The following is a 141,489-nucleotide window of genomic DNA, read 5'->3' as shown; positions in this document are numbered from 1 at the left end:
TCCCACTTCCTTGGACCAGGTGAGGGTACCAAAAACTTCTAAATCCTAGGACTGAGGAGGTGGGAGGCAAGAAGATCAGTAGTTCAAGGTCATCCTTGGCCACATAGCAAATTCTAGACCAGCCTAGGCTACGTGAGGCCTGCCATGCCCAAACAAACAACACATCCCATGGCCCCTTTGCCCATAGCATCCTCATCCCATGGCCCCTTTGCCAGTACCCACCTGCCCAACCTCACAGCCTGCAGCAGAGAGACAAAGGTCTGGTCAGCCTGCCTCCATACCTCGGTCAGCTCCAGCACCACTGGCACACACCTCCTCCAGCTCTTGGCCTGGTGGGTAAGAAGAGAGGGGAGTCAGGGAACAGAGAAGGCTCCCCCACAAGCGTAGGGTCAGAGTCAGGGTGTGTAACTCTCCTACCATCAAAGGTCGGGGCTAGGGTGTGGTCACCAGTACCTCGAAGCAGAACCGAGGGTTCTGGGAGCCTTTGGTCACCGGTGGCAGCTGTAGGAAGTCCCCACAGATGATGAGCTGGATTCCTCCAAATGGCTTCTGCTGTTGCCTGACAGCTCTGGACAGGAACAGAGACTGCTTCAGAGATGCTGGGTGGGCAAGCCCCTTGGAGAAATCACCAGACTCTAGCCACAGTGAGTGCCCTTGCTCTATGTACTGACCTGGCCACAGCTTCCAACTTGTCAAACAACTCTGCCTCTACCATGGAGATCTCGTCAATGACCAACCGTCGGCAGTTCAGCCAGCCCTGCCGCACTCCTGGCCGCTGGGCCAGGGCCACACACTGGGCCAGGGGAGCCTGGCCTGAGCCGATGCCTGTGAGTGACACTATTCAGGCTGGGCTGAAATCCCAGCCCCCTTGATCTCTCCCCTCTTTCCCCACAGGCCTCGGCTTGCTCTTAGCCCAAGCCCAGGGGCTCACACTTACCTGCAAAGGCATGAAGGGTGGTGCCCCCGATGTGGCAGGCTGCCACCCCAGTGCTGGCAGTGGCCACAGTGCCAGCAGGGGGCAGGGAACGCAGGATATGCTTCAGCAGATAGGACTTTCCTGTCCCTGGGCAGTAGGCAAAGTCAGGGTTGCCTGTCCCTCCATGCTACCCAAGGGCTACCCCCGCCATTCGCTCCCATTTCTTCCTCTGTTACCTGCACTCCCAGTAAAGAAAATGCTCTGGCCTTTCAGGACCATTTTCAGCACAGCCGCCTGCTCCTCAGAAAGCTTTGGTTTGGTGGAGTGCATGCTCAGCTTCTTCACAGGCAAGGGCCACCTTGGAGTTTCCTGGGAGGAACAGGGCTATCTCAGAACCTCCTGCCATGCTGCTTGGCCCGTATGCATTGCAAGACAAATAACTTAGAGCAGGCCTGGGTCATCTAGAGTTCATCGCAACAAATACTAACCTCAGACGGGGCGCGGTGGCACACGACTTTAATCCCAGCACTTGGGAGGCAGAGGCAGGCGGATCGCTGTGAGTTCGAGGCCAGCCTGGTCTACAAAGCGAGTCCATGGCGGCCAAGGCTACACAGAGAGACCTTGTCTAAAAAAAAAACAAAAACAAAAAAAACAACCAAATACTAACCTCCTCCATTTCTTTCACCAATTCAGTACCAGGCACTTTGAATTGGTGGCCACACTTAATCAAATCTAAAAAAACTCTCAGGCCCCCCTGATGGTTTTCCACTCAGGCGATTGGACTATTGCCTGTCCCTGACCGGCCCCTTTCCCATTCTCCCCAAAAGCTCCTCTCTTCTGGAACTGTAATACCCATTTTCCCTTCTTAAGTTTCCCCGCTTGGTCTCCACTGCTGCCTCTTTAGCATGGACCCTGGTTTCCTGTTCTCAGTTTATCCCAATCTCGGTAATTACTGGCAGGGAAGCACTCACCACTGTCATCATACACAAATGATACGATGGGCATCTCAGATCACCAGCGGTGCCCTTAATATTGCCGACCATCTCCCCATCCGCCGCCCCCGCCCCCAACCTTGGGCCTCCTGTGTCTCCTCCATCCTCAACAGTAGCACGCCCACTCCCTTTCTGGTCCTCACGGTGCTAGACTTGGATTCCATTGACCGCTTCTCCAGCGCGGAATCTGGAGCCCTGTCGGCCGCAGCACGCTGCAGCTCCTCCGGCTGCACTGGACTGATGGTGACAAAGTCTCGGGGCCGCGGGCCTAGCAGTTGTGCCCGAGCAGAGGCGGGTCCCGGCCCTGGGGCAGCTGCTAGCTTCAGGCGCAGCGTGCGCAGGAAGCGGCGCAAGCGCTCTGGGGGACAGTCCGAGAGCAGCAGCTGCACTGAGCCAGCCCGAGGGATGCCATCCGTGGGGAGGCGCAACGTGCTGCGCCCGGCCGAGGCGAAGCGGGTGAAGAGGCGCACGGCTCGCAGCGGGAAGCAGCGTGGCCGTCCCGCGGGTCCCGGCGCCTGCAGTCGCAGCATCAATTCGCGGCGTTCGTTTCGACCCAGGCTCAATTCCGCGGTGCGCAGGGCCTGGCGCTTGCGAGGTTGCCCTCCAGGACTCAGCTCCTCTACCGCCACCCGGCACCGCAACTCTGCGTCCTCACGTTCACCTGTCGCCTCCTGGGTACCAGAAAGCATCTCCAGTGCCTCTGCTGGGGCGCAGAGACCGGTGCACACAAGTCACGGAAAATCCGGATGTAATGGGTGGTACGGATGCCGTGACGGAAAATCCTGTCGAGACCACTTAGGGTCAAGGAGGTTGTCACTGGTAACAGAAGGTGCCACCAGGATACTATAAGCACTCTGGAGTAAGGAGAAATACCGGCGAGCCTCCGTCGTCCTGCAATAGCCACGTCAGAAAGGGTTCATGCTCAGAAAAGAAACCTGATTGAGGAGACCCACCCAGGCCAGTACGGGACTCGTCAGGAAGCAGAATAATCAGACGTTGAGCGATAGGAAGAAGACTGGCTGGAGGTAAAACAAGCTGAGACAGATACCCCCGCTTCGTAGACTAATTCGTAGGTAATTACGGTCAGTGCGATTCCCGTGCTTTGGAAAGGGTGAATTCTAAGGGAATTTATGGAATCTCTGGGCTCAGGACTAACATTGTCCCTCCGTCCGACCCACTCATATGTACCTCTCCCGGCGAGGATCCCTAAAATAATCACGTTTTTTGCCTCCCACCTCAAGGATCCGACAGATTGACTTGTTGCTTTGTCGAAAAAAAGCGGATCAGAATCGGCTGGCAGCAAAGCACTAAGAACATTCAAATACTAGAAATAGAAAAATCACCCTATCACTGGCCTGGTCTTTAAATTCTCTAGCCAATCAGGGCCGGGGGCGTGTCGAAGGGCGTGTCTTTCTTCGTCTTCCAACTCTCTGAGGACTGGGGTGTACCGCCCACCGTGTGTGTGTGTGTGTGTGTGTGTGTGTGTGTGTTGTGTGTTGTGTGTTGGAGGAGCGCGTCTTGGAGTAGTGATATAGGGAAGTGGCTGCTACTGCACGGCGCTTGGCATACTGACATCCAAGGCAGCTCTGAAGCTTTGAGAACCCTTCTGTTAACACTGTCCCTTTTTCTCGCTCCCCAGCCCACACTTGACTGTGCTTGGCTTTGGGGAAAATCTACCTAGTTCTTTGCACACCTTGCTCTCACCCACAGAACCACAGGCAAGCCATGCCACCGGCCAGCCAAGTCCACTTTCCTGTTCCCCAATTCTTTTCACCCTTCGCTGCCTTCCTAATAATTATTCTAAATACTTGTCACTTTTACCCTGCTGAGACCTGTTGGGCAAAGAGCTTTAAAACCAGTGACAGATGTCCAGAGGGTATAAAAGAAGTCAGTGAGTGCTTGTCTTCAGAAACTCTTACTCCTCTTGTTGCTTAGGATGCTCAGAGACTTTATTCTTTTTCAGTTGGGGTCTTGCTACATTGTGTAGGCTGGCCTTGAATTCCTGGCCTTAATGGATCCTCCTCCTTCAGGCCCCTAAGTAGCTGTGACAACAGGCACCTGACATGACCCAGCTTTGAAAACTTTAATTATTATTTTTCCTTCACTGAAGTTTGAAATTACGTACCTGGAAGGTATCTTCGAGGTGTGTGGAGTCACCTCATTTTACAGATAATGAATGATAGTCACTACAGACTGAAATGCCCCCCCCCTTTTTTTTAATTATTTATTTATTTTTGTTTTTGAGACAGGGTTTCTCTGTGTAGCCTTAGCTGTCCTGGACTCATTTTTATATCAAGCTGGCCTCGAACTCACAGCCTGCATCTGCCTCCTGAATGCTGGGATTACAGGTTTGCCCCACAGTGCCCAACTTTGAAATGCCTTCCTCCCTCCCCCCCTCCCCCTTGTCTTTCTCTTTCTTTCTTCTCCCCCTCCCTGCTCCAGGATATCATTTTTCCAAGGCTAGCCTCAATTTTCTCAAAGTTGCTACTTAAAGGGATAGAACATTGAGTTTCTAACCATTCTGCCTCCTCCTAAATGTTGCAGTTCCATACATCTACCACTACGACCACTTATGAATGAGTTATGCAAAATGTACAACCATCAAACTCTATTTAAGGGCTGGGCGTGGTGGCGCACGCCTTTAATCCCAGCACTCGGGAGCAGAGGCAGGCAGCTCACTGTGAGTTCGAGGCCAGCCTGACTTACAATCAAGTCCAGGTCAACCAGGGCTACACACAGAAACCCTGTCTTGAAAACACAACCCATCTACTACCACCCACAAAAAATTAGCAGTTTTTATTTATTTATTTTTATTCTCAGACTCTGGTAAATATTCTAGCAAATACAGTGCAGAAAAGTTGAAAGAATTTTATAGTAGGTTCCAAGTAATGGTCCAGCAGGTAAAGCCACCTGCTACCAAGCCTGACAACCTGAATTTCCTGGGGACTCATAGGGTGAATTAAGAGAACCAACTCTCCTAAATTGTCCCTTGACAATTTGCACCCTGTCTGTCTGCTGTCTGTCTGTCTGTCTGTCTGTCTGCCCCCCCCCCCACACACACACACACACACAGATACACACTGTAATTTTGTTTTTTAGGACAGAGTTTCTCTGTGTAACAGCCCTGGGTGTCTTGGCTGGCCTTGAATTCGGAGATCTGCTTGCCTTTGCCTCCTGAGTGCACTTCCACTGCCCAGCACATTGTAGTATTTGTTGTATTGTTTTTTACACGTATCTATACATTTGTCATTCTGTATAGCAATCATCCCTTTTGCTATACATTTCAAAGTTGTAGACATCAGTATATAGTTAAGTATGCTTGACATTAATGAGGTGTTGCTTTATATATTTATTTAGTTGTGCTGGTAATAAAAGCCCAGCATCCCACTGGGCAAGTACTCTACCACTAAGAAACACCTCTAGTCCCACTATTTTCTTTCTTTCTTTCTTTCTTTTTTTTTTTTTCTTTTTGGTTTTTCAAGTCAGAGTTTCTTTGTGTAGCCTTGGCTGTCCTGACTTGCTCTGTAGGCCAGGCTGGCCTCGAACTCGAAGAGATCTGCCTGCCTCTGCCTCCCGAGTGCTGGGATTAAAGGCTTGCGCCACCACTGCCCAGCTTCTTTTGGGTTTTTGAGACAGGGTCTTGATATACAGTTCAGGCTGACCTAGGACATGCTATGATCCAGCCCCACCTGGCCCTGTACTAGCAATTCTCCTTGTCGATGTCTCCTAAGATCTGGGAATATATCATGCCACCAAGCGTGTGTGTGTGTGTGTGTGTGTGTGTGTGTGTGTGTGTGTGTGTGTGTGTGTGGTGTTTGAGACAGAGTTCCTCTGGGTAGCCTTGGCTGTCCTGGACTCACTCTGTAGACCAGGACGGCCTTGAACTCACAGAGATCCTCCTGCCTCTGCCAACCCGAAATCTGGTATTAAAGACATGTGCCACCGTGCCTGGCTAGGTGTTTGGTTTTTGTTTTAACTATTAGATTGATTCATTTTATTTTATGTATGTGCAGTGTTTTGCTTGAACGTATGAATGCACCATGTGTCTGCCGGGGCCAGAAGAGGGAGTTGGATCCCGGAAACCGGTGTTACAGATGTTTCTGAGCCACCTTGTGGGTGTTTGGAATAGAACCCAGGTCCTCTGAAAGAGCTACCTCTCAGCCGGGCCTTTAATCACAGCACTTGGTAGGCAGGGATCGGGGAGGTGGGGGCGGTGGTCTACAGGGCAAGTTCCAGAACAGCTAGGGCTACACATAGAAACTCTGTCCCCAAAAAAACAAAACAAACAAATAACGCCATCTGCAGTCCAACCATCTAACTTTTCTGACTTATATTTTAATTTCTTTAAATAAGCACGTGGTCAAGAAATTTTGAACTACAGAGTAGGCACTACTTGGTATTGTTCGAACTTGTTAGACTTTTTTTTTTTTTTTTTTTTTTTTAACCACCTAAGCTTTTGTAAGAGCAAGAACAGTGAGTCCTTGTAGGAAAAGAAGCGCAGCGTTCAACTTGGCCACTCTGGAGATTTAACCTTTCTTGGACTCCGCCCTCCTGTCTGCCGTGGCTGCGCAGTTCTGTCCTTTGGGTCTTGGCGGAGGCAGGCAGAAGGGAGTCCTCACATCTGGCGTACAACTTCCTTCTTCTCTGCTGCTTTGGGTTGTAGCGTGCGGATCTCTGCTCGCTGCTGCCGCTATGAGGTCAGTTTCCAGGGAGGCACAAAGCTGCTTTTCAATTTCCTTTTCTAAACCCAGATCCCGGGTTTGAGGCCGACACTTGGAGGGCGGGGTTTCTTAGAACGCGTTCTCTCCCACTGGCAGGGTCCAGTCCACTCTAAAGAAACTACTTTTACTTTAGCAAAGGGCAGTATCATGTGATACTAAAAACAGCCGCACCCCTCCACCTCAGTCTCCTCTCGCCAAGCTTTTGCCTTCCGTCTTCTGCAGTCTGAAGCTTTCAAAGAAAGTGTGGTTTGGAAGAGATGAATGAGGAAAGGGCACGGATGCCAGAGCACCAGCCAGGCACTGGCCCAGGCCTCTGCTCCTGAGGTAGACACCAGCCTAGGCTACAGTGTGATACCCAGCCTCAAACGCGAAACCACACCCACTCACATGAACACAGTACCAAACAGTAGGACCTTGCTTTGCTAGGGGTTCAGTCCCTCCAGCTCGCTTTCCCTCTCCTTCTCCCTCTTCTTCCCCCCCCCCATCCTCCCTCTGCCCTACACACACCTCTGTTCCTGTCTTTTTCCTTTTTTTTTTTTTTTTTTCTTGGTTTTTCGAGACAGGGTTTCTCTGTGTAGCCTTGGCCATCCTGTACTCACTTTGTAGACCAGGCTGGCCTCGAACTCACAGCAATCCACCTGCCTCTGCCTCCCGAGTGCTGGGATTAAAGGCGTGCGCCACCACGCCCGGCCTCTTCTTCCATTTTAAGACTTATCATTTGCTGACTATCAATATTTTACTTGGCCCTGCCCATCTTCACTCAGCTTCCTGATATATCTCCATGTGAAATGCCAGTAGGCGTGTCAAACTCACTCTCTCCAAAATAGGGCTTTTATCCTCCTCCAGTGCCAACTGAAAACACCCGCTTTTCTCCCGTCTTCATTCAGTAAGTAGGACCACCATTTGGGCATCTAGTTGAAAATCTAAACCACATCTTTGATTTTATCCTCATCTATGACCGACAGACAGTTGGTCTTTCTCTGTTAATTTCCTCCCATGCTCACTCCACACCCTGTGGTTAGCACGCTGTCACCTCTACCCTGAATTACAGCAATAGTTTCCTAGTTATCTGGAGTCCCAGCTTCCACTTTCATTATAAGCCATTCTCCAAATAGCAAGGAATGGGATTTTTGGGCCAGGAGGTACACTCCTGTAATCCCATTATTTCAGGAGGCAGAGGCAGGTAGATCTCTGAGTGCGAGGCCAGCCTGGTTTACGAATTGAGCTTGGGCTTGGGACACAGAGAAACCCTGTTTCAAAAAACCAAAATCCAAAACCCCATAACCAAAGAAAGAAAAAAGAAACACACACACACACACACACACACACACACACACACACACACACACAGAGAGAGAGAGAGAGAGAGAGAGAGAGAGAGAGAGAGAGAGAGAGAGAGAGAGAGAGAGGGAGAGAGAGAGGGAGAGAGAGAGAGAGAGAGAGAGAGAGAGAGAGAGAGAGAGATGGGATTGTTTGTTCATTTTTAGAGAGTGTTTTTCTGAGTAGCCCTAGCTGTCCTGGACTCACTGACCAGACTAGCCTCAAACTCATAGAGATCCACCTGCCTCTGCCTCCTGGGCGCTGGGATTAAAGGCCCTGTGCAGGTGGGAATTTGAGTCATTTACCTTCCTGTTTAGGAAACTTCATGCGCAGTGGAATGTTTCAGTCTTGGAGGAAGCTGTTATACAACCCTGTGGTCCTGGTGCATTGTTTTCTTCATCCTTTGAAACATTTTAAATTGTTTTATTATTTTATGTGTATGAACGTTTTGCCCGCAGGTAATGCCTGTGCACCACTTACATGCCTGGTGCCTGAGGCGGCCAGAAGAGGGCCTCAGAGCCCCTGGAACTAGAGTTACAAACAATTGTGAGCCACAGTGTGGATGAAGAGAATCAGACCTGGGTCCTCTGGAAGAGCAGTAAGTGCTCCTAACCACTGAGCCATCGCACTAGCCCTCTCCACCAGGTCCAGACATAAAGGGCAGTGTGTTCCGTCCCCTTCCATGTAGAACGGCAAAGGCCCCAGGAGCCCAAAGACCAGCAGAGGGCAGTGAAAGCGAAGTTTGGTAGCCAGAGTCAAAGGAGGTCAGTCACCATTTATCCACCCCACCAGCAAAACATTCTGGGCCCTGAAGCACGGGGCACACCTGACCAGGGAAGGAAGGTGTGTGTGTGTGTGTGTGTGTGTGTTGCTGGATATCACAGTCACCCTCTGAGCCTTTTTCCTCCAATGTAAAAATGAAAGCGCATGGTAGATCTTTTTTTTTTTTTTTTTTTTTAGTTTTTTCGAGACAGGGTTTCTGTGTACCTTTTGGCTGTCCTGGACTCGCTTTGTAGACCAGGCTGGCCTCGAACTCACAGTGATCCACCTGCCTCTGCCTCCCGAGTGCTGGGGCGCATGGTAGATCTTAAAGGCTTTCGCTACTGGTCCCTTCACCCCATTTTCCAGCAACGTAGTCAGGTCAGGGCTGGAGGGAGTAAGGGTGAACCAGAGAAAGAACAGCACGAGCTTTGGGATTTCAAAGAGCTGAAGGTAGACCCTCCGTAAAGGAACTGAGTCTGATTCTGGCCATAAACCTCAAGCTCGTGGCCGGGCCCCACCCAGAAGTTCCGCAGACCAGAGCCCATGGCCACCACTCCGACTTCGGCGAGGAAAGAGGACGAACCTCTTTGTGCACTCACTTCTGAACTGTCCTGGCAGCTGATTCCAGTCCGCGACCCTGGCCCACTGGGCTAGGCAATCTCAAAGGCATCAACTACCCCCCAACGCCCCCCCTCCCCGTCCGCCCCCCGGCTTGCTTGGTCAGCCGCGCCCCGCCCCGCCCCGCCTCGGCCCCGCCCTGTCCCTGTCCCACCCCGCCCGCATCCCTCGCCTCCGGGCCGGAAGCCCCCTCCCCCTCCATACTCCCACCTCCCCTAGTCTGTGTCCCCTCCCAGCCTCTCCTTGCTTGGGTTCGGGAAGCCTCTCTCTATTTCCCCTCTTCCCGCTATTTCAGCTCCGCCCAGTTTCTTCCGTCCATTCCGGGTGCTCAAGACCGGCCCCGCCTCTGCACCTCCGCCCGGCTACACTCCTCACCGCCCTGAGGGCGGGGGCTGTGTGTGTGTGTGTGTGTTGGGGGGTGGGGGGAGCACGCTGCACATCTCCCCGGCTCCGCCCCACCCCCGGAAGCCCCTCCCCGGCCCCGGCCCCGGCCCCGCCCCCCGAAGTTTCTTGGGCCTCGGGCGGCCCGCGGGATAGAAGACAGCTAGCCGCCGCCCGGCTGCTCTTAGATGGAGCAAGCGGAGCCCGCGCGGCGCGGGCAGCAGTAAGCGGCGAAGCAGCGGGACCTCACAGACTCGCCATGGAGGAGGAGGTAAGGACTGGGCCAGACGGAGCTGGGTGTTGTGCCGGGGTCCTGCCCGCCCTACTTCCACGGGTCTCTCTGCACACTCTTTGCCTGGACCAATGGGGTAGGGGCAGGATGGAGGTCTCGTCCTGCTTCTCGCCGACAGCATCCTCGATTACATTTTGGGCTTTTCTTACCAACTGGAAACAGTGCCTGTCTGTCGTGGTTCCCATTGGATTGATGGGGAGACTGAGGTTCTGGAGAGTTGGGTGACTTGCTGAAAGTAGACTGGGTTGCTGTTTTAATCCCGTTACACCGTTTCTTGGCTTTCCTTGCTCCCCTCTGCCAGGTCTGATTCTGACGGATCAGACTGCTTGTGTTTGTTTGCTAGGGGAGGGACGTTCTCTCGCGGTCCTGGGCCACTGTTTCAAGGAATTTGAAGCGTGGTGGCAGGACCGAAGACATTGCTTTTGTCTTCCTTGTGTAAATCTCTCAGAGTCCCCACTGCCCTCGGGCTGTGTCTGTCTGAGGATGTTAGTTGAAGGGTCAGGTCAGCTAACTCTAAGTAGCAAGGGCTGGATCAGCAATGCCCCTTTGAGCCTCCTTTGCCCTCTGCATACAAACCAAATTCTCAAAGCATTCCCGTTATCCAAGGGTCCAGGATACAGAAGTCACTTACTGTGTGCTCATGATATTAGTAAAAAGACTTCCGTATCCCTTGAAGGGTAGGGAAGCAAGATGCAGCCTTCCCACCTAGACCCACCCAGGCCAGCGGGGGAGTCTTTCAGTGAGCTCAGCCACCCGTTATTCCTGTCAATGCCCACTTGCGTATTTCCTGGAGCTGCTGCTAGGCTGTCAGCTCTCTCTAGGCTAGACCCTGAGTTTCTGTGGGATGGTAGCTAAGTCACTTCCCCTCTCAGCCTGTGTTTCCTCTTCTATAGAACATAGGGCCTAGCCTCCTCCCCTAGACTTAACAGTATGATTGCGGTCCTGCACTCAGAGTGGGTACACGTAGGGGGCAAAGTCAGGCCGTCATGTTTTCACTGTGGTTTCTCTTGCTGTCACGGGTGGGGCTGCTGGCTGCGTGCTCACTCCTCTCCTGCAATGGCTATGCTCTCTGTCCAAGGCCTCTCCCCTGCTCCCAGAGGATGTGGGTCAGGATTACTCCATCTCCTGATCTACTCTGGTCCCCACTTAAGGGAAGTTCTCCTGGGGTTTCCAGGGCTCAGCACACCCCTGTGTTCCCTCTGGTCCATAATCTCTAACATTGCTACTTTCTGACTCCCAGATACCAAAAGCTCCTGAGGTATCTGGGTCACTAAAGCTTGCCCATGTTACTTCCTTCCTCTAACCCCTAGGTCTCACCCACACAGGCAGGGGCTCTCTGTGCCTGTCCTCTCTCTGGTACCCATGACTCTCGTTGCTTCCTAAGTATAGAATCCACTTGTTTGCCTATGCTCTGTGTCCATTCTTCTGCATAATACCTCTTAATTATGACCACTTACTCTGCCCCTGACCTCAGGCCACCTTTTCACCTCACTTCCACATAGCTGACTTCAGCCTTCCTGCTTTGCACTTCCTGGGTGCCAGCCACCCTTGGGCCCAGCTTCCTTTGGCCTCTGTGTAGGATGTAGGATGGTGGTCCCTGCCAGGCTGAGGCTTGGAGAAGTACTGGTTTGGGTTCGAGCATCTGCCTATCTGTGTTTTCTGGTCTGCATTTTTTCCCCAATGTAAAATGAGAAGGGAAGGGAGATCTAGAAATGTGATAATACGTGTGCAAAAGCTTTGAAAACCGAAAATATCAATGGAGGTCTTGTTGCTGTCCCTGGAGTGAGATTGAAAACCGAAGCACTAGGCCTCCCTGGTTCTGCCCCATTGCCCTCCCAAAGCCATGCTTTTCCCTGACTCCAGACTGCCCACTTGCCCTCACTCACCCTTACTGCAGTAGGCATGGCAGTGTCCTGTTGCAGCACTGGTTTTATGACACTGGTCTAACCTCTTGTTCTTTCTGATGTTCTGATGCATGTTTTGTTTGTTTGTTTTTTGTTTTTCCTTTCTGAGGTAATAGGGTTAAGAATGTGAAGTCTTTTTGTTGTTTTTTTACATGTATGGATGTTTTGCTTGCATACATGTCTGTGAACCACTTGTGTGCCTGGTGCCCACAGAGGCCAGAAGACGGCATCAGATAGTCAGGGACTGGAGTTAGCCATGTTTACAAGCTGCCCTGTAGGTGCCAGGAATTGAACTCAAGTCCTTTGGAAGAGCAGCTGGTGCCCCTGAGTCTGAGCCAGCACCATGAGAATGTGACTCTTTGGCACCTTTTTGCCTTTAATTCTCCACACACACCCACCTTCTGGAAGAGCTTCTTCACCAACCCCAGGCTCAAGGCTAGGACAGGGGAGTACCTCAGGGCAAGAGCTATGAGTTTCCCAACAGACAAGAGCTCCCTCAAACAGAAGATATCCACCCAGCTCCCTTGAAGCTTCTCACAGGCATGCTGTGTTCTGTCTTCATCAGCCTGGAAGATCCCTGAGGCAGGGTCTGCATTATTTCCTGTCTCCATACCTTTTCCTAGGGCTCTGGTGGAGTAGGGTCTCTTTTGGTTTTGTTTTCACTTTTGGGACATTGACTCACTGTGTAGTCCTGGCTGGTGGCCTAATACCCCCCTGGATAGCCCAGACTGGCTTTGAACTCAGAGATCCTCCTGCCTTTGCCTCCTCCTAAGTGCTGGGATTAAAGGCCTGTGACCCCCCCCCCCCCCCCCCCCCCCTGCTTGCCTTGCAGAGAGATCTTGGAGTCTAGGCAGATTATCATTGGATTTACTCAAACGGCAGAAGCCATCACAAGGTACTTACTTGTGATGTGCCCCATCAACAAAGTTTCTTTGCTGGCCTCTGCCTCTTGTAACTTTGTTGTAGCTTTTCTCTAGCACCTTCCTTTCCTACATAGGGTCCGGTGACCTGTCTCTTTTTTGTTGTTGTTGTTGTTTGGTTTTTCGAGACAGGGTCCCCCTTGCTTTTTTTTTTTTTTTTGGTTTTTCAAGACAGGGTTTCTTTATGTAGCCTTGGCTGTCCTAGACTCACTTTGTAGACCAGGCTGGCCTCGAACTCACAGTGATCCGCCTGCCTCTGCCTCCCAAGTGCTGGGATTAAAGACGTGCGCCACCACACCCGGCCCCCCCTTGCTTTTTAAAAGACTATCCCTGAGACACTCCTGTGGTGTCAGGCCTAGGGAGCCAGGCTGATGGCATGGGGTACTTCAGGAGCTGCTTGCAGCCAGCAGGAGGCTTGCCTCTGGATGGCTGGGAGGGGAACAGAAACAGTGGTCAGCTGGTCAGTAAGGAGAGAGGAGCTGGAGAAGAAACTGGGCTGAGCAGGACAAAACCTCCCCTGTGAACCCTGCCAAGGGGAGGGGTGCCTTGTTAAAACTTACTGGGGTGTAGCCAGACCCCTAGCGAGAGGAGGTCTAAGGGGCAGGGAGGGAGTTCAGTGGAGGGCGGAGGCTAGTCGGATCCTGGCATTTAGCCAGGCCTCCCGTGCTCTACACCATCTGCAACCCCTCAGCTGTCCCCTCCCCTATCCCAGAAAACACCCTCCTGTTTAGTCCCTTCCTGGTCCCACCCATCCTTACAGCCTTTCCCTAGCTAAGCTAGTCTTGGTACCCACTAAGCACTGATTCAGTTCAGAGGTGACAGCAGCCAAGGCCAAGGGTCCCAGCCTTGTCCCCGGAGCTTCCAGCTGATGTGCAGTTTTACATGTCTGGCAGTGGAGGTGGCAGACAGGGCCGATCACAGGGACCTGAGATCCTGTTTCAACTGTGGGGTGGTGGGTTGGGTCCCCCCCCCCCCCCGAATCAGAAGAGGATCTTGGAGCTCAGAGGTGGGAATTGTGAACTGCAGCTTCTCATTCCGTTTTCGGGAGACACCCCCCGCCCCCCCTCCAAAAGCTCAGGGCTGAGGAGGTGGCCAGCAGTGCTGGTGCTGCCGAGAGAAGTGTGCATGCATGCACTACGGGCATAGGGATTCCTATCCCATAGTTTTCCCCTTCCAGGCCTGGACCTTGTGACAGCCTGCCTGAGTCACTGAAAGACTTAGGTCCCCGTGCGTCCCACCGCCTGTGGGAGCCTAGCACATGGTGTGGTGTCATCTAGGGAGAGGGAGTTCGGTATATGATTGAGTGGGAGCACCTCCATGTTCCTGCCAGAGATCTCTGAAGTCCCCTCCCTCTTCCCCTGGCTGGGTGGCTCTAACTGCCTAGCCTCCTCACTTCCTCATCCCTGCATCCGGGAAGATCGCTTGGAACCAGCCCACTTCTTCATTTCCCTTGCTATCCACAAGTTAGAGAGAAGACCAGAAGAGACATCCCACCCACAGTTCCTGGAGATCTGGGGCCAGCAGACAGAGCTCAGCTCCCCGCATTCTAAACTGAGACCCACCAGATCTGGAGAGAAGGTCCCTAAGGCTCACAGCAGGGGGCCAGGCAGTGATGGGCAGTGACAAGAGTGACAGAAGTGACACAGCTGCCAATTACTAAGCTCAAGGTATCCTAGGAACTGCGCGTGGTGTGCCTCATCTTTATTTAGTCACAAGCATGGACCAACTGTGTGCCAGGCCCTGACTACACAATGGGGCAGCAGTTAAGAAACCCCACCCCACCCCCGCCCTCATGGATATATATATATATTTGATTTTAGTCGAAAGGCAGGAAGCAAGATGGATTCCTATTTCTTACAGGAAGAGGTGAGGTCCTTTGCCTCTGGTCTCTGTGACTAGGGCTCTCCAAATCACGTGCTCCCATTGAAGCACAGTGTGTCGAGTTCCAGGAGATAGAAAGGCCACAGTGGAAAGCAGGCTGGAGCCTCACTGTCATGACAAAGAAGCCAGGCCCTGCCCAGCTACTGACAGCTCACCACACTTATATCTGCCTGGGCTTGTCCTTCCAAAGACATCTGTGGCCACAGGGTATCTCTGGGGAGAGGCGTGCCTCTTAACTGGGGCCCCTTTTTGGAGCTCTATGTAAATTATAACGTAGCCGAAATTAGTCTGTTGATTTCCTTCTGGTGGCGTCCTCTAGATTCTAATGCCCCCTGCTGATCCTTTCCCCACCACCCCCTTTCACACTCAGAGCCCCGGTACCTGTAAGTTCAGCACGGTACTTAGCAAACAGGGTATATTTACAATTTCATTTTTACAGATATATCCTCTGCCCTCATTAGGTGCCAGAGAAGAAGATTAAGTGCCTAGTACTCAGAGGTGACTCCGACCCCATCATCTAGGCATGTAGACATGTATGTACCCAGTACCCGGCCATCTGAGCAGGCCACGGATGGGCATGAAATGTGTGTGACAGGCCCCGAGGCGGCAGTGTAGCCACCACCTTGTATAGAATGGTTTGGACTTCATTCCTATACCAGCCTGTGATTCAAGAGACAGTTCTTGGAGCACTCGTTGGAGGAAGTAGCCACCGCCAGAGTCCTAGCCTGGCAGGGGATGAGGAGTAAAGAGTCTCCTGCTTCAGGACCAGAGACTGGATTGGGTTTTCTAGAAAGTCCAGTGGGGTAGAGAGTCCAATTGCCTTACAGCCTGCCTGGTCCCCTTGTCCTTCCAGGCCTGGCTTAGCATCCTCTATTCCAGGAGGTCTTTCTGCGCCACTGAGTCACCCAGTAGTTCCTGCTTGTGGTCTTTTCTTAATTTTTTTTTTCATTGCATTTATGGGTGCGTGCATGCATGTGTTTGTGTGTGTGTGCGTGCGCGTGCATGTGTGCGTGTATGTGTGTGTGTGCGAGTGTGTGCGTGTGTGTGCCTGTGTGTGTGCATGCGTGTGTGTGCGCGTGCATGTGTGTGTGTATGCACGCACACGTGCATATGAAAAATCAGAAGACAGCTTGTGGGAGTTGGTTCTCTTCTTCTGCCATGGGGGTTCTGGGGATCGAACTCAGGTGGTTAGGTTTGGTGGCAAGAAATATCGCACCTCTCCCTTCATAGCCTTTCCTACTAGTTAATGTGACCGTTTCTGGGCATTTATTTGTTTAGCTGCTCTATCTCCTCACTGTGCAGTTTGTGAGGGTTGTGTTGCTTTTGTTCTCCTGTGACATGTGACATTATATGGGCTCAATACATTGGCTACCCAGTTTAATAAACGCCGGGAGGCACAGGAGCGGGAACAAGATGGGTTCAGAGAGACTTGCTTTGAGTTCTGGTTCTTTCTCTCTAGCTATGTGACTCTAGAAAGTCACCTCCTTTCTGAGTTTCAGTTTACTGTGACTTGTGGCCAACACTGTTGCCATCTTGGAGAGCGATTGTAAAAGTTAAGTGAAACTATGTGGCTCAGGGAAAGGTGGTGGCTGTTACTATTGCTATTATTTATTTATTTATTTTTAGCCTACTTTGAGGGTTCCTGGGGAAACCTCACTAGGATGTTGCACCCAGCACTACATGTGTTCCTCTGTGGTCTGTGGACCATATGGCTTCATGGCAAACAGCCCTCACGGTGTGGCCTGGTGCTGTCTTACAGAGTATGAAGGAGCGGAGCGAGAAGCCTCGTGGAGCACGGACTGCGGACAAGGCTGGCTGGATCAAGAAGAGCAGTGGGGGGCTTCTGGGTTTATGGAAAGACCGCTACCTGCTCCTCTGCCAAGCCCAGCTGCTGGTCTACGAGAACGAGGTGAGGACTCGCTTGGCCCTGACAGCGGAGACAAAAGCAAGGCAGGCTCGTCGGCAGAGCACCCTGAGACCGGGGCTGGAAGACCTGGTCCACTCTTGTTTTTGTTTGTTTATTTGGTTGCTCGTTTGCTTGGTTTGAGACATGGTCTTACTATGGCAGCCTTGGCTGGCCTGGAGATTGCTCTGTGGGATAAGGCTGACTAGCTACAAATTCGTAGAGATCCACTTGCCTCTGTCTCCTCAGTGCTGGGATTAAATGGATGAGCCACCATGCTGCCTGCCTCTTCACTGTTGATATTGCTGTGCCACCCTGGGCAAGTGTCTTATCTCCTCTGGGTCTCTGTATAGTATGGGGATGATACTTCTACAGGCAGAGTTAGGGTTCCTCCTCAACTACCTAGGTGTATGCTTGAACTTCCTGTTTTGGGCCAAGGTTTCATAGAAGTAGTATTTGAAAAAATAAAAATGATGTTTCAGTCAGCATTGGCACTAAAAGTACCAGTTAACCCTTAATCTTCACACTTTTTTTGAAATTTTATTTTATTTTATTTATTTCTTTATTTTGGTTTTTCGAGACAGGGTCTCTCTGTGTTAGCAAAGTGCCTTGCCTGTCCTGCGTGAGTCAGGATGACAGACGTTGGGGGAGAACTGTGAGGAATGACAACGTGCAGACAGCCTCCAGATGTTCTGAACTTTCCAAATTAGGATGTGCCACAGCTGGGAAAGTGGCAGCCGAGGGATATTTTTAATAATAAAAAAAAAAAGGTGGGGGGCCGGTGATATGTTTTTTTGGTAGTGCCAGCTGCTGCAGGAGTTGAGTGACAGGCTCTCGGCTGTCAGCTCATCAGGCACTGCCATGCTTGTCCTAGACTGCCTCTCTACATCTGGCCACAGCTGGGCAGCAGTCAGGGTTTCACATTCCCTAAACATGAAAAAAGCCAAATCACACTTTAAAAAAAATAAAAAATCATATTAAAAACTTAAATGTAATTCCAGAACCGAGGGATGGGAGCTTGGCCCAGGAGAAGGAATTGAGAAATGCTTATTAGTTCAATTCCTCTTTCTGATGTAAGGAACTAGGCGAGTGTAGACGGCTCTTGGCGGTGGCTTCTCCTGTTGTCAGAGGTTGATGTCCCGACACATGCTGCCCCTGCCCAGCGCCTCCTGCTCTTCCCTTCCCTCTGAACTGCAGAAGGCCCTGGATGATTCAGCACTTTGGGTTTTGAGTTGTCCCAAGCCAGGCAGCCTTGGGGAGCTAAGAAGAGGGTACACTGGGCTAGTAGTTATCCATTGGGGAGGCCCAGGGAGGGGGCAAAGCTGTTGCCTGGGCCTTCTCCCGGATACCCAGGAAGACTTTGGAGGTCTTTTTTTTTTTTTTTTTTTTTTTTTTTTTTTTTTTCGAGACAGGGTTTCTCTGTGTAGCCTTGGCCATCCTAGACTCACTTTGTAGACCAGGCTGGCCTCGAACTCACAGCGATCCGCCTGCCTCTGCCTCCCAAGTGCTGGGATTAAAGGCGTGCGCCACCACGCCCGGCATTGGAGGTCTTATTGTAGGCTTCGGCACCATTCCAGCAAGCTGGTGCTTTGTATATCATGTGTTTATTATTTAGTTTTGGTTTTTCGAGACAGGGTTTCTCTGTGTAGCCTTGGCTGTCCTGGACTCACTTTGTAGACCAGGCTGGCTTCAAACTCACAGAGATCCCCCTGCCTCTGCCTCCCGAGTGCTGGGATTAAAGGCATGTGCCACCACCGCCTGGCTATGGTTTGTTTTGAGACAGATTTCTCTATGTAGCCCTGGCTATCTTGCAACTCACTCTGTAGACTAGGCTGGCCTTGAACTCACACCTGCCTTTGCCTCCCCCTGCACCACTACTGCCTGCCTTTTCTTTTCTTTTTTTCCCCCTATAAGGCAGAGTTTTGTGCAGGCCCCAGCTGGCCTCGAACTAGCTGAGGATATCCTTGAATTTCTGATTCTCTTGCCTCCCCCTCCCAAGTCCTGGAATTACGTGTGTGCCACCGAGCCAATTAGTTTTCTTGCTTGATTATTGATGTGGCTCGGCCCCTACCACAGCGGGTGGCGCCACCCTTGGGCTGGTGGTCCTGGGTGTTATAGAAAGCATTCTGAGCAACCCATGGGGAGCAAGCCAGTAAGCAGCATCCCTCCATGGCCTCCATCATCTCCTGTGCCTATGCCTAGCTTCTGGTTCCTACCCTGACTTTGCTGACCAGTGGGCTTCAAGTTGTACGATGAAATTAACCCTTTCCTCCCCAAGTTGCTTTGGGTCATGGTGTGGTATATCACACGACAAACCAAGACAGCTGCCAAGCTTGATGACCTGAATTCAATCCCCAAGCCCCACATGGTGGATGGCGAGGAGAGACTCTCTCAAGCTGTCAGCCCTTAAGACAGACACCCTGCCTGGTCTGAGTGGTGCTGAGGACTAAACCTGGGGCGTTCTGTACTCTAGGCAAGTGTTCTAGCACTGGAGCTGTAACGCCAGCCCCTGTATTCCTCTCTTGAGAGCTACTTCTGTGGTGTGCCATTGGGGGAGCATAAACGAGGCGGATGCACAGAGAAGAGGTTAGAACTGGCCAGGCATGAGGCAGGACTGTGCTCCCCTGTGTCAAGGCTCAGTGTTTCTGTCAGTTAGCGGGGTACTTTTACCTGGTGGGTGCTTTATAGACATTTGCACGCCCCCTGCCTTGGGTAACATACAAGAGCACTAAGGTTGAGGGAATCATAGCGGGTAGCAGGGAGCTTCCCAGAATAGAAGAAATTTTCTGGTCTATATGTTTCATGAAAAAACCTGGACAGGACTCAGGATAAGGAGTTAAAAGGATATTTGTGGAGCCAGGCGTGATGGTGTACACCTTTAATTCCAGCACTCGGGAGGCAGAGGCAGGAGGATCCCTGTGCATTCGAGGTCAGCCTGGTCTACAAAGTGAGTCCAGGACAGCCAAGGCTACACAGAGAGACCCTGTCTCGAAAAACCAAACCAAACCAAACCAAACCAAAAAGTAAATGACCCCCTACTTTTAGCGGTGTAAGCAATCCCAGCTAACCCAGTGGAACACATATACATACATACAAAACATACTGGGTATGGTGGCACACACCTTTAATTTCATTACTTGAGGGAGGCAGAGGCAGGAGGATCTCTGAGTTTGAGGCCAGCCTAGTCTACATACTGAGTTCCAAGCCAGCCTGGTCTATATACTGAGTTCCAAGCCAGCTATGGCTACACAGTGAGACCCTGTCTTGGGGGGAGGAGATTCATTTTATTTTTTGTGCATGAATGTTTTGCCTACATGTATATATGTTCATGTCTAGTGCCTGTGAGTTCAGAAGTTATCAGATCTTCTGGAATTGGAACTCTGGGTGGTTAGGAGCCACCAAGTAGATGTTGGGAACTAAACCCAGGTTCTCTGTAAGAGCAACAGCTGTTCTTAACCTTTGAGCCATCTCTCCAGACCATGGCAGGTTTATAATGCCAGATATGAATTATCTCCTGTAGAGCAGGCCTCAAAATCCAGTCAGAAAGAACTTGGTTATACCCATCCATAACAGTTGTGGCATTATTGCACCAGTGAGCACTTCTTGCCTGACAGATTGATTTGTAGCTTACTGGTTCATAGCTGGAAAAGACTATTTTCTCCCAGCAGTTCACATAACACCTTCTAGCACTGTGGAGGCTGCCTCCCTCTCAGTTCCATGATTTCTCTATGTCCCACAGCCAAAGTGTGTGGTGTCTTTAGCGCTTTTTTTTTTTAACATTTATTTATTTCTGGGCTGGAGAAATGGGTCAGTGGTTGAGAGCACTGACTGTTCTTCCAGAGGTCATGAGTTCAATTGCCAGCAACCACATGGTGGCTCACAGCAATCTATAATGTGATTTGATGCCCTCCTCTGGCCTACAATTTACATGCAGGCAGAGCTCTGTATACATAATAATAAATAAATAAATCTTTTTTTAAAAGATTTTAAATTTTTTTTTGTTTATTTAGTTAGTTAGTTAGTTAGTCTAGCTGTCCTAGACTCGCTTTGTAGACCAGGCTGGCCTCGAACTCACAGTTATCCACCTGCTTCTGCCTCCCAGGTGGTGGGATTAAAGGCCCCACCACGCCCGACTGCTTTATTTATTTATTGTTTATACAGTTTTCTGCCCTCATGTGTGCCTGCAGGCCAGAAGAGGGTATAAGATCACATTGTAGATGGTTGTGAGCCACCATGTGGTTGCTGGGAATTGAACTCAGGACCTTTGGAAGAGCAGTCAGTGCTCTTAACCTCTGAGCCATCTCTCCAGCCCCGCCCCCCTTTTTTTTTTGAGACAAGATTTCTCTGTGTAACAGCCCTGGCTGTCCTGCACTCACTTTGTAGATTGGGCTGGCCTCGAACTCACAGAGATCCACCGGCCTCTGCCTCGTAAGTGCTGGAATTAAAGGTGTGCACCACTACACCTGACTGGTTTGGATGTTCTTAAAAGCCTCCAGGCTCCTGAGATTGAGTATGTCTGGCATAAAGCAATGGTTCTCAGGGATATACTTATACCAGAGTCACCTGGAGTGATAGTTAAAATTTATATATGTTGTCCCCAGAACTCTGAGAAGTAGAAGTAGGTAGATTTCTGAGTTCGAGTCCAACCTGGTCTACAGAGTGAGTTCCAGGACAGCTAGGACTGCATGAAGAAACACTGACTTCAAAAATAATTACATTGTGAAGGTCCATGTGCCCCAAGTTTGTGATTGGTGCTCACAAAGTTGTATTTCTAGCAAGTTATCAAGAGGCACTAATGCCCTGGTATGTTCCTTCATAGATACGTGTATCACCCTGTTGGTAAGTGAAAAGGGACCTGAGACATGAGAGCTCCAGGTCCTACTCTGGGAGGGCCACTGGCACAAAGCAACCAGTTAAAAAGGCATCAGTCAGCCCTGTATGTGATGTACTCTTTCAATCCCACTGCTTAAGAGGCAGAGGCAGGTAGACCTCTGTGAGTTTGATTTTGTTTTTGTTTTTCGAGACAGAGTTTCTCTGTGTATTGTTGGCTGTCCTGGCCTCGCTTTGTAGACCAGGCTGGCCTCAAACTCACAGTGATCCACCTGCCTCTGCTTCCCGAGTGCTCAGATTAAAGGCATGCGCCACCATGCCTGGTGTGGATCTCTGTGAGTTTGAGGCCAACCTGACCTACATGGCAAATTCAAGGGCATTAGGTCTATCTACACAACACACACACACACAGGAACTGCTTCTGCTTCCCAGGAAGTTGTACCAACTGGGTCACCTCCAGAAGAGGAACCAGCTGACCACTACTGAGGGAGGGCTTACTCCAGGCAGCTTGCCCGAGAGGTATCCTATGCCCAAAATCTTGTAGTGTCAGAGTTGGCAGGCAGGAAGTTTAGAAGGCAGTCTGGTGTTGTGTGACAAAAATTTTCCTAGGGAGACAAAACACACTCAACCTAGATAGGGAATCCATAGCAGACCAAAGTACAGATATCACCAAAGTCCAGCTTGGTGAACCAACGGGTTTTATTGGGGTCACTTAGAGGAATATGGGTGAGGAACAACTTACAGGAGCACAGGTGACTCAAAGATAGCACTTCACCAAAGCCTACCCCAGCATGGGTGACAGCTCACAAAAGCTGGGAACCTGGAGCATACTGCACAGCCTGTGGGCGGCTCTACAAGTTGGAGAGTGTCCTTTCCAGGTGACTCCGTTGGTCTAACCCTCTTCCAGGTAGCTTTTCTGGTCTGAGAGTCTTCTCTGCAGCTGGGCTCTGCTTACTCTGGCAGGAGGGGCCTAGTGTGTCTGGTCAGTTTCAAGGATTCCTTGAGGTTATTTTCTTTGTTTGTTTTGAGACAGGGTTTCTCTGTGTAGCCTTGGCTGTCCTGGACTCACTTTGTAGACCAGGCTGGCCTCAAACTCACAGCGATCCACCTGTCTCTGCCTCCCAGAGTTCTGGGATTACAGGTGTGCACCATTCAGCTGCTGCTGCTGCTGCCTGCTGCCTCTTCTTCTTCTTTATTTGTTATGTACACAGTGTTCTGCCTGCATATACACTCACAGGCCAGAAGAGGGCATCAGATCACATTATGGATGGTTGTGAGCCACCATGTGGTTGCTGGGAATTGAACTCAGGACCTTTGGAAGAGCTGGCAGTGCTCTTAACCTCCGAGCCATGTCTTCAGCCTACCACCCAGCTCCTTGAAGATGGTTTTTGTTTTTGTTTTTGTTGTTATTATTCATCCTGCTTGCAGAATGGAATGTTTTGATCTGGGAGGGGACTATCACAGGACAACTGGCCAGTGGTAGAGAGACCAGGCACTGTTTGGCCCCTGGTCTCCATAGTGACAAAGCTAGGGTGAGAGGCTGGCAGAGTGGGGATATTCCTATGCTCTCTTGCCCTCTCTGTTGTGTATGGCCTTCAGCCTCTGGTGAGGGGCCCCTCTGCGTAGCCAGCAGTGAGGACAGGGAGATGTCAAGTGAAGAAGCTGACTCAGGATCACTGGGTTGAAGACCGGGGCCCGTGAGTCCACATGTGTCTGGTTCACACTCATCATGGAGTGCTCTTCTTACTGTGTGTGTTTCACGATGCCCTGTATTATCCTAGGCTTCCTCTTCCATAAATCTCTGCCTGGCCACTGGACCCGCACAGGCACCTTGGCATCCTTTTCTAAGTCTTAGCTTCTCCTTTCCTGCCTCTGGTCTCAGGCCCGCTGCTGGATCTAGCCCTTAGGCACAAACTCACCCCCAAACTGTCTGTCTCACTTCCTATCAGGATGGTGAACTTTGTGGACACCTGCCACCCAGCACATGGTGGCACCACTTCCTTGCTGGGGTCTGAATCCCACATCTTGGTGATAGGATCAGAGTCTGGAATGTATAATATATTCAGTGATTAAGGTTCTTGGTAGGTCTGGCGCTCACCAGCTCACTTCTCTCTCTCTCTCTCCACCCCCCCCCTCCCCAGGATGAGCAGAAATGTGTAGAGACGGTGGAACTTGGAAGCTATGAGAAGTGCCAGGACCTCCGTGCTGTCCTCAAGCGGAAACACCGCTTTATCCTGCTGCGATCCCCAGGGAACAAGGTAGGGGTGGTCCTGAAGGCTGCCTGCCTCCATCCAAGCCAGGATCTGCTGTGGAAGAAGGCTGGGCCTCACTGGGCAGTCTGCAAGCTCCCCAGTAGGCAGGGCAGTCTGCAAGCTCCCCAGTAGACAGGCTGAGGCATAAATCTAGCAGCAGCCCCAGCCCGAACCTTCTGCTTATTTTGTCTCAGAGGTCCCCCAGCCCTGAGTGATGATGGGTGATGGGGGCTGTGCGGGGGTAGGGGGGAGGGTGGAGGGAGACTCTCCCTTTCTCAGTGCTGAGACAGCCACTGCAGGCTGTAGTTGAAAGCAGCCACTGGGAAGTAGACCCTGAATTCTGGGCACAAGAGGCCCAGGCTGATGGAGGAAAGCTATGGATAAAGCCTCTATGCCAATGAGGCCTTCAGTACCCAGACAAAGTCTAGAGCACCCTCCAGGCTCCTCTTGGGCCCAGAGCTAGGAGGCCCAAGACCCAGCTTTCCTCCCAATTTCCTTCCTTGCCCGAGACTCTCTCCTTTAAGGTACAAGTGAAATTTGCTCTTTGTACCACTTAAAAACTTTTTTAGGGTTTATTTTTATGTGTCTGACTGTTTGCCTGCATGTACATCTATGCGCCCCATGTATGTCCAGTTCCTGCAGAGGCCAGGTTGTCAGATTTTCCAGGAATTGAAGTTACAGACGGTTGTGAGCTACTTACTGTGTGGATGCTGGGAATGGAACCCAGTTCCTCCGCAAGAGCAGCCCGTGCTCTTCCCCACTGAGCATCCTACAGCTGTTTGCACCACTCTTCCCTGGATGAAGTCCGCTGGGTGTTGACACCTGCAGTTTCAGGGATATCAGAAATGGCAGATTGAACCTGGCCAAAGTGCATAGGAACAGCTCCTGGCACACCTCACCAGAACCTCTCCACATCATAGGCTGAGTGGGGTGGGGTGGGGTCGGGGGGGTCGGGGGAGGCTGTCAAAATAAGCCTTCATCACAGAAGCTGGATGAGGGGGGCAGACCCACTCGGGGCCTACTGGAACCGTCCTGTTTCTCTCCCAGTTTAGAAGTTAGGAGCTTAGTCTTCTGGGGTCCCTGGGGTCCTGGATGCTGAAAGCAATTACAGTGCTTTGCTCATTAGTCTGTGCTACACAAATACGTATCTCCAAGACAGGCAGGAGGCTGGGCCCAGGTTTATCTCAGAGCTGTGGCCCACGGTACTTTATTACAAGAGAATGATCGTTCTTTCAAGCCCTGCAAGCCTTTCCTTATCCTAGGCCTTGGCTGCCCCTCTGAGCAGGTGGGAAGTGTGTGTGTGTGTGTATGAGAGAGAGAGAGAGAGAGAGAGAGAGAGAGAGAGAGAGAGAGAGAGAGAGAGGCTCAAAGTACATTGTACACAAAGGCCTTTGTCTGCCCATGCATGTACACTCCCTAAAGTGCAGATATCACCTGGCCACGTCAGGGTCATTGTGTGTGTGCCTTTTGTGGATGTGGGGTGACAGGAGACGCTGCTTCTTTGTCCTCTGCCCATGTCACCTACTGTGCCAGCTATGAGAATCAGCTAGTGGTGTGCTAGGTGAGCTGCCCAGCTCGGGTAGGAAGCCTGTTTATACAGCTGCCCTCTCCGAGTCTGTGGTAATAGCTTCTCTCCCACCCCTTAGCCCTTCCAAGAGTTGAGATTGGTTCTGCCTGACTGGGAACATAGGCTGGAGCCTGAGGTGATGGCTGCAGATGCAACCAGGCTCCTGCTCAAGGGCCCTTGACCCCTCATCAAGCTACACTAGAGTGGGGCTCCCCAGAGGCCCTGCACATCCTCCGCCTGCGTGCCTGCTTTTCCCATCACCTTGGGTGTTCCCCAACTTCCTTGTGGCCTCTAGCTGGCCAGGAGGTCATGTGACCCTGGCTGTCTGGTCCTGAGGCTGCCCTTTTTTTTCCCCTCTCTAATCAAATAAACAAAGACTCCAGTGTCTTGCGTGCCCCGCTCCCCGCTGTTGCTACATCCCCACGCCCCTGTCCATGAGGTCACAGGCAGCGGCTGCCAGGGAGCAGGGTGGCCACTGCTGGGCCCTGCTGTCCTGCTGGTCGCAGCCAGCTTGGCCCTTTCCTCTTTCCGGCCTCCTCTTCCCCTCCCCCCCTTTTCCTCTCTGCCATTCTGCCCCTCCCCCTTTCCCAGGCCTCGCCTGCCTGCCTGTTCTGCAGCCACTCTTCTTAGCATGGGTACTCCTGCTGGAGGCTGATGCTTCACAGGGCTTCTTAGGGCTTCTTCACAGGGCTTGTCACATGGAGCTGTAGCCTGAGCCCACCCAGGCATAGCTTCTTGGGGTGTTCATTCCAGTTGTTCCTATGACGTCATCCCTGTGGAATGCTTGTTGAGTAAGGATTACACAGACTGTATGGTAGAACTGGATTCCTAGGACTTTATGTCCTCACATCCTGGTGGATGCATTCCCTGGTAGGTTTTCCCTTCGAGGCTGTGTCTCTTCCAGGGAGCCAACACCCTTCTCTGCAGTCTGTGACTTGGTGGACTGGGCCACAGGCTGGGAAGGGGAAACTGAGTCCATTGGTTCTGTCCTCTGCCCTTTGAGTTATGAGGAGAGAGCTCAGCACCTGACCCTTCCTTGCTTCACCCCTGCGGCTGCTGGCTTCCACTGTGTGCTTCTTAACCCGGAGATGCAAGTCTGTACCCATAGACTCAGAACCCCTAATAGCAGGCAGGGGCCACAGGGGCTGGCCTAGCTGCCTAGCACTCACAGGATTGGGTGGCCCTTGTAGGCTCAGTGTGCAGTCTGGTCTGTCCCTAAGCTCCTGTAGCCCTGGAGGCTGGCCTGAGAAGAAGTTGCCAAGGTGCCCCAGGGTTTCTGACTTAACTGCAGAGCTGCTGCCAAGATCTAATTTAGCCTGGTCATGCAAATGAGCATTTGGCTGTGGCTGGCATGGAGTGGGGACCTAGGGTCCTGTATGAGGAGGAGGTGGTGCTGCCAGGAGGAAGTTACATAAGGAGGATGCTGAGGGGGCCAGGCCAAGTGCACTGTACTGTGGTGTTACATAACTGACTGGCAGAGTGGCAGGAGGTGCCATCTAATACCAAGGTGGGGGATGGGCAAGCTGGCCACACCAACAGAGAACCAGAGCGTCTTGATGTCAGAGAGTAGGCATTGGCCCAGAAACAGGGTGAGGGAAGGAACCTAGGGCCATTTCATTCATGTATTGTCTCATTGATCCACTAACCACTATTGAACACCTACTGTGTGCCTAGGGCCAGTTCATTCATGTATTGTCTCATTCACACACTAACTGCTTACTGAACACCTACTGTGTGCCTAGGACCAGTTCATTCATGTATTGTCTCATTCACCCACTAACCACTTATTGAACACCTACTATGTGCCTAGGGCCAGTTCATTCATGTATTGTCTCATTCACACACTAACGGCTTACTGAACACCTACTGTGTGCCTAGGACCAGTTCATTCATGTATTGTCTCACTCACCCACTAACTACTTATTGAACACCTACTATGTGCCTAGGGTCAGTTCATTCATGTATTGTCTCATTCACCCACTAACTACTTATTGAACACCTACTGTGTGCCTTAGTTTTGATCATGTTTAATTGCTTAGTAGTAAAATGTGTTATCCCATTTTACAGATTAGAAAAGTAAGACTGTCCAGGTGAAGGCTGGAGTACTATGTGCACTTATTCTGGTCAGCTCTAGACTTAGTTCTTTAGGTATTTTAATACCCATGTGAGCATATAGACACATTCATGCTCCAAAACATATGTGGGCATGCAGCGCACACACCGTATATGTGTACAAGTGCAAGAAAAAAAAAAATAGGATCTATAATCAAATGCACAGAATTTGTTTTGTTTTGTCTTTGTTTTGTTTTTTGAGACAGAGTTTCTCTGTGTAGCCATGGCTGTCCTGGACTTGCTTTGTAGACCAGGCTGGCCTCAAACTCACCTCCTGAGTGCTGGGATTAAAGGCGTGAGCCACCACGCCCGGCCTCCAGCCAGAACTCTTAAAACTTATGAGACTGCAAGTAAACCCATTAAATACTGGCTCCTGTTCTCTCTCTCGTTTTTTTATTTTTTGAAAGATTTATTTATTTATTATGAATACAGTGCTCTGCCTGCTTGTACACCTGCATGCCAGAAGAGGGCATCAGATTACATTATAGATGGTTGGGAGCCACCATGTGGTTGCTGGGAATTGAACTCAGGACCTCTGGAGGAGCAGTCTGTGCCCTTAACCTCTGAGCCATCTCTCCAGCCCCCCCTCTTCTCTCTTTTTCCTGTCCCAGGCAGTCACCATTCTACCTTCTTTCTGATTTTGGTTTTTCTAGGTACTGCACAGCATAGAGTGTCACCGGGATCTGTCTTCTGGAGCTTATTTTGCCCAGCATGATTTTATTTATTTATCTTATCCTGAGACAGAGTCTTAGGAAGCAGGACCATCTCAGAACCCTTTCTCCAGAGCAAGGCTGAGTCCCTTCCCAGCCTCTGGATGTTGCAGGCTGGGGGGGGGGCGGGCCTTCCTGGCTGCACGCCCTCCCCACTTAAAGCCCCATGCCACAACTGCTTTGGGGCATTTAGGTTCACTTCAGAATCTGGGTTGGGATGCTTTCTAAAGACCCCAAATGTGAGCCCTAAAAATATCTTCCATCCTCCCATCTGTCTCTCCCACAGGTCAGTGACATCAAATTCCAGGCCCCCAGTGGGGAGGAAAAGGAATCCTGGATCAAAGCCCTCAATGAAGGGATCAACAGAGGCAAGAACCAGGCTTTTGATGAGGTACGTGGGTGTGGTCCCTGGACGGATTTTCTGTTCTCAGAACCAGCAGATTACTAGACAAGACTGTTCTTACCTCACTCCAATCTGCCCCTCAGTTCTGTCATTGCTACAGACACTGGGGCAAAAGACCTTCAAAGTGGTAGTATCCAGTTTCTACCAATAAAAACCAAGGTGTGAGTATATACACACACATACAGGGTTTCGCTCTGTAGCCCCAGGCCCTGGCTGAGACAGAATGTCATCTTGTGCCTTCTGGCCTTGAACTCTCTGTGTAGCCAAGGATGACCTTGAACTTCCGATTCCCCTGCCTCTGCCTCCCAAATGCTAGGCTCACAGGCCGATTCCACCAAGCCTGGTTTTATGAGGTGCTACACAGTGAAGCAGGACTTCCTGCGTGCTAGACAAGCACTCCACCAACTGAGCCACATTCCCAGCCCCTCAGTAATTTGTTTTAAATTAAAGAGCACGTGGGCTGGGAGTGTAGCCATGGTAGAGCGTTTGCACAGGGTCTTGGGCTCAGTCACCCACACTGAAGGGGAAGAAAAAGCATGTAGGCGGTGGGTAGAATTTAACCAGCTATACTGTATATCCTTCCAGCCTTGGTGGATAAACAGTGGCTCAGTCACCCAAGCCAGATGGGCTGGGGTGAGCTTAGTGTCCATGAGTGCTTTGTGTGTGTATGTGACTGGGTTTCTCTGTATACCCCTGGCTGTCCTGACTTGCTCTGTAGACCATGCAGGCTGGCCTTGAACTCACAGATTCTTCTGTCTCTGCCTCCCAAGTGCTGGGATTATAGGCATGCACTACCACCAGCCCCTGAGCTCCTTCTTCGGTTGGCCCACAAAGCCTGGACCGTGCAGGGTTTCCCTGACTGCAGTGACCATCCTTCCATTCCTGAGGTTCCTGTGCAATAGTGGTGACTATGGCATCAGTTAATTATAGAAAGTCAGGCTTCAACTGAGTGGTTAGGGTGTCCCACAGGGCCAGGGTCTCCTAGGAAGGATCTGCCTTTGACATCATGGGCCCTCAGCTGTTTGGGCTAAAATGATGAGACTTGAAAGGAACCTCCTTCCTCAGCAGATCTCCTGCGTCCCAACCTGTGAGTCCTGTGTTCACCCACATCACCTTATCATGCTCAGCCTTACACTATATGGGAAAAATGTTCCTATATGGGAGAAGGTATTGTAGGCCACAGCATAGATGTTAGAAAGGCCACAGAAGCCATGGCCTCACAACAGGTCACTGGCCATTTTGTCAGGTTCCCTCCGTTTGTTCCTCAGTGGATGTCAGGTTCCCTCTGTTTGCTCCTCAGTGGATCATAGGAAGATGCAATTCCATCATTCAGGGTCCAGATTGCCCATGTGATGTGACCACCTTTCCTGACTCAGGGAGGACATGCTCCCTCCCACCCCCCACAGACAGGCCCAGCCATAGAGGCCCTGCTCTTTCCTGGCCTGGGCATGGCTTTGGGACCAGAGGCCAGGGCAAGACTTAATGCATGCTAGGTACTAGAGGACCATGATCTGGCCTCCCCCTCCCCCTCCTGCCCCAGCTGAGCCTCAAACAGCCTCAGGCCTGCTTAGGTCTTTGTCCGAGACTGAGACCCCATCTTTGGGCAGGAAGACTGAGCTGAAGAGGAGAGCTGCTAAGAGTGAGAATGCTTCAAACATAGCAGACAGTGTAGACACTGAGAGAAGCAGAGGTCCCAGTAGGGAGACACATGAAGTGGGGCCTCTGCCCTGCTGAGTGACAGTGTGAGGTGACTTGACTCCGAGTCTGGGCAGTGGGTGTTTCCTACTCTTCCCAAGGCCTGGCAGGGACTCACCTGCTTCTGACTCTTTCCCAGGTAAAAGTAGACAAGACCTGTGCCCTAGAGCATGTGACACGGAACCGGGTGCGTGGGGGCCAGCGGCGCCGGCCACCAACGAGAATCCACTTAAAGGAGGTAAGACTTCCTTCAGTTTCAGTAATGGAGGAGTGGTATTCAGCTGAGGGTGGGGTTCCAGACCCTTAGGGTGGCAATCAACATGTAGGGCTAGTCTGGAAGTGGGGCTTGCTGAGTAGTGTGTGGTTAGGAAGTACAACTGAGATGTCTGGGACCTTGGACAGCAGAGAAACAGGCCTGGGAGGCTAGTACCTGCAGCTCAGAGCTCAGCTCCCAGCAGGAGATCTGATCCTAGTTATCTGTGACTAGGGCGGTGATAGAGCAGCCCCAGGAGGCTGGGCCAGGAGGAGGAGGAGGAATTGGGCTTTAAGCTAACACTAGTTTAAAATCTAGCAGGTGGGAATGACAGGGACTCTTGTTGGAGGGATGGGTGTGAGCTGAGGCACCAGGCAGGAGCAAGTGGACTGGAGGTGACTTGGGCATCAACACAGGACCTGGGAGCCACAAACAGCAAGGGAAGAACTGAGGAGATAGTAAGCGGTCACGTTTGCAGCGTGTTTTCAAAGAGGAGTCAGTTTAGGGCTGTCATGGGGGTACAGAGCCTCAGGGGCTGCCGTAGGCAGGAAGGACACAAGGTGTGTTCTTGATCTTAGACAGCCTGTTCTTACTGTCAGCTGAGAGAAAAGAGTCCCAGAGAGACACTGAGAGAGGGACATCCAGGAGCAGGATGTGGGGTAGGTTGAAGTCCAGCCTTGGAGAAGATCACTCTGTGAGAATATAGGGAGGAACCCGCCTCACTAGTGGTGTTGGCCAGACCATGTGGTAAATATAAAAACGGTGTGAGGGTCTCAGCAAGGACTCAACCCGCCTCATACCCACCCCATCTGAGGAAGAAGCTCAGCCCTAGTTCATCATCTCTGAAGCTCCCTGGAAAGGTTCCCATACTGTGAGGAAGGTGCAAGAATTAGGCTAAGTCGAAAGCCAAAAGACCGGACAGAGGTCTCTCCAGGCAAGCAGAAGTAGGTGAATAGGCAGTCTGGGGGAGCTTGGGGGAACCTGTACTTGACCCAGTGGCCATCCACAGTGACATCTGGATCCCATCCCCACACCAGGTAGCCAGTGCGGCTTCTGATGGGTTTTCGCGCCTGGACCTCGATGTCCCGGACAGTGGACCACCCGTGTTTGCTCCCATCAGTGAAGTCAATGAAGACCAGCCCCAGGAGCCACCTCGGGCTCTCATGCCTCGGGCTCTCATGCCTCCTGTCAAGCCTTCCCCGGTCCCAGAGGCTTCCAACCCTGATGTCAACACGGAGACTTCCGCAGAAGAGAGGGCCCCAAGCCCTGTGTCAGCAAGCTCTGAGGCCAACCCTGAGAGCCGAAAGGATGCAGGGGCCCCAGCGGAGGAGGACAGTGATTGCAAGAGGCTCCCTAACAGCACCTTGTCTGAGAAACTGAAGGTGAGCTGGGAGAACCCCAGCCCAGAGGAGCCTCCTGCTGCTGAGGACGCACAGTTGCCCATGCCGCCGTCTTCCAAAACTCCAGAGGCCGCCCCCCAGGAGAGCAAAAAGCCCCCTGCACCCCCTCCCAAGATCCTGTCAGAGAAGATGAAGGCCTGTATTAGTGGGGTAGATGCTTCTGGTCCATCCCAGAGTCCCGAGGCCCCTGAGACCACTGCCGCAGGCCCAACACAAGTATCTGTGAATGGCGTGGATGACGGCACTGAGTCTGCTATACCATCCCAGGCCGTGAGCACCCCTAGGACTGTCCCAGAGGATACAGCAGCATCCCCAGCGCCACCCTGCTGGGACTTGCCATCCCAGTTTCATCCACGTTCCTCCTCCCTTGGGGACCTGCTCAGAGAAAGCCCTCAACGCCCACAGCTGCCCAAGGAAAAGTTGTATCGAGCCCAGCTGGAAGTGAAGGTGGCCTCGAAAAAGACAGAGAAACTGTTGAACCAGGTGCTGGGCAGCGAACCACCGCCTGGGTGTGCGGAGTCGTTGCTCAGCCAGGCTGTAGAGCAGCTAAGGCAAGCCACCCAGGTCCTGCAGGAAATGAGGGATTTGGGAGACCTGAACCAAGAAACCCCTGGGCTAGGGAAGAAACGGAAGGAGCTGGTGACCCTCTACAGGAGAAGCGCGCCCTAGGCTTCCCAAGCCCGAGGCCCAAACTCACCTACCCCCAACTACCCTCATCTGTCACTCACTGTCCAACCTTGCCAGGAAATGAGCTACAGCTAAGGCTGAAGTCACATAACCTGGCACATCAGGTTTGGTCAGGACTTGAGGCTCCTGATGTCCTTTCTACCCTACCCTGGCCAGTGGTGCCAGGTATCACCTGGGGCGACCTGTTTGGCTCACCTATTCTGGCCTCTTTAGGCTCCGGGCTTGGGATGGAGCTCGAAGTCCTGTGGTCCATGTGGTTGTTGCAAACTGCCCCAGGGCTTTGGCACTGTGCTTGGAGTTTCCGGGATGGCATCAGTCTCTGTTCTCACCCCACCCACCCCCAACAGTTTACATTCCTGGCTTCTGTGTAGAGCACAGCTGAGCTGCCTGAAGCAACCATCTTCTGGTCTTCAGACAGCTTCCAACCAGCCACACCCACTTATTATGAGTATCCGAGGGGCTTGGGTTCAGCCTAGTGAAGTCTGGCCTGTAGCTGGGTGGGTAAGCATCTGGGTGAAGGAGCCACTCTAGCTTGTTTCCCTTTCTGCAAACCACGGGTCTTCTCAGCATTCCCTTCCCTTTTAGAGAGCTGTGGTTAGATGCTCAGATCACAAGGCTTCCCAGCGGGGAGAAGAGAAACACAGGCCTCCTGGTATAGTCTCTGCTCCCGGACCAGCTTCTGGCCAGGCGTGCACATTCCTGAAGATGAAAACCCTAGAGTGGCCCTGGCTGCTATCTGAAAAACCTGTATGTCATTATCATTAATCAAACCTTCAGAGCACCCCTTGCCCACAGCCTTGCCTTCTGTGCCTCCCAGATGGGATTTATCTGGGTCTCTGTGGTTCCTCCTCAGCTGGAACAGCTCTGATAGCCACCCCCTTTTCTTCACATGCTGGAGTCTGTGACTATAACCCACCTAGCAGGCCCCTGGTGGGCTGCCCCTCCTCCTTAACTTCCCGCTGTGTTTTCTCCACTCCCTTCCCCTCATCCCTTCCCCACTCCCCTGGCTCTGGGAGCTACCCTAGAGTCTCTGACCCAACTGCAGCAGCCAGCAGGACTGAAGCTGGAGCCTGGGCTGGGCACTGGGGGGGGGGGTGTAGAAGGGGGAGCCCTCACATGGGCTCTGCCCTGAGGATTCTGCATGTGCACTTTCATTTGCTGGAAGAGAAAGGGGGGGGGGGGTCACAGCAACGCAATGACCTTTCCGCTCACCCTGCTCCCAGCCACCAGTTGTGCCCACCAAGGCCTGCCAGCCAGTGCAGGTCGATGCCTTCGTGAACTTACCGTATTGTCACTTTCTTGCTGTGGAGAGTGGGCAGGGACAAGAGTTAGCAGCAGTGTCTTGGCTCCTGAGGCCCCCACCTGTCAGTCTCAAGGCACACTCCTTGGGCTCCCATGCTGGGTCGCCTTTCCCTCCAACTCCTGTATAAGAGCAAGAATGTCCTCAGGTGTCCATTCCTGATCCCTTGCCACCTTCCTTGGGAACAGTTGTCCTTTACAGCAGCAAGGGTGCTGGACTTCTGCCAAGTCACCTGCTTCCAGAAATTAGAGCCCCACACCCCCTTACCTCCCACTCTCCCTTACCCCCCCTCGCTCCCTCTCCCCACCCCCACCCCAGTCTGTGCTGTCTAGTGACTAGATTCATAGGCCTGGGGCTACTACCTTAATGGCCAAATACCACTGGTTCCCATGCTGGGTTGGGGATGGTGACTGCCTCCCTGCCACCGTGGAAGGAGGCACCCAGTGTCTCCTGCTTATGATCCGTCTTTCTTGAAAACTGGCAATAAATCTCATTTTATGGAACGTCTCTGCCCTGAGCCTGTATGTTGCTGTGGGAGCTAGCCTGAGGCTGGTCTCCTGGGAGTAAAGGGCTTGTGTCAGTTGGTCAGTGGCATTGCCAGCCTTTCAAACTCAGTTCTGGAAGGGTAGTTATCATGGTCCTTTAAACACTTAAATATGTGTTTTTTTAAAAAAGTCAATCTAAGCCAGGTGGTGGTGGCACAGTCCTTTAATCTTAGCACTGAGGAGTTTCAGGCCAGCCTGGTCTACAGAGTGAGTTGGAATATACAGAGATAACAGCAGACTTAAAATCCGTATAATATTTATTTGTTGGGTTCTTTCTTTTTCTTCCTTTCTCTTTCAAGAGGTTCTCACTATGTAGTCCTGGCTGTCCTAGAACTCACTATATAGACCTCAAACTCACACTGCCTCCCCAGCTGTGGGATGAAAGGCATGCACCATTACACCCAGGACTTATTTTGAGACAAGTTTACTGTGTAGCCTTAGCTGGCCACCAGTTCACAGCAGTTCTCCTGCCTCAGCATCCAGAGTGCAGGAATTAAATAAAGGTGTGTGGCACCACCATCCAGCTTTGTTGTGGTTGTTTTGTTTTGTTTGAAACCGAGTTTGACTATATAGCCCTGGCTGGTCTGGAACTGCCTAGGTAGACCAGGCTAGGTTCAAACACAGAGATCTACCTGCTTTTTTAGATCTACCTGCTTTTTTCATCTCTGTTTTTTTTTTTTTTTTTCTTTCATCTCTGTTTTTAATGTGAGACAGACAGAATCTTGATATAAAGCTCGAACTGGCCTTAAAGCCTCAATCCCCCTGCCTCAGCCTTTCCAGTGCTAAGGTTACAGATACGTGACCCTACATCTGTTGTGCCCTAACCCCTCAGACTTTTTAAAAAAGCAGCTGTCTGACCTTTAACTCTAGCTTAAGATGAATTTAAACCCCTGTTTCTTACATGTCCACTCTGAAGTGCAAAAATGTGACAGCCAGCCCTCCCCCACTAGTAACAGACCCTTTTTTTGAGTTTGGAGTTTTGTCATGATTAAGTGGAGGTTACAGAGTCCCAGCTAGAAGGTCACATGGGTGGTACAGTCTTTCTCAGGGCATCCCCTCTGGAGATCTGTGACATCGTTGTTTGTGTTTGTTGTTTTTTCAAGACAGGGTCTCTGTGTAGACCTTGCCTGTCCTGGACTTGCTTGATAGATTAGGCTGGCCTCGAACTCACAGAGATCTGCCTGCCTCTGCCTCCTGAGTGCTGGGATTAAAGGTGTGCTCCACCACACCCAGCTGAGCTGTCACATCTTGTGCCTCAGCGATGCTGCTCTTTTTGGGGAGTGAAGGCATGGCCTTGCACATGCTGTAAGTAATCTTAGCACCATGGAACCCCACCCCCAGCATTAGGGTTTATTGTGATCACCTGGGCAACAAGCCTGACCCTTTTTTTCCTTTTTGACTGCGTTAATTAATGTTTTTCTTTGTTTTGTTTCCTTTTTGCAACTAAAGTACTCCAGGAGGTATGGAAAAGCAAGCACATATGTTGTACCTCACTTCAGGGTCCCCCAGTGTCTACTGATGATGCTCACTGAACAGGTGCTTACCTCAGTGGGTCTAAAATGGGTGTTTCAGCTGTTTAACCCACAGAGATTGGGCCTGGCTAGGGATGAAACTGACCACCTGCCATCATAGCCCTATTGACAAGAGTGCTCAGAAAAGCCCTGACCAGAGCTCAGGTCAGGCTGTCAGGGTGTGAGTCCCACCCAGGAACTTACCTGTGAGTGTCAAGCCTTAAGTCTCATTTTCCTCACCCACCAAAGTAGGTTGCAACGATGTCCCCTGTGTCTGGGAAAGCACCACTGTGCTTGCCAAAGATTGGCGGCCGTCTTCCCCTGTGAGCCTATTGGAGAGGCCCTGTGGCCAACATAACAGGAAACACCTGACCTGCGATGTATGACCTGTGGCCACGACACTTGTGAATCCCCCTGCCTCCAGCCTGGCATGCGACAGCCATATGGAGTCAGGGGTCTGTAGAAGCTGGGAGGCCTCAGATGACATTTTACATTTGTAGGCCCCTTCATCTGAGAGGCATCTCCTTACTGGTGGAAGTCTCTGTTTAACCCTGACCCAGGAACTAGCATACTGGGATGCGCTGGTGGCCAGCAATGGGCTAAGGAAGGATGTGGTAAGAACTTTCTTTCCCTCTGGTCTTGGGGACTGGAGGCCCGTGCAGAAAAGGTGAGTGAGCCCTTCCTTCTCAACACAAGCCGTTGTCACCTCGCGCGGCCGACGTCCTGTGGGTAGTTCTGCAAACTATGACTCGGCTGCTTTCACACAGAAGCCAGCAGCAAGAGGCGGTCCCTGGTGAGCAGGGGCATCCCACTTGCCCCCTCTCCACTTCCACTTGTGCTTGGGCCCTGGAAGCTCCCTGTGTGTCTGAGCCCACTGTGTATTTTGCCTCCAAGTCCCATGCGCCCCCCCGCCCCCCCCCACCTCCCTCTCAGGCCTCATCAATTGTGCTGTCAAAAAAGCAAACTCTAGCCAAAGGTAGTAGTATCGCACGCCTTTAATCCCAGCACTTCAGGAGGCAGAGGTAGGTGGATCTCTGAGTTTGAGGCCAGCCTGGTCTACAGAGCTATTTCTAGGATGGCCATGGACCTCCGTTTCAAAAAAAAAAAAAACAAAAACAAACAAAAAACCCAGCCCACCTCCCAAGATTCCAGAGGAAGCAGGGTCTAAGGAGCCGGGAAAGTGAATTTAACTTTGGAAGTTCCATCCCGGCATCAGATAAAAGCCAGCCACATGGCATACTCTATCCCAGTGCTCGCAAGGTGGAGATGGGGTCAGGATGAACTGTGCTTCCGATGTTTCTCAGTTTGTGTTGGGGACTGCTTCTGTGGGGTGCCCTGTCTACAGAGTGCTTAATAAGCCCCAGCACTCGAGCCTCACAGAACACAGCCTAACTAAATTGTTCTTATCACAGAAACCTTGTGAGAAAGACATAATGTTCACCCCACTTCACAGTGTATGACATTAAAGATTGAACGATTTGCCTACAAGACCAAAGTTATTATTCGGCACAGGGGATTTGACCCTCTGGTAGAGCCTAGCCTGAGCCCACAACTGAGGCCTTCCTTCTTTCTAGCTCTCAGTGGGGTCTATGCTTCAGGTGGATGCTCAGCCCAGACACTTGGGCTTGGGCCATCCCCATTTTCCACATCTGGAGGATGCCCCTAAGGCCCCCTGCCTGGCTCTTCACCAGCAGGCCAGGGAGTGTGCTGCTGCAGCGAGGGCCTTCCCTTATAAGGACAACTGTGATGAAACCTCACAGTCTCCCAGCTGGGTGGGCGGGGGAAGGGAAATGACTGAGGCTCCTAGGGCTACAGCTGAGAGCCCTGAGCCTCTGCAGGAACCCACCCACAAGCCTCTCTCGTCCCCATACGGTGTCAGCTGCTCAGAGTGGGGCTTTCCAGAAAGTCCCACTGGTAGGACTGGACAGGAGAGGAGGGTCCAGGCAAGGCCTGGGAGGCTGGGAGTGGGAGGGTTGGCTGGGAGAAGAGATCTAACAGAATCCCTCTGGGAGCAGAAAAGTGGGGGTCTGGACCCCAGGTTTTAGGCCTACATGGCTGCGGCCCACTGATGTGTATGCTGACTAAACCCTCTAATGGCCCAGAGAAGGGCTCAGGGAGGCTCCTTGGCCGGGAAGGGTTGGGGACCGGTCAGTTGGCAGTGTCACCCTGTAGTGCTCCTGAAGTTCATGTCCCCAGAATTCACCAGCCCACTGTCCAGCTGAGAAAGCGATCATGGAATCGCAGGATGTGACGATTGATAAGCATCTTCGAGACCATCTAGTCTCAACTACCAGTTTTAGAAGAGGAAGTAACAGCTCAAAGGCAGGACTGAAACCTGCTTATCTGTTTTGCTAAAAATGTGTGTGGTGTGTGTATATATTTGGCTTTTCTTTGGTTTCTTATTAAAAGTTCCTTTTAAAGAAATCCCAAACCAGAAGAGGGTGTGGCGGAGCATTCCTATAATCCCAGCACTTGGGAGGTAGAGGCAAGAGAGCCAAGGGTTTAGTGTCATCCTCAACTATCTTTTTCTTTTTGGTTTTTTGAGACAGGGTTTCTCTGTGTAGCCTTGGCTGTACTAGACTCGCTTTGTAGACCAGGCTGGCCTCAAACTCACAGCGATCCGCCTGCCTCTGCTTCCCAAGTGCTGGGATTAAAGGCGTGCGCCACCACAGCCAGCTCTTCCTCAACTATCTTGAGGCTGGCTAGGGCAACTTGAAAACCAGTCTCAAAAACCAAAACAAGAAAAGTCATCCCCAACTAGGTTAGGAGTGTGAGTCGGTGGCAGAAGGCTCCCTTGCCATGTGAAAGGCCCTGGGTTTGATTCCTAGCACGGGAAACAGAAAACAAAGAAGAAATCCCAACTTGATAGCTGCATGGAAGCAAAAGGGTTTTCCAGGCTTAGCTCTAGTTTGGTCTGGGATTGGTGTTTCTTTGGAAACCACACCTGGGATGGGGGTGGGGTAACTCAACACTGGCATAAGGCCATGTCTCAAGGGAGAACCATATGTGACAGAGAGTTGGTCACTAGACAGTAGTGCTCATAAGTTTCACAGTCTGGGCTGGATGCTCAGCCCCTCTGAATCCTTCTCATTCTCAGAAAGGAAAATTTGAAGATCTTTTCAATCAAACATCTAGCCCAGGGATTGTCATATAGTAAAGATTTAGTAATGAGTAATGCATCTACTCTGTGTAGATGCCACATGCAAGAACATGGGGTCTCTCTGCCATTTGGGGGAGATAGTAAACGCAGTAGGACAGGCTCTTCATCTGTGGCCAAGGCCTGTATAGCAAAGGGCAGCTGTCTGGTTTCTCTGGGTAAGGGAGTGGGACGTGGTCTCAGGGAGGAGGTGACCTTTATTTATCTGGGGTGTGTAGAATGACTAACAGGTTACCAAACAAGAGACAGATGAACAGAGAATAAGCTCCGTTAGACCTACAGCGAATTCATTATGAGGTTTCCTGTAGGGGAAAGGCTAAGGGATGGAGAGGGACCAGGAGATGAGGGAGGAGGAGGTGTTGAAGGTTAAGAGACTCACCTAGGATGTTGTCTTTGAAGGTGTTAAGGAGAACAGGTAATGGCTGAGGGGTAGAACCTGGACGGAAGGAAACCTATTAGGAGGTGTCATAGTGGAGCCATCAAAGAATAGTGGGCCAGAGTGCCATGCCACCTTGGGAGTGGTGTGGAGGGGGTAGGTTCTCTTAAGGCAGAATTGGGCTTGCAGGGGCCGGGGAGTGGGGGCGCGGCGGGACGTAAGACTTGAATGCTTCATGAATGTAGAAAGGATTAAAGTCAGGTGTCTCATCTGGTTCTGAGGGAACGGATGTGCTTTGTTTCTGGGATGTGATGTGGACCCTGCGGGGAGAGTAAAGTAGAGAAAAGATGATGATGGCCTGGTGGGACCAGAGTTGGACTAGGCAGAGCCAACAGTCCCAGACATGTGGACGGTAGGGAACAGCACACAGAGTTTTGTATGTTACTTAGGGCTACAGTGTGATTGGCAAGAAGACATAATGTCAGCAGAGTTCTCCCAAGGGTGCCCCTGGGCTCTTAGGGAGCTAAGCCAAGCGCAAGCCTCTCCTATGTAAATTCAGGTTTTTTGTTTGTTTGTTTGTTTTTTAAATTCAGGGTTCTTATACCAGTCAGGTGGCTCAGAGGGCAAAGGCACCCTGACAACCGGGGTCTGATCTAGGGAACCCACCTGGTGGAAAGAAAGATTGTTCTCTGATCTTCACACATGTGTACTCACATAGTCTCTTGCTAAGTAAATAAATACTGTGGGGGTTGGAGAGATAGCTCAGCCGTAAGAGCACTGACTGTTCTTCCAGAGGACCAGTGTTCAAACCCCAGCACGCACACGGCAGGTCGCAATTGTGATTCAGCTTCAAGAGATCTGACACCCTCACACAGACATGCATGCAGGCAAAACACCAGTGCACGTAAAATAAAAATAAATAAATAATTCTTATTTATTTGTTTGTTTTTTCAAGACAGGGTTTTTCTGTGTTGGCTGTCTTATACTAGCTTTGCAGACCAAGCTGGTCTCTGCCTCTCAAGTGCTAGGATTACAGGTTTGCGCTACCACACCTGGCAATAAGTAATTTTTAAAAAGAGTACATACTGCTCCATCAGAAGACCTGAGTTCAGCTCCCAGCATCCACATCAGGTAGCTTATAACTACCTGTAACTCCAGCTCCAGGTAACCTGGTACCTCTAGCCTCCTTGGGGTCCGGAGTACATGCATATGCCCCCCCCCCACACAGACACACATTCAGACACATTATTAAACATAATACAAAAGTTTTAAATAGTTTTTAAAAAGGGGAGGAGGAAGAGCAGACCATGGTAGCCTACCTATACTGGGGAAGCAGAGGCAGGAAGAGCCCTGGGGCCTGCTGGCCAACCAGCCTAGCTGTAACGTATGGGACAGCCCACAACCTCCGGCCTAAAATGTCAGCAATGCTGAGGTTGAGAACTGTGACCTACACGGGCAATGCATAGTCCCGTTACCATAGCTGGACAGATTGTAGAGTGAATGGCTTGTCTTGTCACTGCGAAGCACAGGCAAGATTGTCCCCCTCGGGCTAGGATGTCAGGGTCATTCGGCAGCCACTAAGACCATTAATCTGTGGTTCTGTCAGATTTGTTCCAGCTTGACTGGCTCCTGTTCTCACACAAAGGCAAAGAGGCTTTGTTTGCTTTCTTCCTCTGGCCTCATGAACACGCGCTTACACATTGAAAAGGCTTTTAAATGTAATTTTTAATTTTGATTTTATCTTGAGACAACTCCTAAAGAGAAGATTTTTAAAAGACACAGATATTTCTTTGCCCACCAGCTATCCTGTAGCTGCTGAGAACAGGAGAGAGAGCCAGGCTCTGGTCAACCTTCTTAGACCCATGTCCCCCTCCTGTCCACAAGCTGACCCAAGCAGCCAAGTGATCTGTGTGGCCCTGACTTGGTAGAGGTCAGGATAGCTGGGCAGGCTTTGCCCCAAGCAGGGCCAACCCTTCCTGCACTTCCTCCATGCAGTCTTCTTGCCGAGTCAGCATTCTGGGACCCACCCACTTCCATTTCCTTCTTTGCCTGTGGCCTTGGGTTGAAAGGAAGCTGGCCTGGCCTGCCTGAGATCCAAGTCCCCAGACTCCCTAGGGATCCATATGACATTGAAGTGTCCTGCTCTATGGGCTCAGGAGTGTGTCAGGGCTCCTGGAATGCTGAGAAGACCCGTGCTGTCTAGGGGCTCAGCGTGGGAGAGCAAAGGACACCTCAGGTCAAATAGCCTTTGGATCTTCCTGAGAGGAACTCAGTTTAGAATGGCCCAGCAGGCCTGAGCCGGAGTCAGCCCCACAGTGGCTCTGAGAGGCAGGCTGTCCATGAGCTCAGGACTTTTTCTGGAGTCCCAGGGGGATCCTAGAGTTCTTCTGCCTTTCAAAAATGTCTGAGTTCTTCCACAGGACTGAGTAGCAAGTTGGATTTGGAGCATGGACCTTGTAGCTCTATGATCTTTGACAAGCTACAGAACCTCTTTAGTCCTGTCTTCTTCCTTTCTGGAGGCTGACAGAATAGCACCCATCTTTGGTATGAGCGTGAAGCTAGACCATGCTTGCCCCACACCTGGACAGTGCTGGCACTGGTCCTTCAGGAAGCAGTGGGTCTTTTGCTGCTGTGCCCCTTTGCCACACTTTTGCCACTGTGTTGCCTTTCTGAGATGGGGTTTCTCTGTGTAACCCTGGCTGTCTTGGAACTCTTTTGGTAAACCAGGCTGACCTTGAACTCACAGAGATCTACCTGCCTCTGCCCCCTGAGTGCTAGAATTAAGGAATGTGCCACCGCTGCCCAGGCATGTCACTGCATATCATCAGAGCATGTCTCAGGAGAACCTGCCCCAGTCTGCCCTCCTGCGAGTCTCTGTCAGTCACTCTAAGAAAGTCTACAGGCTGTAGAGGGTGCTCATGTGACACACACAAATCCTTGGGCTCCATTGCTAGCACCATATAAAACCAGGCACAGTGGGACTGCAAGCCCTGCCACCCCAGTGCTAGGGAGGTGGAGAAACAGACAAGACAGATTGTAAGGCAGGACCCCAGAGGCCTGCAATGTAGGGCTATGGATGAGGCACAGAGATAGGACACAATGGTAAATACTTGCTTAACAAGTGTGAGGACCCAGAAGTGGGTGGGTAGTCCCAGCGCTAGGGGTAGGGATGGAGGAGTCGAAGGGAAGGAGACGAAGGAAAGAAAGAAAGAAAATAAATGAGAAAAATCAACCAAGCTACACATTTCACAAATGGAGAGACCAGGGCAGAGCCTTTGGCTACAGTCAGTCACACAGGAGAAGCTGGAATGCACCAGCTGCGTTCCCCTCTCTTCTCATCGGGACAGTAGCCCAGTCCTGCCATGTGCACGTGTGGTAGTAAGAACTCCAGACACCAACCTACTGTTTCCCTCCATCCAGGCCTGGAATCAGGAAACAAGTGACAGGAATTGTCCTTCCTGACATCCACACGCAGGCCTTGGCTTCCTGAAATATAGCTGTGGCAGCAGCTTCAGGATTTGGCAGGACATTTGGCATTCATTTAAAAACACAATCTATGGGGTGTGGCTCAGCTGTTAGGGTGCCTGCCTCTAACTGATGGAGAGCCCCGCCCACCCCCACCCCCCTCCCCCCTCCCCGGCTGTGATAACCAGCACAGCATGAAACCAAGAGTGGTGACTCAGGCCTGTAATGCCAGCACTCACAGAGTTCAATGTCATTGTGGGCTGTGTAGCAAGTTGGAGGCCAGCGTGAACCCTTGTCTTGAAAGATAAAAGCAAAAACAACAAAAAGCCGTTGGGGCTTTTGGGTACTCCTGAAACACACTGGAACAACTGATGGCGGGCCTGGCAATTTCTGTGTCTACTTGGAAGGGAGCGATAATAAACTTTTTGGAGGCACTGGAAATGCAAACATGCTGTCAGCCTCTCAAGGAGAAGGGGATCTTTCTGGGCCTCTGGCCCTGCCCCATGATAAGTTCTAGACTAGTGATTGCAGAAAGAGATGGACCAGTGCTGGCTGTCAGCACAGGGGCCACACCCCACCCCAGTTGTGTCAGCTGCAGGCGTCTGTGTCACGTGCAAAAAGACCCTGCTGAGTTTGGGTTGCTGCCAGCCACCCAAGTAAACACAAGCCCAGAGATGACCGAGCTATCTCCCCACAGACAAACAGCATGTGGCAGAGCAGAGTTAGGACTCCAGGCATCTGGAAAGCCACCGGCTCTCCCCTGCAGGGCTGTATCCATCTCTCCGGAGACAGAGCTTTCATCTCGCACTGCCTTCTGAGCTCCACTGTGGTTGCCAAGGCGAAGTGTGCAAATCACACCCAAAGCAGAAACAGGCCTGATATTTGCTTCCCCTGTCAACTTCCTGTTTGGAGTTCCGTGGAGTCACTTTCAGCTTTTACCCAGATCAAGAGGACAGACATCGGACTTCCAAGGGCTCTTCTTGGTGTGTGATTTAGGGAAGGGGTGACACTGAATATGTGGCAGAGCCTTCTTACTGGTTCTGTGGCTCTGCCCATCTGCCTGAAATCACACCACTGAAGTCATTCCTTTGTATCATTTCCCCATTGGATTCCTCAGAATTGAGACATCCGTTTGTGCAGCCTGCCTCACAGTTTATGAAATACTTTCACACCTAATTGGGAGAGGGCTGTTTTCATTTTGAGATCATCTCACATTCTTCAGACTAGCCTCAGATTTACTATATAGCCAAGAACGACCTCACAGGGCTGTTCTTCCTGCCTCTGCCTCCCCAGTGCACCTGTCTGTGCTGGGCTGTAGGTCGGTCCCACGGCTTCCTGCATGGCAGACAAGCATTTACCAGCTGAACTGCGTTCCCCACCTTAACATGTTTTTAAAATGTGTTTACAGCTGGGCATGGTGGCTCATGCCTATAATCCCAGCATTTGGAAGTTAGAAGCAGGAGGGTCAGGTAGTTCACCCACCCTTTCTATGGAATAAGAGCAGCTTAGGCTACGAGTGACTAGACAGGAGAGATGGCTCAAAGATTAGGAGCTCTTCCAAAGGATCTGAGGTCAATTTCCAGCAACCACAAGGTGGCTCACAACTATCTATAATGACATTCGTGCCCTCTTCTGGCATACATGTGTACATGCAGGCAGAACACTGTATACATACATAATAAATCTTTAAAAAAAAAATAAAGTGACTATACTCAGGGTTTTTGTTTGTTTGATTTTTGCTTTGTTTTGCTTTTTAAAAGTTTTTCCAGGTGTTATGGTGAAAATATTTAATCCTAACACTTGGGAGACAAGAGACAGGTGGATCACTAGTGAGTTCAAAGCCAGGCTGCTCTACATAGAGAGTTCCAGGACTAAATAGGGAGAGCTTGTCTCCAATAAATAAATAAATAAAACTGTTTAGTACAGCTGGACATGGTGGCTCATGCCTTTAAAACCAGCACGTAGAAGGCAGAGGCAGGCGGATCTCTGTGAGTTCAAGGCCAGCTTGATCTACAAAGTGAGTCCAGGACAGCCAGGACTGCATGGAGAAACCCTGTCTCGAAAAACCATAAAAACCAAACAAAAACTGTTTAGTCTTTCTGCAGTGTTGGGGGTCAGAGATAGGCATCTGAGTTCACTAGTTGTCTGTCACCACGCTACAGGCCAGCCCTAAAACTTTCCCAATTTCTAATTAATACACAATACCTGATGTCCCGACACATATGTATAATGTGCAGCAGTCAAATCACCTTTTAATAATTTATTTCATGTTGCCTGTATCCATTGGAGTCGCCCCACTAAGCTACAGAACCACAGAACTTTGCAGCACCATGGTATACTAACCATCCTCTCTCTCTTCCCACATCCCAGCTCTGGTCACCTAATCAACTGGGTGGTTTTTTTTGTTTTGTTTTGTTTTGTTTTTTGGATTTTTGAGACAGGGTTTCTCTGTGTAGCCTTGGCTGTCCTGAACTCGCTTTGTAGACCAGGCTGGCCTCGAACTCACAGCGATCCACCTGCCTCACAACTGGGAGATACACACACACACACACACACACACACACACACACACACACACACACATTTTTTGTTTGTTTGTAGCCTTGGCTGTCCTGCACTCGCTTTGTAGACCAGGCTGGCCTTGAACTCACAGCGATCCACCTGCCTCTGCCTCCCGAGTGCTGGGACTAAAGGCATGTGCCACCACGGCCCCCAGCTATTTACTTTTGTGTGTGTGTGTGTGTGTGTGTGTGTGTGTTTATATCTGTGTGGATGGATTCCCACTGAGGCCAGAAGAGGATGTGGGCACCCCTGAAACTAGAGCTTAAGGCAACTACGTGTTAGCTGTCCAATATGAGTGCTGGGAATCAAACTCAGAGCCACCAGAAAAGCATCTGTGCTCCTGAGCCCTGGGCCATCTCTCCAGCCCCTATGAAGTAAATTATTTTGGTTGGTTTTGTTTGTTTATTTTTTCTAAAACAGGGTTTCTCTGTGTACCCCTGTCTGTCCTGGAACTCACTGTGTAGATCAGGCTGACTTGGTACTCAGAGATATGCCTACCTCTGCCTCCTGAATGCTGGGATTAAAGGCATGCACCACCACAGCCCAGCTTTGAAATGAACTTTAAAAGTTTTTAAAAAAATATTTATTTATGTATACAGTATTCTGCAAGCCTCCTGCCAGAAGAGGACACCAGATCTCATTATAGATGGTTATGAGCCACCATGTGGTTGCTGGGAATTGAACTCAGGACCTTTGGAAGAACAACCAGTGCTCTTAACCTCTGAGCCATCTCTTCAGACAGGGTTTCTCTATAACCTTGGCTGACTTGGAACTCAGTCTGTACACCAGGCTGGTCTGCCTGCCTCTGCTTCCAAAGAGCTGGGATTAAAAGCATGAACCGCCACCACTCTGCTATTTTTATTATTTAAAATTATATATATGTGTGTGTCTGTGTCCAGGTGGAGGTCAGAGGTGTCAAAGCCCCTGAAGCTGGCATTCCAGACAGTTGTGACACATCCTATGTAAGCTCGGGGAACTGAACTCGGGTCCTCTGAAAGAAAGAGCGATACTCTATTTTATTTTTTAAAGTTCCTTTTACAAGAGAAGTCTTTCATATATATATATATATATATATATATATAAAGATTTATTTATTATGTATACAATGCTCTATCTGCATGTACACCTGCAGGCCACAAGAGGGCACCAGATCTAATTACAGATGGTTGTGAGCCACCATGTGGTTGCTGGGAATTGAACTCAGGACCTTTGGAAGAGCAGGCAGTGCTCTTAACCTCTGAGGCACCTCTCCAGCCCGCGACACTCTATTTTAACCGCTAGTTCTTCTCTCCAGCCTGAGATTAAAAAAAAAAAAAAAAGAGGCAGACATGATAGTGGACACATTTCAATCCAGAAATGTGTCCAGAAGCAGAAACAGGTGGATCATTAGGAGTTCAAGGTCAACCTGGTCTGTCTAGAGAGCTCCAGACAATCTAGGGTTACATAGAGAGACTCTATCTGAAAACAAACATTTAAGATTACATTTTATTTATTTGTGTGAGTGTATGGGTGGGCACATGTGCCATGGGCACATGTGGAGGTTAGAGGACAGTTTTTGATGATCAGTCCTCACCTTCCACCACGTGGGTGCCAGGAATGACTTTTGTCATCAAGTTTGGTGGTAGACACCTTTACCCACTTAGCTATTTCAACGGCTCTAAGATCAATTGTTTTAGCTTTCAGATATGAGACAGGTGAGGTTTTTTTTTTTTGTTTTTGTTTTCTTGGTTTTGGGGTTTTTTTGAGACAGGGTTTCTCTGTGTAGCCTTGGCTGTCCTGGACTCACTGTGTAGACCAGGCTGGCCTCGAACTCACAGCGTCTACCTGTTTCTGCCTCCCGAGTGCTGGGATTAAAGGCGTGCGCCACCACACCCAGCAAGACGGGCGACTATTGCCATTCTGTTCTTATTTCACTTAACATGATATCCCCTAGTTCTCTTGTTGTTAGTGTTGATGTGTCTGTGCGTATGTGTGTGCGTGTGTGTGTGATGTGTATATTGTGCTTGCCTGTGGTAAGCCATGAGGTCGCGCGCGCGTGTGTGTGTGTGTGCGTGTGTGTGCGTGTGTGTGTGTGTGTGCGTGTGTGTGTGTGATATGTATATTGTGCTTGCCTGTGGTAAGCCACGAGGTCGCGTGTGTGTGTGTGTGCGTGTGTGTGTGTGTGTGTGCGCGTGTGTGTGCGTGTGTGTGTGATGTGTATATTGTGCTTGCCTGTGGTAAGCCACGAGGTCGTATGTGTGTGTGTGTGTGCGTGTGTGTGTGTGTGTGTGCGCATGTGTGTGTGTGTGCGTGTGTGTGTGATATGTATATTGTGCTTGCCTGTGGTAAGCCACGAGGTCGCGTGTGTGTGTGCGCGTGTGTGTGTGTGTGTGCGATATGTATATTGTGCTTGCCTGTGGTAAGCCACGAGGTCGCGCGCGTGTGTGTGTGTGTGCACATGTGTGTGCGTGTGTGTGTGATGTGTATATTGTGCTTGCCTGTGGTAAGCCACGAGGTCGCGTGTGTGTGTGCGCATGTGTGTGTGTGCGTGTGTGTGCGTGTGTGTGTGTGATATGTATATTGTGCTTGCCTGTGGTAAGCCACGAGGTCCACGTTGGATATTGTCTATCACTCTACACATTACCTTTTGAGACAGGGTCTTTTTTTTTTAAAAGATGTTCTGGGGCTGGAGAGATGGCTCAGAGGTTAAGAGCACTAGCTGTTCTTCCAAAGGTCCTGAGTTCAATTCTCAGCAACCACATCATGGCTCACAATCATTTATAATGAGATCTGGTACCGTCTTCTGGCATGCACGTGTAACACTGTGTACATAATAAATAAATCTTAAAAAAAAAAAAAAAAAAAAAAAAAAAAGATGTTCTGCCTGCATGTACACCTACACACCAGAAGAGGGCACCAGATCTCATTATAGATGGTTGTGACCCACCATGTGGTTACTGGGAATTGAACTCAGGACCTCTGGAAGAACAAGCAGTGCTCTTAACCTCTGAGCCACCTCTCCAGCCCCAAGATGTTGGCCTTAAAGTGACCCTGAAGCCTGTTGATTAGGCGAGATGGGCACTGATCTCTGGAGAGTCTCTTATCTTCACCTCCCTACACTGGGATATCAAAGGTCATGCCACCACAACTGACTTTTTTCCTCCCCATTGGGTACTGGGGATCAAACACAGGTCCTCAAGCCTGCATAGCAAGCACTTTACCCACAGAACCATTCAAGCCCCTCTCCCCGCCTGATATCCTCCAATTCTACCAATGGAGCCACAAATTATATAATTTCATTGATTTTTGTTTGTTTGTTTTGTTTTTTGAGACAAAGCTCCTCCGTGTAACAAGAGCCCTGGTTGTCCTGGATTTGATTTGTAGACCAGGCTGGCTTCGAACTTATAGAGATCTGCCTGCCTTGCCTCCTGAGTTCTGGGATTAAAGATGTGCACCACCACACCAGGCTCATTGATTTATTTTTTTTTTAATGGTCAAATTGTGTGTGTGTGTGTGTGTGTGTGTGTGTGTGTGTGTGTGTGTGTTCTATTTTATTGTATCCATTCATCCACGGACACCTGGCTCTTGTGAATAACACAGCAATCAAGGAAGTACAGCTGTCTCCTCAATGCATGTAGCTAAGTAGCGGGATAGCTGGAGCACATGATGAGTCTATTTTTAGTTCTTGAGGAACTTTCATACTGTTTTCCATAGAGACTGCACTAATTTCCATTTGCACCAACAGGGTGTGAGAGTTCCCCTTTCTGAGGCCTCATTGGTTATGTATTTAGTTTGGCGATAGCCATATTCTATCTGGTGTGCATGATTCCTCACGGTTAAACGATTTTTGGTCTTCGTAACAGCAGTGAAAGGTAGAGTAGCAATTTCAACATGTCTATGGGACAAATGAGGTCAGCGAGGGAGGCAGAGGACTGGCCTAGCTAATCGGAGCCAGAACTTAAATGTAGGTCTTTCTGCTCTCTGTTCATGTCATGGGCCCTAGAGCCCGGTAGGACGTAATAGGCACGGGTTGGGCGGGACAGGCTCTGGAGCTCGGCCAAAGGAGAACATGGGTCCCCGGGGCCTGGAGGGTCTGGCAGGAGGCAAAGGTAGCTCCGTCCATTTGGAGAGGCCAGATGGGCAGGAGCCTTTCCTCCAGGCTCCAGCTGTCCTCTGAGCTCTGAAGATACCGTCTCTGTTTCCTGACACCAGCTAGGCGCTCAGGGAGGCTCATCAGCCTGTTTGCACTGGCTGAGTCACGGACTCACAAATGCGTCCCTCATGTGACCTGAGATGAGTCAAGAGGAGAAGTGGTGGGAGAGGTTTCCTAGGATACAGGCTTGGGGGAAGGAGGCCTTGAACTGTGCTGAAAACTAGGCCTCTGTAGTGCTGGGCCCTGAAACCATCTCTAGGTTCATGGGCCGAGTGGTAGCTCCCCTGACAGGCGGCTTCAGTGTGAGAGGCCATTAGAAACGGGAAAAACCTGGCTTGGAACCAAACAGTGTAACCACAGCAAAAGCCTAGGCCGGGGCACATGGGCCCGTTTCCTGACACTTCCTATCTGCTAGGCATTTATTTGTGTGGAAAATCAACCAGACACTCTATGTGATATACTCATATATAAAAAAAGGCATAGGGCTGGCAAGATGGCTCAGCAGGTAAAGGCACTTGCCATTAGGCTTGCTCCCTAAGTTTGCTTCCAGGGACCCACATGGTAGAAGGAGAGAATGGAATACCTCAGGTTGACTCCTGACCTCCACAGACATACCATCGGACACTCCCCCACTTCTACCATAAAAACAAAAAACAAAAACAAAAACAAAAACAAAGGGGCTGGAGAGATGGCTCAGAGGTTAAGAGCACTAGCTGTTCTTCGAGAGGTCCTGAGTTCAATTCCCAGCAACCACATGGTAGCTCGTCTATAATGAGATCTGGTGCCGTCTTCTGGCATGTAACCATATACCCTGGAAGAATACCGTATCCATAATAAATAAATAAAAATTTAAAAATAAAATAAAAATAAAACAAACAAACAAAAAACAGTAGAAGCCAGCCATGGTGGCTCAAGTGTGTAACCTTAGCACTTGGGAAGTGAAAGAGTCAGGAATTCAAAATAATCCTCAGTGTCATAGTGAGTTTGAGGCTAGCCTGGAACATATAAGAACCTACCTCAAGCCCAGTGGTGGTGGTGCACACCTTTAATCCCAGCACTCAGGAGGCAGAGGCAGGCAGATCTCTGAGTTTGAGGTCTGCCTGGTCTACAGAGTGAGTTCCAGAATAGCCAGGGCTACACAAAGAAACTCTGTCTCAAAAATAATTTTGTTTTTTTGGTTTGGGTTATGTACCTCAGTGGCAGAAAACTTACTATGTGTAAGGTCCTGGATTTGAACCCTAGAACTCCCTCAAAAGAGGGTCTCACTGTGTAATTCTGGCTGGCTTTGAATTCACAGAGGTCCACCTGTCTCTGCCTCCTTAGTGCTGGCATTAAAGATGTGTGTCACCACGCTCAGCTTGCTTGTTTTTTAAAATTATTTTTATTTTATGTATACAGGTGTTTTCCCTCCATGTATGTCTATGTACTATGCATGCCTGGTATCCACAGAAGGTGGAAGAATGTGTTGGATTTTTGGAACTAGAGTTAGTGAGCCGCCATGTGAATCCTGGGACTCTAACCTGGGTTCTCTAGCAGGGCAGCCAGTCTCTTGGCCACTGAGCCACCTCTCCAGCACCCTGTGTGCCCCCCCCCCCCCCTTCCCATTTTTTTTTCCTAAGATGGGGTTTCTTTTATAGTCCTGGCTGTCCTGGATTAGATTTATAGACCAGGCTGTCCTCAAACTCACAGAGATCCTTCTGCCTCCGCTGGGATTAAAGGGGTACACCACAGGCCTGCCATCCCCTTCCCAATAAAAAAATTATTATGTGTATGTGTGTGTTTGCCTGTGGTTTGGGCACGTGAGTTCAATACCATGGAAGCTGAAAGTATCCTTGGAACTGGAGTTAACAGGCGCATGGCATGGATGCTGGGAGCTGAACTGTCCTCCTCAAGATCAGTAAGCACTAAGCCGGCTCAGCTCAGGTCCTGATATTTCCTAGTCATCAGAGCTGAGACCTGCTCTGGGTTTTTATGTTAGTGGGGTACAGTTCAGCTCTGAGACACTCGTCACTGGCCAGTGAGCAATCCACAGCTCTCCCACTATCCGCTGCCAACAGTCCATTACAAATCTCCCCTTCCCGTAAGCACTGACATTGCTTCACTTCACGTCAAAACAGCCTGGAGCCCTCACATGTTTTTTTCCATACACATGCACAGTCACCGTGAAACAATGTCCTAAGAGGAAGAGTTAAAGGAAACGAGGAATGTTGGCCAGAAAAGAGGTTGGTGTTGAAGCACTGCTGGGGGGAGGGCATAAGACAGACCTTACCCTAGTCCCTGTAGTATAGCTTGCTTAGAACTCACTATGTAGCTCAGGCTGGCCTTGAACTCATGGCAATCCTGATATTCCAGCCTGAGTCTTGGAGAGCTAGGATTAAAGGCATGTTTGGGAAAAGGATATAAGGTTGGAAATGGACACCTGGGGGGATTTCCAGGCAGCCTGCTTTATCCTATAGCTACCTGTGCCTGTCTGGGTCCTGGGTTCTCACTCTACTGCTCATCCTGCTATTGAAAAGGGGAGTGAAAGCCAGGCGTGGCGGTGCACGCCTTTAATCCCAGCACTTGGGAGGCAGAGGCAGGAGGATCTCTGTGAGTTTGAGGCCAACCTGGTCTACAAAGTGAGCAGGACAGCCAAGGCTACACAGAGAAACCCTGTCTTGAGGGGAAAAAAGAAAGAAAGAAAGAAAGGAAGGAACTGGAAAGAGGGGATGGTGGAGTGAGGACAAAGTGGCTGGTTGTAGTTTCTGGTGGAGGCACCTTTTTCAGTCTCAGTCTCCTCAGCAGGGAACAGGGAACAGTGGTGTACCTTCCTGTTGGCATGGGCTAAGTGATGTGGGCACAGGGGAAACATTTATGACCGGAGGAGGCAGTGGTTATGAGCTCACTGACTGAGTGCCTGCAGCCAAGAGCTCCATGTGACTGGCTTCTCCTACGGGGCTTCTGTGCTTGTTTTTAAACTGGCAAACAAGTTTAGATTGGAACTCGGTGTGGAGGTGCAGGCCTATAATCCTGGTACTCAGGAGGCTGAGGCAGGAGGATCAGAAAGTTCATCCTTGGCTGTAAAAATTTGAGGCTAGCCTAGGTTATATGAGACTTTGTCTCCAAAAGAAAGAAGGAAGGAATAAAGAAAGGAAAAAACCTAGATGATTGCTCCTTTTAAGACACCATTTACAGTCTGTTTAATGGGGTCACATGCTGTTATTTTGAAGATAAAGTAGAAATCTTTGTGAAGAGCCTCAGAGCCAGAAGTTTCCTGGGAAATTCTTTTTTCTTCTTTAGACAGGGTCCCATTATGTAGCCCTAGATAGCCTGCAACACAATATGTAGATCAGGCTATCTCAAACTCACAGAGAGCCTTTTGAGGCTGCCTCTCATGTGCGGGGGTTAAGATGTATGTTATCACAAAAAGAAGGGAAAGCCTTCTTCCTGATGTCTCTTCCTGACAGGCAAGACACTTCCTCGGAGGCTCCTCTTGTGTCAAGTCTTGGAATGAATGTGCCTGGTATCCCCAGTGGCCTGTCCCTCCAGGGGTGACCCAAGACCGCAGGGTTAGAGGGTCAGGCTCTGGTTGATTGCTGAGTCTTTCCTCAGTCCCTGGGGCCTTGCATTGTCTGGCTGCCAGTTTCAATGTTCAGCTCCAGGCAACTGGATTTCCGACCAGGTCTCGAGGCTGGTGTGGGAGGCCCAGGAGTGAGTGGCCTCTCCGGGGAGGCCCAGGGTTTGTCTCTTGCCCTTGGTATCACAGACAGTGAGCAAAGTTGAAACTTAGCCTGTCAAGAGACTAGGAACTGGGGCCCAGAATGAGGAGCTCAAACTGAGAGAGGAAGAAGCACCCACCTCTCTCCACAGCCAAAACCCCACAGCCTCACCCTTTCTCCTTCTGCCTGCCTCAGGACAGCTAGGTCTGGCTCTGACTGTAACTCCCTGGGTTAGCATTACCAACGACGACCTACCCCCACATACAGGGTGAACCATGTTTAAAAGCTGCAGTGCGTGGCAACCATAGGCCCCAGGCAGGACTGAACGAGCTGCCTCTGCCCAATGGACTGACTCTAAGCGCTATTGTGACGCTTCAGCCATTTGTTCATTGCTTTCTGGATGTTTCGCTCCCTAAATGATTATCCATTTAATATTTTTCTTTACAGCAAGCCATTTAAAACAGCCTAAGTGGGACACAGTGCACATACCTGTGGTCCTACAGCCTTAGCACCTCAGCCCTCAGGAGGATGCACCAAGAGGATTGTGGGAAGTTCGAAATCAGCTTGGGCTGCACAGTGAAACTCTGTAAGATGATGATGATGGTGGTGATGATGATGGTGGTGGTGATGATGATGGTGATGGTGGTGGTGGTGGTGATGATAATGGTGGTGGTGGTGATGATGATGATGGTGGTGGTGGTGGTGATGGTGGTGATGATGATGATGATGGTGGTGGTGGTGGTGATGATGATGGTGGTGGTGGTGGTGGTGGTGATGATGGTGGTGGTGGTGGTGGTGGTGATGATGGTGGTGGTGGTGGTGGTGATGATGATGATGATGATGGTGATGATGATGATGATGGTGATGATGATGATGATGGTGATGATGATGATGATGGTGATGATGATGATGATGGTGATGGTGGTGATGATGATGGTGGTGGTGGTGGTGGTGGTGGTGATGATGATGGTGGTGGTGGTGGTGGTGATGATGATGGTGGTGGTGGTGGTGGTGATGATGGTGGTGGTGGTGGTGGTGGTGGTGGTGATGATGGTGGTGGTGGTGGTGATGGTGATGATGGTGGTGGTGGTGGTGGTGGTGGTGGTGATGATGATGATGATGGTGATGATGATGGTGATGGTGGTGATGATGATGGTGGTGGTGGTGGTGGTGGTGGTGATGATGATGGTGGTGGTGGTGGTGGTGATGATGGTGGTGGTGATGATGATGATGATGGTGATGATGATGATGATGGTGATGGTGGTGATGATGATGGTGGTGGTGGTGGTGGTGGTGGTGGTGATGATGGTGGTGGTGGTGATGATGATGATGATGATGATGGTGATGATGATAGTAGCAATAAAGGACATGCCATCCAGGGTGGCATGTGAAACACATAAAAAAATCTCACCATTCTGAGAAGTAGAGTCGGGAGAATCAGGAGTTCAAGGTCAGCCTTAGCTACATAAGATCCTGTGTTCCAAAACAAAATTTGGGCAGGCAGGGTCTTTGCTGCCAAAACTGCCAAGCGGAGTTTGATCTCAAGACCCACAGGATTGAAGGACACAACCAACTCCCACAAGGTGTCCTCTGACTTATACACATAACTGCCAGCACACACACTCCCAAGTGCACACACACTGAGTCTATAAAAAGTCTTAGCCTATGACCCCATCTGTCTGTATGGCATAAGCTTTGGCATCTGTCTGTGAAGTCATTGGTTACTGAGCTAATTTTTTGGTTCCTCATTGACATTTGGCTCAGTGTATGGTTCACCCACAAACTTGCTTTGTGGATCATGGTCTTTTGTTCATTTGGAGGAGTCTCATGTAGTCAAGGCTAGCCTTGAACTCACGATGTAGTTGAGGATGACCTTAAGTTTCTGATCCTCCTGCTTCTCTCTCTCTCTCTCTCTCTCTCTCTCTCTCTCTCTCTCTCTCTCTCTCTCTCTCTCTCTCTCTCTCTCTTGTTCTCTTGCTCTCTCTATTTTCCAAGAAAGTGTTTCTCTGCGTAGCCTTGGCTGTCCTGGACTCACTTTGTAGACCAGGCTGGCCTTGAACTCACAAAGACTCATCTGCCTCTGCCTCCCAAGTTCTGGGATTACACAGCACCCAGCCTGCTAGGATTACAGGTATGAGCCATCACACTTGGTTCAAGGTCAACACCTGTTTGTTTGGTTGGTTAGTTGGTTAGTTGGTTGGCTTGGCTTGAGACAAGGTCAAACTATATAGGCCTGGTTGGCCTGAAACTATGTAGACCAGGCTGACTGGCTCAGAACTCACAGAGATCTGCTTGGGCTGCTTCCTTAGTGCAGGGTTGTAAGGATTATATGCACCTGTGGGTCATGTGTTTTTGTTTTTTGTTTTTTAAAAAAATTTTTTTTTGAAGCCAGGCGGTGGTGGCACACACCTTTAATCCCAGTACTCTGGAGGCAGAGGCAAGCGGATCACTGTGAGTTCGAGGCCGGCCTGGTCTACAAAATTAGTCCAGGACAGCCAAGGCTATACAGAGAAACCCTGTCTCAAAAAAACAAAACATAACAGAAAAATCCCCCCCCCCCAAAATTGAGACACAGTTTCTCTTGTAGCCCTGGCTGCCCTGGAACTCTCTTTGTAGACCAGGCTGGCCTCGAACTCACAGTGATCATGATCCTCCTGCCTCTGCCTCCTGAGTGCTGAGATTAAAGGCATGCTCCACCATGCCCAGCTATGGGCCATGTTTTTTCTTTTCTTTTCTTTTCTTTTTTTTTTTTTTTTTTTTCTTGAGTCAGGGTTTCTCTGTGTAACAGACCTAGATATCCTGGAACTCACACTCTGTAGACCAGGCTGGCCTCAAACTCACAGAAATCCACCTGCCTCTTCCTTGCAAGTGCTGGGATTAAACGCATGTGCCACCACTGCCTGGCTATAGGCCATGTTTTAAAATTCATCTTGTGGTCATGTTTCAGGAAATAAGTGGAGAGAATATGTTTTGTTTGTTTGTTTGTTTGTTTGTTTTTGTTTTTCAAGACAGGGTTTCACTGTGTAGCCTTGGCTGTCCTAGACTTGCTTTGTAGACCAGGCTGGCCTCGAAATCACAGCCATCTACCTGCCTCTGCCTTCCAAGTGCTGGGATTGAAGGCCCAGCTAGTGGAGAGAGTATGTGATTTTGGGACTGTTACTTGGACTCTGCACTTCACTTTCCTCATCTACACAAAGCGATCCTCTCTCTCTCTCCCATCTGTGTCAGGGCACAGTGATTCTGAGCACACCCAGCTTGGCCATGGAGGCCTTCCTCCTGCCTCAGGCTCCTGCCGCTGTCCCTGCAGGTATGACTGGTGACCAGCCTCAGTCCTCTTCCTAACCACAGGCAGCTACTGCAGCTCTCTGAGGTCCTGGTCTACAGGTGTGCCTGGCAGGAGGCGAGCATTCCTTTGCTCCTGTGCCCAGGATTACGGGTCCCAAGGGAAGGTGCTCCCTAAGTCCTCTTGCTTGCTGCAATGTCAGCTCCTGTCCTTGTGTTTTGTCCTCACAGGTCCTGGGATTAAGTAAAGACATTTTCTCAGAAAGGTTGGTTGGATCCAGTTCTGACCCTGGGTGCCCTTGAGCAAGTCACTGGCCCTCTCTGGACATGATTTTCTCATATGTAAAGCGAAGGGGCCCGTTGATTGAAATGGGACATCTGCTACTTCCTCTCCTTCCCTGCAGGGACAGGGGGAGTCAGGGTAGGGCTCGAGCTTTTTCCTACCGCACGACTGGTTTCTGTTTCTCTTCCGGTTGAGGGTGGGAACCTAGATATGGATGAGGTGGAGAGGAAGTTGCCGCCGAGGGTAGGAGACTGGCAGCCAGGGAGCTCTCCCCGGTTGAAAACTCCCTTTGTCTCTTCCTTAGACCATCAGATAGGTGTTTCCAAGGATGGTTGGGGAGGCCAACACACCTGATGTCTCCATCCCCAGAAACCTGCTGCTGCTGAGCCACCCACCCACCATGGAGCAGGGGGAGGGGAGAGGAGGGTGTCAGAGATCATCTTGCCCATTCGCCCCTCCTCCTTTCACAGAAGTGGAAACTGAGGCCCAGAGAACTATGGCCAGGCTAGATGGTGCAGTGGCTTGGCAGTCCTGAGGGGCAGGAACCTGGAGTCCTGACCCTGCTCAGGGGAAACTATCCTACCCACCACCACCCCTGCATGGCACAGGGAGAATAGAGCTGCTGGGAAAACTGCAGGAAGTGTGAGTTCTTCATTCTGAGTTGACAGCCACAGCAGACACACACACACACACACACACACACACACACAGTCCTTTGAGCACACTTGCAAGGACATACACAGAGCCACCTATTTGTTCTCTTTAGTGTGCAAGCATCTGTAGTTCCTACTGGTTCCAGATGCCCGGCTGAGGTTTACACTCTGTGCCCTCTGACCCACATCACATTTCACGATACTAAGAGCGGACTCCAGGAGAGGAAGTGAAACCAGGGCAGTAGGCACGCCTCTCCTAGGTTTGTCACAGTTTAGCAAAGGTCCCCACACACCAGGCCAGGCCCCATGACTGATGTGACTTGGTCTTAGAAACTGGAGGAGTTCCTGATGCTCCAACAGGACCGACTGACAAGAAAAGCACCCAGTGAGGACCACTCAGGGTGGCACACTTGTGACCACTCAGTGCCAGACACATCATTTGATCCATCTGGTAATAGAGGCCAGAGAAATGCTGGCTTGCCTGCTCTGGCCTCAGAAACTGAGCAGTGGTGGCACACATCTCTAATCCCAGCACTTGGGAGGCAGAGGCAGTCAGATCTCTGTGAGTTCAAGGCCAGCCTGGTCTACAGAGCAAGTCTAGGACAGCCAAGGCTACCTAGAGAAACCCTGCTTAGAAAAAAAAAGAAAGAAAGAAGGAAAGAAAAAAAAGAACCTGGGGTGAGGAACACTCATTTTTATGGCAAAGCAGCTGATCTAAACAGTGACGTTCTGGGAGCCTATAAAATATGACAGGACCTCCCACAGGCAACACACAGGGAACAGGTTCCTGGAAGTCTTAGTGGCTGTGAGTAAAGCTGTCGGGATGAGATGACATTGGAAACTGCTTTAAGAATGAATGGAAGAGCCAGGTGGTGGTGGTGGCGCCCACCTTTAATTCCAGTACTTGGGAGGTGGAGGCAGTCAGATCTCTGTGAGTTCAAGGCCAGACTGGTCTACAGACAGAGTTCCAGGACAGCTAGAGCTGTTACACAGAAAAACCCTGTCTCGAAAAACCAAACCTCTCCCTCCACCCCCAAAAAAAGGAGCTTGCTGGCCAGTCTAGCTAAATCAGTGAGCTGTGGATTCAGTAAAAAACAAGCAAACAAACAAACAAAAAACTTATGTCTCAGGAGGATGCCCTCTCTTGACCTCTGACCTTATGTCTCAGGAGGATGCCCTCTCTTGACCTCTGACCTCCACATGCACAAGTAGCCACATCTGTAAATGCAGGTCATTGTTTTAGTAAATTCTATAGATACTTGTCAGCATCCTTGTCATTTGGGAAGTGGAAATAGGAAGATGAAGGGTTTGAGGATAACCTGGGCTATGCACCAAGACATACATACACTGTCCCCTCCACATAGGCAGGAAGTGGACCTGGCTTTTTTTCCTCTGTTTTATTTCAGTGCCTACAATGGTGCCTGGCACACAACCAGGAGCTCTGTCTATCCTTGCTGTTTGTTTGTTTTTGTCTTTTTGAGCCAGAGTTTCACGTAGCCCAGGCTAGCTCCAGCCTTTCTCTGTTCTCCTTTTTGGTACCTTTGGCTGTAGCCTTAGTGGTTTCTGAAGAGGAGACAGATGCTGGTGCACAAATCCGAGGCCCACAGCTCTCCCTTTCCCTCAGTGGGGATGGCTTCCTTCCTTTCCTGTATCCATGAGATAACCTCTGTGTCTGTGTGTCTGTCTGCGTCTGTGACTGTGTGTGTGTACACATACGTGAGGCCAGAGGACAATGTCAGATACCTTCTTCAATTGCTCTGAGTTGTTGTTTTTAAATTTACATTTACTTGGAGTTGGGGCTGGTGAGATGGCTCAATGGTTAACAGCACTGGCTGCTCTTCCAGAGGACCCAGGTTCAATTCCCAGCACCCACATGGCCGCTCACACCTGTCTCTAACCCAAGTTCCAGGGCTTCCGACACCCTCACATGGACATGCATGCAGGCAAAACACCAAGGGAAACAAAATAGAAAGAAAATGTTAAGGAAATTCCATTTGTGTGAAGTGGGGACACGTACTGACGCTCACATGGGGCTAAGAGAACAACTAGGCAGCCAGCAGGAGGAGTCAGGTCTCTCTGTCCACCATGTCGGCCCTGGGAATCAAACTCAGCTGCCAGTGACCAGCACCTTTACCCACTGGCCCTCTCTACCTTATTTTGAAACAAAGTCTCTCACTAAATCTGGAGCTCACCAATTTGGTTAAACTGGCTGGCCTGCAAGCTCCAGGGAGTTTCCTGTCACATACCACAGCCCCGGGCTTTTATGTAGGTGCCAGGCACCAAACTCAGGTCCCCATGCTTTTGTTTTTTGTTTTTCAAGACAGGGTTTCTCCTATGTAGCCTTGCCTGTCCTGGACTCACTTTGTAGACCAGGCTGGCCTCTGCCTCCGGAGTGCTGGGATTACAGGCGTGCGCCACCACCGCCGCCGGGCAGATAGCTCCTAGTGCTTTAAGCAGTGAGCATTAGACTGACCGAGCCACCTCCCTGGCCCCTGACTGCCGTGGTGACAAGGCCTCCTCATGAGGGGAACAAGGACAGGGAGCAGACCTGAGTCACGCATGCGCGGCACAGGCTGGCACAAGGCTTTGTGAGGAAGTCAGGCCGTCCTTAGAGGTGAGCCTGGCCTCTGCCTTCTTCAGCAGCTCCTAGAGGAGAGGGGAGGGACAGCACGCTTTTGCCAGGAGGACAAAATCGTCCTTGGACTCTAAGTCTGTTCATCACGGCTGACTGAAAGGCTGCCTGGCACACATGCTCTGCTGTGCAGGCTCAGGTGGCCAGAACTGCTAGCCTACCCAATTTTGGTTACTTGGCCGCTTTGCTGAGTCTCACTCACATCTTAAGGAGGAAATAGCTTCTTCCATATTTCAGACAAGGTCCTGGGGCCTGAGGGACAGTTACCATCTCTACCACCGGGCTCCTCATGCTGTGTGTGAGACTCAGGCTGAGAAGAGCTTTGCTTGCTGCTGGGGCAGGAGGCAGCTTCCTGGAGAAGGTGACATCTGAGCCAGCCTCTAAACAATGTGCAGGAGGAGGGAGGAATTGGTGCTGGTAAAGGAGGTATGGCAGTGCGTGGAAGGTTCAGAACGTGAGGCAACCTGAGGTGGCTGGGAGGGCTGGGAGCTGGGAGGTCTTGCCTGCTGGCCAGAGCTCTAGGTCCACTTTTGTGGCACCTAAATGACCCTGGGTCACAAAAATTCACGTTCCCCTGCATATTCCTGAGATCCCTTCTCCCTTACTCAGCCTCTCCCAACTTCTTTTTTTCTGCCCTCCCCTTTCCCATTGAATCCTCTTTGTGCTCCTAGAGAAAAATTTTACTTCTATTTTCACTGAATGCACACACACACACAGACACACACACACAGAGACACACAGACACACACACAGACACACACACACAGACACACACACAGACACACACACAGACACACACACAGACACACACACACAGACACACACACACACAGACACACACACACACAGAGACACACACACAGACACACACACACAGAGACACACAGACACACACACAGACACACACACACAGACACACACACACAGACACACACACAGACACACACACACACAGACACACACACACAGACACACACACACACAGAGACACACACAGAGACACACAGACACACACACACAGGCACACACACACAGACAGACACACAGACAGACACACACACACAGACAGACACACACACACAGACACACACACACACAGACACACACACACACAGAGACACACACAGAGACACACAGACACACACACAGACAGACACACAGACAGACACACACAGACAGACAGACAGACACACACACACACACACACACACACACACACACACACGAGTGTATATGATTATATATAATCTAGAATATCATGAAGGAGAGAAGCCAGGCTGGAGAGTTGGCTCAGGAGTCAAGTGCACGCATGCTGCTCTTGGAGAGGATGAGGGCTCCAAGCATCCATACTGGGTGGTTCACAACTACCTGTAACTCCAGGTCCAGGGGATTTGGTGCCCTTTTAGACACTTGTGTACATGTGATGTGTGTACATACATGCAGTTAGGTGTATATACACACACACACACATACACATTTTGTTTTGTTTTTTGAGACAGGGTTTCTCTGTGTAGCCTTGGCTGTCCTGGACTCACTTTGTAGACCAGGCTGGCCTCAAACACACAGAAATCTCATATATTTTTTTAAGTTAAAAAAAAAACAAAAAGGAAAGAAAACCTATATTTGTTTTTCTGAAACTGGCTTAATTACTTAGTCTGATACCATTTGTGTCCATTTTCCTAGAAACAATATACCTCTGTCTTTCTATTCTGGGCATTTGTCACATTTTGTACATTTCCCTTATCTACTCCGTATGTTCTTCGACACTTAAATTGGTTCTGTTACTTAGCTATTGTCCCTGTTCTCCAACCCCAGTGAGACAAAGTCCTGCTATGCAGCTCAGACTGGCCTAAAACTCAAGACCCACCTTGACTCTGCCTCCAGAGTGCTGAAATTACATGCACGTGCCACCAAAGCTGTTTCTTATGCCTTTAAATCAATCATTATTTATGCGTTTATTTAGTGTGTGGGGCAGGGTGTGAGAGACAGGGACTAAAACTTGTGGGGATCGCTTTCCCCTTCCTGGCACTCTCATTTAGGCCTCGGTGTCAGTGCCTTTACCTGATAAGCCATCTTGATGGCTCTTCTAGTGACCTTGCTGATTCAGTGGCCAACCGTGAACCCAGAGGCCTTCCTGCAAGCTTCACCTACGTAGAAAAGATGAGAGCCAGGCCTTTCCAGTTGTGTCTCCTCTGAGCTTTGGCTTCTGCGGTCTCCTTCCTGGGCTGACAACACGTGTGCTAGCCTTCCTTCTGGGGCCAAAGTGACAAGGCAGATGCAGAGGATGGAGGGTGGTGAGTCAGGACTCAGGACCTTATCACTTCCCAGCCTGTGGCCCTGACAAGATACACAGCTCCCTGGGAGCGAGTGTCAGTCTTCTGCTTCTGCAGGTGGAAATGAGGTAAGTAGTGTATGTGCCCCAGGCAAGGCTTCCTGCTAAGATACAGAAAGGAACCTATGAAGGCTGCTAGTGTGCGTGGGGGCGGGGGGGGGGGGGGGGGGGGGGGAGACGACGACACTGCCAGACAGATGAAGATGTGGAAAAGTCAAGTCACATACGGATGAGTGGCCGAGCTCATCATGCCCAGAGGCCCCACTCATTTATTTTGTTGTTCTGTTTTTAAGACAGGGTCTCCTTGTAGCTCAGGCTGGCCCCAACATGCTATGTACCTGAGGGTGACTTTGAACTTCTGACCCTTTTTGCCTCTGCTTCCCAAGTGCTGAGATTACAGACGTGTATCCCCACACCCAGCTACAGCTCTAACCCAGGGTTCTGTGGATGCTAGGCAAGCCCTCTACCAACTGAGCTACGTTATGTTATATATTTGCCCATCTGTGTGTGTGTGTGTGTGTGTGTGTGTGTGTGTACCCAAGACTTGATGTACATATGGGGGTCAGATGACAACCTCATGGGGTCAGCTCAGTTCTTTTTTTTTAAATTTTTTTATTAATTTATTCTTGTTACATCTCAATGGTTATCCCATCCCTTGTATTCTCCCATTGCCAGCTCAGTTCTTACTTTCTACCATGTGGGTCCTGAGGATGGATCTCTGATGATCAGGCTTGGCAGCAGGTGCCTTTACCCACTGAGCTGTCTCACCATGAGTCTTTTCTTGTCTTTCTTTCTTTTTTGTTTTTGTTTGTTTTTTGAGACAGGGTTTCTCTGTTTAGCCTTGGCTGTCCTGGACTCACTTTTGTAGACCAGGCTGGCCTCGAACTCACAGTGATCCACCTGTCTGACCTTGAGCCTTATTAAGTACCTTAGGCTGGTCTTCTCCTCAAGATTCCTTGACTCAGGCCTCATGAATGATGATATCACAGGTGTGTGCCATTCCACTGGACTCCAGAACCTTCTGTGCTGGCACCAGCAGGAGGAGCCAGCAGGCTTGTGAGGATGGGCTGGGTAGCACTGAATGCAGGGCAGTAGTGCTGTTATCAATTGAGGCCAGGCCCTGCCAACCGGAAGGCACTGCTGACCCGAATGTTGGGTCTCAGGCAGTGGGAGTCCAGCTAGGGTGCTGCCTGCAGGATGCTGTGGGGCGGGGGGTGCCTCCAAAATGGCGTTCTAAAAGGCTACATCCAACAGGAGAGGCAAAGGCTGCCCAGTGCCTTGAGGAAGGGGCACTGGGCCACCTCTGAGCAGTTTCTTCACATAAGGCTCTGGAGCAAGTAGACCAGGAAGCTGGTCACATTCAGCTGACCCATTGGCTAGAGGGCAAGAGTTTGGGGAGTCCGGAAGCAGTGCACTAATGCAGCCTGGGGGGGGGGGAGGCAGGAATGGGTTCTTAGTATCCAACAAGCTGAGTCCATGCCCCATCCCAAAGGAGACCCAGAAGGTGGCCGGCCCCAAGTAGAAGGGACTGACTGTGGCTCATGACAGGACATTTTCCCGGCAAAGGCTGATTCATTTCCAGACCTGCCAGGAAGATAGGTCTGGCGTACGCAGCCTTCAGTACTGGTCATGTGCATGCACAGCCCCCAGAGAAAGAGGATATGACTACTGGGCTGGGTGGATACGCGGATGAAGCCTTGCAGTCCTACTAGCTGGCCATAGCCTCAAAGCCACCCTTGTCCCCTGTTCCCTACTCACAGCAACTCCTGTTGGTCCCAAATCCACACCAGAGCCTTCTCATTGTTTTGCACTGCCCTCTAAGCTTCCACTGTCACTCCTGGGGTACCCAAGCACCTCTACCATCCTCCCTGTTTTAAGTTATTGATTTTTATGCTTGTGAGTGTGTTTTGTTGTTGCTGTGTTTTTTGTTTGTTTGGTTGGTTGGTTGGTTTTTTCTAGACAGGGTTTTTCTGTGTAGCTTTGACTATCCTGGACTCGCTTTGTAGACCAGGCTGGCCTCGAACTCACAGTGATCCGCCTGCCTCTGCCTCCCGAGTGCTGGGATTAAAGGTGTGCGCCACCACACCTGGCGTGTATGACTGTTTTTTTCTGCATGTATGTCTGTGTACACCTGTGTTCCTGGTGCCCAAAGAAGTCAGAATATTGTGTCAGTCCCACTGGAACTGGAGTTATGGATGCTTGTGAGTGGCCGTTCAGGTATCACAGTCATCAGCATGAGCAACAAGTGCTCTTACCCAGGGAGCCATCTCTCCGCCCTTACTTGTTCCTTTTTGATGCAAGGTCTGCCTATGCTAGAGACAGACAGGATCTTGTTAGTCTATAGGCCATCAAACGCTGAGTTAGAGGAGGAGGACCTTGAACTTCTATCCTCCTGCCTCCACCTCCTAAGCACTAGCTCACAAGTGCACACAGCTATGCCCAGTCTATGCAGTGCCGGGGGTGGCTGCCAAGCTTCATTATCTGATTGTTGGGGACCAACTGGTGGGAGGAGAAAATGGACTTCTATAAATTGTTCTCTGACCTCTCTGTGTGTACACGATGGCATGTGTGTGCCCCTCCACAAATAAATAAATAAAAATTTGTGGGTTTTTTTTTCAAGACAGAGTCTCACTATGTAGCTCTGGATGTCCTTGAACTCAAACTCACAGCCACGACCTCCTGAGTGCTGGGATTAAAGGCATGTGCCACTACGCCTGGCCAATAAAGAGGGGGTTTTGTTGTTGTTTTGTTTTTGGTGTTTTGAAACGGAGTCTCTTTGTGTAGTCCTGGCTGTCCTGAACTCACTTTGTAGACCAGGCTGGCCTTGAACTCACAGAGATCCACCTGCCTCTGCCTTCCAAGTGCGCCACCACTGCCTGGCAATAAATACTTTTTTTAATTATCAAAAAGGCATTGGGGATTTAGCTTAGTGGTCCTCAGCTCCAGAAACCAACAAAACAAAACAAAACCAAAGAGAAAGAAAGAAACTCTTACCAAGAGGATTGCTTCAAGTTCAAGGTCAACCGGTGCTATATATCTGGTTCTATCTAAAAAACAAACAAAAAAAACCCACCCAGATATTGTGGCACACGCCTTCAATCCCAGCACTGAGGAGGCAGAGGCAGGTGCATCTCTGAGTTTGAGGCCAACCTGGTCTATATAGTGAGTTCCAGGACTGCCCCAGCTATAAAGACTGACCCTATCAAAAACAAAAGCAGGGAAAAGAAGAATAATGACAGAAAGACTCCTTAACACTTCCTGTGCTGAGTCCCCCTGTCTACCCCAGCAAGCCCAGGTCCACTCCTTTCTCTAACAACTGCTCAGCATCGCTTGTGTGGCTGCACCTCTTTTTATTTGGATTTGTGCTATTGATGAACCTTTGGATTGTTTCCAGTTCTTTGCTATGGTTGAAAAACAAAACAAAACAAACAACAAACAACCAAACAACCAAAACAATCAAAGAAAACAAAACACCCTCTACACACACACACACACACACACACACACACACACACACCTGTAGAGACGGATTTTAGAGAGCATTGTCATAAAGCATATGCACTTTATTTTTTTCTAGGGATAGAAACATTGGAATTTTCATTGTACATCACCACACACACACAAAAAAGTCAGCTTGTCTCCAGTTGTTTCAGTACCTGGCACCATCATCTCCCCCTGCACCCCCTCCCCCTCCCCTGCAGCCCCCCTCCCCTGCAGCCCCCCTCCCCCACAGCCCCCACCTCCCATGCTTGTTTTCCTGATATTGAGTCCATGTTTACTGACATTTCTCTTTGATACGTTTCAGTATCATTTGGCTGAATCTCACCAGGCTGTGTAACACCGTGACCAAAAGGCAACTTGGGAAAGAACACAGGGATGAATCAGTCATGGCCTCTCTACTGAGAGGGTCACATTCTTGCAGTTGGGTGGGGAGCCTGCTGCTGGCATGGGAGGGCAGTGAGGGCTGCAAAGAGTCATACCCAGCAGACACCACAGACCAGGAACCTCCAGAGAAGAGCTGTGTCCTGGGCTTGGAGCAATCAGAGAGGCCTCGGAGGAGGAAAAGTTGTGCCCCGGCTTCGCAGTGGCTGCAGAACACTGGGCTGTTGACTCCTCACAACAGCTTTAGATGTTGCCTTAGAGTTTCTATTGCTACAATGAAACACCGTGGCCAAAAAACAACTGGGGAAGGAAAGGGTTTATTTGGCTTACACGTCCACGTTACAGTCTTTCATTGACAGAAGCCAGACAGGAACTAAAGCAGGGCAGGAACCTGGAAGCAGGAGCTGATGCAGAGGGCATAGAAGGGTTCTGGCTTGCTCCTCATGGCTTCTTGTTCAGTTTGCTTTTTTATAGAACCCAGAACTACCAGCCCAGGGGCGGTACCACCCACATTGGGCTGGGCCCTTCCCTTCAGTCACTAAGAAAGTGCCCTACAGGTTTGCCTACAGCTCAATCATAGGAGGCATTTTCTCTTTTGAGGCTTCTGCCTCTTTGAGAACTCTAGCTTGTGTCTAGTTGGCATTAAAAACTACTCAGTGTATGTATGTATGTATATATGTATTATTATTATTATTTTAAGATTTGTTTTTTAGTTTAAAAACTTTAAAATTATATCTACGAGTTTTTGCCTGCATGCCATTTATTTTTTTTATTTTAAATTATGTACATGTGTCTGTGTCAGCCCATTCATTTTCTAGACCAGCATCTCTTCCCCTCTTGCTTATCAGTATGAGAAATTAGGCTTTGAGAGGTTTAGTTGAGGCCAGGCATGGTGGTGCAGGCCTATAATCCTAGCCACCCAACAGGACCATGAGACTCAAGCCTGTCTGGGCTACAGAGTGAGTTCAAAGTCAGCCTTAGTAATTTAGTGAGATAATGAGACCCTTTCTCAAAATATATTTTACATATTTATACAAAATATAATATATTATCTATTTATAACATAATTTTAATATATAAAATTAAATATAATGTATATAATATAACATAATAATATGATTAATAATATAATATAAATTATATATATGTGGGGTAGGCTAAGCCAGGGATGGTGCAATCAGAGCACTCAAGGAGGTAGAGGCCGGAAGCCCAGATGTTCAAGGTCATTCTTAGCTACATTGCCAGATGGAGTCCAGCATGTTCCATGTGAAACTCTATCTAAAAGGAAAGAAAAACACTTGGGAGGCAGATGCAGGTGGATCGCTGTGAGTTCCAGGCCAGCCTGGTCTACAAAGCTAGTCCAGGACAGCCAAGGCTATACAGAGAAACCATGTCTCGAAAAACCAAAAAGAAAGAAAGAAAAGAAAAGAAACAAGACAGGGGAAAAAAAAAAAAAACCAACCATCAGGACTGGAGATGAAGGTCAGATGACAGATGCAGTCCTGGGTTCAGTCACCAGCACTCACAAAACCCGCATCTGCAATCCCAGGCCTTGTTACACTCAAAAGTGGAGGCAGGAGAGCCATTGAGGCCATACTTGGTTACAAATTAAGATAGATATCAGTCTGGACTGCATGGGGTTCTATTAAAACCAAAAAATAGGGCCAAGAGGTAAAGATGCTTGCTGCCAAGCCTGAAAAGGTTGAACTCAATCCCCAAGGTGCACGTAGTAGAAGGAAAGATCAAATTCCTGCAAATTGTCCTCTGTCTTCCTCCTTCACAAGCTGGTCAGCTCACGTGGATCAGGTTAGATTGCGGCAGGTACCCCATAGCTTCTCCCTCCTCTGCCTATTAGTGTTGAGGACAGGTCTACGTGCTCAGGCTTAAGTGAATTACGGTACCAGCGAGCTGCAGCGCTTTGCTGACTCTGGCTCCCCCGTGTGTTGAGGAGCCAAGCTTAAGGGAATTGAAATAAACCAGGCAAAGGAAGGCAAGTACGTTTTTACTTCTGTGTAGAAGATGCAAAGTTGATTATTTTTATTTTATTTTTTTACTTTTTGGTTTTTCAAGATAGGGTTTCTCTGTGTAGCCTTGGCTGTCCTGGACTCCCTTTGTAGGCCAAGCTTGCCAAAGTTGATTTTAAAGTAGACAAAAATAGTGGTTCCTACAGTCTAGAGAGGCCATGAGAGGGAAGTATGAGAAAAGACGGCCAACGAGAATAGGAGTGCAGTTTGATAGGGGAATTTATTTAGTCATCCACTTATTGGTAGATTTATTAGAGGTAGAGTCTTATTATGTAGCCAGATGCAGAATTTGCTGTGGTGCCCAGCCTTGCCTCTGTATCCTGAGTGCTAGGATTACATGTGTGCGCACACATGTATCAGATGGGAGGTGGAAATTATAATGTTCTATGGCACAATAGGACAACTCTGATTGCTATAAATATACTGAAAATGTCAACTCACAGGGATTTTGAACATTTTTAGACAAAGAAATGATTAGGGTCTGAGGTGAGGGATTTGCCGGGGACCCTGATCTGATCATGGTACGCGATGTATATGTCTTTCGAAGTGTTGTACTGTTCCTAGCAAATGGATAAACCTACAATGTCTTAACTAAATATATTTTAGGCATTTTGGTGTCTTACACTTTTTTTTTATGTTTTTATTTTTTTCTTTTCCTTTTATCTTTTATTTATTTTTTATTAATTTATTCTTGTTACATCTCAATGTTTATCCCATCCCTTGTATCCTCCCATTCCTCCCCGCCCCCATTTTCCCATTATTCCCCTCCCCTATGACTGTTCCTGAGGGGGATTACGTCCCCCTATATATTCTCATAGGGTATCAAGTCTCTTCTTGGCTACTTTGTCTTACACTTTTAATTCCAGCCCTAGGGAGGCAGAGGCAGATGGATCTCTATGAGTTCAAGGACAGTTTGGTCTACCACAGCCAGTTCCAGGACAGCCAGGGCTGCATAGTGAGACCTTGTCTCAAATATATATATATAATTTTAAAGGTGGCGGGTTAAGGAGAATGAATTAGCAGTTAAGAGCATTTACTGCTCCTGTAGAGGATCTGAGTTCAGTTCCCAGTACCCTCATTTGGCCTCCAAAGGCACCCACATACATGTATGTATACACACAGAGACATATACACTTAAAATTTTTTTTAATATTTGATTTTTTTTAAACAGGGTTTCTTTATGTAAACTTGGCCGTCTCAGAACTTGCTCTGTAGACTAGGCTGGCCTCAAACTCACAGAAATCCATCTGCCTCTGTGTGCTGGGATTGAAGGTATATACCACCATCACCCGGTGGGGGTGGAATTAAAAGAAAAGAAGAAAATAAAACATTTCAAAAATCATAGAGGCAGAGGTGCTTGCCTGGCTAGCATGTGGGAGACCCCAGAGTTAGTCCCCAGAACCACACACAAGTACCTGTGCTCTCAGATACACACCCCAGAACCACACACAAGTGTCTGTGTTCTCAGACACACAAGAAAACAAAGAACCAAGGATGGCAATTCAGACCTGTAGATGTGCCGCCAGGGACGTTAAAGCAGGAGGGTTGCCATGAATCAATGTCAACCATGACTACAGTTCCTGAGGCAGCCTAGGCTACACCATGAGACTTGTCAGGAGCTGGAGAGATGGCTCAGTGGTTACGGGTATGTACTGCCCTTACAGAGGACCTGAGTTCAGTTCCCAGCACCCATGTCCGGCAGCCCACAACTGCCTGTAAGTCCAGCCCAAGGGAATCTGACACCCTTACTGGCTTTTGTGGGTACCTGCACACACAACCCCCATCCCCACTCCCACACAGTTCAAAATAAAAGTAATATTTAATTTTTTTAATAAAAAAAAACAAACACAAAACAGCACAATTAAGAAAAAATTCCAATTAAGAAAAAAAAAAAAGACTAACCAATTTCATGCTATAAATTAAACTGTAGCACACACACACAAACACACACACCACTCACGTATAAGAGAACTGGAGGAGGGCTGTAGAGACAGCTCAGAGGCTGTTCCAGAGGTCCTGAGTTCAATTCCCAGCAACCACATGGTGGCTCACAACCATCTATAATGAGATCAGATCTGTTGCCCTCTTTTGGCCTGAAGGTGCAGAACACTGCGTACATAATAAATAAATGAGAAAGAGAGAGAGAGAGAGAGAGAGAGAGAGAGAGAGAGAGAGAGAGAGAGTTGGAAGAAATGAAAATAGACTGGATCTTTTCTGATTTAAGGAATATCTACACAGAGAAACTCTGTCTCAAGAAAGAAGAAAGGAAGAGACCGAGGACTGATAATTAGCTGATTTTTATCGTACTTATGTGTATGGATGTGCAGTCTGCATGTGTGTCTGTGCACCACAGGTGTGCCTGATGCAAGAGGGGTCAGAAGAGGATGTCAGGTCCCCTGGAACTGGACCTGCCATGTGGGAGCTGGGACTCAAATCCAGGTCCTCTAGAAGAGCAGCAGGTGCTCTGAGCCATTAAGCCACCTTGACAGCTCCCATGGTTGTTCGTTCGTTCGTTTGTTTTGTTTTATCTTTAATTGTTTTGTTTGTTTTTCAAGACCAGGTTTCTCAGTATGTAGCCCTGGATACCACTCTGTAGACCAGGCTGGCCTCAAACTCACAGATCCTCCTGCCTCTGCCTCCCGAGTGCTGGGATAAAAGGCGTGTGCCACCACACTTGGCTCTGTGGTTATTTTTTAAAAACACATTTTATCTATAGAGATAGATCATGGCATTCAGATAAAAATGTGTAATAATTTGCTGGGCATGGTGGTACACATCTGAAATCCCAGAACTCGGGAGGCTGAAACAGGAGAATCCCAAGTTTTGAGGCCAGCCTGGATGACAGAGTGCATTCCAGACCAGCCCAAAGTGTACTGAGACCCTGCTCTAAAGACAAATATAAAATGAAACAAAATAAAAATGAATTTCCTGGGAGTTGGAGAGATGGCTCAGTGGCTAAAGATGAGTCCTGTGTTTGTTTTTTGTTTTTGTTTTTGTTTTTTTTTTTTTGAGACAGGGTCTCTCTGTGTAGTCCTGGCTATCCTAGAACTAGCTCTGTAAACCAGGTTGGCCTTGAACTCACAGAGATCCACCTGCCTCTGCCTCCTGAGTGCTGGGATTAAGGGAGTGCGCCACCACACCCCAGCTACTTTACTTATTTTTATTTCATGTATGTCTGTGTGAGGGTGTTGCATTAGAGGAAATGCCATGTCGTTGCTGGGAATTGAACCCAGGTCCTTTCGAAGAGCAGCCAGTGCTCTTAACCTCAGAGCCATCTCTCCAGCCCTGAGTACTGTTCCTGAAGAGGACTTGAGTCCAATTCCAGGGCATGCCAGCATCCTGCAGTGTGGTTAGAGCAACTACACACGCTTGACTCTGGAGGGGAGCTGAGTCAACCTGAACAACATAGTTAGATTTTATCTCAGAAGAAGACAAACCACACAAACCAAACAACAACAACCATAAACAAAGGAGGGAAAAAAACCCCACACATGTTTGTTTCTTTTGAGTATCAAATTACAGGGGAAAATTGGGCTCAAAGTGGGGATCAGTGAGCCTAGTGTGAATGAGTGTCACAGAATTATAAAATAATTAAAGGCTGCTGTGAGGCAGAGACTGTAGGTGACACAATTAAAAATGGGAATTCGACACTTCAGCTAGTCTCCAAAAAGAATGACCAGGAGCTAGCCTGCTGAGGGGGAAAGGAACAGCGGTTTGTTTCTTAGACCATTAGGGAGCACAGAGGATCGTTGGTTTTGCTGGAGGAATTTTTACGTTAATTTTGTTGAGTTTGTTTAGTTTTGATTTATGTTTCTTCCTTCGGGTTAAAAAGTCTTTCCCTCTCTTCTGCCAGACTGGATTCCAGAATGATGCCAGCTTCAGGCTCACTGGCTGGGACAGCTGCACCTTCTGCGCTGACATCTGGCATCATCTGGCTTTCTCGGTGTCGTTGTCCTTTTTGCTTGCTTGTTTGCCTTTGGGTTTGGCCAATCTAAGTGGTGTAATTGATATCTCATTGTCGTTGTAACCTGATTTTTTCTGACGGTGAATACATCTGACTGCTCTTGCCCTATGTCTGTAGGCTTGGTGGTGGTGTGGGATCTACAGGCCAGAGCGGGAGGGTCTGTGAGGCAAAGTTGGGAAGGTCTCAGGGGAGGTGCACGCTGGAGACCTGGGGCAGCTTGAAGGCAGAATAAATGGGAGCTGCAGGTGGGATCTAGGATCACACTCTTAGCTGAGCTAACAGCGGGCAAGGGCAGAAAGATGAGCAGCAGAGAGCCTCTGCCGCCCACTTCTCCGCTCTGCGCGCTCCCGGCTCCGCGCTCCCCTCCGGTGAGCACGGAGCAGCGGGATGGAGGAGGAGGAGCTGGCTTGGGAGACCCACGGCTGTGAGTCCCCTGTGCGGAGGGTGGACGCAGGCGGCAGGGGTTGGGGAGGGACCGAGGCCGGGGGAGGGGGGACCCTGCCTTCACAGAGAGTCGCCCAGGGAAAGGCTGGCCCATTTCCCTGGCCACATCGGTTTCCGGCTTCTCTGTGGCTCCCGGAGGAGCTTCGCACAGGTGTAGGGCGCATTGGCTGCATGTCTGGGACTCAGGGTGTCCCAAACAGGGCAAATCGGGAGTGGTAGTGATATTGATAATAGCTTGCTTTGTGTGCCAGGCGTTGGAGCAAGGCAGGCCAGTCTTCTACCCTCGCGACCATGTGGGTAGGGCCTACTGTCAATTCCATTTTTCAGATAAGAAACCTGAGGAATAGGATGAGATCACGTGGCTATATAGTGGTAGAAATGGGGAAACCAGGAATAGAGGTGCACGCAGTTCAGCTGGTAGATTGTTTTTGTTGTTGTTTGTTTGCTTGTTTGTTTTCTGAGACAGGGTTTCTCTGTGTAGCCTTGGCTGTCCTGAACTCGCCGCTATGTAGACCAGGCTGGCCTCAAACTCACAGCGATCCACCTGCCTCTGCCCCCCAGGTGCTGGGATTAAAGGAGTGCGCCACCACGCCCGGCTGATTGTTTAATATGCACAAGGCCTTGGATTCTATCCCAAGCACCATGTAAAACCAGCCATGGTGGCATACTCTGTAATCCCAGCACCGGGGAGATGAAGGAAGAAGGAGCAGGAATTCAACGCCATCTTCCATCCTTGGCTGTACAGGGAGTCCAAGGCTGCCTGGCCTGCCTGGCCTATTTGCAACTCTATCAGCTGCTGCCGCTGCCACCCCCGCCCCACCCCCACCCCCCACCCCCACCACACCCCCACCCCTACCCTACCCACCACCACCACCACCATCACCTCCAACACCAAAAACCTGAAGACCCCAGTTCTCCCAGAATAAATCGGAGTCTTAGATACTATATCAAAAAAGGAACCAAGATCTAGAAAAGGGGTGCTGTGGTCAACCCCAGCCCTGGATGAGATAAGGAACTTCAGAGCCTCTTTCGGAATGTACCCAGAGCCAGGACCCCTAGAAATGTGGCAAGCATGCATGTGGCCGTCAGCACTCCTGGGAGACCTTCCATACCCTCCCTGGGAGAGGAAGGAGGATGGAGCCATCACCTTCTTCAAGAATTCTTAGTCCTGCTGCCTAGGCTGAGCCTTCACCACTGAATCCAGAAGTGCATTTCAAATACCTATTGTCCTGCACCCTGAATTTGAAAATACTGAAACCAGCTGTTACCATCTGCCTGGATGAATGAGAAGTCTGCACTGGGCTCCATTAAAGCTTAAGTATTACCTTTAAAATTTTTATTTTATTTAAAAAAATTTTTTTGAACTTACTATTTAGACGAAGATGTAGATTTGCCTACCTCTGCCTCTGAGTGCTGGGATTAAAGGCATGTACCTTGCTTTGTTATTTGTGTGTGTGTGTGTGTGTGTGTGTGTTGTGTGTGTGTGGTGTCTGCATGTATGTGGTATGTGGTGTGTGTGTGTGTGGTGTGTGTGTGTGTGTGTGGTGTGTGTGTGTGTGGTGTGTGTGTGTGTGTGTGGTGTGTGTGTGTGTGTATGGTGTGTGTGGTGTGTGTGTGTGGTGTGTGTTGTGGGTGTGTGTGGTATCTGTGTGTATGTGTTGTGTGTGTGTTGTGGGTGTTTGTGGTGTCTGTATGTATGTGGTATGTGGTGTGTGTGTGTGGTGTGGTGTGGTGTGTGTGTGTGTGTGGTGTGTGTGTGTGTGGTGTGTGTGTGTGTGGTGTGTGTGGTGTGTGTGTGTGTGTGTGTGTGGTGTGTGGTGTGTGTGGTGTGTGTGTGTGGTGTGTGTGGTGTGTGTGTGTGTTGTGGGTGTGTGTGGTATCTGTGTGTATGTGTTGTGTGTGTGTTGTGGGTGTTTGTGGTGTCTGTATGTATGTGGTATGTGGTGTGTGTGTGTGTGGTGTGTGTGTAGTGTGTGTGTGTGTGGTGTGTGTGTGTGTGTGGTGTGTGTGTGTGTGGTGTGTGTGGTGTGTGTGGTGTGTGTGGTGTGTGTGTGTGTGTGTGGTGTGTGTGGTGTGTGTGGTGTGTGTGTGTGTGTGTGGTGTGTGTGGTGTGTGTGGTGTGTGTGGTGTGTGTGGTGTGTGTGGTGTGTGTGTGTGTTGTGGGTGTGTGTGGTATCTGTGTGTGTGTTGTGTGTGTGTTGTGGGTGTTCGTGGTGTCTGTATGTATGTGGTATGTGTGGTGTGTGTGTGTGTGTGTGTGGTGTGTGTGTGTGTGTGTGTGTGAAGAAGCCAGAAGAGGGCATCGGATCACCTAGACCTACAGTTATAGGCAGTTACCAGCCACCAGATGTGGGTGCTGGGAACCAAACTCAGTCCCTCTGTAAGAACAGCAACTACAGTTAAGCACTGAGCCATCGCTCCAGGTCATCCCCCACCCCCACCTCTTTACAAGACAGAGTCTCATGTAGCCCACACTGGAGTTCAGCTTGCTAAGTAGTTGATGCTGTCCTTGAACTCCGAATCCTCCTTCATCTAAGTGCTGGAATTATCGGTGTGTGCCACTACACCCAGCAAGGTGATCATTATTTCAGAGGGATCACAGGGTTCTGCTAGGGCCAAAGGATCGTTAAGGATTCTCCCAGCCAAAGGAGAACAGTAAAACGCTGAGGGTATGAGATTCTGGAGAGAGAAACCAACACTGATAAAGCTCAGATACCAGAGAGCCTGGTGTGCATCTGCAGAGGCTGAAAATGTGTGGGCGAAGAGCACGGACCAGATAAGGTTCTCATTGTAACTTTGTCACTCTGGCACATGCTTTCCCTGCCAAGATGCTGGTCCCTGGATGCTCATGTGCAGAGGTCAGAGGTCAGCTTTCAGGAGTTGATTCTCTCCTTCCACCTCATCTTAGAGGCAGCGTTTCTCTTGCTGTTTCTGGCAAGCTGCGGTGCATACTCCAAACGAGCTGACTGGCAAGGTCCTGGGCAAATCTCCTGCTTCTATCTCCTATCTACTGCCAGAGTTACCGGATGCACTCGGCCGCATCTGGCTCTTCACGTGGGCTCTGGGAATCAAACTCACATCGTCAGGCTTGCATGGCAAGCACCTTCACTTATTTAGTGTGTGTGTGCGCGCGCGCACGCGCGCGGACAGGCACTCACAGTATGCCTGTGGTAGTCAGAGAACAGCTTTCCTCCCATTATGTGGGTCTTGGGGCTGGAGTTCAGGCTGTGAGCTTTGGTGGCAAATGTCCTTACCAACGGAGCCATCTCCCTACCCCCTCCCTCCCTGCCTCTTCAGATTTTATTTGCTTTTTATTTGTAGGTGTGTGTGTGTGTGTGTGTGTGTGTGTGTGTGTGTGTATGTGTGTGTGTGTGTGTGTCTATGTGAGAATATGTTCATGGGTAGGTCCCTGCAGAGGCCAGAAGGGAGTGTGGATCCTCTGAAGCTGGAGTGACGGGCAGATGTGAGCCGTCTGCTATGGGTGCTGGGAACTGAGCTCAGATCCTCAGAAGGAGCTGTAGGTACTCTTAACTGTTGGCCCATCTTTCAGAGTACATTTCTACTTATTTATTTTGTGTCTGTGTAGTATGCTTGTACCAGGGTGCCCACGTGGATATCAGAGGGCAACTTGCAGAAGAAAATTTCCTCCTTCTACCATGTAGGCCAAGTTGTCAGGCTTGGCAGCAAGTTTCTTACCCTCTGACCCATCTTGCCAATCCTTTTTTTTTTTTTTTTTTTTTTAATTGGGTTCTAGGGATCTGAACCCAATTGCTCAGGTGCTCACACTTGCAATGCAAGCACTTAACCTAAGCCATCTTCCTGCGCCCTGAAGGTGCCCTGAGGAGCAAGAAAAATTACAGAGAAGGGAGCTTTCCAGCTGGGCAATGCACAATGGGCTGCAGATGTGGGGGCGAAAGGGTTAGAATTAAGGGGCAAGGAGAGAAGAGGTGGAAAAAGAAGGAATAGAAAGCTCTAAAAAAAAAAAAGGGAGAGCCTATCTCTGGCCCTCCTCGGGGTAGCACACTAAATCTTTTCTGCCGTCTACACTGGGTTGAGACTTAGCAAGGATGGTCACCAGTGGGAATGAATTCCAACAATCGCCAAGTGCATCCCGAAGAGTGTGGGGTCCCTTCATCTCACCCCAAATCCCCTTTCTCCCCAGTGCTTCCCCTGGAGAGACAGCTCCATGAGGCCTCTCGCACGAATCAAGTGGGAAGGATGAAGGAACTGTTTGAGAAGAGGGTTGACATCAGGGCTCGAAACCACGTGAGTACTGCACGGTGCTGCCACCCTGTGGGATGAGTCACTCTGCCAGAGTGTGCACTGTGCACTGACTTAGTGGGGGTGGGGGTTGGGAGGGGGTGGGGGTTGGGAGGGGTTGGAGGTAGGGAGGGGGTGGGGGGGGGGGTGTGGGGATGGGGGACGCAGTCTCTGTTACCTGAACTAGCCTAAGGGTCAGGATTCCAAGCCAGGCTTTGGCAATTCCAGGGCTCAGACTTTGAATCCATGTGGCTGATCTGGAAGACACACCTATGAGACAAAGGTGGGGTGTTGCAGTGGGCAGGATTCTGGGAACCACAAGGCACCAGACTCCGGACTCTGGGGAATGTGTGTGAGGCAGCAGTGGAGGTCAGCTCTCTTAACACTCGCTGTCCCCACTGTGTGTGAAAAGAAGGGCAGGCCAATTCTGGTAGACTAACAGTCAGGTGGGGACACATTAGGGTCTGTGGCTTTGCTGGGGAAGAGGACAGAGGAAGAAACATGACTTCTAAGTGTACACTGAAGATGGGCCCAGATCCATGCAGGGTAGCCCCTCTCTGACAGAGAACTTCTGGATGATAAATTAGGGCTTGATTAGCAGGCATTGGATGCAAGATCGTTGATGGCACTGGAGGACGCTGTCTGGGGTCACACAACGAGGGTGCATATGACTTCAGTCTTCATGGCTGGCTTGGGAGGTGCAGGGATAGTAACAAGAATTATGAGTGTGTCTGCTACGTTCTGGCTTTCAGAGCGTTTGTCCACCAGCTTCTTGGTGGCTGTCATTCAGCCCTGGAGAGATGTGGGAGTAGGAAGTCCTGGCCCTGTGTGTAGTCAAGGCAGGCACAGTGAGGCAGAGCCAGGCCACTTAGGTCAGGCAGCACGTGGCTGGTGACTGAAGCTTTAGTCTCAGCTCCTGGGCAAGTAAGTACCTCAGGAAAGCATGGCCTTGTAGGATGACAGTGCTTTGTCTGTTTGCCCATCCATCATCCATCCATCCATCCATCCATCCAGTTACCCATCTATTCACTAATTAGATATACTTACACATTCATTGTGTCTTCATTCATTCATTATTAAGTGTATTCACTCCTCCACATTGGCTTATTCATTTCCTCACTAAGAATTTATTAAGGGCATACCTTATGCTAGGTGCTGGGAACGGAGCAGAACCCATGACAGCTATGGTTTCTGCATGTATGGAGTCTGGTGGGGTAGCAAAGACAGCAAGCCAACCATCTCGCTCCGACTGTGATAAACTGTTCTATAAACACAGAGAAGAGTCCAAGGGCTTTGTCTGACCTGGAGCTATCCCAGAAAACTTCCATGGAGTGAAGTGAAGGGCAGTGGTTCAGGTAGCGGGAACAGTGTACCAGAAGCCCTGAGGAAGGAAGAGCTGGTCTCCAGAGGTTACACAGAAAAGCAGTGTTTCCACTTGCTGCCTCTTGTAAGCTGAGGTGGTAGAGAAGCAGACTCTCCACAGAGTGAGGCTGGCGGCCCAGCCTGCTCAGATGCACTGAGGGCCAGAAGCCAGGATGACCCTCCAGGATGGTGGAGAGTGAGCCAGACAGCCAGGCCCTTTCAGCTCATTGCGAGGGAAGAACCAGACACTTTTTCCCTTGGGGACTTTGAGAGCAGTCTTAGGTCACATGTGGCTTCCCAGTAGGAAGAAAGGTTTGGAGCTGGGAACCATCTGGCCCTTCTGAGAAGCAGGGCTGAGCTGGGCAGTGCCAGGCCACACAGGCTCTTGTAGGCCTGAGCCCAGGCCCTGGCTCAGGTTTTTGCCCCAAGAGCAGTGGGAAGCTGTGAAGAATCTCAGGCAGGGACAGAAGGGCTGGGTCTCCACCCAGCTGGTCACCAGAGCCACCAACAGCCCTTCCTCCCTGCAGGCCAGCTGTCTTGGTAGGGAGGGTGCTGGGGGCAGGCCAGACATCTGGGCGTAGTGACAAGTTCCCTCTCCTCTTGGCAGGTGGGCAGAGTGGCCCTGCACTGGGCTGCAGGTGCTGGGCACGATCAGGCTGTGCGGCTGCTCCTGGAACACGGGGCTGCTGTGGACGACGTGGACTCGGTAGGGAAGGTGTGTGTGTGTGTGTGTGTGTGTGTGTGTGTGTGTGTGTGTCTGTCTGTCTGTCTGTCTGTCTGTCTGTCTACCTTCCTGTCTCAGGCAAGGACACCCTAGATTGTCTGACCTGTCTGTGAGCAGTTGTCCTTGGTGAGATTGCCAGTGCAGATACTTAGGTACAGGCTGGGCCCAAGTGTCACTGCTCTTTACTGTCAATGGCCTTTTAGCTCTGGGAACCTTTTCAGTCCTTCACAATACCATGTGACGAAGGGGATTAGTAAAGCCATAGAACAAATAAATACTCATGTGGATCAATAGTGACCTGCTTAGTAAAGCGCCCGAGCAGAGGGTCTCCTGTGAGAGGCCATAGGGCTCTGCCCTGGTTGGCACCCGAATAGGCAGCTTGCTAAGAAACTGTGTCTTGGAGCAGATGGTGCAGATGGGTAGATGAAGACAGGATCTGCAGGATTGCCTCTGCGGGTTTAGAAGGGCTGAATCTGTCAGTGACATTTCTTTTTTCTTTTCTTTTTTTTTTTGTTTTTTTGATACAGGGTTTCTCTGTGTAGCCTTGGCTGTCCTGGACTCACTCTGCAGACCAAGCTGGCCTCGAACTCACAGCGATCCGCCTGCCTCTACCTCCCGAGTGCTGGGATTAAAGGCGTGCGCCACCAAGCTTGGTTTTGGTAGTGACATTTCATAGACATACTGAAGAATGGAAACTCGGGTCCAGACAAGGGGCTCAGCTGTGGAGAGACTGTCTAGCATGCATGAGCTCCTGGGTTTCATACCCAGCCCTGGGGGGAGGGGAGAAAGAGAGAAAAAGGAAAAAATAGAGAGAATGTTTCAGAGGGCCTGAGTTGGCCTGAAACTCATGGATGACCTTGAACTTCTGTTCCTTCTGCCCCTCCCCCCTCCGGCCGAATGATCTAGAGTTCGGGGAAGACAGGTGTGCAGCACCATGCCCAGTTTATGAGGTGCTAGGGATTGCAACCACGACCTCATGCACATTAGGTAAACACTTTACCAACTGAACTACACCTAGGCCCCCAAACTCAATGTAAACCAAGTAACTGATAAAAAATAAAACCACCACTGGGCATCGTGGCATGCATGCCTTTAACCCCAACATTTAGGAGACAGAGGCAGACAATCTCTGCTGAGTTTGAAGCTAGCCTGGTCTACATAGTGAGCTCCAGACCATCCAGGGCTGTATAATGGGGCCCAGTCTGAAAATAAGCAAACAAACAGAAGGCAGGTGAGATGACTTAGTGGGTAAAGGTTCATGTAATGCAAGCCTGGTAACCTCAGTGCAACCATGTGATCCTTGGGAGGGAAGAGCACAGTGCGGAGCTCTCGGTCCCTTGCACACTTGTGCTCCGCTGCCTGCGTGTACAGTAAGTATAAGCTGGGCGTGGTCTCACACACCTTTGATTCCAGCATTTAAGAGGTACAGACAGGAGGGTCAGGAGCTCAAAGTCATCCTTAGCCTTGTAGCTTGAGGCTAACCTGAACTACAAAGTGAACCTACCTCAAAACCAAAACAAACAAAACAAAAAATTCCAAACATACCTGAGAATGTTCCCTCCAAACATCTTATTTTAAATGGCCCTTCTATTGAAGTGGCAATGAGGGCAGATGGCACCTGTTTTATTTTTAGGTTTTATCTAGCAAAAGTGAGTTTCCAATACTGTATCAGCCTCTATTTTAATGACAGCAAAACCAGGGCTGCAGAAATGGCCCAGTGGTTTAGAGCACTTTTTGGTTTCACAGAGGACCCAGGTCTGATTCCTAGAACCCACAAGGTGGTCAGAATCATCCATAACTTCAGTTCCAGGGGACCTGATGCCTTCGTTTGGCCTCCCAGAGCAAGAGGCACACATGCAGTGTGCTTACACATATACAGGCAAACCTTCATACATATAAAACAAAAGAAATACATCTTCAAAAAAAAAAAAAAAAAAAAAAAAAAAAAAGCAAAGCTTTCTGGTTTTTAAGTGCCAAAAGCTTGGGGCTCTCTGAACTGACCTGCACTGAGATGGACAGTCTGGCCACGTGACCGCAGCCAAGCCTGTGCCTCCTCCCTTTCTCCTCCCTTCCCCTGTGTCCTCTCCCCCAGTTTGGGATGAACGCACTTCTCCTGTCTGCCTGGTTTGGCCACTTGCAGATTGTGCAGATCCTGGTCAATGCTGGGGCCAAGGTCCAGTGTGAGAGCAAGGTAAGGCCTCAAATGGCAGCCACAGTCGCAGCCCCTCTGTTTTCCCACTTTTCCCCTCCCTTTCCCACCTGCTTCTGCCTGTGGCAGCTTGCCTAGCCCTCTGGAACCTTGCAGACACCCTCCCCCCACCCCCCCAGCTTCCTAGGCTGGAGAAAGGACAGGAGTTGTGTCCTTTCTCATCTGGCTGTTCTACCCCTCCCTGCTCTGGGCTAGAAATTCTCCAGCTGTCTGGCCTGCTAGTTTCCATACTTACAGATGGGGATCTGCCCAACACCCTGCGGTGCAGTTAGGAAGATGAGCAAAGGCCACCTGCCAGCCTCTGCCCTCCTCATCCTCAGGGTGGCCGGATGGCAGGACCTTAGGTGGATTACTTTATCACCAAAGCCCATCTCCTATTTGGAAATGGAGATGTAATTACCCACATCAAAGTGATGGGAGAAGCAAGAGCAGTAATGGTTGTAATGTTCGAGGCGGCGTGGGTGCTGGAGCCTTAGGAACCTGGTCTCACTCAGTACTTGGTGTGTGGATGACTTAAGGGAGCAGGGTCCCACAAAGATGTCTGCATCTCAGACCTGTGAACTCCCAGAATCTAATGGGACAAAAGGGATTTTGCAGATGAGGTTGCAGATCTTCAAGTTGGAAGCGCTTTTTGTTTTGTTCGTTGAGTTTTTTTGTTCATTTTTTGTTTTGTTTTGTTTTGTTTTTTTTTGTTTGTTTTTTTTTTTTTTTTTCCTTTTTTTTTTTTTTTTTTTTTTAATTGTTAGAACAACTTTATTCAGAGACTTGGGGGGAACGGTTGGATGAGCCCACGTCGTCTGCTCTCCTTCGCTGGGCAGATCTTAGAGATCTCCCCATCGGCAAGAGTGTTTTGTTTTTTTGAGACAGGGCTTCTCCGTGTAGCCTTGGCTGTCCTGGACTCCTTTTGTAGACCAGGCCGGTCTCAAACTCACAGCAATCCTCCTGCCTCTGCCTCCCGAGTGCTGGGATTAAAGGTGTGCGCCACCATCCCTCGGCTTTGTTTATTTGTTGGTTTTTAAGTTATTCACATGGGAGCCAGGCGTGGGTGGGTGAGAGGAGCTGAGAGGAGGCAGGATGCCAGGATGGACTCTGTAGCAGCTCCTTGGCGGCGTTGAGGGAACCTGGAGGCCGGCATGTGCTTTGGTATGCTAATAAGCAGCACACTTTTGTTTCAAGTGTCTTTTGAACCTGACAAGTAGATGTTGTTTGTACAGTCATAAACCCGCATATTTGATTTAAACATTTCCCATGTAGTTTATTGTATTATCTTTAAGTAAATGTTATTCTGGGATGGGGTCATAGGCTTTACCAAATGCTAGAAAGAGACTAAAGAGGCTGGGAACGTGGCTCAGTGGTAGAGCACGTGCCTAGTACACTTGAGACCCTAGGTTCAGTACCCTCTCCACAAGGGGGCTGCTATGGCAGACACGTTAGGGGGCTCGGGGCATTGAGGACACAGCTCAGTGGTACAGACCTTACCTAAGAGGGCTCGCTTATGTCACCGTTAGGAGCTGTCTTAGTCACAGTTCCCATTGCTGTGCTAAAGCCTGTGACCAAGAGCAACTTGGGAAGGGAAAGGGTTTGTTTCAGCTTACAACTTTCAGGTCACACTCCATCACAGAGAGAAGTCAGGGTGGGAACTCACACAGGTCAGAGGAGGAGCTGATGCAGAGGCCATGGAGGGGTGCTGCTTACTGCCTTGCTCCCAATGGCTTGCTCAGCCTGCTTTCTTACAGAACCCAGCACCGCCAGCCCAGGGATGGCACTGCTCCCAAGGGCTGGAAACACCTCCCTCCCCTACACACACACATATTAGTCAAGAAAATTCCCGACAGATTTACTTACAGGCAATTTGGATGGAGGCATTATCCCAACAGAGGCTCCTTCTTCCCAGATAAGGTTTGTGTCAACTTGGCCAAGAACAAAACAACCCAGCTAGGACAGGAATTTAGCAATGGCAGGAGTGTGACAGCTCTCGGCAGAGATGCTGCTGTGCTAAGGGCGGAGGGCGCACAGGGTCTGAGCCTGAGTGCAGGGCCTTTGGAGGGCACCTGGAAAAGACATCCAGATGCAAACTTGGGGTCTTCCTGCCTAGAGCTCAATAGCCCTGGGGAATTTGGTAGCTGTCTTGATAGATTTGCCATAAAGAGACTGCTGTGAATGGACCTCAATGGTGTGTGTGTGTGTGTGTGTGTGTGTGTGTGTGTGTGTGTGTGTGTGTTTGTGTGGTCATATGGAGAGTACTGAATAATAGACCTCATTTTAGATCATCTTGCTTTACTACCCTGATCTGGCAACACAACAGTATAAACTTTAATGGCTAGTTTAATTGAACTTTAGTTAAAATAAATAGGACTTATTCTTTTTCTCTTTTTCCTCCCTTCACCCTTCTGCCCTCCCCTGATGTCTTTTGGTTGTTTAGATAGGGACTTACTCTGCTCTGTAGCCCAGGCTCACCTGTACCTGGCTCACTACCCAGTGTGGCATCAAGGCAATCCCCCTGCTTCAGCCTCTTAAGTGGATTATTGGTGTCAGTCACTGTTCCTGGGGCTCTTTACTTCCTTCAGTGTGAGGCAGGGTCTCACTGCACATTCTTGAACTTGATATCCGCCCGTCTTGGCCTCCTCAGTGCTTTGCTGCTGTTGTTCACAGCTCCATGGCTGATTGGACCATCCCTCCCTCTGGTTTTGCCCAGGCTAACCCATGAGGTGGGCTTGGGCTGGCTGGACTATAAGGTGTCTGGAGCCTCTGTAGGGAGGGTTGGGTGTCAGGGATAATGCCCCCAGTTTCTCCAGTGGCTCTTACAAGCCAGCCTGGACTTCCTATGTGGCTTCCTTGGACAACAAAATAGTAAGAAAGGGTCGGGGTTGTAGCGAAGTTGGCAAAGCACTTTTCTAGTGTACACAAGACCCTGGGCTTGATCCCCAGAACTACGTAAGTTGAGCACAGTGGTCACTTTGGAGTTCAAGGTCATTTTTGGCTGTGCAGCAAATCCGAGGCTAGCCTAGGCTGTTTATTGCAAGAGATGTCTTGCTGTATTGCCCAGGTTAGCCCTTAGCTCCTGGGCTTTGTGGTCCTCCCTGCTCAGCCTCTTGAGAAGCTAGGAGGACTACAGGCATGTGCCAGACCTGGCTTTTTTTCTAAAGCGTGGGTTAATTTCTCGCTGGTGAGCTTTTTAGAATGTTTTATCTTTTTTATACATTTCTAGCTAAATTTCAAGCAGCCATTTCCCTCCAACCCTTCAGCTCATCATTAACGAGAGCTTACAAACAGTGAAAGCCGCAGACCTAAAATTTAGACTCACTGAGATCTGACAGCTGTGAAGATGTAGACCGGAATTCTGCTGATTCTTGGGGTATGTCAATGGATGGTGAGAACCGAAAAGCAGTGTTCCGAGGGGCTGAAGAGAGGGCTCAGTGGTTAAGAGCACCCCTCTTGCCGAGGACCCAAGGTCAGCATAACTACCTGTAGCTTCAGGTCCTGGAGGAGCTGATGCCTTTTCTGGCCTTTGAGGGAAGGAGGGAGGGAGAAAGGGGGGAAGGGTACACACTCTCACACACATTTAAAAAAATCTTTGTTTTATAGGTATGGATGTTTTGCCTGCATGAACATGTGTGTACCACACGCATCCCCCGGAACTGGGGTCACATGACTGGGAACCACCATGCAGGTGCTGGGAACCTGGGTCCTCTGTAAGAGCAAAGAGTGCTCTTAACTGCTGAGCCATCTCTCCAGCTCTAAAAAAAAAATATTTTTTTAAAGATAAACAGTGCTCCAGGGACTCCAACCTTAGTGCAGGCAGGGTTGGAAGTCCTAGGTCATTAGTCCTCTGCAAGGCTCCCACTCTCCCCTCCCCAACCTGAGACAGGGTTTCTCTGTGTAGTCTTGGCTGTCCTGTATTCACTTTGTAGACCAGGCTGGCCTTGAACTCACAGTGATTTGCCTGCTTCTGCCTCCCGAGTGCTGGGATTAAAGGTGTGCGCCACCAGGCCTGGCTGCAAGCCTCCCTCTTTAGATATCACTCAAGAGGCTTCTCCCTTTCTACCTCCCCCTCCTTCTCAAAGGCCTCTTGCCTCCACATCCTGCATAGCACATCTGGCCTTTGTTATCCCTGGGGGGTTAGGAAGCCAGTCTTAGTGACCTTACACAGAGCACTCAGTCACTGGCTTCATTTTTTTGTTCATTTTTGTGTGTGCATGTGTATGTGCGCACGGGTGTACATGTGCCTGCATGAGCTCATATGCACTACATGTGTTTAGGTACTCTAAAAGGCCAGAGGACATCAGATCCCTTGGAACTGGAGTTACAAGTAGGTACAAGCCATTTGATGTGGGTGCTAGGAATTGAACCCAGGTCCTCAAGAAGAGCAGCCTGCTCTTAACTGCTGAGCCACCTTTATAGCCCTGTTTCAGGTTTCCTCATCTATAGCTGTATGAAGAATAGTCAAGCCGGGTATGATGGCGCACGCCTTTAATCCCAGCACTCGGGAGGCAGAGGCAGACAGATTGCTGTGAGTTTGAGGCCAGCCTGGTCTACAAAGTGAGTCCAGGACAGCCAAGGCTACACAAGGAAACTCTGTCTCCAAAAATAAAACAAAGCAAAACAAGCAAACAAAAATTCTTAAATGGGAGTTGTGGCGCACACCTTTTTTTTTTTTTTTTACAGATTTATTTATTTATTATGTATACAGTGTTCTGCCTGCATGTGTGCCTGCACACCAGAAGAGGGTACCAGATCTCATTATAGATGGTTGTGAGCCACCATGTGGTAGCTGGGAATTGAACTCAGGATCTTTGGAAGAACAGACAGTGCTCTTAACCTCTGATTAGAGGAGAGGTGGCCAGCCTGGTCTACAAAGTGAGTCCAGGACAGTCAAGGCTACACAAGGAAACTGTGTCTCCAAAAACAAAACAAAGCAAAATAAGCAAACAAACAAAAATCAATCCCATAGTCAATAGTCAAGCTGGGCGTGATGGCGCATGCCTTTAATCCCAGCACTAGGGAGGCAGAGGCAAGGGAGTGTCTATGAGTTTGAGGCCAGCTTGGTCTACAGAGCGAATTCCAGGCTAGCTAGAGACACACAAATACTTTCCTTGTGTTCTGACTTACGCTGGCCCAGAACCAGAGTTGATGAGTGTGCACCCAGACTTGTGGCTTCTGGCATCCTGATTGCTGGCTGCCTCACTGGGTCATGCCTGGGCTGTGCTCACCATTGATGGCATTGTTGCCATGACAGACTCCAGGCCTCACCCCCCTTGGGCTTGTTTCCAGGAGGGCCTGACCTTACTGCACTGTGCGGCTCAGAAAGGCCACGTGCCTGTGCTGGCCTTTGTCATGGAAGACCTAGAGGATGTGGCCTTGGACCGCACAGACAAGGTAAGACCCATACAAAGCTATTGGACTCTCCCATTGGCTGGGACTTCGATGGGCGTAGCCTATTAATTGGGGAACTACTGGATGTATCTTATTGGCTCAGCCTCAGCGTGGGGTGCTGCACACCTGGAGCGCATTCTTTGATCAGCTATAAAAACTGCATTCCACCTTGAGTATCACTGGAGGGGACATGAAGGGTGCGTGGAGGAGGCAGTGTGTGTGTGTGTGTGTGTGTGTGTGTGTGTGTGTGTGTGTGTGTGCGCGCACTGGCAGTGTGAGGAGGCTCACTGTCCCTCACCTTCCATGCAGCTGGGAAGAACAGCATTTCACAGAGCAGCTGAGCACGGACAGCTGGATGCTTTGGACTTCCTCGTGGGCTCTGGCTGTGACCACAGTGTCAAAGACAAGGTACTGAGAGGCACTCTAAAACCTCTGCCCAGGCTGCAGCATTCCTGCACCTTCTTGGTCCTGCCACCTACTTATTTTTCTTTTTCAGATTTTTTAAATGTGTATGAATGTTTTTCCTGAATATATGTATGCTGTGTGCATGCCTGGTGTCATCAGAGGTCAGAAGAGAAGAGTGCCAGATGGTTGTGAGGCACCATGGAGATGCTGGGAATTGAACCCAGGTGCTCTGGAAAGCAACAAATACTCTTTTTATTTTTATTTTTTGCTGGGCATAGTGGTGTAGTCCTTTAATCCAAGTACTTGGAAGGCAGAGGCAGGCGGACTGCTGTGAGTTCGAGGCCAGCTTGGTCTACAAAGCAAGTCCAGGACAGCCAAGAATACATAGAGAAACCCTGTCTTGAAAAACAAAACAAAACCCTCTTTTAAAAAATGATTTATTTATCTTTATTTTCTATTTTATGCGCATTGGTGTTTTGCCTGTATGTATGTCTGTGTGAGGGCATCCAATCCCCTGGAACTGGAGTTACAGACAGTTGTGAGCTGCTATGTGGGTGCTGGGAATTGAACCTGGATCCTCTGTAAACACAGCCAATGCTTTTAACCACTATGCTATCTCTCCAGCCTTCTAGAGCCTACTTCTGACTCAAGTTCTGTTAGAGGGAAAGACCCCCAAAGGCCAGCATGTATCATGTGTCTGATTTCTTTCAGTTGGCACTTGAATGCATGTGGGCCAGCTTGTGGGGTATGAGATGCCCAACATGAAATTTCTTTTCTCTTTCTCTCCCCCCTTCTCTTAATTTCTTTGAGACAGTCTAATATAGTCCAGGCTGGCTTCAAGCTCAGTACGTATCTGAAAATGACCTGAAACGCATCCTCCTGTCCCTATCTCCCAAGCACTGGGTTTATAAGTAGCACTGTCATGCCTGGTTTATAAGGTCTTATGATTGAACCAAGAGCTTTGTGCATGCTAGGCAATCATTATACCAACTGAGCTATGTGCCCAGACCTTCTTCTATATTTAAAGTAAAGCACCTACCTTGAATCATAAGAAGCAAGAGAGTGGGCTGGGTAGATGGTTCAGTGGTTAAGAGCACTGTCTGCTCTTCCAGAGGTCCTGAGTTCAATTCCCAACAACCACATGGTGACTCACAGCCATCTATAATGAGATCTGGTGCCCGCTTCTGGCCGGCAGGTGTACATGCAGGCAGAACACTGTATACATGATAATAAATAAATAATAAATCTTTAAAAAAAACTGACATTTGAACTTTGAGTTAAACAAATTATTAAAATTAAAAAAGAAGAAGAAGAAGCAACAGTGCGTGGAGGACATGGGTTGAGAATGACCCTGGTTGTGATTTTCAGCAGTGCACAGATGTGACGATTGTCAGACTTGCTCTGTAACCCTGGACATGTCACTCTGGGCCTTAACTTCTGTGCCTGTAAAATAAGGGGGGCAGCTCTAGTCGGGGTTGTGTGATATACTGAAATGTGGGGACCCTGTGTCTGTGAGCCCTTCAAGCAGTCTTCTTCCTTCAGGAGGGGAACACAGCCCTGCACCTGGCCGCCAGCCAGGGCCATGTGCTAGTGCTACAGAGACTTGTGGACATTGGGCTAGACGTGGAGGAGCAGAACACGGTGAGTCACCAGCTGGGGACACACACACACACACACGCACACACACACACACAGATGAGATGCTTGCTGGCTTTCTGAGGAGCCCCCAGCCTGTGTGTGATGCCGTGCGACGACTTTGCCTTGGTAGAGGCCTGGAGCAGGAAGCTGAGGGCATGTCCTCACACTGACGCCTACCAAGAGGAGGTGAGCAGAAGCTCAGGGACCTGGCTGAGCAGGGAGCCAGCCAGGCTGGATTGTCAAAACATGAGACATGGCTGCCGTTGAGATGGTCAGGGCTGGCTTTCTGACATAGGAGGGTGAGGTGGTGGCTTAAAGAGCAAGAAGAACATGGACAGAGGTGTTGATGAGGGTCGCCATGATGTGCATCCCCCACAGTTCGACCGTCAGTGCAGGCCCGGGAGCTACAGGTATCAGAGATGCTTGTCCTCACTAGTAGGTAGTGGAGAGCTCACGGGGTCAGGGCACAGACTTGGCTTCGCCTTCCAGTCCCTGTTCCTTTCCCCATGTGTTTCAGGAGGGTCTGACTGCTTTGCATGCAGCCGCAGAAGGGTTCCACGCCGACTGTGTGAGGCTTCTCATCAGGGCCGGGAGCTACGTGAACGCCCTCACCCAGGTAGCCAGTGCCCCTAGCCTGATGGCTTCCCTAGGTACGTCAAATCAGGAATAGCTGGTTCCTAAATATTCTGTGACTAGTGGCTTTAAAGCACTGGTCTTGGATTTGTTCTCAGCTTCTCCATGGCTTAGCTATGTGGCCTAGGGCAAGTCATTGTAGGAAAGCGGGCTCTTCGCAAAGTTATGAGGCCTGGACAAGTCACTAATTCCTCCTGCCATGAGACTTGGGTGGAATATGAATCACAAGGTGCCCTGTCACGACCCATCTTGAGCAATCCTTGGAATGTTGCCCCGAGTCCTGTTTCTTTCCAGAAAAAGCTGAGCTGCCTTCACTACGCAGCCCTCAGCGGCTCTGAGGATGTGTCTCGGGCACTTATCAAAGCAGGAGGGTGCACCAATGTAGCTGACAAGGTAAGTGTTGGGCCTGGATTGAAGGGATCCACCATGCAGTCTCCCATAACTGTATTAACTAAGGACAGGAGGAAGAATGAGACATTTCCAGTCCCTTAGGGTTAGGGTGGGCAGGGGCTAGAGGACCGTGGCAACACTTCATGTTCTGATGTTTTGTCAGAAGCAGGGTTGAAATTTTACCGACTCAGCCCCTCCGTGTGTGTGTGTGTGTGTGTGTGTGTGTGTATGTATGTGTGTGCATGTGTGTGCGTGTGTGCATGTGTTCTTGTGTGTGTGAGTGTGCATGTGTGTATGCACACACAAGTATGTATGTGTGTGCATTTGTGTGTGTGAATATGTGTTCTTGTGTGTGTGTGCATGTGTGTGCACACGCAAGTATGTGTGTGTATGTATGTGTGTGTGTGTGTGTGCATCTCATTCTCTACCTTACACTTGAGCCTGCAGGGTCCTTCTGGCTTTGCTTCCCCCTTTGCTGGGATTTATAGGCATGCACTGCCGCACACCAGGGGTGCTCGGGATATGAACTCAGGTCCTCACACTTGCACAGAAAAGACTTTACTAACAGAGCCATCTCCCCATCCCAGTTGTCAACTCTTTTCCTATGAGAATTCATTAGGGACAGTGTAGTCCTGTGTTCAAGACAGATTTTGTTAGCAGAAAATCCAGGTACTCCTACCTTGGGATTCTTCCCAGTTTTGCTTAATAAATCTATGTTTGCTGGGGGGGCAGAGGGGTGGGGACAATCAGAGAGAAATGGGAGAGAGAGTGAGCCTGGTCTTCAGCCCTGATGTTCCCTATAGCAGGAGGTACCACTGTGCCTCCTACTAGAAGATTCTAAGCTAAGGCAGTTTCCTGAGAAAGGGGATACTTGCAGCTTTTGTCCATCAAGACACCAGAATTCCGACTCCAGCCTAGAACCTCTGCCCAGCCCAGGGGTCAGGGGTTGTACACAGCTCATCCTATTACCCTTGATTAGTGACAGCTGTGTCCTGGTAACCAGCTACACTTTTCTTTTAAAAATTCATATATTTATTGTCTGATAGTGGTGGCTCACACCTTTAATTCCAGCACTCGGGAGGCAGAAGCAGGTGGATCTTTGTGAGTTAGAGGCCAGCCTGGTCTACAAAGAGTCCAGGACAGCCAAGACCTACACAGAGAAACCCTGTCTAGGAAAACAGAAAAACAAAAGCAAAACAAAACAAAGACATTTGTGGGTTGTCCTGGATGTTATGTTCTATAGCCTTTATATGTTCAATATATAAGTATATATTTCTATAGTAAGTATAGATCTAAAACCTCCATTTTACTGGCTAGGTACTATTCCATAGACTGTGTCACCTAGAGAGGTGGGGGCTGTGGCATGTGCTCCCTTTGTTATCAGTCAGGAGGCCACAGGTGGCTGTTGGGACCGGTGCTCCCCATCCCTGAACAAAGACTTAAATGAGCGTTAGACTTGGCTAAGTTCTCTTTTATGTGCGTGACAGGCTCTCTTCCTTCCTTCCTTCCTTTCTTCCTTCCTCCCCCCCTCCCTTCTTTCTTCCTTCCTCCCCCCCCCCCTCCCTCCCTTCATCCTTCCTTCCTCCCATACATCATTGCTGTCAGACACCTCCCCAGGTACCCACCAGCTTGTGTTGTGAACACTGTGCTGCCGCTTGTAAGATGCAGACACTCGCAAGGACACAAACCTTCCTGTGAGGTGTTTAGACCTGTGTGGAGTTAGTGAGACAAGAGACTCTGAAGGTGGTGTTTCTAGAAGGGTCCTTAGCAATCATCACTTGTCAGATGAGGAGGAACAAAGGAAGGTGGACCAGAGCAGGGAAAAAAATAAATGGTGTGTCCAAGGTCATACCATATACACATACCCAAGGCTGGCATATCAGGGACCCTCCTTACAACTCAGTTTTTAGCCTCCAGTTCCAGCCATTGTGGCTGAGCCAGACTCAGGTCACCTATATTATTTGAGAGACTACAATGGCCAAATTAACCCATCCCTCCAATCTGCAGTCCGGGGATGGGGACGACAAGTGATTGATCTGTGTGTCTCTCCTGTAGCAGGGTACTACTCCTATACACCTTGCTGTGAAGTACAACTTCCCTGGCCTGGTCCGGCTCCTCATAGATGCCCACAGTGATGTGGATGCCATGGACATTGTAAGTAACTGCAGAAACCATTCAGAGCCAGGGATCTCCCAGTCTGGCCTAAGCTGAGAAATTAATTTTCTTTCTTTCTTTTTTAAAGCTTTCCAGGGTTGTTTTGTGTGTGTGTGTGTGTGTGTGTGTGTGTGTGTGTGTGTGTGTGTGTGTGTGTGCGCACGCACATGTGTGTTGATTGTGAGTGTCTGTGTGAGTATATGCTACCTGTGTGCAGGTGCCTTGGGGAGCCACAAGAGCATCAGATCTCCTGGAGCTGGAGTTACAGGCAGATGTGCACCATCTGATGTGGGTGCTGGAAATTCAACTAGGATTTTCTGCAAGAACAGTGCTTACTCTAAACCACAGAGCCATCTCTTCAGTCCCTATTTTATTTTATTTTTTGAGACAGGGTCTCTGTGTAATCCTGGCTGTCCTGGAACCTACTATGTAGACCAGGCTGGCCTCGAACTCACAGAGATCTGTCTGCCTCTGCCTCCTGAGTGCTGGGGCTGAAGGCGTGCGCCACCACGCCCGGCTTTCTCTGTGCTTTACCTTCCCTCTCATCTTCTCTCCAGAGGCAGCAGACTCCCCTCCATCTTGCTGCTGAGCATGCCTGGCAGGATGTAGCAGAGATGCTTCTTGTTGCTGGAGCTGACTTAAGCCTGAGAGATAAGGTACGTGCCTGCTCTAAGCAGCCTGTTTTTCAAACTTTCATGGCTTCCTCCATGTCATACACTGCTACCAATGCCAATAATAACAATACATTAATATTATACAATATAATATATTTATAGTACATAATAATAAATATAATAATTATTATTATTATATAAGCAAGTATAATAATACAAACCACCACCATCATCATCACCCCACATCTGTACCATGCAGCTCAGAAAACCTTTCTGTTTTCCGGCGTGGACCACTGGAAACACTTCCTTTGGCCAGGGGTTTTGTAGTAAGTCTAGAGGCAGCCCTGCACCGTCCTGTAGAAACTGCAGCTTCCCTCTGCCTCTTCTTTACAGCAAGGAAAAACAGCCCTGGCAGTGGCCGCCCGTAGCAACCACGTCGGCCTGGTGGACATGATCATAAAAGCGGATCGTTTCTATAGATGGGAGAAGGTACCACCTCTGTTGATCTCTCCTGCTAGAAAGCCTTGGCTGTGCTTGGAGCTGGCTTTGAGTCCTAGCTTCAACCAATGCTGGGGCCCCCATCTCTAGGTGGGTAGTCTTCTCTGCCTTGGGTACCACCAAGATTATGAGAACCTGGATGGGCAAGCAAGCACCCAGCCATCCTGAGACGAGGCCGACTCGGGTCTGTGCTGGTGGATCCTGGCCAAGGAATTAATTGGTTTGAATAAATAAACTTCATGGGTGGTTAAGAAATGGTGTGAGAACAGAGAGGTCTCTGGCCAGAGGCTTCCTGGAGGAGGTGGCACAGTAGCACTCTTTGTTTTTTGTTTTTGTTTTTGTTTTTTTAAGGCAAGGTTTCTCTGTGTGTCCTTGCCTGGTCTAGACTCACTTTGTAGACCAGGCTGGCCTCGAACTCACAGCAATCCGCCTGCCTCTGCCTCCCGAGTGCTGGGTGTAAAGGCGTGCGCCACCACACCCGTCTACAGTAGTACTCTTTGACTGTGGCAATGGGTTGAAAATCAGGGCAGGTGAGTTCTAGATGGAGGAATGCTGTGAGTTGGGATCCAGTGGTCAAGGCAAGACACAATCAGACAGGGTGGCGCACAGGAAGCTACAGGCCCACGCTGACTCGGGTTCCCAGGCTCTGCGTCAGCTGTATCTAAGATCATGAAGCAGAGCTTGCAAGGAGGCCCCAGATGGCTCCTGTACTTTTGGGATCTACCCCACAGGACCACCTTTTGTGCAGGAACGCCAGCAACCCGTCTAGGAAGAACTTGGCCTTTAAGCAAGACCATCGGCCGGAAACACAGCAGCTCCGCTCCGTGCTTTGGCGACTGGCCTCCCGGTACCTGAGACCCAATGAGTGGAAGAAACTGGCCTATTCCTGGGAGTTCACGGAGGCTCATGTCTGTGCCATTGAGCAACAGTGGACAGGTGCTGCCTTCCCCTGTCCCACCCCTGGGCAGCCAGTGGGTCTGTGTTCTGTGGGCTGGGGAAAGAAGCCTGTGCAACCCACAGCCCAGCCCCACTCTACTTCCAAGCACTCCTGGCTTCTGGCACAGGCTATGCAACCCTATTCTATTTCCTTGTGACCTTGGATTTTGCAGAATCAACTGGAACCCATTGCAACTGTTCATACACTCGGCTAACACCATTCCCCATGTGGGAAAAAGAGAGGCAACTGCTGCCGCTCTTACTTAACACCAGCTTAGACATGCTGGCCCTGGTACAAAGGCATGAAAAAGAAACAGAAATAAATCACGTTGTGCTGGGGTGATGAGGGTAAGAGCACTCCATGTGCAAATGTTAGGCCCTGGGTTCAGATCAGTAGCACTCGTGTGAAAGCTGGGCCTGGCTCTGTGCACCTGCTACCTCAGTGCTGGGAGTGGGGGATGGTCAGAGAGAGAAGCATCACTAGGGTTTGTCAGGCAGCCAGTCTAGCCCCAAACAGCAAGCTTCAGCTGCGATGAGACCCTGTGTCAAGGGAGGAAAGGTGAAAGTGATAGAGCAGGGCACTCGATGGCTCCCTTTGGACTCACCGTGCAAGGGCACAGACACACACACACACACACACACACACACACACACACATCACACATTCATATACCACAAACAGGGAGAGACAGACAGAGACACAGAGACAGAGAGACAGAGCAAGACACAGAGACAGAGACAGATGGGTGGGGTGGGGCAGAACATAAACATTGGAAGGGGGAAAAAGCAAATCCTTCATTTAAAATACATAAGGAAGTCCAGAAGACTCATGAAAAACACAGAAAATTGATAACTGAATGAAATGGCTAAATACAGGATAAAATATACAAATGCTATGTCTTGTCAATAGATAGGCCAGAAATAGACAGAACTTTTAGAGATTTCTAATGAGTAATTAAGGCTGAGAATTAATGAGAATTAAGGTTAGGGCAAAACCATGGCCAGCTGCCTTTCACTAGGCTGTTTTTCATCTGTATATTAGACCTAACATGTGCCTACAGCCTGGACTGTGACCACTTAGAAATGAAGCATACAACTGGGTATCCTAGTACCTTGAAGACATACGCCATTTTTTTTCCCCCAAAGACAGGGTTTCTCTGTGCAGGCTTGACTGTCCTGGACTCACTTTGTAGACCAGGCTGGCCTCAAACTCACTGATCCACTTGCCTCTGCCTCCTGAGTGCTGGGATTAAAGGCGAGCGCCACCACCGCCCAGCTCATACGCCATTTTTAAAGAGTAACATAGGTAGGTAGATGCCTCAGAGAAAACCCGAAGCTATGGCAGTTCTGCGGCCTGAGACACCAGTCGCCAAGTCACCCTGTCTGAGAAGCTGGTACCCTAACCCTAACCTCCAGTTCAGGCCACCTGCAGCCTAGAGAGGGGCTGGGTGCATTTACAGTGCAGTAGAGGGCAGCATACACGTGATCTGGGAAGACAAGGTGGCCTCTCCTCTCCTCATCTGCAGGAACCAAGAGCTACCAGGAGCACGGTCACCGGATGCTGCTCATCTGGCTGCACGGTGTGGCCACAGCTGGGAAGAACCCCAGCAAAGCTCTGTTCGAGGGTCTTGTTGCCATTGGCAGGAGAGACCTGGCTGGTAAGTGAGGCCTGGACATCAGGCGTGGGCCCTCCAACGGGGAGCTCAGTCAGACCAGAGCCCTGTGTGGCTGGCCCTGGCCAAACTAAGGCCTCTGGCCCATCAGTGTCTTTGAGTAATAGGGCCAGTGAACCCTGTGCCCTTCACAGCCACCAAAGTCACCAGTGGCACTGTAATCCTTACCTTCCCTACTATCTCTGCCTTCTAGTTTGGAGTTAGGCTGAGACAGCCTTGGCATTTCTTTTTCACAAAGGCTTCCACATTGAGTTGAGCTTTCTGAAGTTAATGTGAGGCACTTAAACACAACCTCTCCCAAAAGCCGAATTTGGGGTTCCCATAGTGACTTGGGGCTTTCAGACAAGCAGGATCAAAGGTTGTGGAATTAATCACTCATTAAAGGCAAAGTGGCCGATGAGAAAGCGGTGGAAGTGTCCATCAACATGGGCAGCATGGGACAGCTTCGGGGTGGGCTACCTAAGCTAGGAGGTGACAGGGAAAGTAGTTCTTGCATGGTGGCTGTCCTACAACTAACTCCTCCAGGCCAAATGAGAAAGTGCAGTCATTTCTGGGAAAGGGGATTAGAGACTGGCTCCCTGCATACCTAAGAACTTTTTTTTTTTTTTTTTTTTTTTTTTTTTTTTTTTTTTTTGAGACATGGTCTCATGTAGCCCAAGCTAGCCTCACACTCAATTTGTAGCTCAGGATGACTTTTAACTTGTGAGCCTCCTGCCTCACATGTGCTGGGATTAGAGGTGAAAGACAGACAACATACTCCATTTTATATGTTGATGGAGGGAGATTTCAGGACTTGGCGTATGCTGGGCAAGCACTCTACCAACTGAGCTACATCTTTCTCAAAATGCTATTTAAATAACAACAACAAAACATCCTGGTTTTAACTCTAGCACTCAAGAGGCAGAGGCAGGAGACTCACTACCAATTTGAGACTAGTCTGGTCTAACATACAAGTTTTAGGCCAGCTACGTATAAGTGCTTAGAAAAAAATTAAGTAGGGCTGGGCGTGGTGGTGCACAGCTTTAATCCCAGCCAGCACGTAGGAGGCAGAGGAAGGTGGATCGCTGTGAGTTGGAGACCAGCCTGGTCTACCAATTGAGTCTAGGACAGCCAAGACTACACAGAGAAACCTTGTCTGGAAAAACCAAAAAAAAAAAAAAAAAAAAAAAAAAGAGCACTTGCTGCTGCAGAAGACCTGAGTTCTGTTTTTAGCACTCAGTCATCTGTTCCCTGTGATCTGGCACCTTCTAATACACATACCAACATACAAGCAAGACACTCATATACACATAAAATAAAATAAATATCTAAAAAATTTAAGAATATTTTGGGGAAATTAGTGGGGAAAAAACTAGAAACAGAAATAGAAACAACAAAAATATTTGAGGGGCCCAATGTGGTAACACACCTTTAATCCCAGCACTGAGAGGCAGAGGCAGGTGAATTTCTGTGAGTTTGAGGCCAGGTTGGTCTGCACAACAAGTTCCAATCCAGCCAAGATTACATAATAAGGCCCTGTCTCAAAAAAGCAAAAGGCCCCAAAACAACAATAACAAACAAAACTGTCAACATCTGATTTTATTACTTATGTAAGTACCTGAGGCCAAAATAATGCAAGTAATTTTTACAAACTTAAATTTTTTTCTTTTTGGTTTTTTAAGACAGGGTTTCTTTGTGTGGCCCTGGCTCTCCTGGACTCATTTTTGTTGGCCTCACAGAGATCCACTTGCTTCTGCTTCCCTGAGTGCTGGGTTTACAGGCCTGCACCACCACACCTGGCCAGCAAGTGGTCTTAACCACCAAGCCATCTATCTCTCCAACCCTCTCAAACATTCTGAAGAACAAAAGTCTCTCTCTCTCTCTCTCTCTCTCTCTCTCTCTCTCTCTCTCTCTCTCTCTCTCTCTCACACACACACACACACACACACACACACAGATACACACAGATCTTGCCTCGGGTTTATTTGTAAAAACAGCATAGGACACACTGGTCATTTGGGAATAGTGTGTAGGTAGATGTGTCACAGCAGTCCATCTGTCTTCACATTGGCAGAAGCCTTTTCTTTCTTTCTTTCTTTTTTTTTTTTTTTTTTTTTTTTTTGAGACAGGGTCTCTCTGTGTTAGCCTTGGCTGTCCTGGACTCGCTTTGTAGACCAGGCTGGCCTCGAACTCACATCGATCCAACTGCCTCTGCCTCCCAAGTGTTGGGATTAAAGGTGTGTGCCACAATGCCCAGCCGGCAGAAGCCTTTCTATGGGGCCTTCATAGGGGCCTGGGCACCTCTAGCAGCCTGAGCTGGGGCTGAAGCCTGAGCCTTGCTTTGAACCTTGGGCTTTGGTCGGCAGAACCTATGACCTTTGGCCAAGTAGTTTCGAATCTGCTTCCCAAGTTTGGGATGAGCGATGAAAGCGAGCCGGCTGAATTTGCGGCTGGGGCCCTTTGGCATCTTGGGCTTAACGGCCTCAGGCTTCACAAGGGCCTTGATGGCCTCTGCACAGGCACTCACTGCCTTTGCGTTGTTTGTCTGCATCTTCTTCAGGCCTTTCTTGTTGTGTTTCTTGGCAAAGCACATGTTCCTCAGGAACTTGGGGACAACCCCCTTAAGAGATTCGTATCTTTGTGACCGGGGCTTCTTGATGCCATTTCTGTGCCATTTGCGGGACTGATTGTGTGTGGTGTGGTTCTTGGACTTGGCCATGCCTGCATGGTAACCCGCGGCTCCCGCAGCACCTGGGACCAGAAGAGGTGTCTGTCTTCTCCTCCCCGCCCCCACTCTTATTTATTTATTTATTATTTTAGAGACAAGGTTTCTCTTTGTAGCCCTGGCTGTTCTGGACTTGCTTTGTAGACCAGGCTGGCCTCGAACTCACAGACATCTGCCTGCTTCTGCCTCAAAAGTGCTGGGATTAAAGGTGTGCGCCACCACAACCGGCAACCAGTGTCTGTCTTTTAGCACAAAGACTCACAGGAGATTAGGACACAAACCAACCCCGTGAGGAAGGGCTATGCAGCTCTGGGTAACAGGAGTCTTGTGTTCTACAGAAAGCACCAGAAAGATGGCAAATGGCGAGCCCTTAGCCCCCAGGAGGTGCATAGCCATGTGACCAGTGGGAACACTTCGAGACAGCCTGCACAGAAGAGGATGTCCGCAAGGCCCTTCAGAGCAGTTCCTGCACGCACACCCAGCTGCACCTACTGAACCGTACAGCCTAGAAGGAAACACTAGTACTTTTCAGAGGATGGACCATGGGACTAGTCTAGGTTTTCTGGGTTATCCTGTGCCCGGAGTGTGACCCTTTGCAACTCTCAGCTTACTTTGTTGTGTTTGTGAGGGTGCATATGTGTGTACATGCACCGCAGGCATGTGGAGGCCAGAGGACTTTTGGCAGAGTATTCCTCCTCAGGCACTGACCAGATCATGTTTTGTTTTGTTTTGTTTTGAACAAGTCTCTCTCTCTATTCCTAGCAGTTCTGGAACACTGTGTGTTTTTGAGACAGGGCTTCTCATTGGCCTAACTAGACTGGCTAGCCAGTGAGTCCAGTCCTGGGCTTACAACCCTATGGCATCATGCCCTGTTTTTTAAAAATTTATTTATTTATTATTATTTGTGTGTGTGTGTGTGTGTGTGTATGTGTGTGGCTTTTCAAGACAGGGTTTCTCTGTGTGTAGCCTTCCTGTCCTGGGCTTACTTTTGGACCAGGCTGGCCTTGAATTCTCAGAGATCTGCCTGCCTCTGCCTCCCGAGTGCCGGGATTAAAGGCACACACCACCACCGCCTGGCTATGCCCTGGTTTTTATGTGGGTTCTGAGGGTCCCACTCAGGACCTCATGGTGCATGGCAAGTGTTGTGCCGGCTGAGCTGCCTCCCCAGGCCTCTCTCTTCACGTTTACTTGCATTATCCTAGAACATTATGAAGCACCCTGCGTTCCCCCTGGCCCCCAGCCAGGTGCAAGGGGGACACTGAGGTCCAGGAAGGAGGAGAAGCTGGCCCAGGTTATACCACCGCCTGGCTATGCCCAGGTTTTACCACAAGCCAGGTGGTGTCAAACCAGCAGTTCTCCAAGCCTAGCTGGTCGGGAGAGCTTTGTTCACTCGCACTGGACGATCCAGTTCATGGACCACAGACTGCCTCGTCCGCAGGGATGGCACTGTTTCTGACCAAGGACTCGGCTCACAGGCACACAGGTGCTCAGTGGGTACAGACAACTCATTCCTCTCTGAGGCCACAGACAGAAGCCACTGTGCTGGTTCTGCAGCTGCCAATTTCCGTATAAATCCATTTGTAGATGTTGACAGCCCAGGAGGCACTCACTGTCCTGTTCCTCCCTTGGCTCGAGTAACTGGATACATGGTTTTTTGTTCGTTTGTTTGTTTGTGGTTTTTTAAAGGGTTTTCAATCTTTTGTATCTTGAAAACCTTTCAGACTTATAAAAGTCACAAAATAATGTGGAGAGTGTTCAAGTGTTTTGCATGCAACGTCTCTAAACTTTAACTCTTACATAACTACCGTGTGGATGTTTGAAATCAGGAAGTTAAGAGATTGGAGAAATGGCTCAGTGGTTCAGAGTACTTGTTTTTACAGAGGACCCTGGGATCAGTTCCCAGCACCCAGACTCCGGGTGATCTGATACCCTCTTCTGGCCTCCAGTGTCACTGCCTGTATAGTGTGTGTGTGTGTGTGTGTGTGCGCGCGCGTGCGCGCACATATGCACGCACGCACACACATCCATGTTCAGGTGTGTGTGCTCAGGCAAACACTCTTACACATAAAATCATTTTTTAAAAATCAGGAAAGTAGCAGTGTTTACAAACTATTCATAATCTCAGACCATATTCAAAATTTGTCAATGTTTTGTCACCTCCTGGATTAATATCTGGCCCAGGATAACAGGTTACACTTAGACATTTAAGCTGTCATTCTACTGTGTTTCCTTGGTGCTGAGGACTAACCCAGGTCTCACATATGCTAAATAAATGCTATTCCACTGAGCCAAAACCTCTAGCCTTTGTTTTTGTTTTAGATGGGGTCTCTCTGGGAAACCCAAGCTGGCCTCAAACTTGAGCCCATCCCACCTCAGCCTCCCAAATACTAGCATTACAAGGCAAATATCACCAAACCTGCCCCCACCATAACATTGTTTATTGTGTGTGTGTCACACCTGTGAAGGTCAGAAGGCAGCCCACCTGAGGCAATTTTCTCCCTCAACCTTGTGGGTCCTCGGAGTGGAGTCAGGTCATCAGACTTAATGGCAAACACTTTCACCCACTGAGCCATCTTGCTGGATCCCCCTCTTCCCTCTCTTAAAAGTTTTTCTTTTTAGATTTTTTTTAAATTTTATGTGTATGTTTTGCATACTTGTGTGTATCCACACCACATATGTGCCTGGTGCCCCAGGAAGTCAGAAGAGGCTCCACAAACTGGAGTTACAGAGGTCCTAAGCCACAGTGTGGGTTTTGGGAACTGAATCCAGGTCCTCTGCAGTAGCAGCAAAGTATCTGTAACTGCTGCACCGTCTCTCAGCCTCATCTCATCTCAAGCAGTCCCATGAGAAGGCTCTGGGGCAGCATGCCCGGGAGAACATGCTTCATGGACAGGGATGACCCTAGCTGCCCATCCAGGAGGGACCTGCTGGCCACTGTGGCTACTGAGCATTGTATAGCAGGTAAAGCCAGGAATAACATTTTCAATTCTATCCAAGTTTTTTTTTTTTTTTTTCAATTTTTGGTGGTGATGGTTTGGTTTGGTTTGATTTTTGGAGACAGGGTTTCTCTGTGTAGTGTTGGCTATCCTAGCTCTGTAGACTAGGCTGCCTTCAAACTCACAGAAACTCACTTGCCTCTGTCTCCTGAGTGCTGGGATTGAAGGTGTGCGCCACCACCTGACTGATTTTACCCAGTTTTAACTGTTGAAAAACAATAGTGAATGGTGGTGTTTTGTTTTTGTTTTCTTTTTGATAGTCCTGGGGCTCACAGCAGGCAAACACTCTCCCATTAAATTTTATTTCCACCCCAAATATTCGGAACTTTAAGCAAGCAGATGACATGCTTCCGGGGCACTTCACCCTGAGGTGTCAGGCAAGCTTGGCAGGGGGCGGGGTGTGTGCGTATGCTCAGCTGTGTCTGTAGGGCAAGCTTGGTTGTCTACCAGAATTCAGATGCTGTGGGACAACTTAGTGGCCACCATAGTGACTGATGTCACAGGAGCCCATATCTCAGAAAAGCACCACAGTTCTCCACTGGGCTAGAGACAGTGCCAACGCTGGTGGAACTGGAAGGGACTTCAGCTGCCATGTGTGGCTGGACACACAGTGGTCCTTTCCTTTCCCCCCTGGTCTAGCAATCGCTTTCTTTCCTTTCCTCCCTCCTATCTTTTAGTTTAATCCCTCTTTCCTTTTATCCTTCCCTCTCTCCCTTTGTTTCTCATAGATTTATTTCTGTATCATGTTATATATAGGAGTATGCAATATAGACTTTTTGTTTGGTTGGTTTTTTGAGACAGGGTTTCTCTGTGTAGCCTTGGCTGTCCTGGACTCACTTTGTAGACTAAGCTGGTCTCGAACTCACTGTGATCCATCCTCCTGCCTCTGCCTCCCCAGTGCTGGGATTAAAGGCGTGCGCCACCATGCCTGGCTGCATATAGACTATTTTGAGACAAGGTCTCATTTCATAGCTTTGGTTTGCCTTGAATTTGCTAAATAAACCAGGCTGGCTTCAAACTTGGGGCGAACCCTTGTGCCTCTGCTTCCCAAGTGCTGGGATCTCAGCTGTGTCTGCACCATCATACCTGGCCGACACATACGTACCTGTTAAAATGCAATCTAATTTCTGTCCTACCAGTTTCACAAAGGAGCTGTAAGCCCTCTAAGGATTCACTGGGCTTCCCTAGATGGTTGGTGCCAAAAAGGAACCATCTCTTCTGGCTTAAGAATCAGTGGAGCCAGCTGGGTGTGATGGCACACACCTGTAATCCCAGCACTCGGGAGGCAGAGGCAGGTAGATCACTGTGAGTTCAAGGCCAGCCTGGTTTACAAAGTGAGTCCAGGGACAGCCAAGGCTACACAGAGAAACCCTGTCTTAAAAAAAAAAAAAAAAAAAAGAATGCTTGCTGCTTTTCCAGGGGACCAGAGTTCAGTCCCCAGCACCTAAGTCAGGTAGCTCACATCTGCCTGTAACTACAGCTCTGGGGGAGTCCAAAGTCTCTGGTCTCTGAGAGGACTTGCACTCCTGCACACATATCTGCACACAGACACATAATTAATAATACCACAAATCTTAAAAAAAAAAAAGCCAAAGTTAATGAAAAGAAAAGGAGGCTTTAACACCAGGCTGTTGGGACAGGAATGGTGCCACACACCTGTGGTCCCAGCTGCTTGGGAAGCTGAGGCCAGAGGCTTGCCTGAGCCCAGGTGCTGCAGTTTGTAGCTGTGTGGGCGTGCCTGCATGGGACACAGCTGTGGCTGCTGTAAGAACTCAAGGGCTGACGTCAGCCTTGAGGTAAACAGCTCTCTTCCACACTCCTGCGCAACACTGCCCCGTCGCAGGCCAGAAGCAACTGGAGCAAAAGGTACGGGCGGAAACTGTCTTAATGTGCTTTGTCACAGTGACAGTAAAGGTGACCAGTAGAACAGGAGTTCAAGTTCAACCGGGGCAACATAGTGAGACCCTGTGTCAGAAACTGCATTTGGTTAAGTACAACTGTGGTCCTAGCTACTGTGGGGGCTGGGGTAGAGGCTCACTGAAGTCTAGGAGTTTCTGTTGCCAGGCTAGGCCAGACCCATCTCATGTCAACTCACCGATTTTATTTGGAAAAGGTATTTCATACCACATAGGTGTGAGATGACAGATCTGGATGGATTTTAGTACATGAGTTTTGTATTTATTATTATTTTTTGAGATAAGCGTCCTTAAATTCTGTGTCTGTCCTGTAATAGGTGGAAACAAAGAAAGACCAGATTTCTTCTGCCTCAGGGAAGGTGAGATAGAGGAAGTCATGAGTGGGGGCTGGGGAGAGGGACAGACGGAGCTAAGGCTGCATGAGGTCTGGGCAAGGCCATGGGTGTAGGGAAACAGGCTCACCTGGAAATCGGCGTGCCTGGAACACAGGAGCTAGAAGGAGAGGAGGAAAGGTATGAGGTTCAGCTGAGGGAATGCTGGGAAACCATTTCAATCCACAACTGAAAATTTGGCAGGACATAGCGATGCACACCTTTAATCCCAGCACTTGAGAGGCAGAGGAGGCAGGAGGATCAGGGGTTCCAGGCCAATTTAGAATATATAGTAAGACCCTGACTCAAAACATCCCAAGGTCAGCCAGGCATGTTAGCGCACGCCTTTAATCCCAGCACTCGGGAGGCAGAGGCAGGAGGATTGCTGTGAGTTCCAGGCCAACCTGGTCTACAAAGTGAGTCCAGGACAGCCAAGGCTACATAGGCAGAGAAACCCTGTCTTGAAAAAACAACAACAACAATAACAAAACAAAATATCCCAAGGGCTTGGGAGGTACTTTGCTGGCAGAACATTTGCCCTCGGCACACAAGACCCAGGGCTCAATCTCCAATGTCACACAAAACACACTTAAAAGTTGATACCCAAATGGGATGGAGGATGGACGCCTGAGAGGGCCGGCTGCCTCACTGCCTCAGGTGTCCTCAGGAAGTGCTTCACAGACTGAACCACCTGCCTCAGCCCCGGAAGTGGACTGCTGTTCCTGGGCCTGCTATGCAAGACACATGGAAGCTGAAATCCAGACTTAGTTTTTCCAAAAAAGAGCTTGGTTGCTTGTCAACTGTCAAGGAGCTGGGAGGCAAGCTAGAATGACCTCTCATCTGCAAGAAAGGTATTAAGTGGCCTGAGGCGAGAGGAGTTAGGAAGCTGACTGGCTGGATAGGGGAAAACAGTGGCTCTGCCCAGGTGGAACTTGTGGATAATTCTGCAGCCACCTCTGCTTGCAGTTAACACCTCATGTCCCTGTCCCTTTGTGTCAGGTTTTGGTTCCACCAGGTTTAAGCCTGTGTTAGGTGAGGCCCTTGGGTTTTGTGCCTATGACCTCAAAACACAGATTGTAAGATTTTGAGAGAAATTGCCCTTTTCTGGCCTTTCTGGCCCTCCTGGGAGACAAATGCTACTCTGCTTCGGAATGCAGGTTTCCTTGCTAACTGTGGCTTTCCTTTTCCTTTTTCTTTTTTGTTTTTGTTTTTTCTATGAGACAGCGTTTCTCTATGTAGCCCTGGCTGTCCTGGAACTCACTGTGTAGACCAGGCTGGCCTCTGCCTCCCGAGTGCTAGAATTAAAGATGTGTACCACCACTACCACCTGGCAGCTTTTCTTGCTTTAAAAACATGATTTTGGCCGGGCAGTGGTGGCACACATCTTTAGTCCTGGCATTCGAGAGGCAGAGGCAGGTGGATCTCTGAGTTCGAGACCAGCCTGGTCTACAGAGTGAATTCCAGGATAGCCAGGGCTATATAGAGAAACCCTGTCTCAACAACAACAAAAAAAAGCAACATGTTTTTGCTTTCTTTGTGTAGGTTTCTTTGTGTAGCCCTGGCTGTCCTAGCCTTACTTTGTAGACCAGGCTGGCCTCAAACTCACAGCGATCCGCCTGCCTCTGCCTCCCAAGTGCTGGGATTAAAGATGTGCGCCACCACACCTGGCTAGCAACATGTATTTAAATCTTTTCCTGGCTGGGTTTGTACCTCAGTGGTAAAGTGTTTCCCTAGCAGGTGTAGAGGCCCTGGGTTCTATCTGCTTCGGAGGGGAAAATAGCTAATATATGTACTTAAAATGTATATACATTATAACACAAATCAATATAAAAACAGTGTATTTTCAAAATATATACAAGCACAAAATGCAATCTATTTAATCTATATATTTATATTCAGTTGGATATCCTTTTTTTTTTTTTTTTTTGGTTTTTCGAGACAGGGTTTCTCTGTGTAGCCTCGCCACAGTTGGATATCTTTCTCCTGCGGGTCTTATGGATGGTGGGAACAGTCCTGGGGGGTCACATCATATGTTGAGTACATTCATATAACCTGTTGACCTGGGGTGAAGGAAGGACTAGCTATGACTGAGTTGAATTTTAATTTATTTTCCTCTGAAAATTTTCAGTAAACAGTAAAAGTCATGCTTAAAATTTTAGTTTTGAACTTTTATGTGTATGGGTGTTTTGCCTGGCTGTATGCCTGTTTTCCTTGTATGTATGCCCACAAATGCCAGAAGAGGGCACTGGATCCTCTGGGATGGAGTTAAGGTTACGTACTGTCCTTTGGATTCTGGGAATTGAACCCTGGTCCTCCTAACAGCTGAACCATCTATCCATCCCAAAAGCTCTATTTTAGAATTTCAGAAACTGGTTTTATTTCCACAATATTATTTTCCATTTCCATAGTTCCAGCTGGCTTCTCCAGCAAGTGACAAGATCAGATTAGCGGGTGGATGACATGAGGCAGGAAGAGGGTAGGGCTGGGAGCCAGTGAGGGGCCACCGCAGTGGTCTGGGCAGGAAAAGCTGTGCCCTGGAGGCTAGTCAGCAGAGCTCTGCTGGCCTGGGGATGTGGTAGGTGCAGAAATGTGCTGTTTAGACCCCTCTTCTTCAAGGAAGGCCTTCTGGTTGGTGGTGTGGTGCAGTGGGCACAGCCTCCCACTGTCAACCCATTTAGAATCTGCCTCTACTACGGAGAGCTGCCTTCACCCAGGACCATCAGGAGCTGAGCAAGGCAGGTGGCAGAAGACCCAGCTATTTCAGTCCCCAAAGCGGTCTGTCTGGTAGGCGGGGCCTGCTTCAGAGTCCAGCATCTCCTCTGTCCTTTCCTTTCACACCTTAGCACCAAGTTTTGTCTTAGCAGCGGCTTCACTCCGAGCCTCACTCCCACTCCCGCTCCTAGGAGAAGAGGCGGGGTAGGTTTGACAGTTTGGTTGGGGAGTGGTTGTAGTTTTATTGGAGGAGTCTGAGACTGCAGTAGAAGGCTAGTCTCAAGACCTGAAAAAGCATTACAGGCCAAACCAGTCAGGACTGGAAATGGCAGATTGCCATTTTTTACCCTGTGTAGGAGCAGGTAGTTAATGTTTTTAGGGGGAGTGGACTCACACAGGGAGGATGTGGAAAGGAAACGCAGGGCAGCCCTACGTTCACTTTATGTGATGCTGTTCACAGCAGCTCCATGTGTGGCTGGGACACTGAGGCAGAGAAACCATGAAGCCTGCATGGAGCCAGTTAAAATGCCAAGTCCCGCCTTTATGGCTTACTAGCGCTCCCTAGCTCACAAGAGGTGTCAAACCACTAACCAGAGGAGGAAGCACTGTGGCCTCTGGCTTGATTGACAGATGTCATGTTGGCAGCACTGTTTCTGTAGGAGCCTGAGCACAGCATCTGGAGCTCCCCTGTAAAACCAGTGTGGCTAGGATGAGAAAGTCTGAGACAGAAAAGATACTCAGTGCCCTTTAAGACATTACATTTTTATTTACTGTCACAGGAACGGGCTCTCTCCTTTCACCGTGTGGGTTCTGGGAATTGGACTTGCTCAGCCATCTCACTGGGTTTAAGTGTGGGTGCGCAAGTGTGGGCTGTGGCACATGTGTGGAAGTCTGAGGACGGTCTGCTGCAGTTGGCTCGCTTCTTCCACCTGGACTCCAGGAATTGAACCCAGGTTATCAGGCCTGGCTGCAGACACCTTAACCCGCTGAGTCATCTCATTACCCTTGGATGGCATTCTTGGTGGCTTTCTCACAAACGCGTGTTGGGGTTTATCAGTCTGTTACAGCGCTAAGTTTATTCCCAGCTGGGTATCATAATGTAATCTCCCCGAGGCCTCTTTAGCTTTGATTAGTGAGTTTGGACACAGTGCACACTGCATCAAGTTGAGCAGGGCCACTGTTAAGGTCAACAAGTGGGCTCACCTGAGCAGCTCCAGTAAGTGTGGTGTAGGAAGAGTGTGTGGGGTGCACTCTGTGGTGGTTCCTACAGTGCGAGTGGTGGGTTCTACAGAGCAATGAGGCACTGATGCTATTGGCTCTGTTATTTCAGTGTTCCCTTAGTGACCGCTCCAACAGTGGCCAAGGGCACTTTCCCATTGAATTAGATACTGGTTTGGGGCCAGATACTTTACAAGGAGAGGCAGGGACAAGAATCTGCTCCGACTCTTTGGCATTGCTCGTTAGTTGGTAGTCAGACAAAGGGTGAGACCTCAGCGCCTGTGGAGATGGACATGGGGGAACTGGCACATCTGTCCTGCCAATTCCTTCATGTGTTGTGCCCACCAGAGATCAAAGTGGTGGGTCACAGCTGGAGCTGTGCTGGACGCATAGAAGGGAGGCAGGGCGTCTGTGGCCAAGGGAATGAGGTTTTCTCTGGCCCCTCTTAGGCTGTGGGCTTTGGTGCTGGGGTTAGAACCAGAGCCAGAGTGCCATTGGTCTACTCTGCCCCGGCACACCTCTGTAGGTGGAGGAGCGATAAAAACTGAGTTCCTGCTCTGCCCTGCTGGCAGGGGGCGTCATGGGTGTGCTGGGAGAATAGTGAGGCTTGCAGAGTTCCTGGTCTTGGCACCCACATAAAACCACAGGTGATCAGCCACGTCCCCAGTCTCAGAATCCCCTGGTTCTTGTGGACAGCACCCTCCTGTACCCTCTGCAGCACACTGCTAGCTCCTAACCTCACGTCATTCTCACTTGGCCTGTGCCAATCACTCTGCTGAGTCAGCAGAGGCAGTGAGGTGTGTGACAGCCATCTAAAGCTTCTAAGGTCAGTGGGGTGTTTACAAGGCCCCACAGATGGGAATATGCATATGTTTCGGACCTCCAATGCAGTCTAAATTCAGATGGCAGGTTCCCTCTCAAGATGGCTCCTGGCTACTGCACCTTGAGGGGCTTTGTGAGTTGACTGAATTCCTTTTCCAAAGCCTGGTCACAGCACATTTTAGAGCTCCTGCCTGTATCGGTCTGCAAGGGCCAGCATCAAACTGTCACCTTTATCTCTTTGTGTGTGGTGGGGTGTGTATGTGGAGTTCAGTCAGATGGTAGCTAGTACTTTGTTTCTCTTGCTGTTGTCTCCTGATGAACCCCAGGGACACCTGCAGTCACTCACCTCCATGCACAGTTGTAAACCTGTTGCTTTGAAGCAGCCATCTTGCCTGCTAAGAGCTTTGGTTTTTATTTGAGGAAGGGTCTCACTATGGGTCTGGACTCACCATATCAACCAGCCCGGCCTTATGGTCACAGACATCTGCCTGCTGCTGCTGTGCTAAAGATTAAAGGTGTGTGCAACCATGCCAGCTCAGTTTTAAAAATCTGTTTATGTGTGTATGAGTGTGGGCATGTGTACATGTGATGGCTCACATGTGGAAGGCCAGGACAATTGGCAGGCATTGGTTCTCTTCTTCCACTGTGGGTCCCAGGACTGAAGACAGGTCACCAGGCTGTGTGATGAGGGCTTCTGCTGGCTGAACCATCTTGCTGACCCAAGATCTTTGTGGGTTTTTTTTTTTTTTATGATTATAGTTCAAGTGTTAATTCCTTCTAGATAACTTCCCATAACTGTAATTTTTTCAAAATGTTAATTAGATTTCTAACATGGAATGAATATGATCTTTTACATAAACAGACACTTCAACCTGTGTTATCAAATAACCTGTGTGCCCAATGCGTACACACGTGTACATGCACGCCTGTATACACATGGGTGTGCATACCTGCGTGTACGTGAGCAGAGGCCAGGGGGTGCCGTGCAGGCAGTATTGAGGTTACAGCCTGTGTGCACACTCTTGACTTTGGAGGATCTGAACTCAGGCCCTCATACGTGTATAGCATGTACTTTTACCCACTGAGCCATCTCCCCAGCTGCTCAAATAACCTGTTTTATCACCCGGAAGTACATGTAGAAGTGATATGGCATCTAAAAGGCATCATGGTCATTCAGGGTAGGAACATATGTAGAAAGTAACAGGGACAGACCAGGCGATCCACAGATTGGAAATTTTTTAAGTTGGATCAATAGCTGGAGACACTTTATTCTATTTTCTCCATAAGTATTAAAAACATTTCTATAAGGAGCCAGGTGATTTTTCAGGATGACTTGTAATCCTAGCACTTAGTGGTGGAGGCAGGAGGATAAGGAGTTCTAAGCTGGTCATGGCACATGATGAGTTCAAGGCCAGCCTAGCCTCAATGAGACTATCGTTTTGTTTGGTTTTTTGAGACAGGGTTTCTCTGTGTAGCCCTAGCTGTCCTAGACTCACTTTGTAGACCAGGCTGGCCTCAAACTCAGAGCTCCACTTGCCTCTGCCTCCCAAGTGCTAGGATTAAAGGCATGCACCACCACGACTCTCTCTTCCATTAATGAGAAGATGATAAGAAGAAAACCGTTAGCATATAGTAGCAATCAGCAGGTAACAGCAACTCTGTGTCAGCGGCAAACTGTGTGCCAGGGTGACCGAGCAGTTTACCCCACGTCACACAGCGCTGGCTAGCAGTCATCACAAGAGCTGCTCACTGAAATTCAGTTTTTATTCCAAATGATTATAATGCTAGAAATACAACAGCTGATACTCAAAATGGCGTGATCAACTGGAAACTAAAGTAGCTGGTTTGTAGGGAGTGGCCAGCAGGCTGCAGCCTTGGCACTCTGCTTATGCCCCAGAAAGCATAAAAATAACGTGTGTTCCGATTCCAATCTGGATGTGCAGCGGTTACAGTGAGTACATAGAAAGCAGGAAGAAGGCAGGAAGAGAGAACATGTCACATGACCCCAAGCCTTCAAATTGAATACGCAACGGTGGAGAAGACTTTTAGTAGCAAAAATTTCACAATTCTTAAAATGGGAGTCTTCAAAAGTTCTTCAAATTTAAAAGTTAAAAAAAAAAAAAACAAGCCTTGAGAAGGGACAGTCACACTGGCTTAGAAGAGCTGATGGCTGTCATGTGAGGATGACAATCAGTCCTACTTCCAGAACAGGACCAGTGTGCCCGACGAGCCTGGACTGATTGTGCACGCTGGCTTGGCATGCCTCGAGCCCCCGTCTACGGCTCCTCCTGGCTGAGGCTGAGGCGGCCTTTCTGCACCTCCAGCTCTTCCGCGCTGACCACTGACGGGTCGATGGCAGCGTATTTGGTTCCGTGGAACTGCAGCAAATGAATCTGGAACAGTGCAGAATTGCCTTGGTTATTATGGGGTTGACTGGTTTTATGGTGCTGGCTTCAGGAGTGCTATGCAAAGTGCTCCACCACCCGGCGCCCCTGTCTCCACGCCTGAATCTTTGTGAGTGTGTGTGGAGGTGAGAGCTTAACAGTGGCATCAGATCCTTAGTTCCCTTTTTAAAGATGTATTTAGGTATTTTATGTCTATGTGCGCTCTCCTCATGTACATCTGCACAGCAGAAGAGGACATGGGTTCCCATTACAGATGGTTGTGAGCAAGGCTGGAGAGATGGCTCAGAGGTCCTGACTTTAACTCCTGGCAACCACGCAGTGACTCACAACTATCTATATTGGGATCTAATGCCCTCTTCTGGCATGCAGGTATACATGCAAATAGAGCACTCATACATAAAATAAATAAATGAAATCTTTGGGGCTGGAGAGATGGCTTAACAGTTAAGAGCACTGACTGCTTTTCCAGAGGGATTCGGGTTCAAATCCCAGCACCCACCTGGCAGCTCACACCTGTCTGTAACTCCATGATCTGACACCCTTACAGACACACATGCAGACAAAACACCAATGCACAAAAAATAAAAACATTAAAAAGATGGTCGTGAGCCACCATGTGGGTACTGGCAACTGAACTCAGAACCTCTGGAAGAGCAGCCTATGCTCTGAACTGCTCAGCAGTCTCTCCAGTCCCCTTAGGGCTCCAATTACACTGACTTATTTTGTAAGTGTGAGGCCAGAGACAAACTGTGGGAGTTGGCTGTTTCCTCCACTGTGTGGTTTCCTGTCACTGAACTCCGTTTGTCAGCTTGGTGGCAGGTCTCTCTGCCTTGTCTTCTGAGATCGTCTCTCTCAGTGGCATCAAGCTTTACAAGTAGGCTAGGCTGGCTGGCCAGCAAACCCCAGGGTCGGCCTGTCTGCACCTCCCCACCCCGCTTCTTTTTCTTTTTTTTTAAAGATTTATTACTATGCATACAGGGCTCTGCCCGCATGTACACCTCCACACCAGAAGAGGGCACCAGATCCCATTATAGATGGTTGTGAGCCACCATGTGGTTGCTGGGAATTGAACTCGGGACCTCTGGAAGTGCAGTCAGTGCTCTTAACTTCTGAGCTATCGCTACAGTCCAATACCACAATTTTCTCTTTCTTTTCTTTTTTCTTCTTTCTTTCCTTCCTTCTTTCCTTCTTTCTTTCTTTCTTTCTTTCTTTCTTTCTTTTCTTCTTCTTTCTTTCTTCTTTCTTTCTTTCTTTCTTTCTTTCTTTCTTTCTTTCTTTCTTTCTTTCTTTCTTTCTTGTTTTTCAAGACAGGGTTTCTCTGTGTTATCTTAGCTGTCCTGGATTCACTTTGTAGTCTAGGCTGGCCTCAAACTCAGTGATCTGCCTGCCTCTGTCTCCCGAGTGCTGGGATTACAGGCATGAGCTACCATGCCCAACAATACCCCACTTCTTAAAAACTTGGATTGTGTGGACTGAGCTCAGGTGCTCTTCCTTGCATAGCAAATATTTTACCAAATGAACCATCATTTTTCAGTGATGGTATTACAGACTGAAGGCATAGCACGTTATTAACAAGCATGGCAGCACTAGTTCAGAGCAGCTAGAGAAAAGCCAGCAACCTAAGAAGTATGGGTCTCACTGTGTGGCTCAGACTGGCCTGGCTCTTATTATATAACACACTTCGTCAGCCTCACAGTGCTGTGAGTACAAGCATGCTCTCACCCCTGTGGCTGGCCGAAGAATTGGTGGGACCTCTGACCTCAAATTGGCTTCTTTGTTTTTTTCGAGACAGGGTTTCTCTGTGTAGCCTTGGCTGTCCTGGACTCACTTTGTAGGCCAGGCTGGCCTCAGACTCACAGCGATCTGCCTGCCTCTACCTCCCAAGTGCTAGGATTAAAGGCGTGCGCTACCATGCCTGGCTTCAAATTGTTTTGTTTTTAAGCAGCTTCTCCACACTCCTAGCAAGTCCTCATGGACATCCCTGCCCCCAGTAACTCACGTTTTGTGTATATATGCACGTTTGCATTTATAGGCACATGTGTGTGCATGTAGAGGCCCAAGCCTGGTCACTCTCCATCACTGAGGAAGGCAAATAGCAGTCAAATCTGTAGCGCTCTAACATAGCCAGTCCTTTTTTTTTTTTTTAATGTGTACAGGAGATTTGCCTCATGTGTGTCTATGTATCATGCAGGGCCCTTGGGAGCCAGTGGAGGGTGTTGGATGCTCTGGATCTGGAGTTTCAGTTGTGAGGTGTCATGTGGAAGTTGGGACTAGAACCTGGGCCCTTTGAAAGAGCAGCCAGTGCTCTTCACTGCTGAGTCACTTCTCCAGCCCCCTGATATGGTCAGTCTTGACAGCAGCTTGCTCTAGGGAAGCCCCGGACCCCACCTTTCCAGGCTGGAAGTTCGGGCAGACTCCCATGTCCACCAGATATTCATGCGAGTTCTGGGGATCTGAGCTACAGTCCTTACATTTATTTGCTCGAGTGGAGCCTGCCTGCCAGCCCTGTATAAGCATCTGGTTTTTTTCTCTTTTAAAAAGTTTTATGGATGTTAGGAATCAAACACCCACAAGAGCAGATGTGGTGCAAGAGCAGCAATGCTCTTAACCGTTACTCAGCCATCTTCCCAGGCCTCATGCACTTCTCAAACAGTCCCTGCTGCTCCATCAGAGGATGCTGGCCCTGCCGTCCATGCTGCTGTGATGTCCTTCCAGTCTGTTGCTGGCATGATGAGCAGCATCCCTGGGCATCCATTTTTCCCAGTTTTCCATGTTTAGGATCTATTTCTTTCTTTTTTTTTCCCCGAGACAGGGTTTCTCTGTGTAGCCTGGGCTGTCCTAGACTTGCTTTGTAGGCCAGGCTGGCCTCGAACTCAGAGAGATCTGTTTAGGATCTGCTTCTATGAGAACATCAAAGACAGGACTCACCATGGAAGGTGTCTGATGCTTCTTCCCAGTTTATCAAGGCAATCACTTGCCACCCCACTCTAGTACTCTCTTGAGAGAATGAAGAAGTCATTTTTTTTTTTTTGAGTCAGGGTTTCTCTGTGTAGCCTTGACTGTCCTGGACTCACTTTGTAGACCAGGCTGGCCTCAAACTCACAGAGATCTGCCTCCCTGAGTGCTAGGATCACAGGCGCGCCTGCTAAGCAGTGTTTTATTTTTGCCACTAGTGCATAATCGGATCAAGAAGTCATTTGCTGAGACTCAGCCTGTACCTGGTTGGATGTGCTGTCCTGCTGTAGCTGAATTCCCTGTCTCCAGGAGTCAAGGTCACACCATACCAAGGGCCAGCACCACAGTGTGTGGATGCAAGGCCTGCTGATCTGGAGAAGGGCTATTAAGGGACAGTTGCCTTGGCGGGGGTGGGGGTGGGGTGAGGTGGGGGTCTCTAAAACTCACATGCTCTGCACTGCAGGCTGAACTTACCTGCACATAAAGGTTAACCTCCGCACTCCTGCACAGGTAGGGGAAATTGCCTCCTGTCTTGAGGTGAGCTCTCCGAGCATTAGGGTACAGTTTGTACATTTCCTCCTTGGCTTCTGTTGACAGCGCACTCTGGTCAAACACCTTTGAAAACACACAAGGCTGAAATCTCATGGTATTCTTAGTTCAGTCCAGAAGTGTCAGCCCACATTCCAGAGAATCAGAGCGGCCCGGAGCTCCGCTCTGCTCCTCTCCCCTCCCCCATGCTGTTCCAATTCCAACCTAAGCTGGGGATGCTCCCTGTGGTGGAACGCTTGCTTAGTGTGTGCAAGGCCCTATCACAGCACCACTAGAAGAAAGACAAAACTCTAATTCCAACATAAGATTTCAGCTATAGACTTTGCTGCCAAATGGCTCTTGCCTCTCTCACCTGTAGCTAAATAACAAAATATTAATAGCGAATAATCACTGGAAATGCCAATTTCAAAAAACATGAAGTCTTGGGCCCTGAGAAATGGCTGGCTGCTCTTTCAGAGGGTGCTGGTCAAGTTCCCAGCATCCACATGGCAGCCCACGCTGTAAGTCTGGCTCCATGGGAAACAACACCTTCACTGTATGCACATGATGCACGCACTTACATGCAGGCAAACCTCCATAAAGTAAAAAAATTTTTTTCAAGACAGGGTTCCTCTGTGTAGCTTTGGCTGACCTGGACTTGCTTTGTAGACCAGACTGGCCTCGAGCTGACAGGGATCCACTTGCCTCTGCTTCCTGAATGAAAATAATCTTTCTTAAAATCTAAAGACTAAAGGCAGGACGTTCAGAATTTCTGGGAGGAGCTGCTCTGGAAGCTGGTCACATGTTCTTAATATCTGAACATACTGTTTTTTGAGATAGGGATTCCTCTGTGTATCCATGGCTGTCAGGGACTCACTTCACAGATCAGGCTGGCCTCAAATTCATAAAAATCGACCTGCCTTTGCCTTGAGAGTGCTGGGATTAAAGGCATGCACCACCACTAACAGGCTTGAAAATATTTTCAAGCCTAAGTGTATATACTATTTTTGTGAGTATGTGGAGCCAGAGGTCAACCTCAAGTATAATTCTCAAGTCATTTATTTTGAGGTTTTTTGAGATAGGGTTTCTCTGTGTAGCTTTGGCTGTCCTGGAACTCCTTTTGTAGACCAGGCTAGCCTCAAACTCTCAGAGATCTGCTTGCCTTTGCCTCCTGAGTATGCCACCATGCCCAGCAAGAACTTGTTCTTTTGTTTTTAAAAAGACTTTATTATGTATACAGTGTTCTGTCTATAAGTCAGAAGAGGGCACCAAATCTCATTAGAGATGATTATGAGCTATCATGTGGTTGCTGGAAATTGAACTTAGGGACCTCTGGAAGAGCAGCCAGTGTTCTTAACCTCTGAGCCATCTCACCAGCCCCAAGAACTTGTTTTTAAAGGCAGGGTCTCTCAATGGTCTAGAACTCTCACAAAGCAGGCTAAGACTAGTAGGTCAGCAAACAAGGAACCGGCTTATTTGCACCTCCCAATGCTGGTATTACAGGCATGTGCCACCATGCCTGACCTTTTTTTTTTTTTTTTTTTTTGTTTTTTGAGACAGGCTTTCTCTGTATAGCCTTGGCTGTCCTGGTCTTGCTTTGTAGTCCCAGCTGGCCTCAAACTCACAGTGATCCACCTGCCTCTGCCTCTCAAGTGCTGGGATTAAAGGAGTATGCCACCACTGCCCAGCTTTTTTTTTTTTTTTTTTTAAATGCAGTTTCTGGGGCTGGAGAGTTGGTTCATCCATTAAATGCTAGGCTCACCAGAAGGCAGTGAGTCTAGGAAAGCCAGAACTGCAACACAGAGTAACCCTGTCTCAAAAAACAAAAAGTGCTTGGTGTGGTGGCATACACCTGTAATCCCAGCACTTGGGAGGCAAAGGCAGGTGGATCACTGTGAATTCGAGGCCTGCCTGGTCTACAAAGTGAGTCTAGGACAGCCAAGATAATTCTGGTGGGTGGGGGGGGACTTAAAAAAAAGTTAGGCTTACAACCAAATCAGAATGCTAAATGAACCAGACCCCTTGTGCATTACTGGGGGAGGTATAAAATGATACAGCTATCAGAAGATGCTATGTCAGCTCCTCAAAAACTAAAGTAGAATTGTGTGCCATTATGCATGTGGGTACCTGAGGAGACCAAGAGGGACACTGGGTCTCCTGGAACTGGAGTTAGGAGTGGATGTGAGCAGCCATGTAGGGGCTCAGAACAGAACCCGGGGCCTCCACAAGAACAGTAAGTACTCTTAACCAATGAGCTATCTCTGCAGCCCCAAATTACAAGATTTAAAGCAAGAACTCAGATCCTTCTAGAGCCATGTTAACAGGCACATCCACAATAGTCAACGTCAGAAACAACCCACATGTCCATTGACAGGTCAAGACCATGCTCCCAGCCCTGCTCCAGCCAACCCTAAAAGCACTGTGCTGGGTGGCACAGTCTGGACTTGGACCAACGGTGTAGTGAGAGCAAGCAAATTCACAGACATAAAGTGGACCATTGGTCACCAGCGGCTGCAGGGACGAGGAGCTCAGGGAGATACTGCCCACTGAAGAGCTCTGGGCTCCAACTCAGGCTTCTCTGCCTTGGCAGCAAACAGTCTGAGTTGTGGAGCCATCTTGCCAGTCCTATTTTATAGAAAGTCTCTACTCTCGTAAGGCCAGCCTCTTTGCCACCAGACCTGAAATGTTTAGAGTATCTGTTGGTGAGAAAATTTAATCCCAGCACTTGGGAGGTAGAGGCAGGTGGATTGCTGTGAGTTGGAGGCCAGCTTGGTCTACAAAGGGAGTCCAGGACAACCAAGGCTCCACAGAGAAACCCTGTCTTGGAAAAACAAAGGCTTGAGGTGTATGGCTGAGTGGCACAGTGCCTGCCTAGCACAGGAAAAGTCAGGGTTCTATTCCCAGCACCCCAAAACAACACCAAAATGGGTAAAGACTTCTGTACTTGGTGTTTGGCCTGCGTGAATATCTCTGCACCACACAAGCCAGAAAGGGCATCAGATCCTGTGAAACTGGGGCTACATGTAGTTGTGAGACACTATGTGGGAAATAGACCTGTGTCCTCTGCAAGACCAGCCAGAGCTCTTAGCTGCAGAGCCATCATCTCTCCAGCCTGGTTGGTTTTTTTTTTTTTGTTTGTTTGTTTGTTTGTTTTGTTTTGTTTTGTTTTTTTCTTTTGTGGGGAAAGAGCTGAGGCAGTAGTCAATTTATTCCTGGATGGATTAGAACTTGCTATAACCAGGTTGTCTCTAACTTTAGTGTCTTCCTGACTCTGCTGTGCTGGGACCCCTCACAAGAATTCAGCAGCACACCCAGCACAAGGGTCTCTCACTCTTGGGAGGAAATATCCAGGATCAATAGTAGGTTACTTTGGAATTGAGAAAGCCAAGGTGTGTTTGGAGAAAATAAGCATGGGTGATGGCACACAATCATTACATCCGGCCCTATACATTTATAAATGTCACACAATCATTACATCCGGCCCTATACATTTATAAATGTCACACAATCGTTACATCCGGCCCTATACGTTATAATGTCAAACACCTATCTATTCAAGAGAACTTACATCCATGATGGTTACAGGGATGTCCCGGATTTTGTGAGGTTCCACATAAGAATTTTGACAGTTGAGAGTTAGTCTTGAGGCCAGTTCACTTTGACCCAAGCTCTCCAGCTGCGGGAAGAGACGGACACAGGTAAGGAGTTACAGCCCTTTTGTTTATGTTTACAGCAGGTCCACAGGTGGCATTTGTGCTTATGATGTGGTGAGTGTGTGTGGTGGAGAAGTCACCAATGAGAAAACGCAATGGGTCTGAGAGACTGTGACCTGGGACTCTCTGCAGTGGCTTTGTTTCTGTTGTGACACCTAAGTCAGGCTCTATAAATGGAATGTCATGGTCTTCTGGCTTCAACCATACTGCTTGCTTAACCCAGGTGCCTATGGGCACAGCACACCAATTTGTGCACCTCAAAGGTGAGAAGCAAGCATGTAAAAGCCTCAGGGACCTTCTGCCCTGTGGTTCTGAAATGCCAGCATACCGTCTCGCTTGTCAGAGGGACCCGAGTGGTACAGACGGGAGGTCAAGTGAAAACAGTCTAGCTGGGTATGGCATGGCGGCACACCTCTGCGACCCAGCACTCAGGAGGTGAAGTCTCAGGCCACAAGATACTTTGTCTCAAGAAACAATAAAATCTCTCCCCTCCCCAAAGGGCCAGATTCTCGCATAAGAGCTCCAGATGCACTGTCTAGTGTGAGGCCTTGGAAGCTTTTGTTTTTTGAAGACATCTTGCTGTGTTATCTAGCCTGGCCTCAAGGTGGAGACCCCTCTGCCTCTACCCGCCAAGTGCTTAAAAAAATTAACTTTTAAATACTTAAACTTAAGCTTAAATTTTATGTGTGTGTGTGTGTGTACACATAAGATAGGAGCCTGTCAAGCCAGCTGCAGGTGATGGACACCGTGGAGCTGGAATTTTAGGCTGTTGTGAGCTGTTCAGTATGGGTTCTGGGAACCCAACTTGAGTCTTCTGGAAGGGCGGTACAAACTCCTAACCATCTCTTCAACCTTTCGTTTTTTGTTTAAGATTTTATTTCTATCCTATGACAGACAACACCTGCATCTGCATGTGGGTATGTGGGCATGAACGCAGGTGCCCTCAGCGGCCAGAGGTGTTGGCTCATCCCACAGCGGGAGTTCCCACCAACAGTGGTGCTGAGAACTAAACTCATACCTTCTAGAAAAACAACACGTGGTCTTTAACCACTGAGCCATCTCTCTAGACACTTAAAAATTAATTCTTTTTTTTTTTTTTTTTTTTTGAGACAGGGTTTCTGTGTGTAGACCTGGCTGTCCTGGAACTCACACTATAGACTGGGCTGGCCTCGAACTCAGAGATCTGCCTGCCTCTGCCTCCTGACGGTTACCGGGTTTGGGGCCCAGCAGGCATTACTCTACTTTCTAAGCACTGCTGGGTTGGAATGTGTAGCTTCTGGGCAGACAGTGATGGAGGAGCTAAGTCCTCACCAGCAGTAGGGGCTTCTGGAAGTACTGAAGTTAACACTTAAAGACCTCTTTGAGCTGGGTGTGGTGGCACACGCCTTTAATCTCAGCACTCAGGGAGGCAGAGGCAGGTGTTCGAGGCCAACCTGGTATACAAAACAAGTTCCAGGACAGCCAGGACTACACAGAGAAACCCTGTCTCAAAAAAACACAACACCCAAACATCCTCTGGATACATACAGAGACTTCCTTTTACAAGTGCACAACAATCCCGGTGAAAGTGCCAGCAGCATCACAATCCTTACCCTGTCCACCATGAAGTCAATGGCATCAGCCATCATCGGGTCCACTGGGCCAGAGGAAAAGTTCCCAAGAACAATTTTCTTGAGCATAAACGCTGGCATCAGCCAGAAGCTGCAAAACAAGGGCAGAGGCTGGTGACTGACACACGAACCTTCAACATGGCAGCCGTCACGGCCACACGCCTGGAGTCGCCCAGCACCCAGCCTGAGGTTCTGGGTGAGTCCGAAGGCAGCCAGGGGACAAAGGGCGATGATGACTGAAAAAGAAAAACATCTCAAAAGTTCTTCAAGTTGGTTTGCAGATAAATAAATGCTTAAATGAAGCAGCAAACTGCGCATTAAACTAGAGGTCTTAGGGTTTACATGACTTGAATAAATCTTATCAGGGACCTATATATCTCGAATCTTTTAACAAAGGTGAAAAATACTTTTGGGTCAGTTAATAAACAAGTTTTCCCAAACTGTTTGCACGTAGAGAAACAATGTAAGAGTGCTTTATTCTTGACCTTCACCCAAAAGCAAGGACACTAAGAGTTAAGATTGGAATTAGAATGTAATTTTATATAAGGAAAGACTAAGGTGCCTGAGGCGAAGGCCTGGCACACCCAGTGTGAAGAGGAGGGACGGCAGGGTAGAGTGCTGCGGGTGAGGGCATGAGGACGGGAGCACTGGGAGGTTCGCAGACACAATACAAGCTGCCCCATAGGAGCCCTGGGCACACCTGACAGTGGGCAATGAGTTGACTTCCCGCTGGACACCAGTACATTTGCTCAGAACCGAAATATTAGGTCAGCAAGAACAAAACACTCGACAGGCTACTCTTCTGACAGGAGTCTTAGGAAAGGCAGAGGACACACTACTGTAGCCTCTGGAACGCCATCCTAGAACTCTCAGCCCAGTTTTTTTGAGACAGGGTTTCTCTATGTAGCCTTGGCTGTCCTGGACTTGTTTTGTAGACCAGGCTGGCCTCGAATTCACAGTGATCCACCTGCCTCTGCCTCCCGAGTGCTACGATTAAAGGCATGAGCCACCATGCCTGGTCAAAGCAGTCCCCCCACCCCAGTCCCCCAAGACAGTGTTTCTCTGTGTATCCTTGGCTATCCTAGACTCGCTTTGTAGACCATGCTGGCCTTGAACTCACAGCCACGAAGACTCTGCTACTTTCTTATAGGTGCTGATGTGCCCAACTTCCCTTCAGGGACAAGACTGCCCATGTGCCCCCACATGCTCAAAAAACCTTTGCGCCATGACAACTCAGCACCAAGGTCTAGCTGAACAGACCCGAAGTCACCCAAGACAGGTACAGCTCTGGGCGGAGGGGCAGACAAGGCTCACATGAGACAGTGCAGTTCCCCAGTTAGGACTGCCATAAAAGAAGGGGCGAGGATCTTCGTCACAACCACCAGCTTTGAGAGAAGACGGGGTAAAGCCTCCCGTCTCTCTGTAACTAGACTTCTTTATGTGGTGTTGGGGTACACTGTGTGGAGGTTTTATCTTTTGTAAACATTCATCCTTCTTCACTTGCCTATTGACGTAATAAACATCTGACGGCCAATAGCTGGGCAGGAAGTAGAGGGCAGAACTTGCGTGGGAGAGGGGCTCTGGGAGCAGAAAGCAAAGGTGGCAGATTTGCCAGCAAACATGAAGAACAGATGAGCCTGAGCAGGAGCTGAGGGGAGAGCTAGCCACGGGGCAGGACAACATAGTTCTAGTATTAGTCGTGTTAAGCCAAAAAGCTGTCTAGGAGTCTGGCCAGCTGAAAGGCCTAAGCTTTAAAATATTAAAAAGCCTCTGTGTCGAGCCATTTATATTCCCTCTCCCACAAGCTAACTGCAGCTTTGCACGCCACAGGCGGAAAGGCACTTGTGTTTTTTAGTTAAGAACGACAGCCCTAGGGAGGTCACCTTCTCACAGAGACCTGGCAGTCCTAAGAGACAGAGCGGGAGGTGGGGCATATGGCACCTTTCCAACAGCAGCAGCGTTGCTTGCAGGGTACCACACTGCCTGTGTACGTAGCTAAAGGTACCAGAGTATTTGTCAATACGTGCACCACACCACGAGGCCATCCAGTTTTGTAGTTTTCAATTAAAGTTTCTTCTGGATTCTGTATCACCCCTACTTGAAGCAATTCTAAGTCATTTTCTCTTTCTGAACCCAGTCTTGCTCAAGCAACCTTTTTTCCCCCTAAACAGCAACAAAAATTTTTCTAAAAAGATTACACGTAGTGTCCCACCTGCATGTACACCTGCAGGCCAGAAGAGGGCACCAGATCCCATAAATGGCTGTGAGCCACCATGTGGTTGCTGGGAATTGAACACAGGACCTTTTGGAACTGTAGCCAGTGCTCTTAACCTCTGAGCCATCTCTCCAGTCCCCCTGCTAAACAAAAATTTAAGAGTGGAATATCTTCAGCTTTTTGCTTGGTCCCCTAGTAATTTGTGTTTTCCTGTTGGGACCAAACTTCTTCCCTTTTTTCAGTATGGAAGGAATATTCTGTTTGTTTAATTGCCTTCTGTGTGGCTCTTTAAAACCTTTTAGTGTCATATGCTTCAAATAAACCACAGACTAGTGAGAACTTTAGTATTATGGCCGGGGGTGGGGGGCTGGGGGTTGCACGCCTTTAATTCCAGCACTCCGGAGGCAGAGACAGGCGGATCGCTGTGAGTTTGAGGCCAACCTGGTGGTCTACAAAGCAAGTCTAGGACAGTCAGGGCTACACAGAGAAACTCTGTCTTGAAAAACCAAACCAAACAAACAAACAAACAACCCAAGGGGGGGGGGGAACCTCACCTTCAACTGGGTGTCAAGGTCTAAGGGAAACAGAGTGTTGCGAATCTGCACGCCTAGTGCTCGTCACTCTGCTGACAGCTACTGCCCTTGGAGATTACAGGGACCCCTTTCCACAGCTCCAGGAGAAAACGATCCCAAGAGCTATTTGCAAAGCCAACACCAGAGTGACTGAATTATGTAGACAACTGTGACTACAAACACAGATGCACACACAACTCACCCACTCACTATCTGCTGGTCCTGGACCCAGTGGTTCTCAACCTTCCTAACGCTGAGACCCTTCGATACAGTTCCTTGTGTTGTGCTGATCCCATCCACACAATTATTTTTGTTGCAATTTCATAACTGCAATTTTTGCATGTTATGAATCGAATTGTAAATATTTTTGGAGATGGAGGTTTGCCTAAGGGACCATGACCCACAGGTTGAACACTGGTTTCCTAGAGGCAAGGAAACATTTGCCAGTGTTTAAACAAGTCCAGGCAGCAACTGACTGGACCTGGGGTAAATGGGTGTTTTTGTTTTCTTCCTTTGCAGAATTTGGAATGCCAATTATGGGTTTAATGTAAAATCACTGTATGAGGCTTTTGTTTTTGTGGTTTGAAACTTCTGTCATATGGCTCTGACTGACCCCAAACTCCTAACAATTTCTCCTACGGTTTTCTTAGAGCTGGGATGACAAGTACTTATCACCACAGCCTGCTTCTACCATGAGGCTTTTAAGTGACATTGGAGTCTAGAAGGAATTAAGTCCTGAGGGCTGTAGCTCATTGACTGAACACTTGCCTGGCATGCACCAAAGCCTTGGGACAAGCTTTGTGTATATTCCGCCTATGTAAAGATGAGGAAGGCGGAACCACCCGGCCGTTCTACTGCCAGTCCTAATGTGAGATACAAGTCACCTCTGCACTGAATTGTACCGCTCTGCTCCCAATGATGTCTCTGACACACACACCATAGATTATTGAACTAGTACTTTCAGCCACCTAGGCCTCTCTGATACCATGCTGGGCTGGATGCATGGTAAAGCATTACGAGAAACCTAGAGACACAGCAATGGCTCAGCAGATGCAGTGTCATCAAAGGTGGTAACCTTACCCAACAGACAGCAGACTACAGGTACTAGCAGTTGCTGACAGTGTCCCTAGGTGACCACAACCTACTGTTACGGCCACCAGAAGGGCTAATGAGCAAACAGAAAGCTGGTCCAAAAAGCAGAGGGGAGGCTGCCGGGGTTGGTGACAGCTCCATTTTAACTGGATCTCTGGTTCCTCAAATTGATTTATCTTAATATAAACCTTCATGTATCGATAAAAAAAGGAAAGGCCTAAAGACCAGGGCTTTGCTTTGTGTGTGAGATACAAGCCAGAGGACACAGCTCTCTTCCCCAGCACTCCGCCTCATTCTCGTGAGACAGGGTCTCTCATTGAAGCCAGAGCTCACTGACTCACTCACTGTTAATTAGAATAGGCTGTCTGGCTAACAAGCGTTCTGTTTCCACCCTTGCCCAACCCAGCACTGAGCCTGAGGTGTCCTGACTGGCTCGCACTCACACAAGCAAAGATTAAAAATAAAACAACGTTAAAAAACAATGAAAGGGCCAGGTGTAGTGGCACACGCCTTTAATCCCAGCACTTGGGAAGCAGGGGCGGGCCTGGTCTACAAAATGAAAAACCCTGTCTCAAAAAACAAAACGAAAAACAAAAGGAAAAGAACCAACAAAAGGATGGTTGAGAGGAACCGGGTACCTGACTTGTTGCTCACAAAGCAATTCTACTACGTAAATCTTTCTGAAACAGGCCATCAAGTGTCATGATCACACCACCATGAACTAAATGTTCTTGTCTCTCCACCGGCAACCACCCCTCAGGGCAATGGCAGGAAGGAAGGAAGGAGAGCCAAGGTAGGAAGGTTTATAGCAGAGCACGACAGACAACAGGAAGCTGGGTCAACTAAGAGAACTGAGCTCACAAGTAAGTGGCACAGAGCCGCGTCTGTGACTGTGGCCACACCAGGGAGACTGTGAAAGCACATGACGACATGCCTAACCCGAACTGAGTGAAGCAAAGAGTGGGCTGTGGCATCGCCGACATTCTTTCTTGTCCATCTCCTGGTCCCACTGCATCAAAACTGCCCCAAAGCCGACGTTTAATCACGTCTGTCCTTACCTGTTTGCAGTCCACGTTTGGTTGAAGATAGAAGTGTCACTGAAGGCATTGCAGAGGATGAGGGAGTGGACTCTGGGGGACTTGTGAGTATATTCAGCAAATTTCTGAGCCAAAAAGCCTCCCAAAGACGCCCCAAACAGATGGACCTAATTATAAACAAATGCAAGGCAGATCCTAAAACTCTTTAGTGGTTTCATTAGTTGATAATCACAGAATATGTCATCACCACCTGGCAGGCTGAAATAGCTACAGCAGTTATAATTTTAACAAATATCTTATTTAAATAAATTTATATGACCCACAAGAAAATACACTGGAGGTTAAAAGCATGACTAAGCAGCTAGGAGTGCCTGCTGCAGAGTCGATCCCAACAGCCATGGGAGAGGCTGGTGTTCTGCACGTACCCCAGACCCCGCCTCCCAGGAGTGACAGAGTACACGCAGCACCCTCTGCTGACCTCTGCAGCACATGTGTCCATGCACCCACTCACACAAGTGAGTCTTAAGCAAACAAACAAATCCCCTCCCCATGGAAAACAACAACAAACTGGATATGGTTGTGGGGAGTGGCGGTAAGTGAACGTGTGCCACTGACATGAGCACAGCCATGTCAGGAACCCATCCAAGCTGGGCGTGGTGGTGCACGCCTTTAATCCCAGCACTCGGGAGGCAGAGGCAGGCCTGGGAGTTCGAGGCCAGCCCGGTCTACAAAGCGAGTCCAAGACAGCCAAGGCTACACAGAGAAACCCTATTATCCAAATGGCAAGGCCTTCCTGTGGACCAAAACAGTGCTGACGAAGTAAGCTGCTGGTGCGTCTCCATCGGAGTGCAAGGCCCCCCAACCCCAGCTTTTCTGTACATGTTCTTCATGCTTCCACCACCCCAGCCAGGCTATGTGGGCTGCAGAGTGATGCCTCATGCCTCTAATCCTCCCAGCATTGGGAGGCAGACCATCTGCATAAGTGAGCCTGAGGCCAGCCTGGGCTACATGAGATTGTCTCAAATAAAACAATGACATAATGCTCTGAACCAAAACCTTTTTGAGGATATAGATAAATTCTCAGATTTTACAGCATTTTAGATCTTCAGATCAGAGACACACAGCTGGTAAAATGTATGTGACTGCTCCAAAATTTGAGACGTCGGCCGGGCGTGGTGGTGCACGCCTTTAATCCCAGCACTCTCGAGGCAGAGGCAGGAGAATTGCTGTGACTTTGAGGCCAGCCTGGTCTAGAAAGCAAGTCCAGGACAGTCAAGATAACATAGAGAAACCCTGTCTCAAAAACAAAAACAAAAACAAAAACAAAATTGAGACACCATGTCTATTATTTCAGATAGGGACACTCAACCTATGCTGACCCCATGCTACAATGGAAAAAACTCAGACACATTATGCTAAGCAGAAAAAGCCCGTTACACAGGGACAGTTATAATTACCCTTAGGTACAATGTCCAGAGCACACAAGGTCAGAGAGGCAGACTTGGCTGCAGAGCTAGGAGGAAAGATGAGGAATGACTGCTAATAACGTTCTACTTGCACTAAAGAAAAAAAATGTGTATTTGTGTGTCTAGCCACAGGTACACACGTGCCCTGGCCTGCTTGTAGAGGTAAGAGGCTGCAGGAGACATGATGGCCTTGTGCTCACTGGTACGCACTATGGAAACCTGAATGTTAAGCACGGAGGGTTGTCTCTTCAAAGGCAGAGATATGTAACCTGTTTTCAGCCCAGGAGGCTACGAGGTGGTTAACAGCCTAGTGATCTCTGTGCTATGAGGCCACACCAGACCCTCCTCCAGACCCTTAGACTTCATAAGTTGTCAATATATAGACCCCATCTAGCCTTGGCTGTCCTGGACTCTTTGTAGACCAGGCTGGCCTCGAACTCACAGTGATCCATCTATCTCTGCCTCCCAAGTGCTGGGATTAAAGGTGTGCGCCACCATGCCTGGCTTATAGAACCCACCTTTATGGAAGACTCATGTGGACTTTATGAAGAGTTTTGATGTAGTCAGGCCTTTATTGTGCACACAGGATGAGTTCGTTATCCCCAGGAAACATTTTCCCTACTGTGCTATGTTTAAATATGCCTAAAATAAACAGCCTGGTGTCAGATTCTACAGCGGCTACTGAGTTGTGTTGACCCTAACTGCCTTCTTATCTCTCTCAGACTATTATTCCACTGGCCTTGGTAGTCACAGAGACCCCAAAACTGACACCAGAACAACTCACAACAATGAGTTCTCTTCATCTACCGTGTGGTCCCTGGGATGGCTTGGTGGCAAGTGCCTTTACCATCTCACTGGCCCAGGAAATTTCCTTTTTGAGAGGATGAAAAAATGCTCCAAATTGACAGTATTGGCAACTACAAATATATCTGCAAATTTAAAACATGTGACTGCCTATTTTTAAAATGGTACATTATGTGATATAAATTCTATCACAATAAAGCTATTATTAAAAAAAAATAAAGATGGCTCACAGGTTAAGAGCACTGTCTGTCCTTCCAAAGGTCCTGAGTTCAATTCCCAGCAACCACATGGTGGCTCACAACCATCTATAATGAGATCTGATGCCCTCTTCTGGCCTGCAGGTGTACATGCAGGAAGAATACTGTATACATATAAATACATCTAAACAAACAAAATAAAATACAACCTTAGCCATTAAAATCACATGTTAAGTTATTAGTTTAGGGTACTTACTTTATCCAACTGTAAGTGGTCTAGAAGCTTTCTGAATCCATCACAGAATTCAAGATGGTCCCAATAAACAGGATACTGCAACTGAAATACAAATTTTAATTTAAAACTTGAAATGCGGCTGGGCGGTGGTGGCGCACGCCTTTACTCCCAACACTTGGGAGGCAGAGGCAGGCAGATTTCTGTGAGTTCGAAGCCAGCCTGGTCTCAAAGCAAGTCCAGGATATTTAAGGCTCCACTGAGAGACCCTGTCTCGAAAAAACCAAAAAACCAAAACCAAAACAACAAAACAATGCAACTCATATTTGAAAAGTTCAGGAATCACATAACATTTCCTATTGCCCAAGCTTTGCTTCTTATTCTAAGTATGTGAAAATTTTAATAATTTTTATTTTTTAAAGATTTATCTTGCTAGGTGTTAGTGACCCCCACCTTTAATCCCAGTACTCAGAAGGCAGAGGCAGGAGAATCTCTGAGTTAGAGGCCAGCCTGACCTACAAAGCAAATCAAAGGACAGCTAAGGTTACACAGGGAAACCCTGTCTCAGAAAACCAAAGGGGAACAAAAGCTTCCCCCACCCCCTTTTAGTAAGAAGCATTTCTTCAAGGAATTGCTCAATAAAACAATCCTTTGTAATTTTCTTAGTCTTTCTGATTTTCTGTACGTTCATTTTTGACAAAAAAAAGTATGACACCTGACCCTAAAAAGCCTGTCTGCTAATATCGCTAATGATAAGAACAAAAATATCAGCAACAAACTCATTTCTAAAGATTGAGACTTGCGGGCTGGAGAGATGGCTCAGAGGTTAAGAGCAGTGGCTGTTCTTCCAAAGGCCCTGAGTTCAATTCCCAGCAACCACATTTTGGCTCATAACCATCTATAATGTGATCTGGTGCCCTCCTCTGGCCTGCAGGGGTACCTGCAGGCATAGCACTATATACATAATAATAAATAAATACATCTTTTAAAAAAGGAGGCAGTGAGCTGAGCACCCTCAGTCTCTCTGCCTCTGACTGCAGATGCTGCGTAACCAGCAGCCTCAGGCCCCTGAAGCCTTGACAGCTCTGCCACAGTGACCTGTGACCTGGGAGCCAGATAAGCCCTTCCCTCCTTACAGTGCTTCTGCAGGGGCTTCTGTCCCAGCAACATTCACAGTAAGGAATACCCCGCCCCCCCCCCCCCCACCCCACCCCCCCCCCCCCCCGGCAACAGAAGACAGCTGACAGTGACCGGCATGGATTACAACAGCAACACCCCACAGGGAGCCGGGGACCATAACACTGCAGGTCCTAGAAGCCGCTGCAGCTCTACAAAGCTGAAGACACGCATCACGAATCTTCTCATAAACGGCCTCATTCTAGATCAAGCCCTAACTCTGCTAAATAATGCTCAGAAATAAAAAAGCCTTTTTTGATGACACCTTGAAAGACAAACAAGTGCAGGGCGCCCAGCTTAGTGGCCTGGAACTCTTTCAGCCATGGGTTTGATGCAGCACAGGAAAAATAAAGGGCTGCATGACTGGGAAAAAAACATTGGGAAAATACAGTCTTACTTCAAACAGAGAACCCCTGTTACTATCGTTAGTCCCAAACAGAAGGGGAAAGCCCCAGGAACCCGAGTTTCAGTGCTGAAGCAGCCATACTTACAGCTATAACCCGGTAACCCCATCCAGTCAAAGCCAAAATCTGCTGGAAAAACACGTCTGCGGTTCCACTGACAGGAGGAAGAAAGATGAGCGGACACCTGATGCTCCTGGGGCCACAGCGTCATACAGCGACCATATCTTACTGTCATCGTCATCTACGATTACCTGGAGGGAAAAAAGAAAGAAAGCCTCGTGAAATGGGGCATGAAGGACAGCGTTCACAACAGTCATTGGTGACTTTAACAGAGCTGCCATGTGTGTTACAGGGCAACATGGGATCACAGACTAGTGACCACAAGAAACTGCTCTGGGTTCCTTTTCTTTCTTCAGTGCGCTTCATAAACTTCCAAAGAGCCACTTTTTCTGATTTTAACTGGCCTGTCTATCTAGAATAACAGGAAGTCTGTTTTGTTTACCAGTGAACATAAACCTTGCTTGGTGTTTTATATTTTGTGTGTGTGTGTGTGTGTGTGTGTGTGTGTGTGTGTGTGTGTGTGTGTGCACAAGAGCAGTCTGCAGTCATTCTTGAGTACTGACCCAGAGGACTGGCTGGGGTCAGCAGAGTCAGGGACTAACAGGGCAGGCCAGGAAGACCTGAGCATCCAGGCTCCAGGGAGAGCAAGGCAGATCCAGGCGCTTCAGAGTCCAACCTGGAGCAAACCTTGGAGGAGGGGATTCAATCGACAGACGAAGGGCCAGGTAAGTATGTGTGTGTGTCACTGTCCCAGGAAACGCTTCAAACCATTCACTGGAGGGTGAGACGTGGGAGAAATCAGATTGTTCAGGAAAGGGAGGAGGAGGCTGTCAGGAGCCTTTGTCATTTAGTGTTCTTAGCCTGACAGGGAAGAACACGAACAGAATGCTTTGCACAAATTCAATGCAAGCTAGCTTTATTATACCTCACTGCACCAACACCTGTCAATTCAAATCAATACTCATCCTTTTTTTTTTTTCCTGAGTGCTCCTAGCTAGCAGGACTGTGGACTCCACAGTGTCCCTCTGTGGGTAGCAGCTGACTAACAAGGGTCATTGGTGTCACCAAGAGCTGACAAATGGGGCAAGGCAAAGTCCAGGGAATACAAATAATTTACGTCAGGCCTTCCCCAGATGGTGACAATATATCTCATGTTTTTGACCTTTGTGTTTTGCCATTTATTTTTACTTCTATGTATCTTCCCCCTAGGCTTGTGGTTTTTTAAAAAAGTGAACAAAACCCAATGACCTTTTCAGCCCACACAACAAATCCCAGTCTTGTAAAATCATGTGAAAAAAGCACAGATCTCAATCTTCTAGGGACTTGTTTCAGTAATCTAACTTGGAAGAAAATCAACACAAACACCAGTTTGTGGACACATAGCATTCTCAACATAAGTCATAAATACCTAAGGATATTTAATTTCAACTTTCTCCGAGTTCTCTGACTGGCAGTTTCATCAGAACTTCAGAACACACAGTACCTGCTTGGCACTCCCTGCACCCCCAAAAAGGGTTTCTCTGTGTGGCTCTGGCTGTCCTGAAACTTACTCTGTAGACCAAGTTGGCCTCAAACTTGGAAAATGCACCTGCCTCTGCCTCCTGAGGGCTAGGATTAAAGGCGTGCACTTTCTCTGCCACCACCATCTGTCTCTGCTCGACAACTTAAAACCAGAGCACACTAAAACTTCAAGCTACTTTATCAAGATAAACAAATGAGGGGGGGGACTATCAATGGAACCAATGGAACAAAGACTTCTAAGAATATTTAGGTCAGAGCCAGGCTTGGTGGTGTACGCCTTTAATCCCAGCACTAGGGAGACAGAAGCGAGCGAATCTCTGTGAGTTCAAGGCCAGTGTGCTCCACAAAGCAGGGCAGCCAGGGCTACACAGAGAAACCCTGTCTCAAAAAAAAAATAAAAAGAATATTTAGGTTGGTCTGGGTGTCTTGGGGCTGAGGATTAGCTTGCTGAGAGAGCAAGTCTATCAAGAGTGCATGGGAGTTACTTGAAAGTTTGAGGTAGAGTCTTCAACGTTGGCAATGGTCTTCCAGGAAGCAAGAAATAAAGGGGGCTCCCTTTATAAGCAGCCCAAGTTTGTCTGACTTTGAAGGCAGATTGATTGAATTTTTCAGCCAAAGTCTAGTAGGCAATGTGATCTCTAATGTGCTAATTAACTCCACAGACCCCAGGTTTCTTGTCTGTGAAATACGGACTCTGGCGCCTGCCTTGTCAAACTATTGGAAGAATTAAATAAGATACCCAGGGAGTTTCCACACAGTGCCTGGCCTCTTAGCAGGAAGCTATGCCTGGGCAAATGTGCCACAGATTTCTATATCAGTTCAGACTTGCACAATAATACTACGTTAGCTGTCTGTCTGTCTAAGATCATTATAACAGACAACACAGATGATGCTGAGATCACAGTACCCTAATACTGCTGCACGGGGACCAGCACGCACTTCCCTCCGTGACACAAGCGGCCTCTAGGATTAACTAGGGGCTCATAGTCAATAGCAAATTTCAACTGAACTGTTACAGGTTTTCACACATCCTAAGCTAATGGGCTTCCCAGGATGATGAGGGCCAAGTAAGGCTGCACCTATAATGCTGGAGTGAGAACAGTCCCCATAGGCTCAAATGTCTGAGTACCTGGTCCCCAGCTGGAGGAACTGTTTGGGAAGGGTTAGGAGGTGATGTACCACCTTGTAGGAGGTGATGTACCACTGGGGATGGGCTTTGAGGCTTCAAAAATTCTCAGTATGTCACTCTTTACTTCAGGCCAGTAGGTCAGGACGTAAGCGCTCGGCTACTGCTCCAGCGTCGGGCCTGCCTACCGTGCTCCCTGCCATGGTAGTCACAGACTCTAGTCAACCCTCGAAAACTGTAGTTCCCAAATAAACTTTTATAAGTTGCTTCGGTCATAGCATTCTGTCACAGTAATAGGCAAGTAATGAAGGAAGCATCACTGCACACAGAGTTCCAGTAAGCTTAGGTTTTGGGACTGGAAACAGAAATGGTTATCTAGATGTTGTGGACATTTCATTACATTTTCTGAGGTTCAGTAGGTGAAAGGAATTGTAGACAAGAAAGTCATGACACTCCAAAGCTCACTGTGTGTGACAGGGCCGGGTGAACTTAACTCTCTGTAACATTTAGTCACAGTATCTAGCAATGGCCGGCACTCTCACCCAATACTAAGGGAGAGCTTCTAAACCACACACAAATACCAGCTTTCGTGACCATGAACTGCAGGAAAACCATACTCACCTTTTTAAGGGGAACTGTACTTCTAAACCAATTATAATCTGGAGAGACTTTGATCTCTCCCATGATGAGAGCAAACGGAGGTTAACGCTGAAATAAAAGCAGATGACAGTTTCACAGTGAGAATTCTCATTACAGCTGAACTCAAGGCAGAGGCTGGTCTAGCCAAACCAACCACACTAACCAAAAACCCAGGGTCGTTTACTTCATCAGGGCAGACTTAATGAGAGAGGATTACAGGGTGGATCTCTTTAGTACCTCCAAAAGAGGACTCGGGCTTGCAGAACTCAAGAATCAGATTGGATACAGAATACTCTTTTCTTTCTTTTTTTTTTAAAAGATTTATTTATGTATTAAGTATACAGTGTTTGGGGCTGAGGAGATGGCTTGGAGGTTAAGGATATTGTCTGTTCTTCCAGAGGTCCTGAGTTCAATTCCCAGCAACCACATGGTGGCTCACAACCATCTATAATGAGGTCTGGTGCCCTCTTCTGGCCTGCAGGCACACACTCTGGTGGAATACTGTACAAATAATAAATAAATAAATCTTAAAAAATATATATATACAGTGTTTTGCCTGCACACAAGAAGAGGGCACCAGATCTCACAATACATGGTTGTGAGCCATCATGTGGTTTCTGGGAATTGAACTCAGGACCTTGGGAAGAGCAGGCAGCTCTTCTAACCTCTGAACCATCTCTCCAGCCTCAGAATACTCTTTTCTAACCCCATCCTACTTAGGAGACTCCCAGCTCTTTTGACATCACCTTAAGAATCCATTTTAGCCGGGCGTGGTGGAGCACGCCTTTAATCCCAGCACTTGGGAGGCAGAGGCAGGCGGATCGCTGTGAGTTTGAGGCCAGCCTGGTCTACAAAGTGAGTCCAGGATGGCCAAGGCTACACAGAGAAACCCTGTCTCGAAAAACCAAAAAAAAAAAAAAAAAAGAATCCATTTTAATAAACTTTCCTTCTACTTAAGGAAATATATGATAACACGGTTAGCAAACCTGTTTCCAGATATTTCCATACTGTTTCACAATAAACCACAAAGAACCTAACTCCTCTCACCTCCCCGAAACAGGGTTTCCCTGTGTAGCCCTGGCTGTCCTGGACTCACTTCATAGACCAGGCTGGCCTTGAACTCACAGAGATCAGCCTACCTCTGCCTCCTGAGTGCTGGGATTACAGACATGTGCCATCGTACCTGGCTTTTTTGTTGTTTTCTTGAGATAGGGTTTCTCTGTGTAGCCCTGGCTGTCCTGGATTCACTCTGTATACCAGGCTGGCCTTGAACTCACAGAGATCTGCTTGCCTCTGCCTCTCGAGAGCTGGGATTAAAGGACTGCGCCACCAGGAGAAGCTTCAAAAACCTAACTTTAAATTACATGCATTTATGGGGGCTGGAGAGATAGCTCAGTGGTTAAGAGCACTGCCTGCTCTTCCAAAGGTCCTGAGTTCAATTCCCAACAACCACATGGTGGGTGAGAACCATCTATAATGTAACTTGATGCCCTCATCTGGCCTATAAGCAGACAAAACTGTATACTTAATAAATAAATCTTAAAAAAAAATTGCATGCAGTTAATACCCACAGTGGGGGAGGGACACACATGCCATTGTCACCGATGTGATTAGCTGGTACATAAACTGAAATGTAGCTGTGTGTGGCAGAGCATTTGCCTGACATGCAAAAAGCCCTGGGTCAATCTTCAGTGCTGAAGTTACATAAAAGTCTCTCCAAAACACTCCCTGATACAACTTACAACAAAATGTCTCTAGAGAAAAAAAAGGTGTGTTTTCTAGGTTTAGTTTGCTCTGTTTTGTTTGAGTCAGGATTTCTCTGTGTAGCCCTGGGCTGTCCTCAAACTCACTCTGTAGACCAGACTGACCTCAAACTCGGAGATCCGCCTGCCTCTGCCAAGTGCTGGGATTAAGGGCGCTAGTCACCTCTATGACCTTAAGCAAGTCAACCTCCTCTCTGCTCTTGGGAAACCTCTGGGGTATCATTCTGAGATGGTTTGGCAGTCAGCCCGTCTGATCTGCTGACTAAAGGATGACCGAGTCTACAGAGACTAAACTAGGCTCTCAGAGAGAACCCCACCTAAATCATGTTACCTCCAGGCTGTGACCTGGCTAGCCTTCTTTGCTCACACGTGTAACTCCTAACAGGAATCTGAAATTAAGGTTGCAGATTCATTCTTACTGTCAAGAGAGGCACTTCCACCCACCCACCCGGAAAGATTCAAAGACTTGCCTTGCAAGGCGCTCCCCCACATCCAGGCAGGATTAGATTCCCTAGCAAGCTGAGTCTGAGGGTCCAGAACTTAATTCTAGGTTGACTTTGAATTTCCCTTTTAGAAAAAGCTCTAGATTGGCAAGGGGCAGAGGATTCTAAACTCAGTGGGAGCACTTCCTCACTCCTTGGCCCTCAGGGACACACTGGACTACTACCTTTGAGAGTCCTCAAACTAAACTTCCAAGGAGCCGGCAAATGTAGACAGTTCAATAATAAACTCTAATTACAGTGCTGATCAGGTCCTGGGCTCTTATCTCAAAGCAAAGGAGATACTTTAAGAGAGGGCTGCTAAAATTTTAAGTTGGGTTTACAGAATCAAAGGACCAGATAGAGAGATGGCTCAGCTGTTAAAAGCACTGGCTGCTCTTCCAGAGGTCCTGAGTTCAATTCTCACATGGTGGCTCACAGCCATCTGTAATGGAATCTGATTGCCTCTGTGTGTGTGAAAACAGAGCACTCATATACATAAAATAAATAAATCTTTGTAAAAAGACAAGAAATATATTTCTAAAAAGTTTAAGCTAACAGCTGGGCGTGGTAGCTCACACCTGTAATCCCAGCACTCAGGAGAGGCAGGGGATCTCAGTGAGTTCAAGACCAGCCTGGTCTACAAAGAGAGTTCCAGGGCTTATACACAGAGAAACCCTGTTTCAAAGAGAAAAAAAAAAGTTTAAGCTAAAAAAAAAGGAAAATTGTAAATTATTTTAAAACACCAAGAAAATCACCACCAACTTATGCTGAAACCAATGCGCACAAATGTGATTATGACCACTAAAAGAACACCACCCTTTACAAAATCCATTTTATCTGAAATATTAACATGTTAAAAATATCTAAGCCAGCCAGGCATGGTGGCTCACAGCTTTAATCCCAACACTTGGGAGGCAGAGATAGGATCTCTGTGAGTTTAAAGCCAGCCTGGTCTACAGAGGAGAGGAAGTCCAGGACAGCCAGGACGACACAGAGAAACTCTATGTGGAAAACAACAACAACGTAACCTCTAAGCCATTTAAACTATTTCTTTTAACACATCTTTCACTTTTTTTTTTTTTCTCGAGACAGGTTTTCTCTGTGTAGCCTTGGCTGTCCTGGACTTGCTTTGTAAACTAGGCTGGCCTCGAACTCACAGCGATCCACCTGTCTCTGTCTCCCGAGCGCTGGGATTAAAGGTGTGCGCCACCACGCCCGGCTACATCTTTCACTATTATTATTTTACTATTTGATAGCTTCATACATTTATGTAATAGATTTTAGTTAATTTAATGCTCCTGTCTCCTTTAAGCTATTACTTTTAAATGAACACAACCAGCAGCACATACAGTTAATCCTGGAATACTTTACACCAGGACAGACTTGAAATACCACCGTGACATCTGTACACTTTCAACTGGAGACATTTTCTAGAAAACAATTTCTGCGAGAGGGAGTATTAAAAACAGGTCAAACAGCCAGGTGTGGTGGGGCACATCTTTAATCCCACCCCTCAGGAGGCTGACAGATCTCTGTGAGTTCAAGACCATCCTGGTCTGCACAGTGAGTTCCAGGCCAATCAGGGCTATACAGTGATAGCCAGAGCCTGTCTCAAACACACAAAACCAAAACATCAATCAGTTTTAAAGTTTACTTCTAGAGTCAACCAACTTACAATAAAAATTATTCGTAGTTTTGGAATCAGCTGCAATTCACAAACCACACTACAATACAAGCACACGGGCAGGCACACACACCAGTTACCCACTTCTTTCCCACAGCAGCTTGTAGAAGGGCAGTCCTTACCAAAAGTCTTCAGCGTAACCCACAAGCACCTCAGTGGCTGGATACACTGTAACTGATCTTGAAAGTGGGTCCGGGGAGAGACTTTACACAGCTGTGACCACTTTTGCAAGGACCAGTGATTCTAACACTTGCGCTGGTTTGGCAGATAACAAATGTTGCGTATGACCAGCTGACGGCTATGAAGGGGGTGCGGGGGCTGCAAAGGGAAAGCAGCTGCGGGCAGCATGAAAAGGAAGGTCTGTTCCAGCTCTTTCATCCACTTAAGTCGGATGCTTTTCCAAGTCACAAGAGAAACGTTCTGTCTGGGGCCCAGAAAAGTTAGCTGATACTGTGGCCAAACCGGTCAGGATGAGAGAAGAATGTGGGTGGTGAGCTCTGGACAGACTTGATTTCTCCTGACCCAGTACACAAGCAAAAGCACCTGTTCAGGTTGGTGAGGAAAGCGCCCAGAGATAAATTTGATTGATGATCAAGGAAATCCCTCCTCCAGGGATGCTGGGGACACCCAGTCCTTTCTGGACAATGAGTTTCTTTTTACTTTATTTATTTATTTATTTATTTATTTATTTATTTATTTATTTATTTATTTTCCAGACCAGGTCTCTCTGGGTAGACCTTGGCTGTCCTGAACTCCCTTTGTAGATCAGGCTGGCCTTGAACTCAGAGATCCGCCTGCCTCTGCCTTCCGAGTTCTGGGATTAAAGGCGTGCGCCACCACTGCCCAGCTGGACAATGAGTTTCAATAGAGCTTGCAGCTCGTAGTTGAGGAAATCACCTTTACAAATGCTTAACTCGCACGGCCAGTCATATATACTGCTGGCCCTTTATCTCAGTGTATAGGAGGCTTACAATAGGGACAACCTATGATTGTTAATACGACCAATAAAAAAGTACTAGAATTTAAGAGTCTCTAGGCAACACAACTACGGATTATCAGTGTTGGGGACTGAACTGATGCCCTGCAGAACGCTAAGCGTGAGCTACATCTCAAGCCCTGCAGCAGGCTATTTACTGCAGGCAGAGCTTCGCCCCTGGCCACATCTGCGGGTATCAGATAGCTATCTTTCAGAGGATATTTCTTCAGGCCGGAGTTATCCCTTTCTCCAGGAAACTACCCACTTATCTCTAAATGTTATAAGAGGAGAGGCTGCCTGCACTATGTCTCTCTGACACCTCGTTTCAAAGTCCTGGTGTAAAAAGCTTTTTGAAAATTCAGATGACTCTCCAGTCTGTAGATTCCTTGCATCAAGAGAGCTGGACCACTGCGGATGGAGACAGAATAACAGTCCAGCACCTCACTTCTAACTCCCTGGGAAAAGAAGAAAAGAGAGACACTCTAGCCCTTCTATCTTCCTCATGACTCATTAACGAGCCTCACACTTAGTCTCCAAAACAACTCTCCTCTACTCCTTAAAAGTTTACTGAAACCAAATGTTCCTTAGTTTCTGCCCCACACCCAGGATGGGTGGATTAAGAAAACGAGGATGTCTGATTAAGACTTTTGTGTACCAAGCCCCAAAGGGGCCACCTTGAGTCCCACTTAGTTCACCCACACAGTAAATAAGTGGGCTAACGGGCACACCGACCATCCGCAACGAACCGAGGCTGGGCCTTAGACATAGAAACACGGACACACGGGTATGGATCACGTGCATGGTCACAAGTACCGGGCCACTCATGGATGCGCTCACAAGTCATGCATGCTCGATACACACCCACCTACAACCCTGCACGCACCACACACCCACACTCTAGCTTTCCAGGGCCTGACCCTTACCTGCCGTGGCCGCTCCCGCGTCCCTTTCTCTCCAGCCCAGATGGCTCTTTCGCCAGTTCGGGCGCAGCGGCTGCTGGCGGCGGGGCGCGGGTGGGCCGGGCGGCTGCAGAACAGAGACCCCGCGGGAGCGGCGAGCAGAAGGGGTGAGCCGCCAAGCAGCCAGAGGCCGCCGCCTCCCTGGTCTGGAACCGGTAGCTCTCCGGGTGCACCTCCCGCTTCCGGGTTCCGAAGGGGTGGGGCCAGGCAGCGAGGAAGGGGCGGGGCTCTGGCGGTCACTATGGCGACAAGGCTGGCCAGGGGCCCAGGACCGGAGACTTCGTGCTGTGCGCTTGACCTAGTGGGGTGAGGAGGCTGTCGCCAGGGCTGGCGGTGGGCAAGGGTCAGTCCCTAGGTCACCTGTCTGACAAGAGCACGGAGGAGGAACCTATGGCAGTGAAAGTCTGGGCATTAGGCCCTGGGGATCTGCTTCTGCCTTCAGTTTCCGGGTGTCTCCATTCTTTTGTGGAGACACCTTTGGGCTTGACATAGTCTTTTCTTTTTTTCTTTCTTTTCTTTTTCTTTTTCCTTTTTTTTTGGGGGGGGTATTTTTGGTTTTTCAAGACAGGGTTTCTCTGTGTAGCCTTGGCTCTCCTGGACTCGCATTGTAGACCAGGCTGGCCTCGAACTCACAGCGATCCACCTGCCTCTGCCTCCCAAGTGCTGAGATTACTGGCGTGTGCCACCGCCACCAGGCTCTTTTATTTTTTAATTAGTATATATCAATTCATGACAGTGGCTTAATTAGGACATTTTGATACTTATATAAAGTATTTTGACCATCCCCTCCGTTGCTCTCCGTCCACTTTACATGCTCACGTCTCCTCGACTTCCCAACTGTGTACTGTTTCTCAGCAAGATTGTTTTTAACCTTTTATACGGGTACAGGCACCCTCCACGGACCTCCTTTTGCGGCTGTGTGCTGATGTTGAGGGGAACATACTCAGCACTAGGCTTGCCCTCAGACTCAGGTCCTCTTCTGTCAGGCATATTCCAGTCATTGTTCTTAATGAAAGGTGTGGTAGATGTGTTACAGGACTCCTTTCAGTAATTACTCAACAGTTTTTCTATGAAGTAATGTGATAATATTTAATAACCTGTAAATCATATTTGAAAATTTGTAGGGATCCTAAAGCAAGATTCTAATGTTTACATATTTTAATTGTGTTTATAGGAGAGTATGTGGTGCCCATGAATGTAGTGTCTAAGGGGGCAGAGGAGAGCACGGATCCCCTAGAGCTGGCATTATAGACGTTTGTGAGCTGCCCAATGTGGTGTAAAAGCAATGTGTACTCTTAACCTCTGAGCCATCACTCGGTCCCTAGATTTTAATCTCCGTGTGTGTGTGTGTTGGTAGGTACTTGCAAAGGCCAGAAAAGGGGCTTTGGATCTGCTGAAGCTGGAACTGCAGATGAAATGAGCAGCCTGGGGCTGGAGAGATGGCTCAGAGGTTGAGAGCACTGTCTGTGTTCTTCCAGAAGCCCTGAGTTCAATTCCCAGCAACCACATGGTGGCTCACAACCATCAAGAATGAGATCTTTTGCTCTCTTCTGGCATGCAGGCACACATGTGGGCAGAATATTGTGTAAATAATAGATAAATAAATCTTTAAAAAGAAACGAGCAGCCTGATTTGAGTCCTGGTCACTCAACTTCTGTCCTCTGGAAGAGCAACAGGTTGTTGACCACTGAACCATCTCTCCAGTGCTAGAGGGGCTGGGAACTTTGCCCTTATTCAGACATTGCTTTGAAATTAATATTAAGGTAGATGCCAAGTAAACTGCATCCTAAGTCATGACTGGCTGGCTGTGTTAGTGTTCACCTTGAGTCCCCGCACTTGAGAGGCAGAGGCAGGTGCAGTTTTCTGAGCTCAAGGCCAGCCTGTTTCTATTCTGAGTTCCAGGCCAGGCATGGCTACATAGCATAGTAAGACCTTGCCTAAAAAACAGAAAACAACAACAAAAAACCCAAAACCACTGGCCGGGCGTGGTCGCACATGCCTGTAATCCCAGCACTCTGGGAAGCAGAGGCAGGTGGATCTCTGTGAGTTCGAGGCCAGCCTGGTCTACAAAGTGAGTCCAGGACAGCCAGGGCTATACAGAGAAACCCTGTCTCGAAAACAACAACAAGGACAACAAAACACTGCTGTATGGCTCAGGAGCCTTAGACCTTAGACAAATCCAGACACATTTCCCTTAAAGCACAGTAATGGCTCAGCCCTTAGAAGGCTTAGGCAGAAGGATCCAAAGTTCACGTATTAGTGCTACTGTATTCCAAAGCGGACTGAATTGCTCGAAATTAGAGCAAAAGTGGCAGATACAGAATCTGAAACAAAGTTCTACCAGCTCTCGAACTCATCAAGCGCATGGTAGAAAAGCTCTGTGATATATATATATATATATATTTTTTTTTTACAATGTGAAAGATCTAAAATAATATTTTGTGTCCCTTAGAAAAGTCCTGTAAGAGTTATTTGCGTCCTCAGTTGTCCTACAATGCATGCATGGCAAGCACACTGCCTGGCCCTTGACTTCAACACAGAGTGTTGAACACCTGCAACACCCACGTGTCCAGCTGTCTGGTAACGCACAACTGTTGGCAGCAGACTTCTGAGCTGAGCAGGCCACAGCTTGGGCAGACCTGGTGGGCAGAGTGCTAAGAATTTGCAGCTGTTCTGAGTGGCATCTGCTGGATGTCCCCACAGCATCTATTCCCGTGTGAGGCTCGCACTGGAAAGCTGGAATGTTCACAAAGCATGCTGTGAATACCAAGCAAAGTAAACATGGGGCCAACTGGCTTATGGAACTGTCCCAAACTTTAGGCAGGAAGAGTGAAAACGGGGAGTGTGCCTTAAGACAGAATCTTATTCTGTAGCCCTGGCTGGCCTGGAACTCAATATAAAGAGCAGGTGTAACAGGCCCCAGACCTTAGCATGACTGACTCCATGATGGAAGTGTATTCAGGCTGTAAAACTCAACATGTAGACAGCACCACTTGCTAAAAATGAAAACAAACACCTAATCCATCAAAGTCCATATAGTTCTGGCAAAGTCTCTAAATGTACTACTTACCTTGCTTTTTGGTTTCTATAGTTCTGCTTCCAGCTAACTGTTCTTGCTAACTGAAGTATGTTAACCCAGGATGTGGGATTAAAGGCACATATCAGGGACCCTTTTAAAAGAGGGTCAAGACTGGAAAGCTGGCTCAGTGGTAAAAGCACTGGCTGCTCTTCCAGAGGTCCTGAATTCAATATCCAGAAAACATATGGTTGCCCACAACCATCTGTAATGGAGTCCTGCAATGATGCCTTTTCCTGGCCTGCAGGTGTACGTGCAGACAGAGCAGTCTTGTACATCAAATACATAAATAAATCTTAAATAGAAAAAACAGCCATGAGGTGGGGCTGGGGGTGGGGATGAGAGACAGTGTGTGTCTCACAGTAGTAAAGCACTCAAAGGGCCCTGGATTCCGTTCGCAGTGCTGACATTGGAGAGAAAGGAACGCA

The 141,489-nt window shown here is 48.9% G+C and overlaps 5 protein-coding genes across 5 annotated transcripts in view; 2 read left to right on the top strand and 3 right to left on the bottom strand.

Moving 5' to 3' along the window:
* Pif1 (PIF1 5'-to-3' DNA helicase) overlaps window positions 1-2,630 on the bottom strand; it is a 7,314-nt gene extending 4,684 nt beyond the window's left edge. The window contains exons 1-6 of the mRNA XM_051156688.1: window positions 2,052-2,630; window positions 1,153-1,285; window positions 938-1,063; window positions 672-825; window positions 454-568; window positions 223-329 (exon numbers count right to left, since the gene is read on the bottom strand). Coding sequence (XP_051012645.1) covers window positions 223-329; window positions 454-568; window positions 672-825; window positions 938-1,063; window positions 1,153-1,285; window positions 2,052-2,597 — 1,181 coding nt within the window. The 5' untranslated portion in view covers window positions 2,598-2,630. The remainder of the gene's footprint in view (window positions 1-222; window positions 330-453; window positions 569-671; window positions 826-937; window positions 1,064-1,152; window positions 1,286-2,051) is intronic.
* A 7,209-nt stretch (window positions 2,631-9,839) lies between these two features.
* On the top strand, window positions 9,840-32,580 carry Plekho2 (pleckstrin homology domain containing O2). Its single transcript, XM_051156657.1, has 6 exons — window positions 9,840-9,981; window positions 16,467-16,616; window positions 23,582-23,698; window positions 28,368-28,472; window positions 30,319-30,417; window positions 31,470-32,580. Exons 1-6 carry the CDS (start codon window positions 9,970-9,972, stop codon window positions 32,499-32,501), a joined length of 1,515 nt encoding a protein of 504 aa, XP_051012614.1. The 5' UTR covers window positions 9,840-9,969; the 3' UTR covers window positions 32,502-32,580.
* Window positions 32,581-72,659: 40,079 nt separating this feature from the next.
* Ankdd1a (ankyrin repeat and death domain containing 1A) lies at window positions 72,660-95,823 on the top strand. The gene is made up of 15 exons (XM_051155746.1): window positions 72,660-72,741; window positions 76,924-77,027; window positions 78,991-79,089; window positions 81,200-81,298; window positions 86,588-86,692; window positions 86,999-87,097; window positions 88,637-88,735; window positions 89,250-89,348; window positions 89,660-89,758; window positions 91,811-91,909; window positions 92,467-92,565; window positions 92,917-93,012; window positions 93,753-93,957; window positions 95,484-95,615; window positions 95,765-95,823. Exons 1-15 carry the CDS (start codon window positions 72,705-72,707, stop codon window positions 95,821-95,823), a joined length of 1,530 nt encoding a protein of 509 aa, XP_051011703.1. The 5' UTR covers window positions 72,660-72,704.
* Window positions 95,824-97,881: 2,058 nt separating this feature from the next.
* LOC127198636 (60S ribosomal protein L29-like) lies at window positions 97,882-98,328 on the bottom strand. Its single transcript, XM_051156678.1, has one exon. It carries the CDS (start codon window positions 98,326-98,328, stop codon window positions 97,882-97,884), a length of 447 nt encoding a protein of 148 aa, XP_051012635.1.
* Window positions 98,329-110,485: 12,157 nt separating this feature from the next.
* Window positions 110,486-138,172, bottom strand: Spg21 (SPG21 abhydrolase domain containing, maspardin). The gene is given in 10 exon segments (XM_051156692.1): window positions 110,486-110,762; window positions 114,204-114,344; window positions 117,826-117,933; window positions 119,563-119,671; window positions 124,518-124,663; window positions 127,220-127,300; window positions 128,863-128,976; window positions 128,979-129,026; window positions 132,104-132,190; window positions 137,950-138,172. Coding segments are annotated over 9 exon segments (927 nt in total). The 5' UTR covers window positions 132,167-132,190; window positions 137,950-138,172; the 3' UTR covers window positions 110,486-110,645.
* Between the last annotated feature and the right edge of the window lie 3,317 nt (window positions 138,173-141,489).

Source organism: Acomys russatus, chromosome 14 (assembly GCF_903995435.1).
Source record: "Acomys russatus chromosome 14, mAcoRus1.1, whole genome shotgun sequence".
Lineage (NCBI taxonomy): Eukaryota > Metazoa > Chordata > Mammalia > Rodentia > Muridae > Acomys > Acomys russatus.
The sequence above is the reverse complement of the archived record's forward strand: the minus strand, read 5'-3'. Positions and strand labels throughout refer to the sequence as shown.

What these genes read in the sequence shown, in the direction of transcription:
- Plekho2 (XM_051156657.1), top strand. An exon ending in TGCGATCCCCAGGGAACAAG is followed by an intron (nt 23,699 to 28,367) that starts GTAGGGGTGGTC and finishes TCTCTCCCACAG; the next exon opens with GTCAGTGACATCAAATTCCA. An exon ending in CGAGAATCCACTTAAAGGAG is followed by an intron (nt 30,418 to 31,469) that starts GTAAGACTTCCT and finishes TCCCCACACCAG; the next exon opens with GTAGCCAGTGCGGCTTCTGA.
- LOC127198636 (XM_051156678.1), bottom strand. Translation starts at nt 98,328, where the DNA reads ATGGCCAAGTCCAAGAACCACACCACACACAATCAGTCCCGCAAATGG.
- Ankdd1a (XM_051155746.1), top strand. Translation starts at nt 72,705, where the DNA reads ATGGAGGAGGAGGAGCTGGCTTGGGAGACCCACGGCT. An exon ending in ATGTGGATGCCATGGACATT is followed by an intron (nt 91,910 to 92,466) that starts GTAAGTAACTGC and finishes TCTTCTCTCCAG; the next exon opens with AGGCAGCAGACTCCCCTCCA. An exon ending in CATTGAGCAACAGTGGACAG is followed by an intron (nt 93,958 to 95,483) that starts GTGCTGCCTTCC and finishes CCTCATCTGCAG; the next exon opens with GAACCAAGAGCTACCAGGAG.